Consider the following 144,179-nt stretch of genomic DNA (forward strand, 5'->3'; position numbering starts at 1 on the left):
CTCCCCCTTGACCAGGCTCGGTTGAGACGTGCGGCTGGAGAGAGTGATGATCCGACAGATGAAATAGCGAAAAGAAAAGAGAGGAGGCGGGCGTCCTCCCACACAGAATAAAGTTTCCCAAAGGCAAAGGCACTCCCGCACGTCTGCACAATTTTAAGGAATTGATTGATTGATTGAAAACTTTATTAACAGATTGCAGAATGGGTACAATACAGTGAAAGACTTTCGTCTTGTTTACCAATGGCAATGTACAGTTTCTTCCCCTTCAGATGTATATATTTTTTATGATCTCTTTTTACTACACAGTACTGTCTATCTGTATATCTTGTATGTGTTATAAGATTATGGTCTGTTCCTTTAAGAGGGAGGCACCCACGCATACAGGTCAGCTACGCAAGGGAGTAGGGTATATCTGCAGAGCCACAGAGCCCAACGTCTGGGCGGGGCTTCGTGGCGTGGACGGGTTTGAGGCGGGGCTTCGTGGCGTGGACGGGTTTGAGGCGGGGCTTCGTGGCGTGGACAAGTCTTGTGGCCTGGACAAGTATTTGTTGGAGTGCGCATGAGGATGAGGGGGGGGGGGGGGCTCTCTCGCATATAGTAATAATAGAGTATATACATTTGAGGGGGAATAAACTGTACATATAGAGCACTGTTTGTGATACAAAAATAGTAGAGTACATTAACCTGGCACACAACATACTTGTTCACATGTAATTTTTCTTTCACTCTAAAGGAAATATGTCTCACATACAGTAGACCCCCCAGTAGCCTACTTTGTGGAGACGAAGATGATGAGTACCAGTCTTCTCCTCAGACATATAAACTGTACATTGGAAGATGTCTATAGATATCACGCAGTTATAGATAATTATCCATATATCGATAAGTTGGCCTCAGCCTTAGTGATGTTGTGGTTCTTTTTCAAATGTAGCCAAGAGTAAAGACACAGCAGTCAAAGTGTATATTTTCAGCACTACGTTTGTTTACCAATGATTTTAAGTGTTATTAGCTAAATATGCGAAAGACAGAAAGCCGTCATGAAATCGTTGTAGTCCTAACAAAGAGGAGACCCAGGGCTTTCGATAGACGTCGACATTTCATAAAACTACACTACCCAGCTCACACCAGCCGCAGACAAAGCTGCAGCCGCTTGACGTGAATAAAAAATATTGAACAAACCTCAACGTTAATTGCATAAAATACAACATATTATTTCTTTAACTTAAAATTACAATTTACTCAAGCATAGTAACAGACAATATTTCTGACATTGGGAATACATTCCCTAGATACCAAGAACACGCAAATGGACCTTGTAGAAGAAGCAAGGTTGGTGGCTAAAGCAGTACAGTAGGAGATCTTGCCATCCAAGAATGAGTCCAATCAAGATATTGGAACCTGGCAAAGTTCAAGAAGTCAGGAGATCGAGATTTAGCACTTAGGTGTTTGTGTGCATTACAAATACAATTTATTATTGTTAGTATTATTATTATTGATCTTTGGAGTTGTATCCAGTTATATACAGTTCACTTGTTAATAAATTTGATGGCTTTGTCATTATAAATGATTTCCCATATATTTTTTATCTTTGCAATTTTGTAATACAATACCAATGGGTTCAAATGGTAAAATCAGCCATTTTGAAATCCAAAATTATGCAGGTTATATTTATCCTATCCCAAGAATGACCTCATATTTGAATTCCCCATTAAGAAACACATCATTTAGACACCTTGCATGTTAGGATTTCCTTCAGATTCATGTTGGCATCCATGTATGGCCAAGGGGTGAAAAATGGTAAAATCGGCCATTTTGAAATCCAAAATGATGTAGGTTAGAGTTATCCTATCCCAAAAATGAACTCATATTTGAATTCCCCATTAAGAAACACATCATTTAGACACCTTGCATGTTAGGATTTCCTTCAGATTCATGTTGGCATCCATGTATGGCCAAGGGGTGAAAAATGGTCAAATCGGCCATTTTGAAATCCAAAACAATGTAGGTAGGAGTTATCCGATTAGAAAAATAATCCCATATTTGAATTCCCCACAAAAAAACACATATTTTAGACACCCCACTCGAAAAAAGTATGGCCCGCCGTACTGGGCAGCTCCTAGTGGTCAACAGTGTCAGATTGGTTGTACTGGGCAGCTCCTAGTGGTCAACAGTGTCAGACTGGTTGTACTGGGCAGCTCCTAGTGGTCAACAGTGTCAGGCTGTGGTTGTACTGGGCAGCTCCTAGTGGTCAACAGAGTCAGACTGTGGTTGTACTGGGCAGCTCCTAGTGGTCAACAGTGTCAGACTGGTTGTACTGGGCAGCTCCTAGTGGTCAACAGTGTCAGGCTGTGGTTGTACTGGGCAGCTCCTAGTGGTCAACAGAGTCAGACTGTGGTTGTACTGGGCAGCTCCTAGTGGTCAACAGTGGCAGACTGTGGTTGTACTTGGCAGCTCCTAGTGGTCAACAGTGTCAGATTGGTTGTACTGGGCAGCTCCTAGTGGTCAACAGTGTCAGACTGTGGTTGTACTGGGCAGCTCCTAGTGGTCAACAGTGTCAGATTGGTTGTACTGGGCAGCTCCTAGTGGTCAACAGTGTCAGACTGGTTGTACTGGGCAGCTCCTAGTGGTCAACAGTGTCAGGCTGTGGTTGTACTGGGCAGCTCCTAGTGGTCAACAGAGTCAGACTGTGGTTGTACTGGGCAGCTCCTAGTGGTCAACAGTGTCAGACTGGTTGTACTGGGCAGCTCCTAGTGGTCAACAGTGTCAGGCTGTGGTTGTACTGGGCAGCTCCTAGTGGTCAACAGAGTCAGACTGTGGTTGTACTGGGCAGCTCCTAGTGGTCAACAGTGGCAGACTGTGGTTGTACTGGGCAGCTCCTAGTGGTCAACAGTGTCAGATTGGTTGTACTGGGCAGCTCCTAGTGGTCAACAGTGTCAGACTGTGGTTGTACTGGGCAGCTCCTAGTGGTCAACAGTGTCAGATTGGTTGTACTGGGCAGCTCCTAGTGGTCAACAGTGTCAGACTGTGGTTGTACTGGGCAGCTCCTAGTGGTCAACAGTGTCAGACTGGTTGTACTGGGCAGCTCCTAGTGGTCAACAGTGTCAGACTGGTTGTACTGGGCAGCTCCTAGTGGTCAACAGTGTCAGATTGGTTGTACTGGGCAGCTGCTAGTGGTCAACCGTGTCAGACTGTGGTTGTACTGGGCAGCTCCTAATGGTCAACAGTGTCAGACTGGTTGTACTGGGCGGCTCCTAGTGGTCAACAATCTCAGACTGTGGTTGTACTGGGCAGCTCCTAGTGGTCAACAGTGTCAGACTGGTTGTACTGGGCAGCTCCTAGTGGTCAACAGTGTCAGATTGGTTGTACTGGTCAGCTCCTAGTGGTCAACAGTGGCAGACTGGTTGTACTGGGCAGCTCCTAGTGGTCAACAGTGTCAGACTGGTTGTACTGGGCAGCTCCTAGTGGTCAACAGTGTCAGACTGTGGTTGTACTGGGCAGCTCCTAGTGGTCAACAGTGTCAGATTGGTTGTACTGGTCAGCTCCTAGTGGTCAACAGTGTCAGACTGTGGATGTACTGGGCAGCTCCTAGTGGTCAACAGTGTCAGACTGTGGTTGTACTGGGCAGCTCCTAGTGGTCAACAGTGGCAGGCTGTGATTGTACTGGGCAGCTCCTAGTGGTCAACAGTGTCAGACTGTGGTTGTACTGGGCAGCTCCTAGTGGTCAACAGTGTCAGACTGTGGTTGTACTGGGCAGCTCCTAGTGGTCAACAGTGTCAGACTGTGGTTGTACTGGGCAGCTCCTAGCGGTCAACAGTGGCAGGCTGTGGTTGTACTGGGCAGCTCCTAGTGGTCAACAGTGTCAGACTGTGGTTGTACTGGGCAGCTCCTAGTGGTCAACAGTGTCAGACTGTGGTTGTACTGGGCAGCTCCTAGTGGTCAACAGTGTCAGACTGGTTGTACTGGGCAGCTCCTAGTGGTCAACAGTGTCAGATTGGTTGTACTGGGCAGCTCCTAGTGGTCAACAGTGTCAGATTGGTTGTACTGGGCAGCTCCTAGTGGTCAACAGTGTCAGACTGGTTGTACTGGGCAGCTCCTAGTGGTCAACAGTGTCAGACTGTGGTTGTACTGGGCAGCTCCTAGTGGTCAACAGTGTCAGACTGGTTGTACTGGGCAGCTCCTAGTGGTCAACAGTGTCAGACTGGTTGTACTGGGCAGCTCCTAGTGGTCAACAGTGTCAGACTGTGGTTGTACTGGGCAGCTCCTAGTGGTCAACAGTGTCAGACTGTGGTTGTACTGGGCAGCTCCTAGTGGTCAACAGTGGCAGGCTGTGGTTGTACTGGGCAGCTCCTAGTGGTCAACAGTGTCAGACTGTGGTTGTACTGGGCAGCTCCTAGTGGTCAACAGTGTCAGACTGTGGTTGTACTGGGCAGCTCCTAGTGGTCAACAGTGTCAGATTGGTTGTACTGGGCAGCTCCTAGTGGTCAACAGTGTCAGATTGGCTGTACTGGGCAGCTCCTAGTGGTCAACAGTGTCAGACTGTGGTTGTACTGGGCAGCTCCTAGTGGTCAACAGTGTCAGACTCGTTGTACTGGGCAGCTCCTAGTGGTCAACAGTGTCAGATTGGTTGTACTGGGCAGCTCCTAGTGGTTAACAGTGTCAGATTGGTTGTACTGGGCAGCTCCTAGTGGTCAACAGTGTCAGACTGGTTGTATTGGGCAGCTCCTAGTGGTCAACAGTGTCAGACTGTGGTTGTACTGGGCAGCTCCTAGTGGTCAACAGTGTCGGACTGGTTGTACTGGGCAGCTCCTAGTGGTCAACAGTGTCAGACTGGTTGTACTGGGCACTGGCAGATGGGTAAATAAAGACAGTTGATTCTACCTTCTCCTCTTCTGGTCCCGGGACGCTGATCGTCCACAGCTGTGTCCCTCCCCCCCCGCCTCTGCGGTCTTCAAGAACGTCCCGGCAGCAGACTTGGGGAAGGCTGGCCGCTCACGCGTCATGAAGCCATCAGCTCCTCTCCTTTCTCCTTTATATTTTATTACATTCTGTCCGTCTGTCTGTCTGCGGTCTCTGTCTGCTACAGGTCTACTAACTCCACCACTGCTGCACAGGATCTGTGAATGAATGAATGAAAACTTTATTAACAGATTGCAGAATGGGTACAATACAGTACAGCTCAATACACACAATTGTTAAGGGGATGCAGACCAGAGAAAGACGTTTGTCTTGTTTCCATCAGGGTCCCCCATTTTCAATTCATAGTGACATTTATGACATACACAACATACACTTTTTGCCAAGACTGGCCATCGGAGATCAGACGGGACAGAGACAAAGAAGAGGACAAAGGAAAAGGCGGCGGGACAAGACGGAAACACAGGGGAAGGAGAAGTGGAATCAGAATTAGGCTAAAAAGTTCTGCTTACCGACCGGCGATTCCATCAATTGTGCTGGCAAATGTACCTTCGCTGGATAATAAGATGGACGATCTTCAGGCACAGGTTCGATTCCAGCGAGATGTGAGGGACTGCAACATCATGTGTTTCACGGAGACATGGCTGAAACCAACAACTCCGGATCACAACGTCTCTCCTTCGGATTCCGTCTCCGTCTTCCGAGCGGACCGTACAGACGCCTCCGGTAAGAGTACTGGAGGGGGGGTCTGTCTCCTTACGAACAACGGCTGGGTTAGCCCTAAGGAGATTAAGATACTCTCCCGTTCATGCTCCCCGGACCTGGAACATCTATCAATTCAATGTCGCGCTCCCCCGAGAATTCACCGCCATTATCTTGATGGCGGTGTACATCCCTCCCCAAGCGAATACCGCCAGGGCCCTGGCGGAGCTACAGGTCCATCTAAACAGCCATCAGATCAAACATCCGGACGCAGCCATGATCGTAGCCGGCGACTTCAATCAAGCGAATCTGTCAAGCTTCCTGTCCCCTGTGGAGCAGCGTTATGCGGCTGTCGAAGGAGAGGCCCTGGCCATGGACTGGGGTCTGGAACAGACGCGGTACTTCACGCAGGGGTCCGACAACCTGGCGGGATGAAGAGTTTATCGCCGGCCACTAGAGGGCAGCGTCTTACCAGCATCCAACCGGACATGCCTTGCTCTGCGCTGTTATTGCTGTGCGGCCATCTTAGTTTTGACGGACATTCCTTCACTTTGCCTCCTGTAGAGACGTTCGTTCACTCATTCACGTGAGATGCTTAATGCACCATTACTGTTCATACATATTATATGTTATATTATATGCATTATATAGATATATATATTTATGTGTTATTATGTATTCATGTTATACGTTGTCAGCTGAGTTTGCTGTCTTGGTCTGTTTCAGGGTGTCTTCATCTTTGTCAGATATTAAATACTGAAACTGAGGAGTGTGTTTCTTCATACCCGTTATGTCTTATTCTTATTACTTGTATTATTGCACAAATGTCTTATTCTCATCCTATTCTTATTATTGTATTATTTATTGTACAATCGTTGCCGGCAAGACGCCCCGCATTTCACTGTATGCTTGTATGCCGTGACAAATAAAACTCTTGACTTGACTTGACCAACTACCAGGCTGGTACAGTATATGGAGAAGATGTTTGGAGAGGGACCCACACGTGCCAAGCCCTGTTGGCAGAGGCTGGAAGATGGAGAGAGAAGAGGGAGCTGAACAGTTGGTGGTGGACTGGATGGAAGGCCAGCCAGCACCCGATGCAGTCCTGGATCTACTGGCCTGTAACGGTCCAACAACTATTTCACTCCCAAGATGTATGTGTTGCAAATGGCCTCAGGTGACGTGTGTAGACTGGCAGACTGTGAGAACCAGGCATCCACCTCAGAGAGTGTGGAACGTTCTCATGAAGACGTGGAAGACATGGATGATTATTGTGATTATTAGGTTATTAACATTTGTAAAACAAAGTATGGTAGGTTTTGTATTATTATTATTATTATTATTATTATTATTATTATTATTATTATTATTATTATTATTATTATTATTATTATTATTATTATTATTATTATATATGTTGTTGTTTTTTACGTCTGTACTAGTCTCGGCTCTCAGACAATTGGAGAGCGCCGCCAACACGGATAGAGACTGAGAAGTGTCTGTACTGACGGAACTTAAAGTAATTAGTTATTTGAATTCCTGAAAGAAATCTGTGATGTGATTATATGTGCCCTGGGTTTTGTATTGAGTTTTATACAACGGCATGCAAATTTCTCGATTCTGATTGGCTGAAACAGTCATTTTACACGTCTTTATTGGCAACAATCCACGCTGCTGGCCCAGGACCCGCCCACAACCGACCCACATCACATCACTCCGCCGGATCACAAGAAGGTGGCCAATAATCTTTACAAATGGATATGTTAATGGCGACTAAACGACTAAATATCAAGCGATTCTGTCACAGCGAATGTCTTAGTCGTTTAAACAATGTTGGATGATGTAATTGATGGGTCTTGAATCATTCTGTAACAAAAGAAAAATCGCGGATTGATTGATGGATTAATTTGCGATTTTTTTTTCAATTTCTTTTTCCTTTCGACTGTCAGCGCTCGCTCTAGTCTCCACCCACCGCCACACACCCCCCCCACACACATACACACACACACGCACGCACACGCACGCACACGCACGCACACACACACACACACTCTGCCTGCAACGCGGGGGATAGTCAGAGAGCTGGGTGCTGCGCTGTTCTAAGTGAGCATGGCCTATTGAGTTGATTGATTGATTGATTGCTAATTTTATTACTGTACGCTTGGTTTCCAACTGGTTAAGTTTAGGCCCTCTACAGTAGGTTTAAAAAAATAAATAAAAGAATAGGGCGAAGAAAACGTTTTTTTCCTATAGGGCAAAGAAGACTTTTTAATTTGTTTTACCTACTTTATATAGAAGCATCTAAGAATGAAGTTCTATGGAAAGTAGGTCTGCATTCCCTTAACAATTGTGTGTATTGAGCCGTACTGTATTGTACCCATTCTGCATCTGGTAATAAAATTTTCAATCAATCATTCCAATAATACACAGTTGGATGTGTTAGTTGGTTGGATGCACTTCAAGCTGCTTCCACATGAGGCAACTTCTCTCAATCATTCCAATAATACACAGTTGGATGTGTTAGTTTGGTTGGATGCACTTCAAGCTGCTTCCACATGGAGGCAACTTGTCTTTTTTGTAGTTGTGGGAACTACTTTTTCTGGCGGATGGTTTTTTCAATAAATCTTCGATTAATGTGTGTTTATTGTATAGAAATAAGGTTGGATGAATCTAGCAGTTGTATAAAAGCTTTACATCACTTGCAGTCGTGATTTGTGACCAATAAACCATGCCTAGGGGGGTCTAACGACCCTCGGCTGCGCCTCGGGCCTAACGACCACCCCTAGGCATGGTTTATTGGTCACAAACCACTCCTGCGCGTGATGTAATGCTTAATTCCAAAATAAACAAATATTTTTCTGAAAACCAATAAATCATTGTATAGGTCTAACTGAGCTGAAAACATTGATATGTTTGTGCCCATAATATGAATGTTGAATATGCTGCATATTGATCAATATTCATTGTTTTTTATTACTATTTCAATGTTTTGGGGAGATTTATGTCTTTGTAACATGGCTGTATTGAAAGAAATTGTGTTTTGGAGTAAAATTGCAGTCAACATGTAAAACAGTAACCATGGCCAAAACATTTACATCATCTGAGTATACCCTTTTAAACAGTATCATAAATGTTGTATTCTTAATGTATTGTCATCACATTTAGTTACATGAATGAATGAATGAATGAAAACTTTATTTAACAGATTGCAGAATGGGTACAATACAGTACGGCTCAATACATACAATTGTTAAGGGGATGCAGACCTGAGAAAGACGTTTGTCTTGTTTCCATCAGGGTCCCCCATTTTCAATTCATATAGACATTTATGACATACACAACATACATGACATTTATGGCATAGGGACATACATGACATTTATGGCATAGGGACATATAGGTATTTAGTACTGATACATTTGTGACATAACGGTATTCAAATATACAGTACTGTTACCCCTAGATCCTGACAGAGTATATACATGTGATGGGGAGGGGACTGTACATTAGGAGGGGGTGGGTGGGTGGGAGGGAAATATACATACGGCGGGGAGGGAATATATACATGCGGTGGTGAGGAGACTGTCTATTAGGAGGTGGTGGGGGTTTTGGGCATTTACGGTGGCCAGTTTCGAATTGCAGCCTCCCGTAGGTGCTCTTTAAGAGCGGTTTTGAATGTGGGCAGGGATTCACATTCCTTTACAGCTTTGGGTAGGGCGTTCCACATTGTTGTGGCATAATTGCGAAACGTGTTTAGTCCCTTGTTTGAGCCGAATCTGGGTTTAACATGATTTGTTGAGCTTCCTCTGGTGTAGTGGTTGTGGTATTCACTGACCTTTGGGAAGTATTTTGACATGTACATGGGCACCCCGGTCGTATAGTGTATCTTGTAGACCAGGCCCATTGCAAGTTGCTGTACTCTGTCGTCTACTCTAAGCCATCCTAGGTTGGCAAAGTGGGCAGGGGTGAGGTGGGTTCTGGGGTTCAGGTCAAGTAGTAGTCTGACCAGTTTGTTTTGTGATGTTTGTAATTTTGTTTTAAGCGCCTTTGAGGTGCTTTGGTACCATGAGGTGCACGCATAGTCATAGTACCCTTGAATGAGTGCTCCTGCCAGAGTCTTCAGGGTATTCTTGTTTACCAGAGAGGAGATCCGGTACAAGAATCTAGTTCGTTGGTTGACTTTTTTTATTACATTGGATGCCATTTTGTCACAGGAAAGATTTGCCTCTAGGATGGAACCCAGGTAGGTAATTTCGTCTTTCCTTGTGACAATATTGTCACCCACTGTAACTGAGAATCCGTCGGTCTTGCTGAGTTTGTTATTTGAACCGAAGAGAATGGACTCTGTTTTGCCCATGTGTAATGATAGTTTGTTATCAGCGAGCCATATGCAGATTTTGCCTAGTTCCGTGCTGAGGGTTTTTTCAACCTGCAATTTGTTCTTGTCAGAGACCAGCAGGGCTAAGTCGTCCGCAAACAGGAACAAGTTGCAGTCACAGGCTGACGACATGTCATTTGCATAAATTAGGAAGAGTAGCGGTCCTAGTATGCTTCCTTGTGGAACACCACAGCTCACTGTGAGGGGGGGGGATAGAGTACCGTTTACCTCTACCATCTGTTCTCTCCCCTCCAGGTAGGATTGCATCCAGCTCACTGATAAGCTATCAAAACCAATTGCTTTTAGCTTGTCCATTAGAATGGAGTGATTGACAGTGTCGAAGGCCTTTTGTAGGTCCAGCATGACCATGCCGCAGTATTTGCCCGCGTCCACCTCTTGTTTGATGTGGTCGTTCAAATAGAGGAGGCATGTGTCAGTGGAGTGGGACGTTCTGAAGCCAGATTGGAATTCGTAGATTAGATTTTTTTCCGCCAAGTACTTTTCGACCTGTTCATAGACTATTTTCTCCATGACTTTCGAGATGGAGGTAAGAATAGAAACAGGGCGGTAGTTGCCTGGGTCTAATTTGCTGCCCTTTTTGTGTAGAGGGGTCACTCTCGCAATTTTGAAGTCCTTGGGGACGTGCCCCTGTTTTATAGAGAGGTTTATTATGTGTGTGATGACTGGGGTGATGGCGGCTGCTGCGTCTCTGAGGAATTTGGAGGGGATGTTGTCATGGCCAGTGGCCTTGTTAGGTTGGAGGGCGCTCAATTTTTTGAGTACCTCATCGGTTGTTACCATTTCAAGTTTGAAGTCGTCTTTGTGGACCCCTAGGTTTTTGTAGTATGCTACTATGTGTTCTACCCCATAATGCCCTGAGTGGGAGGGTAGTTTGTTTACCAGTGTTGTGGCTATGTTTGTGAAGAAGATGTTTAAGTAATTGGCTACATCCAGCTTGTCTGTGATGAGCGTGTTGTCCGTCTTTATGTTTGAGAATCTGGTTTTAAGTTTTTTACTGCAGCCTAGTTGATTATTGAGTAATTTCCAAAGTTCGCGGGGTTTGTTTTTGTTTTCCTCAGTTTTGTCGTTGATGAAATTTCTTTTTGCGGTTCTGATCATGGTGTTTACGTCATTTCTTAGTCTGTTTCTTTGGATTTTTAGTTCAACCACGTGGGCTTGGAGTTCACTGTTTGAGCTTTTGGAAAGCTTTGTCTGACTTTTATGAAGTTCAGAGCATTTTTTGTCTCTGGTTTTCATAGCGGCCAGTATTTCAGTGTGCATCCATGCCTCAGCACGATTTTTAACCCTGGTGGTTCTTATCGGTGACATGTTGTTGAGTATTGCTGTGAATTTGGTTTTGAATCCAAGCCATGTTTCTTCAACCTGTGTACCACTGAGTTCATCTGACCAGTCCAAGCTCCCCAGTTCTAGGTTAAAGGCCTCTCTAGAGTAAGTTTTGAGGTCTCTAGATGTGACTGTTTTGTGACAGCCGGCCTTCTGTTTTAGCTTTTTGCGGGTACAGAAAATCATATAATGATCACTTAACCCGCATGCTATCACCCCTTTACTGGAGATCATTGACTTGTCAGTGGTCAAAATGAGGTCAATGGTGGTTTGTGTCGAATCGCATACCCTTGTGGGTTGGGTGATTAGCTGGCTGAAACCGTGCAGATCAGAAAACCTACTGAAGGCCTTGAAGACGGGTGCTGATTTACGCAGCATATCCGTGTTCCAGTCCCCAATAAGAATTTTTTCTACCCCCTCCACCCCAGCTAAACACCCATCAAGTGTGTCATAAAAGCCACTCTGTTCTGGTGGTCTATAGATTGTGCCTACTAGTACTGGTTTCGCCCTGTCTAATAAGATTTCAATCCAAACAGTTTCAATTTCATCATGGTTAAGGTCAGTACGGTTGATGTATTTGGTATCCTTGTGTATGTACACACAGACGCCACCTCCATACTGGTTCCTATCCCTCCTGACTATTGAGTAGTTTTCAATTTCAATCTCTGGATCCTGTACAGATGAGTCTAATTTTGTTTCTGTGAAACACAATATGTTAGCCTTACCGTTTGTAGTCAAGGAGTAGGAGAACACATTCAGTTGCATTATTATCCATGGGATATTGGTTATAATGGTCATATTGCCTTTTAAATTAAGATTATGTACCAGGCGAGGGTAAAAATATGATGTTTTCCTTCATTGTATCTCCATTTACTCTGGAATGGTAATAGATGTTGGTTTACTTACACTGGATTCATATGCCCTAGCTAGCTTGTTACCTATCAAAGGAGACCAGAAACATGCATATGGTTCAGGAACTATCATGATTCATTTGGGGCATGTAATTTTGGACAGGAGACCTGAAAAATATGCTTGGTAGTGTTATAAAAGATGTGATAGCACACATTTGGAGGCAACTGCTGCATTGCTATCACATATTTTCTAGCAGTATAGGGTGTATATAGCTTCCCAAAAATCACTATGAAAGTTAGTCCCCCAAGATGGTAACGACCGACCCTACTGGCTCACGGCCTAGAAGATGTCCATTGTAGATCTGATAGTGCAGAGGAACAGGTGACTGTCAGTTTCTACATCAGTCCCTGATCATTATCACTCCAGTCAATTCCATGTATTGCTGCTTCAAAGTGACCTTGGTCAGCCTTAGGGATTCTGAGGTAGGTCTGCTTTTTGGTGGTAGTCAGATTAAATCCATTCTTAGACAGTTTTCTAGATACAAGCGTTAAGGTCAGATAGGCCAGTGACTAAATGTAATGATTTAGTAATCCTCTCTGGCGTGTTACTAAACACTAGGTCGATTTTTGGGTCGTATCCTAGTTGGCCCTTTAATCACCTGAACAAAATCTAATTTAGTTGTAAATTGTTTGAGGGCTTTTCTACCATGTTAATATTCCCAGTTTATGTTGAAACCTCCCATCAAAAGTACTTCTTTATTAAAGTTGCACTCTCTAAGTATGGTGTTCAGCTGGTCAGAATATATAGCTCTGGGGCCTCATTCATCAACGTGGCGTAGAAAATGTTCTATTTCCACACGTAAGCACAGAATGTAGAATCAGTGCACGCACAGAAAAAACGGGATTCACCACACGTGCGTACGCAGGTTCTACGCACACCTGTCATGATGAATCTCACCTTGGCCCTGCGCCGAGGCTCGTGCACACTTTCATGTATTTGCATACCAAAACCGCCCCGATTAACCATATACGGTAATGGACACCCCCATGAAATGTGGAAGAATGGACTAAACCGAGGGTGTTGTACACTGTTGGATATTATATCTATTAACTTCCTAAAAGACCATTGCTGCCTGGACACCGCAAACACTAATAAAGACCATCAACCACTGTTTTGCCGTTGCCCGTTAGTGTCATTAATGCATGCTGGAATAAGAATGCCTTTCTTAATTTATTTTTAATATTAATAATTATTATAATACAATAAAAGACAGCTCCGTCTTTTAATACACATATATTGTACAGTAACGTCAAATAAATACTACAGTCCCCGCTGAAATAAAGGTTCTGCACGCACATACCAGCAGTGATCTACAGCATAAAAGATAGCCACTTTATAATACTATTCTGAGTAGATAATTCATCTGTATCGCCCTGCTGGTCTCTGACAAGAACAAGTTGCAGGTTGAAAAAGCCCTCAGCTCGGAACTAGGCAAAATCTGCATATGGCTCGCCGACAACAAACTATCATTACACATGGGCAAAACAGAGTCCATTCTCTTCGGTTCAAATAACAAACTCAGCAAGACCGACGGCTTCTCGGTTACAGTGGGTGACAATATTATCACAAGGAAAGATGAAATTACCTACCTGGGTTCCATCCTAGAGGCTAATCTTTCCTGTGACAAAATGGCATCCAATGTAATAAAAAAAGTCAACCAACGAACGCGATTCTGGTACCGGATCTCCTCTCTGGTAAACAAGAATACCCTGAAGACTCTAGCAGGAGCACTCATTCAAGGGTACTACGACTATGCTTGCACCTCATGGTACCAAAGCACCTCAAAGGCACTAAAAAACAAATTACAAACATCTCAAAACAAGCTAGTCAGACTACTACTTGACCTGACTCCTAGAACCCACCTCACCCCTGCCCACTTTGACAACCTAGGATGGCTTAGAGTAGACGACAGAGTACAGCAACTTGCAATGGGCCTGGTCTACAAGATACACTACGCGACCAAGGTACCCATGTACATGTCAAAATACTTCCCAAAGGTCAGTGAATACCACGATCACAACACCAGAGGGAGCTCCACAAATCATGTAAAACCCAGATTCGGCTCAAACAAGGGACTAAACACGTTTCGCAATTATGCCACATCAATGTGGAACGCCCTGCCTAAAGCTGTAAAGGAATGTGAATCACTACCCACCTTCAAAAACACTCTCAAAAAACACCTACGTGAGACTGCAATTCGAAACTGGCCCCTACAAATGTCCTAACCTAGTTGTACAGTAAATGACCAAGTAAGGCTTTGTCAACATTCCAATGTACAGTGTAAAATGTGTGTGTGTCCCCTACCCAACCCCCCCCCCCCCCCCCACCTCCAATGTATAGCCCTCACCCAACCCACCCAACCCCACCCCACCAACCTCCTCCAATGTACAGTTTCTACGCCAAATGTATATACACTCCTTTTCTGGACACTTTTGTATCACAAACAGTACTGTATTTGCAAATCTGATATGTCATAAATGTATAGATGTAGCAGTACTGTCTATCTGTATGTCATGTATGTCATATATGTTATGATGAATTGAAAATGGGGGACCCTGGTGGAAACAAGACGAAAGTCTTTCTCTGGTCTGCATCCCCTTAACAATTGTATGTATTGAGATGTACTGTACTGTACCCATTCTGCAATCTGTTAATAAACTTTTCAATCAATCAATCAATCAACAGAGTCACGGATCTGGTCGGGGCAGGTATCATTATGTCGGGAATATCTTTATGAAATAAACAAAAGTGAATTAAGGAATTTAAAACGAAGTTTAGCATATTAAATCGTTTTATAAGCTTATAGCTTTTTTCGTGCTGATTTGAGAGGGTCCAGCTGCAGAGCCGGAGAGCAACTCTCAGGGCCAAGATAGCACTTATACTATTTTGAGAGAGACAGCAGAGAGACAGACAGACAGACACTGTTCCACAGTGTGTGTGCGTGTGTGTGTGTGTGTGACTACTAGTCTAATAGTAGAGACTCAGCCCCCCCCCCCCCTCTGGACCACCTCCTAGTAGAGACTTCTCTAGGAAGAAGACGAAGATGAGGATTAAGGCGAGACACTGCAGGTGAATAGGCAAATATACTTTTTTTGTTGATTTTGAGATTGTTATATTTTGCTTCCTAAACATGTCTTCTATGAAACTAGTGACAATAAAACGTCAATAACACACATTTAGTTGTTCATTTTACTTCATTTTGCCTTATTGCATCCATAAATGTCCACATATTTAATGGGGAAGTGCCTCATTTGCATATATAAACATACATTTCAGAAAACTTGTCTCTACTAGGAGGTGGTCCAGAGGGGGGGGGTCACACACACACACTGTGGAACAGTGTCTATCTGTCTGTCTGTCTGTCTCTCTGCTGTCTGTCTCTCCGGCTCTGCAGCTGGACCTTCTCAAATAAGCACGGAAAAGCTTTTAAGCTCATAGCTCCAATTTGGGTCCCAAATTGCGGTACAAATGAAGGAGGTGTCTCGGGTAATGGACTCTAGTTAATATTATGTTCTCTCTGCAATTAGACTGCCCCTCATTCATTCATTCATCCCTATCTGATGCTATCTCTGAAAACAGTTCCTGCGAGCGCAGTCAGTGCACCCCATAACGCTATATATATAAACCTGCATTCATTCGGAGAGAAATACCTATTCCACATGCTATTTAGGGTTTGACAATAATTACACTAATATCGCTATTTCACAATGAACTATAATGAATTACGGGGGTCATACAGAACACGCGCCAGTGTCTTTATTTCCGCGTTGGAACGAATGCATGTACTGAGGAGCGCTTATGCCGTAGTAACGATATTCTACCACTGGGCGTCAGCTAAGTGTGCTCCGAGCTGTGCGTACACATAAGCACGAAGTCAAGTTCAAGTTGAAATTGATGAATCCCACTCTTTGCTTAGACATGGTCGTACGCACAGGTTAAGCACATATCTGTGCGTAAGACACGTTGATGAATGAGGGCCCTGGAGTCTGGTGGTGGGTACAGCCCTAGGAGGGTAAAGGACATTTGGGGAGACTCTCTAATTCCTTATCTGAAAAGTGGATCTGGGTACAGTGGGTGTTATCTTTAACATAAAACATCACACCTCCCCATCTCCCTTCAGGTCGCTCTAAATATATTATAGCCAGGTACAGTCAGAGCAGCCGCTGGGGAGTTATCATGAAACCAGGTTTCAGAGACAAATAAATAATCCAAGTTTGATTCTAAGAGTAGTTGTTTAATCTGTTCACTTTTAGGGGTGATACTGCGTATGTTTAGGTGTCCCCCTGGAAGGCCTTCAGGCTTGGCATGGGGGTCCCAGACCACTCTAGCATCATTAACAGTTTTTTAATTGCTTCTTCAAATTGACGAAACAATATAATAAAAACCAATCTGGACATCCTGAAAAAATTGGTCCCAGATTTGACTTGTGAAAACGTCTCAGAAACCCCTTTATCATCAATGTACACAGATCCACCTCTCAATGCCCCATATCTCTAGTTTCAGAGTAAAGGTTCATGAAGTCATTTTATAAATATATATATACAGCTCATGTATCTCCATTACATAAAGGTGGAGATAGATGTGACCTAAATAACTGGACCAAACTGTCCTGTCTGCAAGAATCCTGGAATCATTGGTAAATAATCAACCTAAAGCATCTCTCTGAGGATGGGTGGGTTTATCTTTGTTTGTCTGTTATATTTTTATTTAATTGTTTAACTGTGTTTGTTTAAAAAAGTCTGGGGGGGGGGGGGGGTTCTACCTTTTGATACTTTATATATTTCCAATAAAATATCTCAACATTTCAGTTCTGAAAACATGCCGTAATCCTTATACTGTTCAATAACCTTTTTCTAAACGGTGGCTGATATTAAATGTTGGTTCAATGTATTTTCTCACTCGAAGACGACCCTTCTGACCAGAATTCAAGGTTGAACCGTTTTAACACTATTTTCCTCAAATGTACCTGATTTTAGATTCTACTTTTGCTTCATGTACTTGGTCTTGACTTTGTACCTGGAGCAATCTTATAAACTGAATGTACATGTTTGACCTTGTAAAGGCTTCTTTAAAAAAATTAAATATTGATATTTCTCAGTGACTCATCAGGATAAATAAACAATGACAATGAAGTTTTGAATTCTCACATTTTACAGTTTAGTAATTTAGCAGAGGCTTTTATCCAAAGCGACTTAGATTGTGAGCAGCATGTCACCAGGAGGTACATCTGTGGCAGCCAAGGGTCCGTGGCGTCGTTCATCAAATAATATCAAGCTCCAGTGTTACACTCTGAGTGCATCGTACATAGACATATTAGCAAGATAGGTATTTTATTTCTTTATTATTTCAGATATTGTTTGAAGGCGTTTCCAGTAAATAGCAGAGGCTTTTCAAAAAATATCATTGTTGCACTCAGAAGATGAAGCCTTTCATACAAAGTAGGTTAAAATGTAATATTTAATTGTCATACTTCTGAGTTACAGTTACTTCTAAGACATCAATTCACACCTTCCCACTTATCTTGACGGTTACAATTCATCCATATTATTAGCATATCATACATTCTAATGAGAATTCTTCAAAGTTGGGATCAATTCACTTTTTAATCCAAGATGTAGATTTTATTTTAAATATTTGTAAGTTCTGTCATGAAACGTTTTTACTATCCAACCTAATGACAAGTACATGTGAATAGATGTCCCATCACCAGAAAGTAAAAACATTTTCGATTTTAATTGATTTAATTTAAAGTGAATTGATTCCAACCCTATAACTTTTGATAAGTTGCATCAATAGTACAGCAATTACTCGTCAATATACACACAATAATGACAAAATAGTTAGTTACTTGTGCAACAGGTTGCTCTGCAATTCCCATAAACCCACAAGCAGTTAGATGGTAGAAAAACCATCTAGAAAAAGACAATACATAGAACACTAAAATAAACACTTCTTGTGAAAGTAAAAAAAAAAAAAAAAAAAAAAAACATGTCCTACTACAAACAAACAAAAAAAACTACTACTAGGAATGTTGACAATACGTTGTGACATTAGTTCAATACATCACTAGTGTCCACATACAAATATATAAGTCCATACCTTGGCTTTTGGCTGGGCACCCCATAGTGAGGTCAGAAAGTTCCTATGATCCCAGTATGTAAAACACTAGAACAATGTGTGTTCACTCTCATACCAATGACACATTGTCCCAGGAACATCCACACCGTCTGTCTCACTCCTCAGGAACATCCACACCGTCTGTCTCACTCCTCAGGAACATCCACACCGTCTGTCTCACTCCTCAGGAACATCCACACCGTCTGTCTCACTCCTCAGGAACATCCACACCGTCTGTCTCACTCCTCAGGAACATCCACACCGTCTGTCTCACTCCTCAGGAACATCCACACCGTCTGTCTCACTCCTCAGGAACATCCACACCGTCTGTCTCACTCCTCAGGAACATCCACACCGTCTGTCTCACTCCTCAGGAACATCCACACCGTCTGTCTCACTCCTCAGGAACATCCACACCGTCTGTCTCACTCCTCAGGAACATCCACACCGTCTGTCTCACTCCTCAGGAACATCCACACTGTCTGTCTCACTCCTCAGGAACATCCACACCGTCTGTCTCACTCCTCAGGAACATCCACACCGTCTGTCTCACTCCTCAGGAACATCCACACCGTCTGTCTCACTCCTCAGGAACATCCACACCGTCTGTCTCACTCCTCAGGAACATCCACACCGTCTGTCTCACTCCTCAGGAACATCCACACCGTCTGTCTCACTCCTCAGGAACATCCACACCGTCTGTCTCACTCCTCAGAGCGACAGAAACACAACAGTTGTCAATGAAAACTGTGTCTATGTTAGTACTGCTTCTCTCTCAGAGGCTTCTGTGCAGGTCAAACGCTCTTGGTAGTAGTTTTTCATTTCAAAACAACGGTCAAATATTACTACCACTATAATCCTTATGATTGTTGATGGACTGATCGCTGTAATGAGGTACTGAAGCGTTTAACACTGGGCCACACATTCATTATGAGTGGACCTCTTCTAACACTGGCTACAGCTGTCTCCTCTAAGAATGTGCAGGTGAATTGACAGGTTTGACATTTCCCTGAATCTTCTCTCCCAAGTGATTTTTCTCATGTTTTCTGAAACATGCTAATGTACTGAATCTCTTATCACACAAACCACAATGATGTGGCTTCTCTCCTGTGTGGATTCTCTGGTGTGTTTTCAGATTAGACAGTTGACTAAAGCTCTTCCCACACCTGTCACAGGAGTAGGGCTTTTCTCCTGTGTGAATTCTCTGGTGTGTTTTCAGACTATGCAGTTGACTAAAGCTCTTCTCACACTGGTCACAAAAGTAGGGCTTCCATCCTGTGTGAATCATTTGGTGTGTTTTCAGACTACTCTGATGAGTAAAGCTCTGTCCACACTGATCACAGGAATAGGGCTTCTCTCCCGTGTGAATTCTCTGATGTATTTTCAGACGCTGTTGCGTAATAAAGCCCTGTCCACACTGGTCACAGGAGTAGGGCTTCTCTCCTGTGTGAATCATTTGGTGTGTTTTCAGACTAATCTGATGAGTAAAGCTCTGTCCACACTGGTCACAGGAATAGGGCTTCTCTCCTGTGTGAATTCTCTGGTGCCGTTTCAGATCATGTTGCTGCCTAAAGCTCTGTCCACACTGGTCACAGGAGTAGGGCTTCTCTCCTGTGTGAATCATTTGGTGTGTTTTCAGATGACCCAGTTGATTAAAGCTCTTCTCACACTGGTCACAAAAGTAGGGCTTCCATCCTGTGTGAATTCTCTGGTGACTTTGCAGACTCTGTTGACGAGTAAAGCTCTGTCCACACTGGTCACAGGCGTAGGGCTTCTCTCCTGTGTGAATTCTCTGGTGTGATTTCAGATTACCCAGTTGATGAAAGCTCTTCCCACACTGGTCACAGGAGTAGGGCTTCTCTCCTGTGTGAATCAGCTGGTGTGTTTTCAGATTATGCTGTTGACTAAAGCTCTTCTCACACTGATCACAGGAGTAGGGCTTCTCTCCTGTGTGAATTATCTGGTGTTTTCAGACCCTGTTGCTTAATAAAGCCCTGTCCACACTGGTCACAGGAGTAGGGCTTCTTTCCTGTGTGAATGTGTTGTTGTTTATTGTGATTCATCTTAGAACTGAAGTTTTTTTTCCATCCAAGCCTCTTGGTTTCTTCCCAGGCCTGACAGGACAGCTATCTGGATGGAGAAGAGTGTCAGAGGAAGGAGAGAAAGATATGTGATTTTATTCAGCTTGTATCTGGATTTTATAGTTTAAGAACACAGTGTAGTCCAGAGTCATCTACAGTTCTAGACTTAAACCACTTTGTTTCAAGCACCAGTGAGTCAACAGTTTCTGGAGCAGGAGTGGGTACATCATAGCTTTGGTTAAGGTCAGTTTAAATTTAGTCAGGACTAAAGCCCCTTTAGTCTCAGGTTATGACAGATTTAAGGGCGCGTTCACACCTACCCTGTTTGGTCCACTTTAAGTGGACCATGGTCCCTTTAAATCAATAGTCAGTTTAATTTGTAGAGGTGTGAACACAAACCGAACTATTTTGAGGACCAAACAGTCAGACTCGCGCCACTCTCGTAATGACAGTCTCTCCCCTCTAGACTCGCACTGCACGCGGTCAGTCTCTCTCTCTCTAGTCGACTTGCGCCGCACACGTAATAACAGTACCTCTCTCTCTCTCATTACGCTGTCGGCAACTGTTTACGTTTGCGAGTGCTATAGTCCAATAGATCAGTGGTTCCCAACCTTTTTCCCCCCAGGGACCCCCAAACATCTCTGATGAAATTCGCGGACCCCCTCCTAATAAGATACCATAAAATACTTTTTTTTTTCATTTTAATAACAAAGGTTATACACAGGCATATGCATCACAATTAGACCCACTATGCTTCTTTGACTTGTGCCTTCAATCAACAAATCTCATCTTGCACCATATGCATTTCAAAATGTTTGGCCAATATTCAAATGCTGTATTCATCCTCTCAAATCAGGCCCTAATGGTGAACGGTTTGCATTTATGGAACAAATCAATGCAACAAATTAAACTAAATATGAGACAGGAAATTCCAATCAGTAGCAGAGAGAATCTGTCCTAGCTGGGTTTAATACCTTTTTTTTGTCATTTTAATAACAAACTGCTTATACACAGGCATATGCATCACAATTAGACCCACTATGCTTCTTTAACTTGTGCCTTCAATCAACAAATCTCATCTTGCACCATATGCATTTCAAAATGTTTGGCCAATATTCAAATCCTGTATTCATCCTCTCAAATCAGGCCCTAATGGTGAACGGTTTGCATTTATGTTGAATGAAGTAAGAATCCACTGCAGTAAAAATATCCTCACCTCGAGTGGTGGTAGTAAGGTTGACTGACATGAGAATGTCCTGCTTCAGATCCTCATTTTCGATATATTGCACATAAACGATGAGCACAGCCTCGTCTGCGACAGTTGTAGTTTCATCAAGTTGTATGGCAAATGGACCCTTTCTAAGCTTTTCTGACAGCTGCTGCTCGCAATCACTTGACATCTTATCAATTCGGTCTTTCACTACATTGTTCGAGAGTGGTACTGATTTTAGTTTATCCGCCACCTGTGGGCCGCACAGTTTCTAAACCATTTTGATGCAGGCTGGTTTGATGAGCTGCTCGCCAATATTGTGCGGTTTCTTTGCTTTTGCAATTAAAAGCGAACACTCAAAGGAGGCTTCGGTAGCCTTCTGTAAATCACTGCCACCCCTGCTCCACGCTACTCTAACATCAACAGGCTTGTTCGCCTTGAGAGACTGTTCTTTCCTCCGAAAAAAGTCTGGATCCTTCCCAACGGTTTCTGGGTGCTTAGACGCCTGATGTCTCTTCAGCTTGCTGGGCTTCAGGCTCGAGTTTGCCAACTTTTCTCCACAAATCACACACTCAGGTCGTTTGTCTGGTCCCTCAGTGAAGCCCATGGTGATGTAATTTTCGCGATTGCTGTAGGTCCTAACTTTTTTTGCAGATGAGCTGCCGTCATCTCCTTTTCGTTTGTCACACATTTTCGCCTCTGGCGGCTGACTGCAGACGAGCCGAGAAAGTTAACTAGCGTGCTAGGCTAGCTACAGAAAGTGATACAGTCAACTGATTCGCGTTTTAGCGGCTACCCGGTAGCCTACTGTTAACGTTCAAAAATCATGTCTAGATGTTTATTTATTTATCTTTATTTTGTATTGTAGTGGAGAGACTATTCATGCTTCTGATGATAAAAATATGCTAATTAAATATTTCTCTAAAAAGAAAAAAAAAAAAACTCAAATCATCTGTAGTCTGGCGGACTCCCTGCGCCCCCTGGCGGACCCCCAGGGGGTCCGCGGACCCCAGGTTGGGAAACACTGCAATAGATGAACGACTTGGCAACTGCATGTCCTTTGTTTACAAATGAGGTCCGCACCAAAAAGGGCAGTGTGAACGCAGACCAAAATCAAACAATGTATCATTTTCACATTTGGTCCACCAGAAAGTCCAGACTATCCGCAGACTTTCAGGTGTGAACACGGCCTAAGTTACACCTTGTGGATAAAATCTTATATCACGCTATGGGAAATTTCATATATCTGTAAAGAAGATATATATCACGATATTAGGGGTGTAACAATGCGACCTCACACCGATTAATTTTGATTACGATTATTCAAGCAACGATTCAATGCATCATGTAATCTCTTCATTTGACCACGATTCGATTACCGGTAGATACATTTTTGATACATTTTCGATCAGTTAATTCCCCCCCAAAAACTTGAATACACAAATGTGGCTGGGGGAACTGATTCACTCAGCATGAATGGACTATAGGTCAATAAAAACAACACACAAAAAAAACGATTAATTTCGATTATAATCGATTCTAACATTTTCAAATCAATGCAGTTGAATCGTCACATTAGAATTAGGGCTGGGCGATTCTTGCTCAAATGTGAATCACGATTTTTCTCTCTAAGAATTGAGATCATGATTCTCTCACGATTCTTATTTTTTCAATCAAATAATTTAAAAAAGTAAAAAGTAAAATAAAGAAAAAAAATTAATAGTTTATTTTCTTTTTAATACAAAAATACTTAGAAATGAGATTGCATAGGTCTATGAATCGAGATCGATTTTTTTCCGATTAATTGCCCAGTCCTAATTAGAATCAATGCATTTCGATTAATCGATGCATCGTTACTAGGGATGGGTACCTTTCACATTTGAACTGATACGTGAATCGATACCGGCAAAAAAAAAAACGTGGCAACGAGTCATATCCGCCCAGCCCTGCAGCGGGATACTATTGGCTTCTGCTCGTATCAACACAGAGGCAGTCTGCTGCTCTAGTCTAGATCGGACCTCCATGAGCTACCGTTACTGTTTAAACAATGACCCAGTCAACTATTCACTTTTAGTTTAATACATGACGAGGCATTGTCTAACGGTATCTAGCTGGCTAGCTACTGATAGCTGCCGATATCAACAAATGCTCCAGCAATAGTCGACTCGAGTGCATAATACCTCTGTTCCCTCGTTAGCTAGCTCACGTTAGCTAGCTCACGTTAGCTCTATATGTCCCAGTAAACTAAATTGTCTTAACGTTATCTAGCGGGCTAGCAGTAGCTACAGATAGCTCCTGATATCAATGTCTTATAACATTGATTCAATGCGTATTCTAGCTGAGGGCTTGATGAATGTGATTTGACCAAAGAACCGTAACATTATACACCAATAGGGTCCAGCTGCAGCGCCGAAGAATCCTTGCATGCTGAATGTAGAGTATTAGTATAGGGTCTAGCTGCATCGCCGGAGAATCCTTGCTGGAGCTGGAGGCTACTCAAGTATACACACAGACAGTGGAGCTGTTTGCAGATAGCGAGCATTTTGACTTATTGCGTGGTGGCGATGTCTCGCAGATAATACAACTACAAGTATGATTATATAATATATATTTTATTTAAAAAAAAAAAATTTATATAAAATATATATATATATATTTTTTTTTAATAAAAAAAAAATTGGCAGGTAAGAAATATGCTTGGCGGTAGATTCTTCCCATCTACCCGCCACTGGCCGGTGAGTCAAAAAGTTAATTTCGCTCCCTGGATACCGGTACCCAACGGTACCTTTTTTCGGTACTTTAGTCTCAATTTTATTTATTTATTTTACCTCAGTCGTAATAAATAAAATCCAAACTTCAAATAACTACAATTTCGACCGTTTTCGGCTTGCCATTGCTCCGACTGCTTTGTTGTTGAATCAAGTCAAATCCTAGGTAAGCATATATTGTGTGTGTGAACGTTGACACACAAAAAAAAAAAAAAAAAAAAAGTATCTCACTTGAATCGATGCTCATGTTTCTTACTACAGACCCAGTCAGTACCATGTACTGAATACCTCTTCACCTACGACTGCACTCCTGTACACGGCACCAACACCACCATTATCCAGTTTGCAGATGACCCAGCGATGAGTCGGCCTACAGGGAGGAGGTCCAGCACCTGGTGGCGCTGTGCGCCAACAACAACCTGGCGCTCAACACCAAGGAGCTCATCGTGGAGTTCAGGAAGACGTGCGCACGCCCTCTCTTGGACCCTCAACACCTCATCACTGGTCAAGAAGGATCAACACCTCATCACTGGTCAAGAAGGATCAACACCTCATCACTGGTCAAGAAGGATCAACACCTCATCACTGGTCAAGAAGGATCAACAGCATCTATTCTTCCTGAGGAGACTGAGGAAAGTCCACCTCTTCAGATTCTGCAGAAAGTCCCTAAGTGCTCACGTCTAGGGCTGCACTATTTGGGGAAAATATCTAATTGCCATTTTTCCGAGATATTGCGATTGCGATTCAATTTGCGATACAAATTGTAAAGCAGCCCAATGGAGCTTTATTGTCAAATGCAGCTTGCATCTGGCCTACACGGTGGGTTCATTACAATTTACTCAAGCCTAGTAACAGACACAATATTTCTGACACTGGGAATACATTTGCTGAGGTCCCTAGATACCAAGAACATGAAGATGTACCCTGTAGAAGTGGAGCAATCTTCCATTTACTTATGTATTTTTAGGCCGATTTTCAGAAAATAGGGCGAGGGCTTAAGAGGTTAAGGTAGATTTAGAACAGATACAAAATATGCAATTAACTATGGACAATCATGCGATTAATTAGATTAAATGCATTGATGACATCACAGAGACCAAGACCATCACAGTACGGGCCAATCAGAAACAATGGCTGACAGGGGAAGTCCATGGGTTACTGAGGGCCCAGAACACTGCCTTCAGGGCCACGAGGCTGGTCTGAGAACAGCCAGGTTACTGAGGGCCCAGAACACTGCCTTCAGGGCAGGAGACGAGGCTGGTCTGAGAACAGCCAGGTTACTGAGGGCCCAGAACACTGCCTTCAGGGCAGGAGACGAGGCTGGTCTGAGAACAGCCAGGTTACTGAGGGCCCAGAACACTGCCTTCAGGGCAGGCCACGAGGCTGGTCTGAGAACAGCCAGGTTACTGAGGGCCCGGAACACTGCCTTCAGGGCAGGCCACGAGGCTGGTCTGAGAACAGCCAGGTTACTGAGGGCCCAGAACACTGCCTTCAGGGCAGCAGGCCATGAGGCTGGTCTGAGAACAGCCAGGTTACTGAGGGCCCGGAACACTGCCTTCAGGGCAGGCCACGAGGCTGGTCTGAGAACAGCCAGGTTACTGAGGGCCTGGAACACTGCCTTCAGGGCAGGCGACGAGGCTGGTCTGAGAACAGCCAGGGCCAACTTGGACCAAAAGACATATATCGCACATGCTATGAAAAAATCTGTGTCTGAATGGAGCGGATATCAGGTTCGGGTAAGCGACCATAGAAAAGAGCTCCCGGTCAAAGAATATCGAAAAAAGGAAGTACAACTACCTAAAAACAAAATAAAAATTGACAATTCAAGGATATAAGAAAAAGGGAAGGATGAACACGAGAAAAAGCGAGAGAAAAGGGACCCCAGAAGAAGTACAAACACCGGAGGAAAGTTATCGACACGAGGAGGTGGCGCAGGAGGTAATTCAAGCTAGCATGACGCAGGGCGACAGACCAGAGATGCCCACCTGGGTAGCGGAGCTATAAGCTAGCATACAGACTAGCATACAAGCTAGCATACAGACTAGCATACAAGCTAGCATACAGACTAGCATACAAGCTAGCGCAATAGCTGGCCAAGCCAACACGCAGAACATTCAGAGCGACAGACTCAGGGAAGAATTAAAGAAGGGTCAGGACGAGCTCAGAGAAGAAATAAATAAGAGACTCGAGACAATTGATGGAAAACTACAGGAACAAGAGAAGGACATAAGGATGCTAGAAGAAAGGACGGCTGAAACGGAGGAATGGAATACAGAAATACAAGAAATTCTAACGGCGACGCTCAAACAACAAAATATGTTGAGAGAAAAGCGAACAGACTTGGAGGGGAGGTCGAGGAGAAATAATATACGAATATGGGGACTGAGAGAAGGGATAGAAGGAGACTCGATGACCAAATATGTAGACAACCTAATTCGAGGAAAATTGGAAGTGTCAGACCTCGCCAAGATCAAAGGGCACACAGGACCCTAGCGCCGAAGCAACAGATAAACAGACCACCGAGAGCAGTTATAGTTAATTTCTTGAAATTCAAAGTCAAAGAAAACATTCTCAGAGCAGCCTAGCAGACGAAGATGGAGGTGGAGGGGCAGAGAATAACCTTCGACCATGACTATTCAACAGAGGTGGCTGTAAAAAAGCATCGGAGCTATGTTCAGATAAAAAAGACTGAAAGAGAAAGGAATCAGATGTCAATCACCAATGACCACGCTGAAGGTTCATTGGAAAGAAGGCATAAAGGTGTACAACGACGTGACGAGGGACATGGACCGGAGAGGATGGAAGGTGCCGGGAGGAGAAGAGGAGAGACCGACGCTGATGCAGAGGTTGGAGAAGGCGAGAAGATGGACCAGGGCTGAGGGACGAGGAAGACAGGGTTCCCACGCTTGCCTTGAAATTTGTTTCCATACTACCTCCTGATTTTCCAGGTACCATATTAAGTGATGATCTATAGGCCCCTGAAGTTTTCCGCCCTCATCCGCGCCCCCCTCCCCCTCACACACACAACCCCCTAGGACACCTGACTACTTGATTTAAAAGATGTGCCAGTCAAGTCTACATTGTAAATGCTTAGAGATTATGTCATTGATAATATCAATGCATGAAATAATGCAACAAGCTGTAGATGAACAACAATTTATTGAACTGGAACACATGAGCACTGGGATTGATATATGTTCTCTCTTCCACTCCTCTCCTATCTCATCCTGTCCTCTTCTCTCTACACCTCCCCTCGTGTCCGCTCCTGTCTTCTCTTCCTACTCTTCTCAACTCCTCTCCACTGTTCTCCCTTTTCCTCTGTCATCCTCCTCTTCCATCTTCGCGGCCTCTTCTCTTCCTGGCTAACTGGCTCGTTATGAGAGCTAACGTTGGCTAGCTACTGTACCCGGCGCTGGCTAACTGGCTATCGTTATGAGAGCTAACGTTGGTAGCTACTGTACCTGGTGCTGGCTAACTGGCTCGTTATGAGAGCTAACGTTGGCTAGCTACTGTACCTGGCGCTGGCTAACTGGCTCGTTATGAGAGCTAACGTTGGCTAGCTACTGTACCTGGCGCTGGCTAACTGGCTCGTTATGAGAGCTAACGTTGGCTAGCTACTGTACCTGGCGCTGGCTAACTGGCTCGTTATGAGAGCTAACGTTGGCTAGCTACTGTACCCGGCGCTGGCTAACTGGCTATCGTTATGAGAGCTAACGTTGGTAGCTACTGTACCTGGTGCTGGCTAACTGGCTCGTTATGAGAGCTAACGTTGGCTAGCTACTGTACCTGGCGCTGGCTAACTGGCTCGTTATGAGAGCTAACATTGGCTAGCTACTGTACCTGGCACTGGCTAACTGGCTCGTTATGAGAGCTAACGTTGGCTAGCTACTGTACCTGGCGCTGGCTAACTGGCTTGTTATGAGAGCTAACGTTGGCTAGCTATTGTACCTGGCGATGGCTAACTGGCTCGTTATGAGAGCTAACGTTGGCTAGCTACTGTACCTGGTGCTGGCTAACTGGCTCGTTATGAGATCTAACGTTTTTTCTTTTTTTATCTTTTTCCCCCTCCTTCTTTTTCCGATTTTTCTCCAATCCCACCATTCCTGGTTGTTGCGCACTTTCCCCTACTGTTGGTCCGAGAGACCGGAGACTGTCACATGCTTTCCAGCCTGGCCGCGCAGATTCTCACTGGGAGAGTGTAACGTGTGGGAGGCCGCACTACCTCTCTCCAGATCCTACCCTCGCTGAGCAGGCGCCCCGACCGAACTGTAGGGGTCGCTGTCCAAACCCACCCTCTAATACTGCCAATTGTATTAGTGTGAACGGCCAGCCAAGCTGGTGACAACGCCGGGAGCTGGATTCGAACACGCGAATCCAGCATCTCCGGCGTTGGTGACGAACGCAATCTTGGCTAGCTAGTTAGCAAGATTGCACTGCTTACTAACCAACGTTGATAAACCCAGGTTTACCACACAGTTAAAACAGAGCTACTTACATTTGAGGATAAACTTACATAAGAAGTTTCACTCAAGTTTCACTGTAGATGCCAAGGCTCCCTTGGCTCACCAAGTTGCCTGCATCAAATTCCAACATCCAATATACCATATAGGATGCCAAGAGCATGCTCTACAACATGGGATCATCCATTTCTATCTACAGTAAAAGCGGTTCACATGTAAAGGGTTTTTATAAACTCATAATTCTGTGCTCAATAGTTAAATTGTATTACACATCATCCAATAGAATTTTCCAGGACAACTGTTTCTATTTCCATGTAATTGGTCACTTTTGCTCAGTTTCCATGCCTTTCCATACCTGGAAAATGAAAAAATGAATCCCATGTTTTCAATGTTTTCCAGGTACCGTGGGAACCCTGGAAGAGGAGGACGGGATGAGTCTATGCTTAACCCAACCGGTTCATGCGTTTTCAGGGATTAAAGCAAAAAAAAAAACTCCTGACTGAACTTTTTTTCAGGCCAAGTCATATTCTTATTTTAACCTCCACTGTATTTTTTTTTAATAGCGGTAGCGTTTTAAGGGAGCCTACTTGTTTCGTCGATAATCCAATGTACAGTTACGCCCCCCCAACCCCCCCCCCCCCAACCACCTCCAATGTACAGTTCCCCCCCCCTCCACCCAACCTACCCAACCTCCTCCAATGTAAAGTTCTTCGTCAAATGTATATACTCTCTTTTTTAGACTCTTATTGTATCACAAACAATACTGTATTTGTAAATCTGGTATGTCATAAATGTATAGATGTAGCAGTATTATCTATCTGTATGTCATGTATGTCATATATGTTATGATGAATTGAAAATGGGGGACCCTGATGTAAACAAGAGGAAAGTCTTTCTCTGGTCTGCATCCCCTTAACAATTGTGTGTATTGAGCTGTACTGTATTGTACCCATTCTGCAATCTGTTAATAACAATCAATCAATATTTAACAGATTGCAGAATGGGTACAATACAGTACGCCTCAATACACACAATTGTTAAGGGGATGCAGACCAGAGAAAGACGTTCGTCTTGTTTCAATCTCCCGGACAAATGGGAGAAATTCCGGTCAAGAGTTTATTGAGCTTAAAAACAATTGATAACGCAAATAACGTTCTGATTAACAAAGGCATTCATTTTGTGGCATTAACGTTACCTAGATTTATCAACATTCATGTACATTTATCATACACGGAAATCGAGCGGCGCAAGCACACACACGCAACAACAACAACACACCTGTTGTCGCGTAAATAACGTTCTGATTAACAAAAGGCATTTGTTTTGTGGCATTCACGTTACCTAGATTTAGCGCTGTAACTCAGAACAATCTCGTCTTCTGGTTGGTTGCATTTGCCTGAGAATTTGCTTGCAAATGACTGCTTGGCGCGGCCGCGGTAGAAAAAAAATTATATTTGACGCCTCTGATAGGCTCAGGTTAAATTCCGTCACGACTCTGAATCAAATGACGGAATCTCCTAATCAAATGGACGGATATCCGTCTCAAGACGGAACGCTTTAATGCCTGCGTTTTGCGAATCTGATTGGCCACTGACGTTTCTGGTCATGTGACATGTGCGCCCAATCGCGTGACGCGCCCATTTCCGCCTCGACCAGCAGCAAACCCTAACCGTTCTATCGCCATGCTCTAAGACAAACTATAACCAACTTCAAAAGAGTGCCTAAGCTTAACCGGGGAAAGAACTTGCCGTCACACGATTGGTGCGACCAGAAACATCAGTGGCCAATCAGAGCGCAAAACGGGAACGCGGAAGCATGCACCGTTTGGGTTAAGAATACAGGCGGACAGGACGCGTGAATACTTTCCCCAAGGCGGTTGTCCTTCCGCGTTCGGTTTGCACGGCCTGGCCACTGACGCTTCTCTCAGCGCCCAATCGCGTTGCGCCTAGCTTTCAGTTCCACAGCCCAAGTCCTCGCCCATTTCCTCTTATTGTTTTCATCTCTCTATATTAACGTAGCCCATTTCCTCGTATTGTTTTCATCTCTATATTAACGTAACGCGCTATTCATATCAATCGATATCACATCAATATATAAATAACGTATTGTTTTCATCTCTCACATCAATAGTCCTCGCCCATTTCCTCGTATTGTTTTCATCTCTATATTAACGTAACGCGCTATTCATATCAATCGATATCAATCATAGAAAACGAATCTTTCCATTAAGAACTGACAATCAGGGAATTTAAACATGGTTGACATTGTTTTTGTGTGTTTATATTAATTAAAGAAAGGAAAGTCTAGTGCTGGCTGAGCATATTGTTTGTTTGCACTAAGTTAATACTTTGACAAATGTAGCCTATATTTTTCAGTCAGTTCGGTCTTTGTGTGCCAAACATTATTTAAGGCTGTAAACACTGTAAACCTTTTATTTTATTTTTAATAAATGAGAAGCATGTTTAGATTTGAGTGTTACATTTTTTTTTAATAAAAATTAACGTATATCGAACTGAAAACCCCAAAATCGTGATACGAACCAAACCGTCCATTTTGTGAACCGTCCCACCCCTACAGTTTATCATAAAAAAATTCAGTGCCCCCGAAATACAAAAAAAAGCCCCTGATTATTTTTTTTTACCCCTGCGTGATAGTATATGAGGCAACCAGACATAAGCTTTCCGACACTGATGGATTTACTGACAGAATATGGATATTACTCAGGGTATAGAGTCAACGTGACGAAGACACAGACTTTAGCACTGAACTACACGCCAACGATAGAGATCAAAGAAAAATACAAAATTAAATGGACACACATTTTGTTATCCAATTTGTATGGATTAATTTAGGAGTGAAATGCGAATGAAGGGTTGAAATCACTACTCGCAAGCTTGCCCCCAAATATAATGTTCCACTCGCACGGGCAAAATTAAGGGGCAATTTGCGATCATCTCGTCGCAGTGTACAGCCCTGAATTACCAAATTCACTACAGGGCTGTACACTGCGACGAGGTTATCGCAAATTGCCCCTTAATTTGGCCCGTGCGAGTGGTAAATAATATTTGGGGGCAACCTTGCCAGTAGTGATTTCAACTCTTCATTCGCATTTCACTCCTAAATTAATCCATACAAATTATATAAAAAAATTATTTACCTATTATTTACCTCTTTCAGACTTTTAAAAGGAAAAAAATCCATTGTTCTTAATAAAAATAGACCTCCTGTTCACTGTAAAGTGCCACGTTTTGATATATTGAGCTTTAAACTTTTATTTGGAACTCACAACACACAACCTAAAACCCCTTCCTCTCCCAAACCGTTCCTGCAATTGTTTTTAATGTTGCATGATGATCATGAATATATTTATTATGTATTGTATTTTTTATGTTTAAATATCAACATTATCTGTCCACCCTCAGTACATTTACTATCAATATAATATACTCATCTGACTTCATCTGATCTTTTCAAACGCACACACACAGAAGGGAGAATGCCTGCCTGCCTGCCCCCCCCCCCCCCCCCCCCCCCCCCTCCTCCTCACTCTGCCCGTCTGCTGTTCTCTCTATGGCTCTGAAGAGGGTTAGCTTGTTGTTAGCTTACGCTAACGTAATGTTAATTTCGGCCTTTAACACGACGTGGTCATAAAGGAATGACAAGGATTGCAAAGCATGTTAGATGCATTTGACCCATTGCGGAATAAAACAGCAGGGACTTGTTTTGGGTCGCAAAATAGGCACAATAGCCTTGCTATGTTGCAATGTCCGCGTTCCAGACGCTACTGCTGTGCTGTGAGCCGAGCGGATACGAGTCAACTCCACGGGATTTTCAAAATAAGAATATCGATATGAACCGAACGTTGTTAGCTGCCGGAGCCATACTTATTATGGCTGGAGCTGCGCTTCTACAGAAATGAGACTTGCCACAGGATTTTCAGTATCGATATGAACCGAATGCCCATCGCACGGGTGCTACTGAAGTAAATCCATTCATCGCACAGACCGATGTTGCTGTAGCACGAGCAACATATATCTTGCACTGTTCAGCCCTGCCTAAAGGAAGAAATACATAGCAAACATGACTCAGTTATGCAATAGTGCTGCTGCTTTTTATTTTGTTAAAATCTTTTAGTTAATAAGACTAAAAGACTACAATATGACTACAACGATTTCATGACAGCTTCCTGTCGTCGCATTTCCGGTGCAATGCAATGCACGGAGCGAAGGCGTCGGATACCTAACTTAACGTTACATTTTCAACAAGATTGCTGCTAATTAAACACTTCATGGAAACGGAGTAACGTTAACGCTATGTCGAGTTCATGCGTGTAGTGTAGTATGAACTCGACATAACGTTAACGTTACTCCGTTTCCATGAAGTGTTTAATTAAGTCCATGGAGTTTCCAGTGTTGCTGCCACCGTTGCGTCGCAGATGGATGGTACACTCCGTTAGCTCCGTAGCTAATCCCCTCCTAGACTACCGATAGCAGAACCTATAACGTTGGAGCTTATCAATTAGGGCTGCAACGATTAGTCGACATAATCGACTATGTCGATCATAAAAACTTGTTGATGCGGAATTTTAGCGTCGAAGCGTCATATGAAAAACAGAGGCCCGGTAACTTTCATTCAAAACTGCAGCACTACAGCTTCTCCGGGTCTGCAGCTGGACCGCGATGCACGAGCAAACAGTGCACCCTGGAACCGTGATGACAGCTACCTCGGATCATGGGTACATTTCTAGCTAGTTAGCCATAGTATTGTAATGTTTACGTTAGCTTACATGTTGGAAAACAGAACGTCTCATCATGGATAATGCTTGCTAAGCGAACGCTATTTCAGTTAATATGTTGAGGCTGTGTCCACCAACGTACCGTAAATCCTCAAATATAGGACGGGTCTTGTATTTACCTCAGCTGCAAAGAGCACCAGGCCTTTATTAGAGAGAGGCTTATATAAGAGGCAGGCCTTAATTTCTAAAAATGACACTCATGGACATAATCCCTTAATTTTCAGACTTTTTTAATACGTACATTGTCTGTCTACATTTATTTAGACTAGCATTGGTATTTAAATATTGAGTGCAGTTGAGTAATTGTGAAACTGTGGTGGATTACGTAATTCACACACTGAAGTTGGAACCGTCTATACGTTGCGGGGTCCGCACGGACCATTTTGCGTGTTGTACCTTCTCGACTACTATCTTGTTGATAACATGCAGGCAATAGCTTTAGCTACTAACGCCATCATAGCATCATGATCTGTAAATAATGTGTCAACTGGACAACGCCAGCCTCGCCTGCCAACGCCATATAGATAGCGAACGTTAACGTTTGCTAAGGAAGTCAACGTCATCCAGCTGACACCACAGATCTAGATGACAACGTTAGCTAGCGCTAAAGCTAACACCAACCAGAGGGAAACGTTAATGTACGGAAGATCCTTAGGAACTTCTACTCATGTACAATAGAGAGCATCCTGACCGGCAACATCACCTCCTGGTTTGGGAATAGCACTGCACAAGACCGTAGCAGACTACAAAGAGTGACACGTTCAGCCGAACGCACAATTAGAGGGGGGCTTCCCACCCTCCAGAACATTTACAACAAGCGGTGCAAGGGGAAGGCTAAGAGAATTATTAAGGACTCGAGCCACCCGAACAACTGCCTCTTTGAACTGCTGCCGTCAGGCAAGCGATACCGGAGTCTTATGGCGAGCACAGAAAGACTCAGAAGGAGCTTCTATCCCCAGGCCATCAGGCTGCTAAACGAACAATAATCGCTAAACGAACAATAATCACTATGCAACAACCATCAAATGCACACAGCACACACACCCACACGCACACACACACTCACTCAAACAAACAACACACTGCAGCACCCACTCTCCACACTTTAGATCACACAAACACACTTACACTTTATATTTATTGATAAAGGATTTGCACTACAACTCGTACACCTACTGTGAATTGTACCTAAACTGCACCTCGTCCATTTATGCCTTGCACTATATAGTATTGTATATTAGTACACTGCACAGTATTGTATATTGTATGGTAACTACGTCTACGAACATTGTACATATGTCTAAACTGAACACTGTGACCTCTTTTTTTCTTCTAATTTTTACTATGTTTTTATTTCATACTTATCTTGTCATGCACAGTCTCTGGAGCGCAACAGTAAGAAGCATTTTGTACAAAAGTATTCTGTACTTCTGTATGACAACTATTAAAGAAACTTGAGAAACTTGAAACTAGTCAGTGTAGCGGGAGGCAGCATTTGATTTGCATTGGCAAGAGTTTATCTCATTCTATATCACGGCACGAAAAAAAAAATAAAAAAAAAATTGCGACCTTATATTGGAGACCGGCCTGTATTTGTCTGCATGCATCAAACCCCCAGCCATTATAAGAGGCCCGTCCTTTATTCGAGTACCCTCCACTATTAGAGGATTTGCGGTATGTAATGTTAGCTAAGCGGCGCCAAGCTTAGAGCATACACTAGAGCTTGGCTAGGCTACCGGTGTTTACAGCTCCGTCAATTAGCACCGAGTGTCGTATTACTGGAGTATTAATTAGCTACCGGTAAGTTAAGATAGCTAGTGCCAACTTTCACTGTCTGTATAGCACCATGGTCTCTAGGCTGCTTTTTTTTCTCAAAAGATGAACTTTTTGGGCTAAAGCGCAGGCAAGACTGCAGAGACAGGGAACGTTAGTGCTAGCTATCTTATATCTGATGGTTTATAAGTTTGAGCTATAGCAATGCAATCACAGGTTCCTTTATGGATGCTGTCATTTGTAAATTGTGTGTTCCCCTGCAGGAGATCAGAGTAAGACACACACACAGCTCCTCTCACTCACACACAGCAAACAAAAGACCTAGAAGTCTGTCTGATCCAACTCATCCTCCTCTCCTCTCCCCTACAGCTGTTGGAGATGGTGGAGCCTAGTGAGTGGATCCACATCACCCTCCTGGAGCAGGTTAACAGCCCCATCAGAACCACAGTGCTGGGGCAGAGGCTACTACTTTGAGTTACTTTTAAAACATTATTTGCACATTATCTTTACATTTAAACTTGCACATTAATTTGTATTATTTAATTGGTTTTCATTATGATTGATTATTGTATTTGTTATTAAAATACATTTGATTAAGCAAGTAGCTTAAGATCCAAATTCAAATGTTTCATGAGTCATTATTTTAATTTGCTATGGGATCATGTTATGTTAATTAAGGCAGAGGGACTGGACAACAGGGTGACATTCACAGGTGTGCAGACTTGAGCACGTGAGGTAGGGCTGCACGATTTTGGGAAATAATCGAATTGCGAACTTTCTGACAGATATTGCGATTGCGATTACATTTGCGATTATAATTTTATTTTTAAGCAGCCCCACAGAGGTTTATTGTAAAATGCGGCTTGCATCTGGCCTACGTGGTGGGTCTGTTCGGAACACAGAGTATGAAAATGTTTCTTTTTACCTGGGAATCGATACCGGTACGGTACCCAACGGTACCTTTTTTTCTGTACTTTACCCTCCCTCTCTGAAGTCTAAACTTCACAACACACAATCTAAAACCCCTTACCTCCCTCTCCCAAACTGTTCCTACAACAAATTTTTTTATGTTGCATGATCATGTATATTTATTTTGTATTATAATTTTTTTTGTGTTTAAATATCAACATTATCTGGCAATCCTCAGTAAATACTATCAAACTCCTCTGATGTCAGACCAGATATGAGACGCGTGCACACACACAGAAAAGGAGAATGGCTTAAATGATTTTATAATACTTCAGCTAATGAAGTTAAATGTTTATTATCATCAACTAAGGTCAATCAAAAAACCAAATTTTTATTTAGAATTTCCTCGTTCATAAATAGAAACGCTCTGAGGACCCTAGCTGGAGCCTCATCCAATGTCACTTTGACTATGCTTGCACTTCATGGTACAGCAACATATCAAAACAAAAGACAAATCTCCAGACCTCCCAAAACAAACTAGTGCGACTCCTGCACAACCTTCACTTTAGGACTCACCTAACCCCAGCCCACTTTAGCAGTCTGGGATGGCTTAGGGTTGAAGAAAGGGTACACCAGCTTAAAATGCTACTGGTTTTTAAAGTACTGAAAGAAACGGTCCCCAAGTACCTAGTAAATTATTTTAATAAAGTAGGAGATGTCCACAAACACGCCACAAGAGGAAGCCCCACGGACCTGGTCCCGCCGAGAGTCAGGACATGCATGGGGAAAGATGCATTTTTTTTTTTTACTCGGCTACGGTAATGTGGAATGCCCTGCCAACATTCATAAAACTCCTGAACTCCCCTCTCGGATTTAAATCCGCCCTAAAAACATGGCTCAGCAGCAACTCAAATTGGTCTTAAATGTTTTTTATCTCTTTTATCATAACTTGGCTTTTATTTCTTTTATCATGAGTTGCTTTTAAGGGTTTGCGGATTTTCTTTTAACATTAGTTAACTGTATGAGTTGTCAGGTTAGGTGTTTTTATACACATTTTTAGGATGTGTCCTGTCTAGTGTACATGTCCATTTGTGTTTCTGTGCCTTTTTATGTTCCATGTATGGACCACAATGGAAACAAGCCTTGGCTTTATTGTGTTTTATCCATTTTTGACCAGCGTTGTTGACACTGTTATTGTCTTGTCTTTTAAAGGGGAACTATTTTACTATTTCTTTCACTATTTGGGCACTTTTACACAATTCCTGTGAGTTTATGGAACACCTCTGTAATTATATATTTTTTTAATTCATTGTTTTGTATTTCTAATCAAGTCCTCAAAAACAGCATTTTTCTACCTGAAGATCTTAAGCTGTTTTGAGGCTGGGCTCCTAAACCACTGTGTGGCCTGGTGGCATCTGCCACATTATCATACAGCTGAGTCTCTCTGACATCACAGATCAGCACATTTTCAGATGACTCAGTTCAGTGAGGGTGAATATTGTGAGAGGAGAATTGGAAGAATGCGCCAATATGAGAATTAGAGACATAGATCATATTAATATAAGTCCACATAGCTAGGAAACAATGCTAAACACTGAAAAAGGCCATTTATAAGATAGTTCCCCTTTAAAATGTTTTTGTCCTACGATTGTGTCAAAATAAAGTATTCAATCAATCAATCAAAAAACTATCCAGTTCGTTTTTCTACTTTTCTACATTAATTGAACCAGTAGAGAGAGAGAGAGATGCCCCCCCCCCCCTCCAAGCCCCGCTCCCCCCCTTATTTCCTTACTCAGCTCAGATGTTTTCTCTGTCTTGAGCAGGGTTAGCTAGGAACAGCTTTCTCAAGCTTCGCACCTTGGGCATGGAATGGGCTACAGGACCATTATCCACTTAGACACCCCGGTCTCTCTTGGTGAATTTAAATCTGTATTACATAACTTCCTACAAGAAGAATGTTGCTGCTTTCTGTAGTCTGGTCCCAACTGCAAAATTACTGTATTACCCTGTATTATACACTTTTACTATCATGTAGACTATTCTGCTTTGTGTTTGTGTTTACATGTGATGTATTGTATACATGCACATTTATTATGTTCTTGTGTGATGTATTGCAAATGTTATTGCTGTCATCTTGGCCAGGTCTCCCTTGCAAAGGAGATATTGTAACTCAATGGGACTTCCTGGTTAAATAAAATTAAAAATGAAAATAATTTTTTTTAATTGCAGGCTTGGCGATTTTTTATTACATCATTTAAAATCGCGATTTCGATTAAAATCGATTAATCGTTCAGCCCCAACATGAGGTAAAACATGCACTGGAGCCGGAACAGGAGCCGCGCCCACAGGAAGCAGAGATGGAGGGTGTGACAGAAATAATCAATAGATTAGTCCACTAATCGAAAAAATAAGACAGATTAGTCGACTACCAAAATAATCGTTAGTTGCACCCCTATTTTCTAATTTAGTACCGGTTCCCGTTTAGAACCGGGTTTCGGGGGGGATCCCTAGGTCTAACACAGGCCTTCTCAAAGTCCGGACTCCGGTCCAGATCCGGACCGAACCACAACTGTCTCTGGACTCTGAGCAAATGATACTTTTCATAATAATATTATCTGTATTATCTGCGAGTAGGGATGCCCCGATCGATCGGCCACTGATCGTTATCGGCCGATAATCAGTATAAATATGTGATCGGTGAATTCCGATAATGAGTCATATTCGCCGATCGCGGAAAACCGATCAAGCGGAAATCTCACTTGCTGTCTGTCTCAGACACACAGGCCCTGCAAACTGCCGCTCCTCCTCCTCCCTTGCCCCGCCCGCACCCGTGTACAGTTTGTAAACACAGAGGACTGAGAGGAGGCTCCTCTGCTCAAGTCTATAGTGCATGACCGTGAGCTAACGTTAGCTACCTAGCTATAGTTACTGTTTAAACAAAATTACCCAGTCAACTATTCACTTTTAGTAGGCATTGTCTAACGGTATCTAACCGGCTAGCTGATAGCTCCTGATAAACAAATGCTCCAGCAAGTCTAGTAGTGCATGTTGATACCTCCATTAGCTCATGTTAGTTCACTGTTCAAAACGAAATGTCCCATTGAACTAAATAGTTCACTGAGGCGTTGTCTCAACGTTATATAGCCGGCTAGCAGTAGCTACAGATAGCTCCTGATATCAATGTCCTATAACATTGATTCGATGCGTATTCGAGCTGAGGGCTTGCTGAATGTGATTTATACCAATACTAGGGTCCAGCTGCAGCACCGGAGAATCCTGGCCGTAGCTGGAGGCTACTCGAGTACACACAGACAGTGGAGCTGTTTGCAGATAGCGAGCATTTTGACTTGTTGCGTGGTGGCGATGTCTCGCAGATAATACAAGTACAAGTCTAATTATATAATATATATATTTTATAAAAAATATATATATAAAAAAAAAAAAAAAAAAAAAACGATCGGTATCGGATCGGTATCGGCCCATTTTGGAATTCGAAGCTTCGGGGCCGAGATTTGATTTTAATTCGAAGCTTCGAAACTAAAAAAAAATATTAATACATTTTGTTTTTGTATTATCGTTTTTATTTTTGGGGGGGGGGGGGGTTGTACAGCACTTTGTTCAACTTTGTCAGTGCTGTAAAGTTTAAACCTTTTTAAATATTAGACAAACTAAAGACTTTGCTTCCATGAAATATTGTAAGCAGTCATTTGAGCAGTGATGGGAATAACGGCACTATAAGTAACTTCGTTACTAACAGCGTTCGTTTTTTCAGTAACGAGTAATCTAACGGATTACTCTTCCAATCTTAATATCGTCGTTACCGTTACTACAAAAAAATGCGGCGCGTTACTATGAATGAACCTGTTTCTTTCATCAGACATATCTCTGCGCCGAGAGGCAATAATATGTTCTTCCTTGTGGACAGTGCGCGAGCCAAGCATACATGCTGACAATTGGCTGAGGTTGAATACAATGTCATGGTAAGCCAATCAGAGGTGGAGGTGGGCGGGTGTCTAAAGCATCCAGAGTAGGCCTGCCGCGATAAGCAATAAATCGATTAATTGCCGCGATAATTAAAATTAATGCAATGATTTTGACGGGCGCGATTAATTGCTATTTGCGCGTTTGTTTTAATGAGGCGGAACCAGTGCCCCTTGTCAGTCACTGTCCGTGTTGGGAGGCGGGCCGCTGGCTTTACTACAGAGCAGAGAGCACAGCACAGGAGCTCCGTGGGGCAACACCACATAGCTTAACTACATTTCTCAATAGTGTTGCTCCTTTTAACCAAGTAGCGTTATTTGTAGTGTAACGTTAGCGTTTTAACGTTAGTAGCTAACGTTAAAACTAACTTAAAGTTAGTTGTTCACCAACAATCTCAACATTTGTTTTATCATTAGCTCATGTCGATCTACTAGTAGCATCAGCAAGCTAACGTTAGCTGGCCCCAGTCCACTAGCAGCATGTCGATCTACCAGCAGCATCAGCAAGCTAACGTTAGCTGGCCCCAGCCCATTAGCAGCATGTCGAAGTAGTAGTAGCATCAGCAAGCTAACGTTAGCTGGCCCCAGTCCACCAGCAGCATCAGCAAGCTAGGATAATAACAACAATACTTCCGGTCCGGTCGGTGGGCTTCAAAATAAAAGTCTAAAACACCGGAAAAGACGGAGCGGTGGGCTTCAAAATAAAAGTTTTGGGAAATAAATTTCTCAAAAAAAAATTCTCTAACCGGTCGCAATAATATCGCTTATCGCGATATTTTCGGGGGCAATTAATCGCCCAGCAAAATTTGTTATCGTGGCAGGCCTAATCCAGAGTCTGACACACAGCGCGACAATACAAGCGATCACTGATCAGTCAGCATGAGACCGCGGTCCGTGTAGTGTACGTTTTGAGCTCAAAAACGAATCCAACGAACAACACAGGCGACTCAGTCAACATGAGACCGCGGGTCCATGAGCGTTTTGTGTTCACTCTTTGCAGCGCAGGGCACTGAGTGGCTCTACTGCAGTGCTGACAGCCTTATCAACAGTGCTGCACTTCCTGGTTTAATAGCACAGGCTTCAGGTGCTCAGAGATATATATATATCTGTATGTCATGCATATCTTAAATGTAATGATTAGATTAGTTTAGATGATTCGATTAGATTCTTATATCTGTATGTTGTGTATGTCATTGATTGATTGAAAAGTTTATTAACAGATTGCAGAATGGGTACAGTACAGTACAGCTCAATACATAAAATTGTTAAGGGGATGCAGACCAGAGAAAGACTTTCGTCATAAATGTCATGAATTGAACATGGGGGACCCTGATGTAAACAAGACGAAACTCTTTCTCTGGTCTGCATCCCCTTAACAATTGTGTGTATTGAGCCGTACTGTATTGTACCCATTCTGAAATCTGTTAATTAAAATGTTCAATCAATCAGTATATATTTGTTATTTATTTTTGGTATAGTGCTTAACAAGCATAATTTAATGTTGCCCAGTTGTGGCCTGTTGAGGGGCAATACATATCAAAAGTTCCAAAACATCTATTCTGTTTGTATTTGTATGATCCACTATAAAAACATAGTAATTATAATATCTACATAGTCTACATGGCATTTGATTGGAGGCTAGTCTCACTTTGTCCCACAGCAACATTAAAATAGTTTAGATTTGTGTATGTTGTTCATGTAAAAAAAAAATCTTGAAAGTAACGCAATAGTTACTTTCTGAAGTAACTAGTTACTTTTATAATTTGTAACTGAGTAAGTAATTTAGTTACTTTTTGGAAGAAGTAACTAGTAACTGTAACTAGTTACTTTTTTAAAGTAACTTGCCCAACACTGCATTTGAGGCTTTATAAAAGCAGCACAATGAACACAAATCTGTCAGTGCCGAGTCCGACCTCATCTTAAATAACAAACAGCATTGCTTGTTGTTGTTAACAAAGAGAGGCAGAGTTGATTTTGGAAAAAAATTTAAATAAAATAAAAATCATTATTATTTTTGTATCTCACCTCTTTCCCTCGACTCACACACCTAGTCACACTCATCAAAACCTCATACAGCAGATCCTGCCGGCTACTGGATCGAAAAGACCTCAGGCTAGCCAACACCGACGCTGCATCACTACATATCACCACCCTCCCCACCCGAGCCTGCTCCACCCACCTCAGCGCCACCAGCACAGCCACCATCTCCACCGTGTCCTCCGGCTTACCGCCACTCCCCTCCCTGGGACCACTACTCCAAACCCTGTCACCCCGGTCTCCGGATCCTTTGAACCATCTGTATATACAGCTGTATATTTGAACAAACATATTTCAATATACAAAATGATAACAACAGCGTCTTCAGTTGATCGCGTGACAGTCGCCATTTTAAACACGCCGCTCTGCGCCGCTCGTACTTTTTACACTCGATATAAAAGACTCACCAGTTATCAATACTCATGACATACATTCACATTCACGCCACATAACGTTCAGCTGTTAAGATGTAGTGTTTCTGTATTTCCACAGAGTTTACTGACCTGAACAACACGGAAGTATCACGGAGTGAAGACACGTTGCTTTCTCTTCCAGAACTCCTCTGAGCGCACGTGACGTGACTCTCCGAGGGAAGAACTCAGGGACCGGATACGGAATTACGTCACGCCTACACCTCTGTAGTCCTCCAAATAATATCCCTTAACCGATACCTCCCCCTGGTGGGGAAACATTGCATATCTATGTTAAATCCTCGGTATAAGGCTGACATTATAACAGTACCCATTCTGCAATCTCTTAATAAAATGTCTATATGACAGTATAATGCAGTATATATGACAGTATAATGCAGTCTATATGACAGTATAATGCAGTATATATGACAGTATAATGCAGTCTATATGACAGTATAATGTAGTCTATATGACAGTCTATATGACAGTATAATGCAGTATATATGACAGTATAATGCAGTCTATGACAGTCTATATGACAGTCTATATAACAGTATAATGCAGTCTATATGACAGTATAATGCAGTCTATATGACAGTATAATGCAGTATATATGACAGTATAATGCAGTCTATGACAGTCTATATGACAGTCTATATGACAGTCTATATAACAGTATAATGCAGTCTATATGACAGTATAATGCTGTCTATATGACAGTCTATATGACAGTATAATGCAGTATGTTGTACCACTGTATTGCACATCGTCGCGGGCAAGACCAGCCGCATTTCATTGTATACCTGTATGCCGTGACAATTAAAACTCTTGACTTGACTTGACTTGTATATATGACAGTATAATGCAGTCTATATGACAGTCTATATAACAGTATAATGCAGTCTATATGACAGTCTATATGACAGTATAATGCAGTATATATGACAGTCTATATGACAGTATAATGCAGTATATATGACAGTATAATGCAGTCTATATGACAGTCTATATAACAGTATAATGCAGTCTATATGACAGTATAATGCAGTCTATATGACAGTCTATATGACAGTATAATGCAGTCTATATGACAGTCTATATGACAGTATAATGCAGTCTATATGACAGTCTATATGACAGTATAATGCAGTATATATGACAGTATAATGCAGTCTATATAACAGTATAATGCAGTCTATATGACAGTCTATATGACAGTATAATGCAGTATATATGACAGTATAATACAGTCTATATGACAGTCTATATGACAGTATAATGCAGTCTATATGACAGTCTATATGACAGTATAATGCAGTCTATATGACAGTCTATATGACAGTATAATGCAGTCTATATGACAGTCTATATGACAGTATAATGCAGTCTATATGACAGTCTATATGACAGTATAATGCAGTCTATATGACAGTATAATGCAGTCTATATGACAGTATAATGCAGTCTATATGACAGTCTATATGACAGTCTATATGACAGTATAATACAGTCTATATGACAGTATAATGCAGTCTATATGACAGTCTATATGACAGTCTATATGAAAGTATAATGCAGTCTATATGACAGTATAATGCAGTCTATATGACAGTCTATATGACAGTATAATACAGTCTATATGAGGATATGTCTCTGCTTCTCTGAACTCCCCATTTGTTTTTGGTTCTTTGGTCGTTTGGTTGCTTTCTTTACTTTTACAACATTCATGCTGCTCATACACTCATCCACACACTGCTGACACACTGATACTGTTCTACATTATATTGACTCCAGACCAGGGGTGGGATATATTAAACTGTTCTCAGATCAGTACTGTTCTACATTATACTGACTCCAGACCAGGGTTGGGATATATTAAACTGTTCTCAGATCAGTACTGTTCTACATTATACTGACTCCAGACCAGGGTTGGGATATATTAAAATGAGACTTGTCCCTTTAATTGTGGTGAGGTTTGCTTGGCGCCGTGACCCCATGTGAGACACCTCCTGCCTGAACCGTGTTCCCCTGCAGAGGAAAACACGATGGAGCACTGAACATTTTCATCTATATTCCCCATTCCCCCCAAACCCTAGTATTCGTTGAAAAAACACATTATTGTTACTTATTGTTAGTGCAGTCTGGGCACCGGAACGATGTGGATTCAAATTCGGACCATGCGCAGCAAGCCTCACACGGGGCAAGCCTGTGGCAGCGACAGACCGTGCGCTGATTGGCGGAGAGGGGACGTCACTCCACATTGGGCCTAGCCCCTCCCCCTTGACCAGGCTCGGTTGAGACGTGCGGCTGGAGAGGGTGAAGATCCGACAGATGAAATAGCGAAAAGAAAAGAGGAGGCGGGCGTCCTCCCACACAGAATAATGTTTCCCAAAGGCAAAGGCACTCCCGCACGTCTGCACAATTTTAAGGAATTGATTGATTGATTGAAAACTTTATTAACAGATTGCAGAATGGGTACAATACAGTGAAAGACTTTCGTCTTGTTTACCAATGGCAATGTACAGTTTCTTCCCCTTCAGATGTATATATTTTTTATGATCTCTTTTTACTACACAGTACTGTCTATCTGTATATCTTGTATGTGTTATAAGATTATGGTCTGTTCCTTTAAGAGGGAGGCACCCACGCATACAGGTCAGCTACGCAAGGGAGTAGGGTATATCTGCAGAGCCACAGAGCCCAACGTCTGGGCGGGGCTTCGTGGCGTGGACGGGTTTGAGGCGGGGCTTCGTGGCCTGGACAAGTCTTGTGGCCTGGACAAGTATTTGTTGGAGTGCGCATGCGGATGAGGGGAGGGGGGGGGGGCTCTCTCGCATATAGTAATAATAGAGTATATACATTTGAGGGGGAATAAACTGTACATATACAGCACTGTTTGTGATACAAAAATAGTAGAGTACATTAACCTGGCACACAACATACTTGTTCACATGTCATTTTTCTTTCACTCTAAAGGAAATATGTCTCACATACAGTAGACCCCCCAGTACTTTGTGGAGACGAAGATGATGAGTACCAGTCTTCTCCTCAGACATATAAACTGTACATTGGAAGAGGTCTATAGATATCACGCAGTTATAGATAATTATCAATTATCTCTCCTGACACCATGTTTTTTTTAAAATACTTTATTTCTCAGTTTACTAGACAAGAACAGACAAACAAAAAGGAGGAGACAGAACAAAAATAAACAGACATAACAAAACTAAAAAAAAACTAAAAGGACTGCCAGACAGGAAAATAAAATAACAGTGTGACTTAACTCAAAGCATTAAAGTGTGTTGTATAGCCAGGTGTTACAAGGTGCAGGTCAAACATGATATACAGGGGTGAGTCTCTGCAGAGTGCAGTTATTTGTCCTTCAGATAGTCAATGAATGGGCTCCATATGTCCGAAAACCTGTTGTGCTCTTTGGATCTGTAATAGCGGATCCTCTCCATCTGTATGATTGTGATCATTTCATTGAGCCATTTCTGGAAACACGGGGGTGTAGGTGATTTCCAATCGGTTAGAATCATTTTTTTTGCAGCTACCATGCCGAGCATTAGTGTCTGTTGTTCTTCCCTCGTGTACCTTAAGGCAGTCTCTGAACACCCAAAGAGTGCCAACTCTGGATCAGGGGGAATGTCCTTTCCATAGACCCTGGAAAACCACTGGAATATTTCACCCCAGAATTTTTGTAAATGAGGACAGAGCCAAAAGAGATGTGTTAAAGAGCCCTCTGCAACTTTACACCTGTCACATAATGGAGAAAGAGATGGATAAATTCTGTGTAGTTTGGTCTTTGAATAGTGGAGTCTATGGATGACTTTAAATTGAATCAATTTGTACCTAGCATTGATCGAGCAAGTTTGGATTCTAGTCAAACCTTCATTCCATATGTTCTCAGACACCTCTAGATTCAACTCAGTGGACCAGGCATCTCTCAGATGGTCAGTGGACACAGAGGTGGAAAACAGGGACATAAAGCAAGATATCAGGTGTCTGGAGTCTGGAGGGAGCTTCAGGAGATATCAGGTGTCTGGAGTCTGGAGGGAGCTTCAGGAGATCATAGATATCAGGTGTCTGGAGTCTGGAGGGAGCTTCAGGAGATCATAGATATCAGGTGTCTGGAGTCTGGAGGGAGCTTCAGGAGATCGTAGATATCAGGTGTCTGGAGTCTGGAGGGAGCTTCAGGAGATCGTAGATATCAGGTGTCTGGAGTCTGGAGGGAGCTTCAGGAGATCATAGATATCAGGTGTCTGGAGTCTGGAGGGAGCTTCAGGAGATCGTAGAATGGGCAATTCTCTGGCATGGTTTCAAAATGTGGAATCTTTTCTTTGACATAGTGTCTGATTTGGAGATATCGAAAAAAGTGGGAGTTAGGAATGTTACATTTTGTTTTCAGTTGGTCGAATGATGCAAACTGTTTGTCTATGTACAAGTCTCCAAGGGTCGTGAGTCCCTTGTCCCTCCAGACAGCAAACGCCCCATCTGTCCGAGATGGCAAAAAGGAGTGGTTATGACATATAGGGGTATACATACAGACATTTGGCGGCTTGTGAACACCTCTCATCTGATTCAAAATCCTAAGTGAGTTCCTTAAGATAAAATTGTCACCAATTAGCTTTTGAGGGGATTCTGTTTTAGAAAAAAGTAAAGTACAGAGAGAGGAGCCTTTTACTGCTGTGGCTTCAATGTTTAGCCACAGGGGGGAGTTATTAGATGGTGTCTCACCCGAGAGTCCCCTCTGCCAGTAGGTCAGAGCTCTAGCATTGGCTGCCCAATAATAATTCCTGAATGCAGGGAGGCCTAGGCCTCCCTCCTGTGTTGGCTTCTGCAGATGCCCTTTTGATATGCGATGGGTTTTATATCCCCATACAAATGGGAAAATAATAGAGTCTAGTGTCTTAAAGAATGCTGCAGTGAGGAAGATTGGCAGATTTTGAAATAGATACAAGAATCTAGGAAGAGACACCATCTTGATTGCGTTAATACGCCCCACCATAGATAAGGGCAGGGTCCTCCACTTCTCTATGTTGAGTTTTAACTTTGTGAGCATGTCAGCATAGTTAAGTTTAAATAAGAGTTTGGGATTTCTAGATATTCGGAGTCCTAAATATGAAAAATGGTAATTTACTACTTTAAATGGTAGAGCCTTAAGAAAGTCTGAGTTCAGGCCGCCCGAGAGAGGCATGAACTCACTCTTACCCCAATTGATTGTGTAGCCAGAAAGCTTACCAAATGATTCAATGAAATCTAACAAGGGAGGAACAGAAGTTTCTGGGTCTGAAAGATATAACAATGTGTCATCAGCGTAAAGGCTCACCCGGCTTTCCATGTCCCCTATCTTAATGCCTCTGATATTGGGGTGGCTCCTGATTCCTATCGCGAGGGGCTCCAGAGCAACGTCGAATAGTAAGGGAGAAAGCGGATCGCCCTGTCTGACCCCCCGTTGCAAGTCAAAAGGTCCAGATTTATCATTATTAGTGAGGATGGAGGATGTCAGGCAGAGATATAGTATTTTGACCCATGCAATAAAAGAGTCTCCAAATCCAAATCTTTTAAGTGCCTCGAGCATGTAGGGCCACTCTATTTGATCAAACGCTTTGGCTGCATCTAAGGACAAAATGGCCGCTCTGGAGTTGTCCTCGTGGTTGGTATAAACATTGTTCAGGAGCCGACGCACATTACAAAATGAAAATCTGCCTGGGATAAACCCTGTTTGGTCAGGATGTATGATTGATGGAATATGTCTCCCTAATCTATTGGCTAATACTTTTGTGATAGATTTTTGATCAAAATTAAGGAGGGCGATGGGCCGGTAGCTCCCAGGCTCTGTTTCCTCCTTGCCCTTCTTCAGTAAGATACATATATTTGCTTCATACAGAGAGTTCGGAAATCTGTTACATCAGATTAATAATCTGTGAACATTGTACATATGTCTATACCGAACACTGTGACCTCATTTTCTTCTTCTAAATTCATGCTATATTATGTTATTATGTTATTTGATACTATCTTGTCTAGCACAGTCTCTGGAGCGTAACAGTAAGAAGCATTTTGTATGAAAGTATTCTGTACTTCTGTATGACAACTATTAAAGAACTTGAACTTGAACTTGTTATTCTTAATGGAGTCATTGATCATTCTGAGTAGGATTGGGGCAAGTGTCTTGTGAAATGTCTTGTAAAATTCACAGCCAAATCCGTCTGGGCCTGCTGCCTTACCAGAGGGGAATGACTTAATTGCCTCAACTAGCTCACTCTCTGAAAAATCTGAATCGAGTTCTAACCTGGATGACTCATCCAGTTTTGGCAGGTTGAGGGAGTCAAAAAAAATTGTAAAGTCTACGTTAGTGGCCTGAGACTTTGTTTTGTATAATTCTGAATAGAATTCTTTAAAGCGGTTGTTTATTTCCTTAGGGTTAGTTAACAAATCACCTGTTTTAGATACAATTTTGTGGATTGCACGGCTCGCCTGTGCTCCTTTCAACTGTCTGGCCAACAGCCTCTCTGGTTTGTCGCTCAGTTCGAAATGTCTCTGTTTGAGCTTCAATAAGAGTTTACCGATGTTTCCACTAAGAATGCGGTTATATTCATACTTTAAATTCAAGATCTTATTATAGTCTTCTTGCAAAAGAGAGTTCCTGTAAGTCTGTTCAAGGGTCGGAAGTGTGTTTTCGATTTCCACCAGACGATGGCGCTGTTCCCTTTTTTTTGAACTTTCAAAGGAAATTATATGACCTCTCATTACTGCTTTAAGAGTCTCCCAGAGTATGGAGTCTGAGACCTCCACTGTGTCATTGAACTCAAGGAATTCCTCCAAGTGAGCTGTCATACAATTAATAAACTCTTGGTCTGTGAGCAGCCACGGGTTAAAACGCCAACAGTAGCTTTGTTTGGGCAGAGCAAGCTTTATTTCTAGTGAAACTGGACTGTGATCCGATATTATTATATTATGATATTTGGTATTCACAATGTTAGTTATTAATTTTGCATCCACTAAAAAATAATCAATTCTCGTGTATGACTTATGGACATGCGAGAAAAACGAATAGTCTTTGTCCGTTGGGTGTTGTAGTCTCCAGATATCTACTATGTTTCTAGATTTAATTAAATTATTTAATGTTAGGACAGAAGCTATTGCTGTTGGGGTGCGGGAGGAGGGTCTATCCAGATATGGGTCAAGGTAGCAATTAAAGTATCCACCCATTAATAAATTAGTGGTGCCTAGGTCTGGAATTAAATCAAATACTTTGTGGAAGAAATTTGGATCATCAGTGTTTGGGCCATATATGTTCAGTAAAGTGATAGGGAACGAATGTATGTTTCCAGTAATCATAATATACCTGCCATTTGGATCTGTGACTATTGAGGAAAGCTGGAATGGGATATTCTTGCGAAAAAGAATAGCAACACCTCTAGCTTTGGATGTGAAAGGTGACTGGTAAACTTGAGATATCCAGTTAGCCCTCAGTCGCCTCTGTTCTGTAGCTTTTATGTGAGTTTCTTGTAGAAACATTATGTCAGCGTTAAGAGACTTTAAATGCGCAAACACTTTGCCCCGCTTTAGAGCTTGCCCAAGACCGCGTACATTCCACGAGACCAACGTTATGTTATTCATATCTGTCTGATTTATACGAGTGGATCCTGACATGTAGGCTATACAATTGAAATAATGAGAACAGCCTGGAAAAGCACACTAGAATGAAAATTAAACAATGAGTCTGGCAGCTCTGGACAACATTCAACACAAATAACCCCCCCCCCCCCCCCCCGGAAGATGGTCGCGTGGGTAGAATACCATAGTATTCTTATTCCACATAGCCATCTCCCTACCTCCCATTTTCTGCCTATTGCAGAGTTGTGACATGTTAGCAGGTCAAACAGCTCCCTCTATTGGTCTCCCTGTGTTAGTAACTATCCAATGCATTATCAAAAAACTAAATGGGAAGGGAAACAGGGAGATCAATTATTTTTCCTTTTCTTTCTTTCTTTAATTTATGGTAAATTATATTGGGTAAGGAGAGTAATGCTATGGTGATACTATCGTCCCCATCAGTCATGGTGACCACAGCTCCATCCACAGCAACACTACTGGTAATAAAGATAAAATAAAATAAAGATACCAGCAGTAATAATTCACCCAGCACAGTTACCACTATATCTGTCGCTAATAACATAGATTGTAATAATAATAGCAAAACAAATATATGAATAATATAAACCATATATAGACCAAGTTATATTGGGTAAGGAGAGTAATGCCATGGGTGATATTAACGTCCCCATCAGTCATGATGACAACAGCACCATCCACAGCAGCACTAATGGTTAGAAAGAAAAGTTATCATATTTTTTTTTAAACCCATGAACAGTGCCAAACAGAAGAGGGTTTCATATTACTCCAAGTCCATGTGGCCACGTTAGACTGAAATGTTCACAATATTTTCAGCTGACCAGTGTGGACAGCGCCACCATGGGCATACCTGTGGTCTGTATGATGTGTACAGTATGTACAGTAGTAGACAGTCTCGTCCTAGGTCGGCGCTGGTGATGAGTGTGCCTCCGCGTCTAGCGTGGGCTTGATCTCGGTTGTGTAGAAGTCCATTGCCTCCGATGCTTCGGTGAAGGAGTGAGTCTTATCCTTGAAGGTGATGAGCAGCGTCGCAGGGTGACAAGATTGACTCTCTTGAGACGGCTGCCAACGACACTGATCAAAGGCTGTTACAACTGGAAGCGGAGAATAAATCACTATCTGAGGAAGTTAAATCATTAAAACAGAAGACGGAATCGCTGGAGGACCACAGCAGAAGACTCAACGTGAGAATCTTTGGGCTACCAGAAGGAACGGAACAAGGCAACCCGACACTGTTTGTAAACGAAATGCTGAGCGAACTTTTTGGTCAAGATCTAGGACGTCCACTTCACTTGGTCAATATCGCTCACCGCATCGGAGCAAATAAAGGCAAGACGCGATGCCTAATCGCTAAACTCAACAACTCTGATATAAGACAGACGGTTGTGCGTCTTGCCGGTGGGAAAGCTAAAGAGCCAGGTGGGCTACAGTACAAAGGACATAAAATCAGCATCTTCCGTGATGCCACAGCAGAACAACGCAAGCAGCAAGCCTCCTTTGATGAGCTCAGATCACTCTTACGCAAAACAAAACTGCGCTACGGGGTGGCTCACCCTGCGACGCTGCTCATCACCTTCAAGGATAAGACTCACTCCTTCACCGAAGCATCTTACTCTATATCCACATCTGTCTGTGCATACCAGCATATAATCCTTTTTACATATATCTAGATACTATATTTATATCTGTACATATCCCTTACCTACTCTTACTAGTTACGCTGCTGGCCAGTATGACTTACTACCATAGTGTCTTTCTTTATACCTGTATCACTGTGCTTAATAATACTACAACTCTGTACATACATCTGATTAGCACTATTACTCAGTAGTACTAATTTATATATGTTATACCCTGCGTTTATGTATGCAAATTCAGGTTGTACGAGAATGCTCGCTCAATTTACAAATCAGTGGCATTCTTCATTCGGGGGAGCGCAGCTGAGAACACATTTTCACGCGTTCATGAATCAGGCAGGGAACTTTCTTAAGTTTGTCCTAAGGAAGTTCTTAACCCCTTAAGCCCGAGCGGTCCGGTACCGGTACGAGATTGATATCACGCCATAAATAGATGAATACAGAACGCATTAATTAATGTTGCGTTTCTTTTTCAAATGTAGCCAAGAGTAAAGACCCTAACCCTGTCAAAACAGGGATACAGAATACATTCCCTGAGGTCCATAGATGTCCCTAGATACCAAGAACATGCAGATGGACCTTGTAGAAGTGGAGCAATCTTCAATTTACTTATCCATGTGTATCCACCCAGTCCTTTACATTTGGATCTCTGACTGGGCCTTTAACCCCCCCCCCCCCCCCGTTTAACGTTTATTTAAGTGCTTAGTACTGTTGACATTACACTGCAGTTGTAGTAGTACATCAAATAGCATATTTGGATAAGTTTGACCATTTCTCAAAAACAGAAAATCATTATTTAAATAAATACAGAAAATAAGCAGATAAAAAAAAAAAAAAAAAAAAGCACTTGTTCACTCAGTGAACATTTATAGCTCAATGCGAGGTCTGCTGCTGCTGCTGGCTATTAATACGGTCAATACGTGGGGAGATCTTTGACAAGGCAACACGCATGTCATCCTCAAGGCTCAACTTGGCCCTATATTTAGTTTTCAGAGCTGTCATGGATGAAAAGCCAGCTTCACACAGATATGTGGTGCTGAATGGTATCAACACCTTAACTGCTGCATCATGAGATACTTGGTACTCAGCACCACACTCTGAAACCAGCTCTCCAGGTGGTATCAGATGAGATTTCAATGAGTTCTTCCAAGAGTTTGGATGGAGATGTGTCCGGAAGCTTTGTCTCAATGTTCTCTGTAAAGGGGTTCTTTATCCAGAGTAACTTGGTGATCCTTTTCTGTATTTTATTAAATAATGATTTCTGTTTTTGAGAAATCAGGTCAAACTTATCCAAATATGCTATTTTCATGGAAAACAGTGCAGCTGCAACAGATATCACTTTAGTGATAATTTTCTGTACAAATTATCCCAAGGCTCCCCTGGCAGCTCTCTGAGGCCCCCTAGTGGGCCGTGGCCCCCCTGTTGAGAACCGCTGGTATAGATGATACTGAGAGACACCCAGGAGAATGTTCTGAGTATATGATGGTATAGATGACACCGAGAGACACCCAGGAGAATGTTCTGAGTATATGATGGTATAGATGACACCGAGAGACACCCAGGAGAATGTTCTGAGTATATGATGTTATAGACGACACTAAGAGACACCCAGGAGAATGTTCTGAGTATATGATGTTATAGATGACACCGAGAGACACCCAGGAGAATGTTCTGAGTATATGATGGTATAGATGACACTGAGAGACACCCAGGAGAATGTTCTGAGTATATGATGTTATAGATGACACTGAGAGACACCCAGGATAATGTTATGAGTATATGATGGTATAGATGACACTGAGAGACACCCAGGAGAATGTTCTGAGTATATGATGTTATAGACGACACTGAGAGACACCCAGGAGAATGTTCTGAGTATATGATGTTATAGACGACACTGAGAGACACCCAGGATAATGTTATGAGTATATGATGGTATAGATGACACTGAGAGACACCCAGGAGAATGTTATGAGTATATGATGGTATAGATGACACTGAGAGACACCCAGGTGAGCTAAAGGTAAGTGGTATTGTTCATCTAGCAGTACTGAACTTGAGTGCTACACTTGACTCTGGGTGCATAGTAGTATAAACATATTAGCACAGTAGGTGGTAGTATATACACACTGCATACAGTGCATAGTATATATTAGTAGACATAGTAGCAAAGTACACAATAGTAACAAATAGTGGTTGTACTGGGCAGCTCCTAGTGGTCAACAGTGTCAGACTGTGGTTATACTGGGCAGCTCCTAGTGGTCAACAGTGTCAGACTGTGGTTGTACTGGGCAGCTTCTAGTGGTCAACAGTGTCAGGCTGTGGTTGTACTGGGCAGCTTCTAGTGGTCAACAGTGTCAGACTGTGGTTGTACTGGGCAGCTCCTAGTGGTCAACAGTGTCAGACTGTGGTTGTACTGGGCAGCTCCTAGTGGTCAACAGTGTCAGACTGATTGTACTGGGCAGCTCCTAGTGGTCAACAGTGTCAGACTGTGGTTGTACTGGGCAGGTTCTAGTGGTCAACAGTGTCAGGCTGTGGTTGTACTGGGCAGCTTCTAGTGGTCAACAGTGTCAGACTGTGGTTGTACTGGGCAGCTCCTAGTGGTCAACAGTGTCAGACTGTGGTTGTACTGGGCAGCTCCTAGTGGTCAACAGTGTCAGACTGATTGTACTGGGCAGCTCCTAGTGGTCAACAGTGTCAGACTGTGGTTGTACTGGGCAGCTCCTAGTGGTCAACAGTGTCAGACTGTGGTTGTACTGGGCAGCTCCTAATGGTCAACAGTGTCAGACTGTGGTTGTACTGGGCAGCTCCTAGTGGTCAACAGTGTCAGATTGGTTGTACTGGGCAGCTCCTAGTGGTTAACAGTGTCAGACTGGTTGTACTGGGCAGCTCCTAGTGGTCAACAGTGTCAGACTGTGGTTGTACTGGGCAGCTCCTAGTGGTCAACAGTGTCAGACTGTGTTTGTACTGGGCAGCTCCTAGTGGTCAACAGTGTCAGACTGTGGTTGTACTCGGCAGCTCCTAGTGGTCAACAGTGTCAGACTGTGGTTGTACTGGGCAGCTCCTAGTGGTCAACAGTGTCAGATTGGCTGTACTGGGCAGCTCCTAGTGGTCAACAGTGTCAGACTGGTTGTACTGGGCAGCTCCTAGTGGTCAACAGTGTCAGACTGTGGTTGTACTGGGCAGCTCCTAGTGGTCAACAGTGTCAGATTGGGTGTACTGGGCAGCTCCTAGTGGTCAACAGTGTCAGACTGTGGTTGTACTGGGCAGCTCCTAGTGGTCAACAGTGTCAGGCTGTGGTTGTACTGGGCAGCTTCTAGTGGTCAACAGTGTCAGGCTGTGGTTGTACTGGGCAGCTTCTAGTGGTCAACAGTGTCAGGCTGTGGTTGTACTGGGCAGCTCCTAGTGGTCAACAGTGTCAGACTGTGGTTGTACTGGGCAGCTCCTAGTGGTCAACAGTGTCAGACTGTGGTTGTACTGGGCAGCTCCTAGTGGTCAACAGTGTCAGACTGATTGTAGTGGGCAGCTCCTAGTGGTCAACAGTGTCAGACTGTGGTTGTACTGGGCAGCTCCTAGTGGTCAACAGTGTCAGACTGTGGTTGTACTGGGCAGCTCCTAATGGTCAACAGTGTCAGACTGTGGTTGTACTGGGCAGCTCCTAGTGGTCAACAGTGTCAGATTGGTTGTACTGGGCAGCTCCTAGTGGTTAACAGTGTCAGACTGGTTGTACTGGGCAGCTCCTAGTGGTCAACAGTGTCAGACTGTGGTTGTACTGGGCAGCTCCTAGTGGTCAACAGTGTCAGACTGTGTTTGTACTGGGCAGCTCCTAGTGGTCAACAGTGTCAGACTGGTTGTACTGGGCAGCTCCTAGTGGTCAACAGTGTCAGTTTGGTTGTACTGGGCAGCTCCTAGTGGTCAACAGTGTCAGACTGGATGTACTGGGCAGCTCCTAGTGGTCAACAATCGCAGACTGTGGTTGTACTGGCAGCTCCTAGTGGTCAACAGTGTCAGACTGGTTGTACTGGGCAGCTCCTAGTGGTCAACAGTGTCAGATTGGTTGTACTGGTCAGCTCCTAGTGGTCAACAGTGGCAGACTGGTTGTACTGGGCAGCTCCTAGTGGTCAACAGTGTCAGACTGTGGTTGTACTGGGCAGCTCCTAGTGGTCAACAGTGTCAGACTGTGGTTGTACTGGGCAGCTCCTAGTGGTCAACAGTGGCAGGCTGTGGTTGTACTGGGCAGCTCCTAGTGGTCAACAGTGTCAGATTGGTTGTACTGGGCAGTTCCTAGTGGTCAACAGTGTCAGATTGGTTGTACTGGGCAGCTCCTAGTGGTCAACAGTGTCAGACTGGTTGTACTGGGCAGCTCCTAGTGGTCAACAGTGTCAGACTGGTTGTACTGGGCAGCTCCTAGTGGTCAACAGTGTCAGACTGGTTGTACTGGGCAGCTCCTAGTGGTCAACAGTGTCAGACTGGTTGTACTGGGCACTGGCAGATGGGTAAATAAAGACAGTTGATTCTACCTTCTCCTCTTCTCGTCCCGGGACGCTGATCATCCATAGCTGTGTCCCTCCTCCCCGCCTCTGCGGTCTTCAAGAACGTCCCGGCAGCAGACTTGGGGAAGGCTGGCCGCTCACGAAGCCATCAGCTCCTCTCCTTTCTCCTTTATAATTTATTACATTCTGTCCGTCTGTCTGTCTGCGGTCTCCGTCTGCTACAGGTCTACTCCCTCCACCACTGATGCACAGGATCTGTGAATGAATGAATGAAAACTTTATTAACAGATTGCAGAATGGGTACAATACAGTACAGCTCAATACACACAATTGTTAAGGGGATGCAGACCAGAGAAAGACTTTTGTCTTGTTTACATCAGGGTCCCCCATTTTTTATTCATAGTGACATTTATGACATACACAACATACACTTTTTGCCAAGACTGGCCATCGGAGATCAGACGGGACAGAGACAAAGAAGAGGACAAAGGAAAAGGCGGCGGGACAAGATGGAAACACAGGGGAAGGAGAAGTGGAATCAGAATTAGGCTAAAGAGTTCTGCTTCCATCAATTGTACTGGCAAATGTACGTTCGCTGGATAATAAGATGGACGATCTTCGGGCACAGGTTCGATTCCAGAGAGATATGAGGGACTGCAACATCACGTGTTTCACGGAGACATGGCTGAAACCAACAACTCCGGATCACAACGTCTCTCCTTCGGATTCCTTCTCCGTCTTCCGAGCGGACCGTACAGAAGCCTCCGGTAATAGTACTGGAGGGGGGGGTCTGTCTCCTTACGAACAACAGCTGGGTTAGCCCTAAGGAGATAAAGATACTCTCCCGTTCATGCTCCCCGGACCTGGAACATCTATCCATTCAATGTCGCCCGTTTCATCTCCCCCGAGAATTCACCGCCATTATCATGACGGCGGTGTACATCCCTCCCCAAGCGAATACCTTCCCTACGGCGCCTGCTGATGAGGCGGCCTCTCCTTCCTTCACAGTCGCCACCGACGCTCCCTACTCGGCCGGGCCGCGTGAAGACCCTGAGTCCGGCAGCTGGATACAGGTTTTATACCGTTAATCTATTCCGACCTTTAGCTTTCCGGTCTGGGCGGGATGAAGAGTTTATCGCCGGCCACTAGAGGGCAGCGTCTTACCAGCATCCAACCGGACATGCCTTGCTCTGCGCTGTTATTGCTGAGCGGCCATCTTAGTTTTGACGGACATTCCTTCACTTCGCCTCCTGTAGAGACGTTCGTTCACTCATTCACGTGAGATGCTTAATGCACCATTACTGTTCATACATATTATATGCATTATATATATATATATATATATATATATATATATATATATATATATATATATATATATATATTTATGTATTACCATAGTGTTATTATGTATTCATGTTATACGTTGTCAGCTGAGGTTGCTGTCTTGGTCTGTTTCAGGGTGTCTTCATCTTTGTCAGATATTAAATACTGAAACTGACATTGAGGAGTGTGTTTCTTCATACCTGTTATGTCTTATTCTTATTATTGTATTATTGCCAAGGCCAGATTAAGACTTCAGAGGCCCCTGGGCCAGATTCTTGTGGAGGCCCCCCCACATTTTTTTTCCATATATATATATATATTTTTTTACTAGTGTGTAGTGGAGGCCCCTAGTCGCGTTATTTCTAAACCTAGCCGCATTTCTGGCAAGACGCTCTCTGATTGGCCGACGCCTGTTTCTACACTGGTTAAGCTTAGGCACTCTTTCGAAGTTGGTTAAGGTTAGAGTTTGTCTTAGAGCATGGCGATAGAACGCCAGGTAGTTTGCAGGCTGTTCGACGCGGAAATGGGCAAAGACACAGCTCGTCACGCGATTGGGCAAACATGTCAGTGGCCAATCAGAGAGCGTCAGTCAGTGCCAATCAGAGAGCATCTGCCAGAAATGCAGCAAGGTTTAGAAATAACTCTAGTCACTAGGGGGAGCTCGATGATATCCGCTATCAGCACCGGCGGGTCTCTGCTGTCTGTCATGAATAATGATCCCAATCTGCCTTATTCGTGTCGGGGCTGTGTCTATTCTTTTACCAACGGATTTCCAGTTCCGCGTTCGGGTTCTGCGATCTGATTGGCCACTGACGTTTCTTAGGTGACTCTTTCGAAGTTGGTTAAGGTTAGAGTATGGAATCAGGGCGGGTGTTCTATCGCCCTGCTCTAACACAAACTCTAACCTTAACCAACTTCGAAAGAGTGCCTAAGCTTAACTGGTGAAAGAAAGAGGCGTCACACGATTGGCGCTACCAGAAACGTCAGTGGCCAATCAGAGCGCAGAACGCGAAACTGGAAATCCGTTGGTAAAAGTATTCAGGCTGGGATGTGGAGATGCAAGTTTTGACTTTTTATTGCTGTTTTTACCTCAAACGGAAAACCTCAAACTCTTATGAAGAGGAGAAGAAATACTCAAGATTAGCCACTTGCAGACGGCAGGGTGTGAAGTACTGTATATTTTAGTTGATGAAATATTTTTGTTGACTAAATATTTTAGTTGATGAAATATGTTTTCATTTCAGTGTCACAGTATGACATCGATCTCCAAAATAAGAAAAAATATAAAATTATTTGGGGCCTCTTGTGACGAGGGGCCTCCAAAATTCTTTTTAAATTAAAGTTAAAAAAATAAATAAAAATTGTTGGTGCCTCTAGTGACAAGGGGCCTCCAAAAAGAATTAAAATAAAAATATTTTTAAAAATAATTTCTTTTATTTTTTTTAGGCCCCTCGTCACTAGAGGCCCACGGGCCGACTTGACTTGACCAACTACCAGGCTGGTATATAGAGAAGATGTTTGGAGAGGGACCCACAAGTGCCAAGCCCTGTTGGCAGAGGCTGGAAGATGGAGAGAGAAGAGGGAGCTGAACAGTTGGTGGTGGACTGGATGGAAGGCCAGCCAGCACCCGATGCCGTCCTGGATCTACTGGCCTGTAACGGTCCAACAACTATTTCACTCCCAAGATGTATGTGTTGCAAATGGCCTCAGGTGACGTGTGTAGACTGGCAGACTGTGAGAACCAGGCATCCACCTCAGAGAGTGTGGAACGTTCTCATGAAGACGTGGAAGACGTGGACGATTATTGTGATTATTAGGTTATTAACATATGTAAAACAAAGTATGGTAGGTTTTGTATTATTATTATTATTATATATGTTGTTGTTTTTTACGTCTGTACTAGTCTCGGCTCTCAGTCAATTGGAGAGCGCCGCCAACACGGATAGAGACTGAGAAGTGTCTGTACTGACGGAACTTAAAGTAATTAGTTATTTGAATTCCTGAAAGAAATCTGTGATGTGATTATATGTGCCCTGGGTTTTGTATTGAGTTTTCCAAAATAAACAAATATTTTTCTGAAAAACAATAAATCATTGTATAGGTCTAACTGAGCTGAACACATTGATATGTTTGTGCCCATAATATGAATGTTGAATATGCTGCATATTGATCAATATTCATTGTTTTCTATTACTATTTCAATGTTTTGGGGAGATTTATGTTTTTGTAACATGGCTGTATTGAAAGAAATTGTGTTTGAGTAAAATTGCAGTCAACATGTAAAACAGTAACCATGGCCAAAACATTTACATCATCTGAGTATACCCTTTTAAACTATCATAAATGTTGTATTTTTAATGTATTGTCATCACATTTAGTTACATTTGTAGTCAAGGAGTAGGAGAACACATTCAGTTGCATTATTATCCATGGGATATTGGTTATAATGGTCATATTACCTTTTAAATTAAGATTATGTACCAGGTGAGGGTAAAAATATGATGTTTTCTTTCATTGTATCTCCATTTACTCTGGAATGGTAATAGATGTGGGTTTACTTACACTGGATTAATATGCCCTACCTTGTTACCTATCAAAGGAGACCAGAAACATGCATATAGGCCTTATGGTTCAGGAACTATCATGATTCATTTGGGGCATGTAATATTGGACAGGAGACCTGAAAAATATGCTTGGTAGTGTTATAAAAGATGTGATAGCACACATTTGGAGGCAACTGCTGCATTGCTATCACATATTTTCTAGCAGTATTAGGGTGTATAGCTTCCCAAAAATCACTATGAAAGTTAGTCCCCCAAGATGGTAACGACCGACCCACTGGCTCACGGCCTAGAAGCTGTCCATTGTAGATCTGATAGTGCAGAGGAACAGGTGACTGTCAGTTTCTACATCAGTCCCTGATCGTATATCACTCCAGTCAATTCCATGTATTGCTGCTTCAAAGTGACCGTGGTCAGCCTTAGGGATTCTGAGGTAGGTCTGCTTTTTGGTGGTAGTCAGATTAAATCCATTCTTAGACAGTTTTCTAGATACAAGCGTTAAGGTCAGATAGGCCAGTGACTAAATGTAATGATTTAGTAATCCTCTCTGGCGTATTACTAAACACTAGGTCCATTTGGGTCGTATCCTAGTTGGCCCTTTAATCACCTGAACAAAATCTAATTTAGTTGCAAATTGTTTGAGGGCTTTTCTACCATGTTAATATTCCCAGTTTATGTTGAAACCTCCCATCAAAAGTACTTCTTTATTAAAGTTGCACTCTCTAAGTATGGTGTTCAGCTGGTCAGAATATATACATTTACATTTACATTTAGTCATTTAGCTGACGCTTTTATCCAAAGCGACTTACAAGTTCTGTACGACAAGCCATCAGGAAGGGCACAACTCTATCAGCTGAGCAACAATGTTCATCAAAGTGTTGAGTGCTACAGTGTAGGTTAGTTTATTAGGACAAGTGCATGACAGTACGGTTAGTTAGGGTTAGATTTTTTATTTTTTTTGTAGTTTTTTTTTTTTAATTCAGATAATGGTTGAAGAAGTGCGTCTTTAGTCGACGGCGAAAGATTGGACGTGATTCGGCTGTCCTAACTGGGGTGGGTAGTTCATTCCACCATTGTGGGGCAAGGACTGAGAATAGGCGACTTCTCTTTGATGACCCTCCCGGAGCTTGGATAGGAGTAGGTCTGAGGCGGCCAGAAGATGCAGAGCGTAGGGGTCTTGAGGGTGTGTAGTTAGAGACCATTGACCGGAGGTAGGCGGGAGCGGTTCCCTTTGCCGCCCGGTATGCTAGGTCGAGGGCCTTGAAGCGGATTCGTGCAGCAATGGGGAGCCAGTGCAGGTCCCTAAGAAGTGGGGTGACATGGGCCGACTTCGGTAGGTTTGAGATCAGGCGGGCCGCTGCGTTCTGAATGAGTTGAAGAGGCTTAGTGGCAGTGGCCGGGAGGCCAGCGAGCAGTGCATTGCAGTAGTCGAGGCGGGAGATGACTGTTGATTGGACGAGGAGTTGGGTGGCTTCTTTTGTCAGGAAGGGGCGGATCCTTCTGACGTTGCTCAGGAGGAATCGGCAGGTTCTGGTCGTCGCTGCGATGTGAGCAGAGAAGTTCAACTGGTCGTCGAGGACAACACCAAGGTTCTTGGCGGTCGGGGACGCAGTCACAGCTGCATTCTCGACTGTGATTGAAAGGTCGGTTAGGGGGGAGGATTTGGCCGGCAGGTGGAGCAATTCTGTTTTGCTTAGGTTCAGTTTGAGGTGGTTGGACGTCATCCAGGCGGAGATGTCGGACAGACAGGCCGAGATCCGCTCAGAGACGTGGATATCTGAGGGAGGGAAGGAGAGGAAGAGTTGAGTATCGTCGGCATAACAATGGTAGGAGAAGCCATGAGACGTGATAATGTTACCCAGTGATTTAGTGTAGAGGGAGAAGAGAAGGGGTCCTAAAACCGAGCCCTGGGGGACACCCGTCCGCAGGGGGCGGGTGGCCGACAGGGTCCCTCTCCATGACACTTGGTAGGAGCGGTCATTGAGGTATGATGACAGCCATGTCAGCGCAGAGCCAGCCACTCCCATTCCTGCGAGGGCCGCAAGGAGGATCTGGTGGTTGACTGTGTCGAAGGCTGCAGATAGATCTAGGAGAATCAGGACAGAGGAGAGGCCTTTCGCTTTTGCTAAGTGAAGTGCCTCTGTGACCGCAATGAGGGCTGTCTCTGTGGAGTGACCAGTCCTGAAGCCTGACTGATTAGGGTCTAGGAGGTCATTCTGTAGGAGATAAGCAGTAAGTTGGTTGGATACAGCACGTTCAAGTGTTTTTGAAAGGAAGGAGAGAAGAGAGACAGGACGGTAGTTGCCTATGACGGTAGGGTTCAGGGTTGGTTTTTTTATGAGCGGCGTGACTCTGGCTTGTTTTAGGGAGGTGGGGACCACCCCCGAGTTGAGTGAGGAGTTGATGGTTGCAGTTAGGAATGGGAGGATGTCTGGTGCTATGGTCTGGAGGAGTGGGGAGGGTAGCTGGTCCAGCTGGCAAGTAGTCGGACGGTTCGACGTTACCAGTGTCAGGGTCTCTGCTTCTGTAATGGGAGAGAAAGATGACAGAGTGAAGGATGAGGTTCTCGATTCAGCATTTGGAATGGGTGGGGGTTGGGAGAAGGAGCTGCGGATGTTCTCCACTTTTTCCTCAAAGAAGATCGCAAAGTCTTCGGCAGAGAAAGATGAGGGAGGGGGGGGGTGGGGGGGGAGTGAGGAGGGAGGACATGGTAGCATGCTCTGGAGTCTGGTGGTGGGTACAGCCCTAGGAGGGTAAAGGACATTTGGGGAGACTCTCTAATTCCTTATCTGAAAAGTGGATCTGGGTACAGTGGGTGTTATCTTTAACATAAAACATCACACCACCCCATCTCCCTTCAGGTCGCTCTAAATATATTATAGCCAGGTACAGTCAGAGCAGCAGCTGGGGAATTATCATGAAACCAGGTTTCAGAGACAAATAAATAATCCAAGTTTGATTCTAAGAGTAGTTGTTTAATCTGTTCACTTTTAGGGGTGATACTGCGTATGTTTAGGTGTCCCCCTGGAAGGCCTGCAGGCTTGGCATGGGGGTCCCAGACCACTCTAGCATCATTAACAGACTTGTTTTTTAATAGCTTCTTCAAATTGACAAAACAATATAATAAAAACCAATCTGGACATCCTGAAAAAATTGGTCTCAGATTTGACTTGTGAAAACGTCTCAGAAAACCCTCTTTCTCATCAATGTACACAGATCCACCTCTCAATGCCCCATATCTCCATATTTCAGAGTAAAGGTTCATGAAGTCATTTTATAAATATATATATACAGCTCATGTATCTCCATTACATAAAGGTGGAGATAGATGTGACCTAAATAACTGGACCAAACTGTCCTGTCTGCAAGAATCCTGGAATCATTGGTAAATAATCAACCTAAAGCATCTCTCTGAGGATGGGTGGGTTTATCTTTGTTTGTCTGTTATATTTTTTATTTAATTGTTTAACTGTTTGTTTAAAAAAGTGTGGGGGGGAGCTCTACCTTTTGATACTTTATATATTTCCAATAAAATATCTAAACATTTCAGTTCTGAAAACATGCCGTAATCCTTATACACTGTTTAATAACCTTTTTCTAAACTGTGGCTGATATTAAATGTTGATTCCATGTATTTTCTCACTCGAAGACGACCCTTCTGACCAGAATTCAAGGTTGAACCGTTTTAACACTATTTTCCTCAAATGTACTTGATTTTAGATTCTACTTTTGCTTCATGTACTTGGTCTTCAAAAAATATCATTGTTGCACTCAGAAGATGAAGCCTTTCATACAAAGTAGGTTAAAATGTAATATTTAATTGTCATACTTCTGAGTTACAGTTACTTCTAAGACATCAATTCACACCTTCCCACTTATCTTGACGGTTACAATTCATCCATATTATTAGCATATCATACATTCTAATGAGAATTCTTCAAAGTTGGGATCAATTCACTTTTTAATTCAAGATGTAGATTTTATTTTAAATATTTGTAAGTTCTGTCATGAAACGTTTTTACTATCCAACCTAATGACAAGTACATGTGAATAGATGTCCCATCACCAGAAAGTAAATTTTTCGATTTTAATTGATTTAATTTAAAGTGAATCGATTCCAACCCTATAACTTTTGATAAGTTGCATCAATTGTACAGCAATTACTCGTCAATATACACACAATAATGACAAAATAGTTAGTTACTTGTGCAACAGGTTGCTCTGCAATTCCCATAAACCCACAAGCAGTTAGATGGTAGAAAAACCATCTAGAAAAAGACAATACATAGAACACTAAAATAAACACTTCTTGTGAAAGTAAAAAAACAAACAAAAAAAAACCCAAAAAAAACATGTCCTACTACAAACAAACAAAAAAAACTACTACTAGGAATGTTGACAATACGTTGTGACATTAGTTCAATACATCACTAGTGTCCACATACAAATATATAAGTCCATACCTTGGCTTTTGGCTGGGCACCCCATAGTGAGGTCAGAAAGTTCCTATGATCCCAGTATGTAAAACACTAGAACAATGTGTGTTCACTCTCATACCAATGACATATTGTCCCAGGAACATCCACACCGTCTGTCTCACTCCTCAGGAACATCCACACCGTCTGTCTCACTCCTCAGGAACATCCACACCGTCTGTCTCACTCCTCAGGAACATCCACACCGTCTGTCTCACTCCTCAGGAACATCCACACCGTCTGTCTCACTCCTCAGGAACATCCACACTGTCTGTCTCACTCCTCAGGAACATCCACACCGTCTGTCTCACTCCTCAGGAACATCCACACCGTCTGTCTCACTCCGAGCGACAGAAACACAACTGTTGTTGTCAATGAAAACTGTGTCTATGCTAGTACTGCTTCTCTCTCAGAGGCTTCTGTGCTGCAGGTCAAACGCTCTTGGTAGTAGTTTTTCATTTCAAAACAACGGTCAAATATTACTACCACTATAATCCTTATGATTGTTGATGGACTGATCGCTGTAATGACATACTGAAGCGTTTAACACTGGGCCACACATTCATTATGAGTGGACCTCTTCTAACACTGGCTACAGCTGTCTCCTCTAAGAATGTGCAGGTGAATTGACAGGTTTGACATTTCCCTGAATCTTCTCTCCCATGTGATTTTTCTCATGTTTTCTGAAACATGCTAATGTACTGAATCTCTTATCACACAAACCACAATGATGTGGCTTCTCTCCTGTGTGGATTCTCTGGTGTCTTTTTAGAGTAGACAGTTGATTAAAGCTCTTCTCACACCTGTCACAGGAGTAGGGCTTTTCTCCTGTGTGAATTCTCTGGTGCTTTTTTAGAGTAGACAGTTGACTAAAGCTCTTCTCACACCTGTCACAGGAGTAGGGCTTTTCTCCTGTGTGGATTCTCTGGTGTTTTTTTAGAGTAGACAGTTGACTAAAGCTCTTCTCACACCTGTCACAGGAGTAGGGCTTTTCTCCTGTGTGAATTCTCTGGTGTGTTTTTAGAGTAGACAGTTCATTAAAGCTCTTCTCACACTGGTCACAAAAGTAGGGCTTCCATCCTGTGTGAATCATCTGGTGATTTTGCAGACTATGTTGATGACTAAAGCTCTTCTCACACTGGTCACAGGAGTAGGGCTTCTCTCCTGTGTGAATCATCTGGTGCGTTTTCAGATTAGCCAGTTGATGAAAGCTCTGCCCACACTGATCACAGGAATAGGGCTTCTCTCCTGTGTGAATCATCTGGTGTGTTTTCAGACTAGACAGTTGACTAAAGCTCTTCTCACACTGGTCACAGGAGTAGGGCTTCTCTCCTGTGTGAATTCTCTGGTGTGATTTCAGACTACTCTGATGAGTAAAGCTCTGTCCACACTGGTCACAGGAGTAGGGCTTCTCTCCTGTGTGAATTCTCTGGTGTGATTTCAGACTAACCTGATGACTAAAGCTCTTCTCACACTGATCACAGGAGTAGGGCTTCTCTCCTGTGTGAATTCTCTGGTGTGTTTTCAGACTATCCAGTCGACTAAAGCTCTTTTCACACTGGTCACAGGAGTAGGGCTTCTCTCCTGTGTGAATTCTCTGGTGTGTTTTCAGATAAGACAGTTGACTAAAGCTCTTCTCACACTGGTCACAGGAGTAGGGTTTCTTTCCTGTGTGAATGTGTTGGTGTTTATTGAGATTCATCTTAGAACTGAAGTTTTTTTCCACACTGGTCACAGCAGAGACCTTTTCTTCCATCCAAGCCTCTTGGTTTCTTCCCAGGCCTGACAGGACAGCTATCTGGATGGAGAAGAGTGTCAGAGGAAGGAGAGAAAGATATGTGATTTTATTCAGCTTTAGTTTCTATGCAAGAGGTTTATAATGGTATGTATCTGGAATTTATAGTTTAAGAACACAGTGTAGTCCAGAGTCGTCTACAGTTCCAAGCACCAGTTAGTCAACAGTTTCTGGAGCAGGAGTGGTTACATCATGGCTTTGGTTAAGGTCAGTTTAAATTTAGTCAGGACTAAAGCCCCTTTAGTCTCAGGTTATGACAGATTTAAGGGCGTGTCTCTAGACTCGCGGTCAGTCTCTCTCTCTCTCTCTACTCTCTAGTCGACTCGTGCCGCTCACGTAATGACAGTCTCTCCTCTCTAGACTCGCACCGCGTGGTCAGTCTCTCTCTCTCTACTCTCTAGTCGACTCGTGCCGCTCATGTAATGACAGTCTCACTCTAGACTCGCACCGCGCGTCAGTCTCTCTCTCTCTCTCTAGTCGACTCGTGCCGCTCACGTAATGACAGTCTCACTCTAGACTCGCACCGCGCGGTCAGTCTCTCTCTCTCTCTCGTCAACTTGCGCCGCATGCGTAATAACAGTATCTCTCTCTCTCTTTACGCTGTCGGCTAGGGATGCCCCGATCACGTTTTTTGCCACCGATACCGATCACCGATCGTCTATGAGCCATATCGGCCGATACCGATCGTTTTTGGTTTTATATATATATAAAAAAAATTATATATATTTTTTTTTATATAAAATATATATATTATATAATTATACTTGTAGTTGTATCGTCTGCGAGACATCGCCACCATGCAACAAGTCAAAATGCTCACTATCTGCAAACAGCTCCACTGTCTGTGTGTATACTCTGCTTTGGTCAAATCACATTCAACGTGGGGCCTGAGTGCTGGGGCTGACGTTCTGCAGATGGATACTATTGAGTCAGAGCGATAGTTCAACAGGGTCTGAAACGTGTTATGAAGCATGATAGCTAATTAGCCAATGTTCAGCTGCAAAAACGAATAATGTCAATTATGTTATAAGACATTGATATCAGGAGCTATCTGTAGCTACTGCTAGCCGGCTAGATGACGTTAGACAATGCATCATGTATTAAAATAAAGTGAACTATTTAGTTTACTGGGTCATTTCATTAAAACTAACGTGAGCTAACGTGAGCTACCTAGCTAACGGAGGTATCATGCTGGCGCATCCCTATCATTCTTAAACTGAAATGCGCATTTGTTGATATCAGGAGCTATCAGTAGTGAGCCAGTTAGACAATGCATCATGTATTAAACTAAAGTGAATAGTTGACTGTGTAGTTTTGTTTAAACAGTAATGTTAGCTTGGTGGCTAACGTTAGCTCACAAGCGATAGCTAGTTAGCCAACACTAGCCAGCCCAGCACTTGCGAAAACGAATACCAAACTGATGATATCAGACATTGATATCAGGAGCTATCAGTAGCTAGATAACATTAGACAACGCCTCATGTATTAAACAAAAGTTAATAGATGACTGGGCCATTTTATTTAATGCTTATGTTGAAAGAGGAGCTCTGCGGTGCTCATGCAGTCGAGTCTTGCCGAAGAGTTTGTTGACATGAGATGGGTCTGGGAGGAGGAGGAGGAGGAGGAGGAGGAGGAGGAGGGGCAATACGTGCAGCAGCAGAGTGTGGCTGTGAGAGAAGAGCGAGTGAGAACTCCGCAGAGAATTGGATCATCGACCGGTTTTCACGATCGGCGAAAATAAAGCATTATCGGAATTCACCGATCTCATATTTATACTGAATATCGTCCGATACCAATCGCTGGCCGATCGATCGGGGCATCCCTACTGTCGGCAACTGTTTACGTTTGTGAGTGCTATAGTCCGCACCAAAAAGGGCAGTGTGAACGCAGACCAAAATCAAACAATGTATCATTTTCACATTTGGTCCACCAGAAAGTCCAGACTATCCGCAGACTTTCAGGTGTGAACACGGCCTAAGTGACACCTTGTGGATAAAATCTTATATCACGCTATGGGAAATTTCATATATAAGATATATATCACAATTTTAGGGGTGTATGGATGCGACCTCACAACGATTAATTTCGATTACGATTATTCAAACGATTCAATGCATCATGAAATCTCTTCATTTGACCACGATTCGATTAGATACATTTTCGGTAAATTTTCTATCAGTTAATTCCCCCAAAAAATTCGAATACACAAATGTGGCTGGGGGAACTGATTCTAACATTTTCAAATCGATGCAGTTGAATCGTCACATTAGAAATAGGGCTGGGCGATTCTTGCTAAAATGTGTCACGATTTTTCTCTAAGAATTGAGATCATGATTCTCTCACGATTCTTATTTTTTCATAATTTAGAAATGAGATTGCATAGGTCTATGAATCGGGATCGCGATTTTTCTTCCGATTAATTGCCCAGCCCTAATTAGAATCAATGCATTTCGATTAATCGATACATCGGTGCACCCCTACACAATATAGTATGTTTTCTGTAAATTGGTTGAAACATTGGTCTACAAAATAACCACATAATCCACGACTACCAAGTACTAAAAAAAAATGTAAGGCACTTTTTCTTTTCTCCTTTTATTTGGAGGTGACTTTGGAAGTTGAACAGAAAGTGATGCTCATGTTTCTTACTACAGACCCAGTGTCAGAACCATGTACTGAATACCTCTTCACCTACGACTGAACTCCTGTACACGGCACCAACACCACCATTATCCAGTTTGCAGATGACCCAGCGATGAGTCGGCCTACAGGGAGGAGGTCCAGCACCTGGTGGCGCTGTGCGCCGACAACAACCTGGCGCTCAACACCAAGGAGCTCATCGTGGAGTTCAGGAAGACGTGCGCACGCCCTCTCTTGGACCCTCAACACCTCATCACTGGTCAAGAAGGATCAACACCTCATCACTGGTCAAGAAGGATCAACACCTCATCACTGGTCAAGAAGGATCAACACCTCATCACTGGTCAAGAAGGATCAACAGCATCTATTCTTCCTGAGGAGACTGAGGAAAGTCCACCTCTTCAGATTCTGCAGAAAGTCCCTACATTGTGGAAAACGTCCCGTGTGGTAGGGCTGCACGATTTTGGGAAATAATCTAATTGCGATTATTCTGACAGATATTGCGATTGCGATTTGCGATGCGATTATAACATATTTTTAAAAAAAAATGTACAAGAAGAATGTTGCTGCTTTCTGTAGTCGGGTCCCAACTGCAAAATTACTGTATTACCCTGCATTATACACTTGTACTATCATGTAGACTATTCTGCTTTGTGTTTGTGTTTACATGTGATGTATTGTATACATGCACATTTATTATGTTCTTGTGTGATGTATCGCACATTTTATTGCTGTGTGATGTATTGCAAATGTTATCATCTTGGCCAGGTCTACCTTGCAAATGAGATCTTGTATCTCAATGGGACTTCCTGGTTAAATTAATTTTTTTTTTTTTATTGCAAGCTTGGCGATTTGATAATTGCATCATTCCAAATCGCGATTTCAATTAAAAAACGATTAATCGTGCAGCCCTACCGTGTGGTCCCTATCCCTAAGTGCTCACGTCTAGGGCTGCACCATTTGAGGAAAATATCCAATTGCGATTTTTCTGAGATATTGCGATTGCAAATATTAAATTTGCGATAAAAATTGTAAAGCAGCCCAATGGAGCTTTATTGTCAAATGCAGCTTGCATCTGGCCTACACGGTGGGTTCATTACAATTTACTCAAGCCTAGTAACAGACACAATATTTCTGACACTGGGAATACATTTCCTGAGGTCCCTAGAGGTCCCTAGATACCAAGAACATGAAGATGTACCCTGTAGAAGTGGAGCAATCTTCCATTTACTTAGGTATGTATTTTTAGGCAGATTTTCAGAAAATAGGGTGAGGTTCTTAAGAGGTTAAGGTAGATTTAGAACAGATACAAAATATGCGATTAACTATGGACAATCATGCGATTAATTAGATTAAATGCATTGATGACATCACAGAGACCAAGACCATCACAGTACGGGTCAATCAGAAACCATGGCTGACAGGGGAAGTCCATGGGTTACTGAGGGCCCAGAACACTGCCTTCAGGCCAGGCCACGAGGCTGGTCTGAGAACAGCCAGGTTACTGAGGGCCCAGAACACTGCCTTCAGGGCAGGCCACGAGGCTGGTCTGAGAACAGCCAGGTTACTGAGGGCCCAGAACACTGCCTTCAGGGCAGGCCACGAGGCTGGTCTGAGAACAGCCAGGTTACTGAGGACCCAGAACACTGCCTTCAGGGCAGGCGACGAGGCTGGTCTGAGAACAGCCAGGTTACTGAGGACCCAGAACACTGCCTTCAGGGCAGGCGACGAGGCTGGTCTGAGAACAGCCAGGTTACTGAGGGCCCAGAACACTGCCTTCAGGGCAGGCGACGAGGCTGGTCTGAGAACAGCCAGGTTACTGAGGGCCTGGAACACTGCCTTCAGGGCAGGCCACGAGGCTGGTCTGAGAACAGCCAGGTTACTGAGGGCCCAGAACACTGCCTTCAGGGCAGGCCACGAGGCTGGTCTGAGAACAGCCAGGTTACTGAGGGCCCAGAACACTGCCTTCAGGGCAGGCCACGAGGCTGGTCTGAGAACAGCCAGGTTACTGAGGGCCCAGAACACTGCCTTCAGGGCAGGCCACGAGGCTGGTCTGAGAACAGCCAGGTTACTGAGGGCCCGGAACACTGCCTTCAGGGCAGGCGACGAGGCTGGTCTGAGAACAGCCAGGTTACTGAGGGCCCGGAACACTGCCTTCAGGGCAGGCGACGAGGCTGGTCTGAGAACAGCCAGGTTACTGAGGGCCCAGAACACTGCCTTCAGGGCCACGAGGCTGGTCTGAGAACAGCCAGGTTACTGAGGGCCCAGAACACTGCCTTCAGGGCCACGAGGCTGGTCTGAGAACAGCCAGGGCCAACTTGGACCAAAAGACATATATCGCACATGCTATGAAAAATTCTGTCTGTCTGAATGGAGCGGATATCAGGTTCGGGTAAGCAGCCATAGAAAAGAGCTCCCGGTCAAAGAATATCGAAAAAAGGAAGTACAACTATCTAAAAACAAAATAAAAAGTGACAATTCAAGGATATAAGAGAAAAGAAAGGATGAACACGAGAAAAAGCGAGAGAAAAGGGACCCCAGAAGAAGTACAAACACCGGAGGAAAGTTATCGACACGAGGAGGTGGCGCAGGAGTAGGGATGGGAATCGAAAACATTCCTAATTGGCCGATGCCTGGAACCATGTGGCTCCCGTGACTTTCGATTCCCTTATCGCTGCCAGGTTTTTCCTACAGTTGCGCAATAACGTTAGCGTTAGCATGTGGAGCTGCCGCGGTATTGATGTTTTCCTTACCGCACGGATTTGCAAAATATTTCCTACCACGCGGTTATTACCGCACGCAAAAAAAAAAAAAAAAAAAAAAAAGTTTGAATGCATTTTTTTTTAGTAGTAGTCTACTTTTTATAGCATATAGCCTGCCTCTAGTCTAAATGTCGATCTTTAGAGGATGACTTTGCAGCATGAATATTGTTTGGGATTCGGCAAGCACGCATTAGTTATTGAAAGTGAAACGCGGATTCGAAGTTTACCCTCTGGTCGTGCGCCGTTCACTCGGTGTCGCGGGCAGGGGTGGTTACCCCCCCGACCCTTTCTTATTATTATTACTATAAAGTTACTACTTTATAATAAAGGCATTCGTTTTGTGGCATTACCATTATATAGTTATACGTTCAATAACATCAGCGTATTTACCGGACCATCTCAGTTCCTTTCTTTGCTCAGAGCGTGCTGAGTTGTCCCATTCTGCGGTCTGTTAATAAAGTTTTCAATCAGACAAGTGTATAGAACGAAGGGCTTTTATTATAACATTCGTTGCAGACAGTAAAATCATTATGTCTCGTTTAGTACTCCCGAGGAGCGATGGTAGTCCACTCCGGCGGGGAGCTAAAGCTAACGTTATTAGCCGTATTGTGATGAGCTCTGATCAATGGCTGACATTCAGGATGTAAAAAACTGCAGGACGCTCCCAACGTGTGACGCGTCTCTCTTCTGACCAATCAGTGGTCTGCAATGTTTCACGTGACTTTTCTGGTAGCCAATAGGGTCGCTTGGAACCTCGATGGAGGAGTAGGGTATATCTGCAGAGCCGCAAGCCCAACGAGAGGAGGGTACTTCATTATTATTATTATAAAAAACAGCGGTGATGCGGTATTCAGCCTACTCTGCGGTGGCCGTGATGTAACAGCGATACCGCGGTAATGCGGTAATCGCGGCAGCTCTATTAGCATGTAGCCATGGCAGACTATTCGATTCCTTAAGGGCTCGAAATTGCCTGGGTTTTGGTAATATGCTCCCGAAATGCTCCCGCTGTTTGGCTACTTCTATGTGCAGTGAAAACTACTTGAATGCTTTAGAACCTAGTCATTGATTTAGTTCAGGGTGAGCTAAAATTAGCCGCGGAGCTAACGCTAGCTAACGTGAGCTAACGCTATTTAATCAAGCTCACAAAGAGAGATAAACAGCTGACAGCGGATAGTACAGGTACAAATACAATAAAACAGCAGGTGGGGGCTGTTGTGTAAACCTTGTACTCTTTAGTTCACATATAATAAGAGACGGAGTGTTTGTTTACTAGTCTGTACACTGTAAGCCAGGAAGTACCGTGGTGGTGCAACATACAAATGTGTCCGTGTAGCAACACAAGCCAATACCTTATAGGACAGGGGCCCGGGGAGGGAGCTCTGTGTGTGTGTGTGTGTGTGTGTGTGTGTGTGTGTGTGTGTGAGACAGAAGTCAGAGGAATAACGACCTGTTATTCAATAGATTAAATTAGTTTAAGAATAAAAAAATAAATACATTTAAGAGAATCTCAAATACATTATTTTATTTAAGTGTAGGCTATAGTTAATGTTTTATTTTTTACAGTTTTTGTATTTTTCTGACATGGGGGCTCAACAATAAATGACAATCAGAAATGTCAAGTTGCATGTTGTTATTCTAACCAGCTTAGACCCCTACGCTCTGCATCTTCTGGCCGCCTCAGACCTACTCCTATCCAAGCTCCGGGAGGGTCATCAAAGAGAAGTCACCTATTCTCAGTCCTTGCCCCACAATGGTGGAATGAACTACCCACCCCAGTTAGGACAGCCGAATCACGTCCAATCTTTCGCCGTCGACTAAAGACGCACTTCAACCAGTATCTAAAAAAAATAAAAATCTAACCCTAACTAACCGTACTGTCATGCACTTGTCCTAATAAACTAACCTACACTGTAGCACTCAACACTTTGATGAACATTGTTGCTCAGCTGATAGAGTTGTTCCTTCCTGATGGCTTGTCGTACAGAACTTGTAATAATAATGCATAATAATGCAGGACCTGTTGCAGAGGTCTTTATTCGGCATGCAACGACACTCAATGTTTTAGTGGTACACACAGCGGTTAGTTTTTTTAGCACACACACCGGAACACACACGCATGCATTGTCTCTTTAGAATCGCCGATGCGATTAGTCTCTGCGATTAACCCATCCCGTCGTCCTTCCCCCCCAAGGGCAGCCGGGAGCAGACAGGCGTCAACGTGAGCCGCGCCAGGGGACCAATCCAAGTGCTCCTGTCCGTCTTCGTCAAGGACGCCACAGCGTTAGCGATCTGTTGTTGTGCATGTTTTTCCATTGGGTTTATCTTATCGGGGGGGAAACCCTTGCGAGCACGGGGAGAACATGCAAACTCCACACAGAAAGGCCTGGGAGATACCCCACCTGGGTACCTGGCATCATGGAAACCTGGTCCCCAAGCGGGAATCGAACCCTGGACCTTCTTGCTGTGAGGCGACAGTGTTAACCACTACACCACCGTAAGTCGCTTTGGATAAAAGCGTCAGCTAAATGACTAAATGTAAATGTAGTTCTGTTGCATTTCCAATTTATTTATGTAAATTATAAATTGATCAGGTATCGATAAAGGAATCGATAAAGAATCGAATCGATAAGCAGAATCGATAATGGAATCGTATCGATAAAATCCTATCAATTCCCATCCCTACGCAGGAGGTAATTCAAGCTAGCATGACGCAGGGCGACAGACCAGAGATGCCCACCTGGGTAGCGGAGCTACAAGCTAGCATACAGACTAGCATACAAGCTAGCGCAATAGCTGGCCAAGCCAACACGCAGAACATTCAGAGCGACAGACTCAGGGAAGAATTAAAGAAGGGTCAGGACGAGCTCAGAGAAGAAATAAATAAGAGACTTGAGACAATTGATGGAAAACTACAGGAACAAGAGAAGGACATAAGGATTAGGGATGCCCCGATCACGTTTTTTGCCACCGATACCGATCACCTTGAGCCATATCGGCCGATACCGATCGGTTTTGATTAATAAAAAAAAAAAAATTATATAATTTTTTTTAATAAAATATATATATTATATAATTAGACTTGTAGTTGTATTATCTGCGAGACAACGCCACCACGCAACAAGTCAAAATGCTCGCTATCTCCACTGTCTGTGTGTATACTCTGCTTTGATCAAATCACATTCGGCTCTGCAGATTTACCCTAGGCTCTGCAGATATACCCTACTCCCTCAGCTATCCCCGTTAGTGACTGCGACGCAAGCCGGGCTTCGAATACGCATCGAATGAGTGTTATAAGACATTGATATCAGGAGCTGTCTGTAGCTACTGCTAGCCGGAAATATAACGTTAAGACAACGCCTCAGTGAACTATTTAGTTGAATGGGACATTTCGTTTTGAACAGTGAGCTAAGCTAACGTGAGCTAACAGAGGTATCATACACTAGTACTAGATAACTAGACTATTGCTGGAGCATTTGTTGATATCAGGAGCTATCAGTAGCTAGCCGGCTAGATACCGTTCAGTTAGACAATGCCTCATCATGTATTAAACTAAAAGTGAATAGTTGACTGGGTCATTTTGTAACGGTAGCTAACGTTAGCTCATGGAGGTCCCGTCCCACTAGACTAGACTAGACCCGTGTTTACATGCGTGCGGGAGGAGCTGGAGGAGGAGCAGACGCGCAGCACTGTGTGCAGCTCCCGGTGTCTGAGACAGAACTCAGCGAGTGAGATCTGTTTTGACGATCGGCGAAAATAAAGCATTATCACCGATCGCCGATCGCATATTTATACTGATTATCGGCCGATAACGATCGGTGGCCGATCGATCGGGGCATCCCTAATAAGGATGATAGAATAAAGGACAGCTGAAACGGAGGAATGCAATACAGAAATACAAGAAATTCTAACGGCGACGCTCGAACAACAAAATATGTTGAGAGAAAAGCTAACAGACTTGGAGGGGAGGTCGAGGAGAAATAATATACGAATATGGGGACTGAGAGAAGGGATAGAAGGAGACTCGATGACCAAATATGTAGACAACCTAATTAGAGGAAAATTGGAAGTGTCAGACCTCGCCAAGATAGAGATTCAAAGGGCACACAGGACCCTAGCGCCGAAGCCACAGATAAACAGACCACCGAGAGCAGTTAGTTAATTTCTTGAAATTTGAAGTCAAAGAAAACATTCTCAGAGCAGCCTGGCAGACAAAGATGGAGGGGCAGGCAGAGAATAACCTTCGACCATGACTATTCAACAGAGGTGGCTGTAAAAAAGCATCGGAGCTATGTTCAGATAAAAAAGACTCTGAAAGAGAATGGAATCAGATTTCAATCACCAATGACCATGCTAAAGGTTCATTGGAAAGAAGGCATAAAGGTGTACAACGACGTAGGGGTGGACGGTATAAACGGTATACGGTATAAACGGTATGAATTTGCTCTACGGTATGGATTTTGACTATACCTTGTAACCGGTAGAGCAGCTCTAAAATAGCAATGACGTCATGTAACCACAGCGCGACTATTTCACTCGCATTTGCCCCTAAAAATAGATAGAATTAGTCATAGATAATAGATATGTGCAAACTGGAAAAAGTTATTTAGGAGGCTTCGCGCAGTGGGCGTGTCAACACGCAATTGTCCTTTCATAATAAACACATATCACCGCGGCGCACAGCAAGTTTCAATTTCAGTTCCTGGCATTTTTAACCAGTGGAGAAAGGTAAGAGATTTCCCTATCGTTTTTCTTATATTAATTATTCTACGTTAATAAAACATACCTGGTGATCAACTACAGTTTGCTGTGAACATTATGATATGTGTGTAGTGTTCTGATAACGACGGCTGGGCAGCGCGAGCTGGATGTTGGATTTTGCGAGAAGCATATGCAGCTGCAGAGCCGCAGCATCCACCATAACCCACCCATCTGTACCGGCACAGTGCAGTACTCCAATCACTAGTGAATGTATGTATATGCTCCACCAGAAAGTGAGAAATATTTATTTGAAACAATCTTTGATATCATAGTGATGGAAGGGGAAGGGGTCCTATTCTGTACAGGTGATTTTAATGTAGTACTGAACTATAACAGACACGACAAGCACAAAGAAATGGAGGACAAACATTAGCAAATATATGATCGATGAATGAATCGATACCGGTACCCAACGGTACCTTTTTTTCTGTACTTTACTCTCCCTCTCTGAAGTCTAAACTTCACAACACACAATCTAAAACCCATTACCTCCCTCTCCCAAACTGTTCCTACAACAATTTTTTTTATGTTGCATGATCATGTATATTTATTTTGTATTATCATTTTTTTTGTGTTTAAATATCAACAGTATCTGGCAATCCTCAGTAAATACTATCAAACTCCTCTGATGTCAGACCAGATATGAGACGCGTGCACACACACAGAAAAGGAGAATGGCTTAAATGATTTTATAATACTTCAGCTAATGAAGTTAAATGTTTATTATCATCAACTAAGGTCAATCAAAAAACCAAATTTTTATTTCGAATGTCCTCGTTCATAAATAGAAACGCTCTGAGGACCCTAGCTGGAGCCCTCATCCAATGTCACTTTGACTGCTTGCACGTCATGGTACAGCAACATATCAAAACAAATGAAGACAAAGCTCCAGACCTCCCAAAACAAACTAGTGAGACTCCTGCACAACCTTCACTTTAGGACTCACCTAACCCCAGCCCACTTTAGCAGGCTGGGATGGCTTAGGCCTAACAAAAATAATAGTTGGTTTCAGGTTGGTTGTCAGTTTGGCCATGGGTAGGTAGGGAATTTATTTTATTTTTTTATTTTATTCTTTCCCATGGCGACTATGGATAGGGAATTTCTTTATTTAATTAAAATGTTCACAACAACATGGATGCATGTACTCTGCCAGCATGTTTAATATCCATAATACTAAATGTTTGACTAAGATTTCTATGAAACTTTATTCTTAAAAAAAAAAACTTTTTTTTTATAATTTTTTTTAAAAACTCATAAAATATATTGGGTCGCACCTAAATCGGCAGGGTCGGTCGGCAACCTGAAACCAACTATTATTTTTGTTAGGCCTTAGGGTTGAAGAAAGGGTACACCAGCTTAAAATGCTACTGGTTTTTAAAGTACTGAAAGAAATGGTCCCCAAGTACCTAGTAAATTATTTTAATAAAGTAGGAGATGTCCACAAACACGCCACAAGAGGAAGCCCCACGGACCTGGTCCCGCCGAGAGTCAGGACATGCATGGGGAGAGATGCATTTTTTTACTCGGCTACGGTAATGTGGAATGCCCTGCCAACATTCATAAAACTCGTGAACTCCCCTCTCGGATTTAAATCCGCCCTAAAAACATGGCTCAGCAGCAACTCAAATTGGTCTTTAAATGTTTTTTATCTCTTTTATCATAACTTGGCTTTTATTTCTTTTATCATGAGTTGCTTTTAAGGGTTTGCGGATTTTCTTTTAACATTAGTTAACTGTATGAGTTGTCAGGTTAGGTGTTTTTATACACATTTTTAGGATGTGTCCTGTCTAGTGTACATGTCCATTTGTGTTTCTGTGCCTTTTTATGTTCCATGTATGGACCACAATGGAAACAAGCCTTGGCTTTATTGTGTTTTATCCATTTTTGACCAGCGTTGTTGACACTGTTATTGTCTTGTCTTTTAAAGGGGAACTCTTTTACTATTTCTTTCACTATTTGGGCACTTTTACACAATTCCTGTGAGTTTATGGAACACCTCTGTAATTATATATTTTTTTTAATTCATTGTTTTGTATTTCTAATCAAGTTCTCAAAAACAGCATTTTTTCTTAATCTTAAGCTGTTTTGAGGCTGGGCTCCTAAACCACTGTGTGGCCTGGTGGCATCTGCCACATTATCATGCAGCCGAGTCTCTCTGACATCACAGATCAGCACATTTTCAGATGACTCAGTTCAGTGAGGGTGAATATTGTGAGAGAATTGGAAAAATGCGCCAATATGAGAATTAGAGACATAGATCATATTAATATAAGTCCACATAGCTAGGAAACAATGCTAAACACTGAAAAAGGCCATTTATAAGATAGTTCCCCTTTAAAATGTTTTTGTCCTACGATTGTCAAAATAAAGTATTCAATCAATCAATCAAAAAACTATCCAGTTCGTTTTTATAGTGCAACGTTTTTCTACTTTTCTACATTAATTGAACCAGTAGAGAGAGAGAGAGAGAGAGAGAGAGAGAGAGAGAGAGAGAGAGAGAGATGCCCCCCCCCTCCAAGCCCCGCTCCCCCCCTTATTTCCTTACTCAGCTCAGATGTTTTCTCTGTCTTGAGCAGGGTTAGCTAGGAACAGCTTTCTCAAGCTTCGCACCTTGGGCATGGAATGGGCTACAGGACCATTATCCACCACCCCGGTCTCTCTTGGTGAATTTAAATCTGTATTACATAATTTCCTACAAGAAGAATGTTGCTGCTTTCTGTAGTCGGGTCCCAACTGCAAAATTACTGTATTACCCTGTATTATACACTTTTACTATCATGTAGACTATTCTGCTTTGTGTTTGTGTTTACATGTGATGTATTGTATACATGCACATTTATTATGTTCTTGTGTGATGTATTGCTAGGGGTGGGAATCACCAGTTTCATCATGATACGATACGATATCGATTCTTTGGACAACGATACGATATTTGCCGATATCACAAAGTCTCTCACGATACAATACGATACGATTAGATTCAGGTGCCTGCGATCGATATGAGATGATATCATATGCCCATTTAACACAATCAGTTATGAGACTCGCCACAGGATTTTCAAAATAAGAGTATCGATATGAATCGATCTTATTACATCGCATCGATCCGATTCGATCGTTGATAATTACATCGATGTATCGATCTGGATCGATGTATCGTCCCACCCCTATGTATTGCAAATGTTATTTCTGTCATCTTGGCCAGGTCTCCCTTGCAAAGGAGATATTGTATCTCAATGGGACTTCCTGGTTAAAAAAAAAAAATAAAAAATTGCAGGCTTGGCGATTTTTTATTACATCATTTAAAATCACGATTTAGATGAAAAATCTATTAATCGTTCAGCCCTAACATGATGTAAAACATGCACTGGAGCCGGAACAGGAGCCGCGCCCACAGGAAGCAGAGATGGAGGGTGTGACAGAAATAATCAATAGATTAGTCCACTAATCGAAAAAATAAGAACAGATTAGTCGACTACCAAAATAATCGTTAGTTGCACCCCTATTATCAATACTCAAGTTTTTTTCTAATTTAGTACCGGTTCCCGTTTAGAACCGGGTTTCGGGGGGGATCCCTAGGTCTAACACAGGCCTTCTCAAAGTCCGGACTCCGGTCCAGATCCGGACCGAACCACAACTGTCTCTGGACTCTGAGCAAATTATACTTTTCATATGTAATATTATCTGTATTATCTGCGAGTAGGGATGCCCCGATCGATCAGCCACCGATCGTTATCGGCCGATAATCAGTATAAATATGCGATCGGTGAATTCCGATAATGAGTCATATTCGCCGATCGCGGAAACCGATCAAGCTGATCTCACTTGCTGTCTGTCTCAGACACACAGGCCCTGCAAACTGCCGCTCCTCCTCCTCCCTTGCCCCGCCCGCACCCGTGTAAAGTTTCTAAACACAGAGGACTGAGAGGAGGCTCCTCTGCTCGAGTCTATAGTGCATGACCGTGAGCTAACGTTAGCTACTTAGCTATAGTTACTGTTTAAACAAAATTACCCAGTCAACTATTCACTTTTAGTAGGCATTGTCTAACGGTATCTAACCGGCTAGCTACCGATAGCTCCTGATATCAACAAATGCTCCAGCAAGTCTAGTAGTGCATGTTGATACCTCCATTAGCTCACGTTAGTTCACTGTTCAAAACGAAATGTCCCATTGAACTAAATAGTTCACTGAGGTGTTGTCTCAACGTTATATAGCCGGCTAGCAGTAGCTACAGATAGCTCCTGATATCAATGTCTTATAACATTGATTCGATGCATATTCGAGCTGAGGGCTTGCTGAATGTGATTTATACCAATACTAGGGTCCAGCTGCAGCACCGGAGAATCCTGGCCGTAGCTGGAGGCTACTAGTACACACAGACAGTGGAGCTGTTTGCAGATAGCGAGCATTTTGACTTGTTGCGTGGTGGCGATGTCTCGCAGATAAGTCTAATTATATAATATATATATTTTATAAAAAATATATATATAAAATAAAAAATAAATAAAAAATGTAATCAAAAACGATCGGTATCGGATCGGTCCATATGGATTAGTGTTGTCACGATACTGGAATTTCGACTTCGATACGATACCTTGAAAAGTATCGATACTTCGATACCATTTCGATACCCAAAAAAAATATATATATATATATTTTTTTTATAAACAAATTAGCTTTTGTTGCTGGTTGATTCTCCTCAGCTTCGAGTCTGGTACTATAAGAGAAGATAAATACAACACTTTTAAAACCCTGTTTATCTTTAGATCACACATTTAAAAATAACTGTTCATCTCACTTCAATCATTTTTATTGCAAATGCAGAACATGGTATTTTCTCAAGCAGACAGATGTAAACACTGTAATCTGTGTTGCATGTACCTCACAAACTGAACAGTTAGTAACTGTAGAGCATTGTGCTAGTCTGATACACAAGCTTGAGACGTGACGGCCCCCGTACTACTCTGACGTCACTCAGGAAGTAAACACCGGTCAGGTTAGCAGCATATAGCACTAGACTGTAACGTATCGTCCCTGTAAGATACTTGTATTAAATACCCATCTACGCCCACCTGCCCACCTCTCGTTCTTTCTACATGGTGTCAGACGTTGTGGACACAGTAGTCAACCCGCGTCCGAAAGTGAAAAGCGAAGGTTTAGGAGGTAGCCTATAACTAGTATATATAACGTGCGAGGAATAACGCGCGAGGACTCACGTTCAGCATGGCGGAAGGATTCCGCAAACCAGGCCCACTCGTGTTTGACAGCCACGTCGCGGAGAATTGGAGAATATTCGAGCAAGAGTATGATATATTCATTGCTGCCGCACACTATGACAAGCCGCCTCGCTCTCAAGCCTTCATCTTGCTAAACCTGGCTGGCTCTGAAGCCATAGAACGGGAACGGGCATTCGTATATGGACCAGCCCTGTACGATGGAGATGACGAGCAGGGAGAAGAAATAGTCCCCGCCCAATCAAGAGAAGACCCGGAGTGTTTGAAGAGGAAATTCCGTGAGTTATGCAATCCACAAACAAACGTCACTATGGAAAGGCACAAGTTTAATACAAGGAGCCAGAAACAAGATGAGACTATTGAAGCTTATGTCAGTGATTTAAAAATCAAAGCAAAGAGCTGTCAATTCGGAGATTTGCGCGAAGAGCTAATCAAAGATAGACTTGTGTGTGGCATAATAAATGATGGCATGAGGAAGCTACTACTCCGTGACAGCAAACTAACTTTAACCAAGGCAGTGGAGACATGTCAGATCCACGAAATGACAGAACAACACACTAGGACACTGGCTGCACCAAAGCAAAGCACAACCAATGTAGATAGCCTACGGCACAGAATAAAAGAACGTGTTTACAAGAAGAAGCCAAATACAGAACACTCAACTCGGTCCATAGCCAGCTGCAGCAACTGTGGAGGCAGCCATGAGCCCAGACGAGAAAGGTGCCCTGCATTCGGCAAACAGTGTCACGGATGTGAGAAAATGAATCATTTCAAGCAGTACTGCAAATCCACTCCAGGGAGTCACAGAGACAATCCACAGCACCAATACAGAAAAAAGCACGCCGTGAACCAGGTTGACAGAACAATATCGTCAGGCGACAGCGACGATTCGTTCTACTGTGATGGAGTCACAGTAGTGACAAACACAGTCAATACTGTGGGATCACCAGCGACACAAAAGAGTGAAATATTCTGCAGAGTCCAGGTCCACGGAATCCCCGTCGAGCTCAAAGTGGACACCGGAGCCAAGTGCAACGTGATATCTCGCAAAACGTTCAACCAAGTGAAATACAAAGAGAGAGTGGATCGCTCCAGGACAGCGAGGCTGGTTGCCTACGGAGGAAATGAAATACACACATTGGGGACAGCAACCCTAGCATGCTACATAACAGATAAGTCCCACTCCCTACAGTTCCACGTGGTGCAACAAGACGTCCAGACGCTGCTGGGTTTACAAGACAGCCTTAGCATGGGACTGGTCACACTCAGTAAGGAGATACACCAGCTACATCTGACAGACGAGGAAAACTTTTCACACAAGATGTTCTCGGAATATTCAGACCTCTTCAAGGATGAGGTGGGTAAGCTCCCCTACACCTACTCCATGAAAATCGACCGAGAGGCCACGCCTGTCGTCAGGCCAGCACGCCGGATCCCAGTCGCTATGCGAGAGAAGGTTAAGATGGAACTGGACAGAATGGCAAGCACAGGCATCATAACACCAGTCTCAGAACCCACTGAGTGGGTATCTTCAATGGTAGCAACCCACAAGAAGAACTCAGACGACATACGCCTCTGCATTGATCCACGAGACCTAAACAAGGCGCTCAAACGCCCACATCACCCAATGCGCACTGTGGAGGAAGTAGCAGCGCACATGCCAAACTCAACCGTGTTCTCAACACTGGACGCCAAGAACTCTTTTTGGCAAATACCGCTGGATCACAAATCATCGCTACTGACTACATTCAGCTCGCCATTCGGACGATTCCGTTTCCTCAGAATGCCCTTTGGCATAAGCAGCGCCAGTGAAGTCTTCCAACACACAATGGAGCAAATTTTCGCAGGATACCCCTGTGCAGTGATAGTCGATGACATTATCGTTGGAGGAAGCAGCGAGAAAGAGCATGATGAAAATCTCAAGAAAGTCCTCGACAGAGCATGTGAAGTCAACTTACGGCTCAACTCCAAGAAATGCAGGTTCAGACTGAAAGAAGTTGGCTACGTTGGACACCTGTTCACAAGTCAGGGTCTTAAGCCAGACCCATCAAAGACGCAAGCGATCAGCGAGCTGCCTGCACCAGAAGATGTAACGGCTCTGCAGCGATTCCTCGGCATGGTAAACTACTTGGCCAGGTTTGTCCCAAACTTCAGTGAAATCTCAGCCCCCTTGCGACACCTAACGCACCATGACACGGAATGGTGTTGGTACAAGCAGCACCAAGACGCATTTGATGCGCTGAAACAATGTCTCTCAAACCCACCCACGCTGATGTACTACGACGTCCGCAAGCCTGTCACACTCACGTGCGACGCTTCCCAGTATGGCCTAGGCGCGGCGTGTCTACAGGACGGTGTCCCAGTCGCTTATGCAAGACGATCGGTATCGGTGGAAAAAAACGTGATCGGGGCATCCCTATCTGCGAGACAGCGCCAACGACTCAAAATTCTACGCTATCTCAACTGCAAGCAGCGTCTGTCTGCTCCACTGTCTGTGTGTCTGTCTACTCTGCTTTGGTCTAATCACATTCCCCGACCCAGTGTGCGAATCAGAGGCAGAGTAGGGCGGGTCTTCACAGAATGCTTGTGGTCTCTCAGCGACCTGGGGCAGTGTAGCGTATGGGTTAGCGAGGCTCAATGTGCGAGAATAGTCTGTCGTCTCAACCATAGATATATATCTATGGTCTCGACTAGAGATGTTCCGATACTAGGGCTGACCTTCGATTTCTTTTGGAATTCGAAGCTTCGGGGCCGAGATTTGATTTTAATTCGGAGCTTCGAAACTAAAAAAAAATATTATTACATTTTGTTTTTGTATTATCGTTTTTATTTTGGGGGGGGGGGGGGGTTGTACAGCACTTTGTTCAACTTTGTCAGTGCTGTAAAGTTTAAACCTTTTTAAATCTTAGACAAACTAAAGACTTTGCTTCCATGAAATATTGTAAGCAGTCATTTGAGGCGTTATAAAAGCAGCACAATGAACACAAATCTGTCAGTGCCGAGTCCGACTTCATCTTAAATAACAAGCAGCATTGCTTGTTGTTGTTAACAAAGAGAGGCAGAGTTGATTTTGGAAAAAAAATATATATATATATAATTGTATCTCACCTCTTTCCCTCGGCTCACACACCTAGTCACACTCATCAAAACCTCATACAGCAGATCCTGCCGGCTGCTGGATCGAAAAGACCTCAGGCTAGCCAACACCGACGCTGCATCACTACATATCACCACCCTCCCCACCCGAGCCTGCTCCACCCACCTCAGCGCCACCATCTCCACCGTGTCCTCCGGCTTACCGCCACTCCCCTCCCTGGGACCACCACTCCAAACCCTGTCACCCCGGTCTCCGGATCCTTTGAACCATCTGTATATACAGCTGTAAAGTCCCCATGCGATTCACGCATCAATCCCTCACAAGCACTAACCACCTCCACCCTCTCCCCTGACCTCTTCACTTCCATCATCCTCCAATCCACCTCAGGCCACTCTAAAGGCCTCTACATGCTACAGCAACTTCAAAGCAACTTCAACACAACATCAGCACGATGTCAGCGCGGTTGTTGTTTAGGGTCTTGTAGACTGTGTTGCGAGGAATCTGCGTACATGTCTCCAAAATCTAACCTAAACAACCGTTGCGTTGATATTGCGTAGCAGTGATTGGTTGGTTAGCGAATGGGGGCGGGGCTGTCATAGAATAATGGTCTCGCAGAGAATACCACCTCCATTGTTGTAGCGAGCCAGCGTTGATGCTAAATAATTAGCGTCACATAGCTGGCCTTTTTCTGAAAACCCGAGCACATATTGTTCCATAGCATACGCCTTCAGTTGATCATGACAAATCCTCTCTTACCTTGACGATTAAAAAGCCTCCATAATTTAGTAAATAAAGCTGTAGCCAGCCAGCTAGCATTGGTGCTATACAAAATGCTATCCACATTAGCTACATAGCTAACCAAGTAAATACAATGGTATCCGTCCTGAGGTAACGTTAAATACAACGTTTGCTAGTCGAAATGACTGGACACACACAGGGACAAGTTAAACATCAATCAATTAATTTATTCCAATAGGTAGTTTGAGCTGCATGTGAGCCGGTCTTTCTCTCCTCTCCATTGGAAACTAATGAAGTTACGTTAAAAAAGTTGACAAGTTAAGCTGCTAGCAACAGACACTATAATACTTCCGGTCGGGGAATTTCAAAATAAAAGAGCGACGACTAAAAGCACCGGAAATACGTTTATTTTGTACATTATCTAACGTTAACACGAACCTAAACTAACTTTAGATTAGTTTAGGTTCGTGTAACGTTAGATATTGTAAAAAATAAACGTATTGACGGTGCTTTTAGACTCGCTCTTTTATTTTGAAATTCCCCGACCGGAAGTAAAAATGCTGCTTATTTTTCTGCTTTTTATCAATGGGTTGGTTGAGAAGGGAAGCGTCATCTATCTAGGGAACCTAGCTACATACGGGGTACAATGTTACATAGGCTGCGCGTTGATTTTGCAGAAGCATAAAGGTAGAGTGTCTAAAACACCGTTGCTTTGTCGATGTTGTGTTGCAGTTGCTTTGAAGTTTCTGTAGCATGCAGAGGCCTTAACAACCACGGAGCCACGGCTGGATCTACCACCGAGGGGCTTATATTAACACCCCCCACTCCAAACTCCACCGCCACTCCCTGCCCCACGCGGCCAAAATAACCCTTACAACCAAATCCACGGATAACAAAATAACCCTATTCAAAATAAGTGTCAAGTGTTCAGGGCCCCAGCATTGAACAAACATATTTCAATATACAAAATGATAACAACAGCGTCTTCAGTTGATCGCGTGACAGTCGCCATTTTCTAAACACGCCGCTCTGCGCCGCTCGTACTTTTTACACTCGATATAAAAGACTCACCAGTTATCAATACTCATGACATACATTCACATTCACGCCACATAACGTTCAGCTGTTAAGATGTAGTGTTTCTGTATTTCCACAGAGTTTACTGACCTGAACAACACGGAAGTATCACGGACACGGAGTGAAGACACGTTGCTTTCTCTTCCAGAACTCCTCTGAGCGCACGTGACGTGACTCTCCGAGGGAAGAACTCAGGGACCGGATACGGATTACGTCACGCCTACACCTCTGTAGTCCTCCAAATAATATCTCTTAACCGATACCTCCCCCTGGTGGGGAAACATAGATATTGCATATCTATGTTTAATCCTCGGTATAAGGCTGACATTATAACAGTACCCATTCTGCAATCACTGAACATTTTCATCTATATTCCCCATTCCCCCCAAACCCTAGTATTCGTTGAAAAAACACATTATTGTTACTTATTGTTAGTGCAGTTTGGGCACCGGAACGATGTGGATTCAAATTCGGACCATGCGCAGCAAGCCTCACACGGGGCAAGCCTGTGGCAGCGACAGACCGCGCGCTGATTGGCGGAGAGGGGACGTCACTCCACATTGGGCCTAGCCCCTCCCCCTTGACCAGGCTCGGTTGAGACGTGCGGCTGGAGAGAGTGATGATCCGACAGATGAAATAGCGAAAAGAAAAGAGAGAAGGCGGGCGTCCTCCCACACAGAATAATGTTTCCCAAAGGCACTTCCGCACGTCTGCACAATTTTAAGGAATTGATTGATTGATTGAAAACTTTATTAACAGATTGCAGAATGGGTACAATACAGTGAAATACTTTCGTCTTGTTTACCAATGGCAATGTACAGTTTCTTCCCCTTCAGATGTTTATATTTTTATGATCTCTTTTTACTACACAGTACTGTCTATCTGTATATCTTGTATGTTATAAGATTATGGTCTGTTCCTTTAAGAGGGAGGCACCCACGCATACAGGTCAGCTACGCAAGGGAGTAGGGTATATCTGCAGAGCCACAGAGCCCAACGTCTGGGCGGGGCTTCGTGGCGTGGACGGGTTTGAGGCGGGGCTTCGTGGCGTGGACAAGTCTTGTGGCCTGGACAAGTATTTGATGAGGGGGGGGGGGGGGGGCTCTCTCGCTCGCTCTCTCTCTCGTTTACGACAAGTATTTGTTGGAGTGCGCATGCGGATGAGGGGTGGGGGGGGGCTCTCTCGCATATAGTAATAATAGAGTATATACATTTGAGGGAGAATAAACTCTACATATACAGCACTGTTTGTGATACAAAAATAGTAGAGTACATTAACCTGGCACACAACATACTTGTTCACATGTAATTTTTCTTTCACTCTAAAGGAAATATGTCTCACATACAGTAGACCCCCCAGTACTTTGTGGAGACGAAGATGATGAGTACCAGTCTTCTCCTCAGACATATAAACTGTACATTGGAAGAGGTCTATAGATATCACGCAGTTATGGATAATTATCCATATATCGATAAGTTGGCCTCAGCCTTAGTGATGTTGTGGTTCTTTTTCAAATGTAGCCAAGAGTAAAGACACAGCAGTCAAAGTGTATATTTTCAGCACTACGTTTGTTTACCAATGATTTTAAGTGTTATTAGCTAAATATGCGAAAGACAGAAAGCCGTCATGAGATCGTTGTAGTCCTAACAAAGAGGAGACCCAGGGCTTTCGATAGTCGTCGACATTTCATAAAACTACACTACCCAGCTCACACCAGCCGCAGACAAAGCTGCAGCCGCTTGACGTGAATAAAAAATATTGAACAAACCTCAACGTTAATTGCATAAAATACAACATATTATTTCTTGTATTTTTTTTTATTTATTTTTTTTTAAACAAACCCATAAACAAACATGACAACACACGATTAGATATACAAACATTGTTAACAGTGCACATCAGTTAACTCACCGTTTGGATAAATGTCTTATACAAGATATACCCCTAATACCTGCTATCTATTCCCCTACACACATATGCTCTAGCTCGCACCCCCCGCCCTGGACCCCCCAATGGATAATTCATCCATTATCCTTCGCTCCTAACCAGACACTACCATTAAATGCTAGCTTTTATTCTCTCCACCACTTATTTTTTATTTTTATTTTTTTGGTCTTTTTCCCCCTCCATTTTCCTCCGATTTTCTCCCATCCCAATGTTAGTCGTATGCCAATTCCCAGTCCCTTCCTGGTCGCTGCGCTTTACCCCCCACAGTCAGATCATTTGGGAGAGTGGAGGCTACCACGTGCTTCCTCCGACACACGTCCAGCCAATCACCGCTTCTTTTCACCTGGCAGCGCGGATTCTCCTTGAGAGGGCGTAGCGTGTGGGAGGACCACACTATCCCCCTCACGTCCAATCCGCGCTTAGCAGGCGCCCCGACCGAACTGTAGGAGTCGCTGTTTACAACGACCCGGACCCACCCCGCCAGCTTCTCCCACCCTCTGATACAGCCAATTGTATCAGTGCAGACGGCCAGCCAAGCTGGTGACAACCCCGGAGCTGTGAGCTGGATTCGAACAGGCGAATCAAGCTCACAGCTCCGGGGCTGGTGACGAACGCAATCTCCGCTCGACCACCTAACCGCCCTCTCTCCACCACTTCTAACCACATTGTCAATTTGGATTAATTGAGACCCAAAATTCTTGCTGTAGATATTTCTAGATAAATCACATCGAGATATGTAAGAATCCAGACCTTTCGGCAAGTTTTTCTGGTTGAAACCATCGTGATGCTATCAGTTTTTTAGCCACTGTAATACCAGATAAAACCAATCTCTTTTGCTGTATAGGTACTGCATACTCAAAAACATCATTCAGCAATAATACAGAGGGGTGTACAGGTATATTCAGAATTAAGAGATTTGATAATTGCTGGGTCACTTCTTCCCAGAATATCTTAACTGGTGGGCAGTCCCAATACATGTGCATAAATGTCCCCTCGTCCCCATTTGTACATAAGGAGCATTTGGAGTCTTGTTTAAGACCCATTCTGTTCAGTCTTATAGGAGTCAAGTATGTCCTATGAATATAGTTAAGATTGATTTGTTGATGGTCCGGGTTCCTTGATGCAAGTCGAACATTTGCCCAGGCTTCTTGCTAAATCAAAATCTTTTTCTAGGTCTGGTATATCCCTCCTCCAAACAGAGTCTAGGTGGAGGGTTTCATACGAAGCCGTTAGTAATTGATGATAAAAATCTGATACAAAACCTCTCGATGTCTCTCTTTCATAGAAAAATGTGTGGTATCTGTGGTGTGCAATTGGTATCCTTAATGGAACACCGTGAGCTTTCAAACATAACAGTAATTGTGCGTAAAAATAATAATTTATGTGGAATCGGTGAGATTAAATTCTTTTTCTATTTCCTCATAACTACAAATACCCTGTTTGTTGAAAACATCTCCTAATGTATGTATGCCTTGCTTTTCCCATCTAGGGAATATTATAGGTCGTTTATCAATCAGGAGTGCATTGTGAATAAGGGAGTATGATTATGCCATTTATGTGGGTTGGAATATTTCTTTTGTGTTTCACGCCATATCCGGATCGCATGAGTGATTATGGGACCACATTTCAGTTCGCATTGCTTAATTGATACTTTGGTGTATACTATGTCCTGCAGTCTCACAACATATTATTTCTTTAACTTAAAATGACAATTTACTCAAGCATAGTAACAGACAATATTTCTGACATTGGGAATACATTCCCTAGATACCAAGAACACGCAAATGGACCTTGTAGAAGTGGAGCAATCTTCCATTTACTTGGGTATGTACTTTTAGGTGAAATATGGCCAGGGCTTAACGGGTTAAGTGTTCCTTTAATGGACGCCTTCACCTCCTGGAAGCCGGTCACCTTGCTAAGTTGTTGCAGGAGAGCGAGAGCTTCCCTCCATCTTTCCGTCCTGCTGAAGGCCTTGATGAACAGGGTGTAGGCTCCGGTGTGGAACGCCTCGAAGCATCCCTTCATCATCCCGTACAGGTCCACCACCTCTGTGTCGTGGCCGTCACTCACACAAAGTGTCCGGTAACGCAGATAAGAGAGAGAGATAAGATAAGAGAGAGAGAGAGAGAGAGAGAGAGAGAGAGACGGAGACGGAGAGAGAGAGAGAGAGAGAGACAGAGAGAGAGAGAGAGAGAGAGAGAGAGAGAGACACACATACACACACGCCAGTATGACTTACTACCAGTGTCTTTATACCTGTATCACTGTGCTTAATAATACTACAACTCTGTACATACATCTGATTAGCACTATTACTCAGTAGTACTAATTTATATATGTTATACCCTGCGTTTATGTATGCAAATTCAGGTTGTACGGGAATGCTCGTTCTATTTACAAATCAGTGGCATTCTTCATTCGGGGGAGCGCAGCTGAGAACACATTTTCACGCGTTCATGAATCAGGCAGGGAACTTTCTTAAGCTTGTCCTAAGGAAGTTCTTAACCCCTTAAGCCCGAGCGGTCCGGTACCGGTACGAGATTGATATCACGCCATAAATAGATGAATACAGAACGTATTAATTAATGTTGCGTTTCTTTTTCAAATGTAGCCAAGAGTAAAGACCCTAACCCTGTCAAAACAGGGATTACAGAATACATTCCCTGAGGTCCATAGATGTCCCTAGATACCAAGAACATGCAGATGGACCTTGTAGAAGTGGAGCAATCTTCAATTCACTTATCCATGTGTATCCACCCACTTCTTTACATTTGGATCTCTGACTCTGCGTTTATTTAAGTGCTTAGTACTGTTGACATTACACTGCTTGTAGTAGTACATCAAATAGCATATTTGGATAAGTTTGACCATTTCTCAAAAACAGAAAATCATTATTTAAATAAATACAGAAAATAAGCACTTGTGGCGCAGTGGGCAAGGCGCTCTCCACTAACGCAGGATAATACGTAAAATTGGGATTGGAGAAACATTTTGAAAAATGGGGAGAAAAAGTAGATAAAAAAAAAAAAAAAAAGCACTTGATTGTACTGGGCAGCTCCTAGTGGTCAACAGTGTCAGACTGTGGTTGTACTGGGCAGCTCCTAGTTGTCAACAGTGTCAGACTGTGGTTGTACTGGGCAGCTCCTAGTGGTCAACAGTGGCAGGCTGTGGTTGTACTGGGCAGCTCCTAGTGGTCAACAGTGTCAGACTGTGGTTGTACTGGGCAGCTCCTAGTGGTCAACAGTGTCAGACTGTGGTTGTACTGGGCAGCTCCTAGTGGTCAACAGTGTCAGACTGTGGTTGTACTGGGCAGCTCCTAGTGGTCAACAGTGTCAGACTGCTTCTACTGGGCAGCTCCTAGTGGTCAACAGGGATGTGCTAGGGATGGCCTTCATCCCAACTGGAATGGAGCTCGGCTGCTCTCCGTAGGTATGGACATGGCTCTGAGATCCGCAGTGAGTGGGAGTAGGGAACTGGACCGGAAACATAGAACAGTGGATGTGGCCTGAAATGGGGTGAGTCCGATCCATCTCATAGTTCCTTGTGTCCATGTTTTTAAAGCCACTCCCAGGGATCAGGCGGATCAAAGCCCTATTGATGGACCTACTCCTAAAAATATCTCTGTTGTATGTGATGGTTTGTCGCGTGGTAGGCGCAGTTATGTAGAAGAGAGGGGTGTGGTCAGGAGTAACCTGGTGGATCTTAAAAATGAGAGATATGTACACCCCTTGTCTCAGGTTTCTGTTCCCATAACCTCTGTACCTAATGATACAGTCTCTGCCACAGTTAGTCTGAACAGCCCATCTGCCTTCAAGGATAGGAAAGGGCTTGGCCTAATCCATTTAAACATACGAAGCCTCCTTCAACAACATAAGTTAGACCATCTGAACATTTTAGTATCTCAGGCTGATCCTGATGTTCTGGTTTTATCGGAAACCTGGTTAAAAAAATCTGACGAATTACTTGTGCTGAAGGTTGATTTGGGGCCTTGTAACTCTTTAGTTTTGATTGGTGTCTATAGGCCTCCCAAAGCTGAGGCTAGTGCTACTGATAAAATTATGGATATACTGTCATTATATTCTAATTCAGAGATGCTAGTGTAATGGAGGTACCGCAGTATATCCACAGTCACGATGGTACAAGTAGTTCAGTGGCTGTGGATGGTAAGCGGTACTGCAAGTAAACTCACTCCCCAGAGGCATCCAGACCCGGAAGCAAGAAGTGAATTCACTTCTTGCTTAGTGGTCTGTGATGCCGGCCGCGACGCGGGCGTCCGGGGTTCAACTCCCACTCAGGGCGATCCCTTAACAGGGGTCGAATCGACTAAAACACAACGCAGACAAGATCACACCGGCTACACGTGGTGCCGTGACCCGGATGCCCTGGGTGGAGTGAGTTTAGGGGGGTGAGTGTAACGGAGGTACCGCAGTATATCCACAGTCACAATGGTACAAGTAGTTCAGTGGCTGTGGATGGTAAGCGGTACTGCAAGTAAACTCACTCCCCAGAGGCATCCAGACCCGGAAGCAAGAAGTGAATTCACTTCTTGCTTAGTGGTCTGTGATGCCGGCCGCGACGCGGGCGTCCGGGGTTCAACTCCCACTCAGGGCGATCCCTTAACAGGGGTCGAATCGACTAAAACACAACGCAGACAAGATCACACCGGCTACACGTGGTGCCGTGACCCGGATGCCCTGGGTGGAGTGAGTTTAGGGGGGTGAGTGTAACGGAGGTACCGCAGTATATCCACAGTCACGATGGTACAAGTAGTTCAGTGGCTGTGGATGGTAAGCGGTACTGCAAGTAAACTCACTCCCCAGAGGCATCCAGACCCGGAAGCAAGAAGTGAATTCACTTCTTGCTTAGTGGTCTGTGATGCCGCCCGCGACGCGGGCGTCTGGGGTTCAACTCCCACTCAGGGCGATCCCTTAACAGGGGTCGAATCGACTAAAACACAACGCAGACAAGATCACACCGGCTACACTAGTGCTGGGTGATTTTAACTTGGACTGGCGAAATGCTGCTTCTAGTTACCTGAAGGAGGTGAGTGGTAACCTCTGCCTTACTCAGTTGATTACTGAGAGCACTAGACCAAACCCTAAAGATCATGCTAAATCCACTCTCATTGACTTGATATTTTCTAACAGATGTGACAGGATCTCTGCTAGTGGTGTTTTTGATTTAGGCATTAGTGATCATTGTCCTACGGTCTGTGTTAGATCCACAAAGCTGCTGAAATCAAGACCGCGTATTGTTCAAAGGAGAAATCTTAAAATCTTTAACCCCCAAACCTTTTTGGAGGACATTGCTACTAATAATAGTCTATGTTTAGCAGGGTCTGATAATGTGCAAACTGCACTGGATTCTTTTATAAAGACATTTAATTGCTTTGTAGATAAACATGCTCCTTATAAAAGGACTAGGATTAAGGATAGGGTGGCACCGTGGTTCTCAAGTGAGCTGTCAGCATTATTTTCTGAGCGGAACTCTGCGTGGTCACGTGCTAGACGCACTGGGGATACGCAAGACTGGCTTTCCTTCAGACAACTTAGAAATAGAACTACTGCAGCTGTGAGGAAGGCTAAATCTGATTACTTTTTAGACTTAGTCTCGAATTCCTACTCTAACCCAGCTAAATTCTGGGGTGCAGTAAACCTGTCAAAAAATAACCCTGCTACATTGCCATTGTGTATTAATGTGGCTGATTGTAAAATCTCGGATCCTCAGGAAATTTGTCTTGCTTTCAATAAACACTTCATTGAGGCTGGGTCCTTATTTGACAGGTTGTCTACTGGGCTGGCTCCACTGGATGTTGACTCTGACCCTAGCCCAATCTTCGATCATGCCTCGTGTGTACCTACATTTTCCTTCCAGCCATTTTCATCTAGTGAAACTCTCAATATCTTGCAATCCATAGACCCTAAGTGTTCTACTGGTGTGGACAATTTAGACTATTTTTTTATAAAACTGGCATCCCCTGTCATTTGTGAGCCATTGTCACAAATCTTTAACCTTTCTATTGCATCTGGCATAGTCCCGCAAGTGTGGAAATCTGCCAAGGTGCTCCCCTTGCATAAAGGGGGGGATAGGGATAAGATGGATAACTATCATCCTATCTCCAAACTATCATGCCTAGCCAAAGCACTGGAGACCTTGGTAAACAACCAATTAAAAACCTTTTTCTCAAGTTGCTCAGTGCTAAGTACTCACCAATCAGGTTTCAGAGCAAATCATAGTACTATTACAGCTGTTACTTTGGTCACTAATGACATTATTTCAGCCCTGGACAATGGGAAGCATTGTGCAGTTCTCTTTGTAGACCTCTCAAAGGCGTTTGATACAGTAGACCATCACTTGCTTTTGAATAGTCTAGCTAGCATTGGCCTGGATAAAGCTGCTTGTGCTTGGTTTCAGGACTATTTATCTTCAAGGTGTCAATCTGTGAATTCAGGTAACTTTCAATCTGATTTCCTGCCATTGTCTAAGGGTGTACCACAGGGTTCGGTATTGGGGCCGGTCCTCTTTACAATCTATATTAATGATATTGTTTCTAGTCTTTCAGCACTAGCAGGTTGTCAGGCTCATCTTTATGCGGATGATACAGTTGTCTACTGCATTGCGGATACTGTTCAGGAAGCTATTGTGAACCTGCAGCTTGCGTTTGACACTCTCCAAAATGCTCTAGCTAAGCTCAAGTTAGTGCTTAATGCTAGTAAAACCAAGTCTATGATGTTTTCTAGAGCCAGGGTTATAGATTATGACATGCTACACCTAACAACAGCAAATGGTTTGTATATTGAAAGAGTTAGTGAGTATAAATATCTTGGTATATGGCTGGATGATAAACTTTCTTTTAAATTCCATATAGATAACCTAGCTACAAAATTACGGCAAAAGATTGGTTTCTTGTACCGTAACCGCGCTAGTTTTCCTATGTTCTGTAGGAAAAGAATTGTACAGGCTGTTTTTTTGTCAATATTGGACTATGGTGATGTCATTTACAGGCATGCGTCTGCGTCTACATTAAGGCCTTTGGATTCTGCCTACCACTTTATTTTATTTATTACGGGTGACAAATATGATACTCACCATTGTCTTTTGTATGAGAGGGTGTGAAGTGCCACAGAACAAGTGACACTTTTTGACAATGACATCCTGAGTCGTTCCAATATAGCCGTATATACCTATTTTTCACAAGTAATCATATGCTTCATTATTCAATTATTCAATTGATGATGGACAATGATCTCACAGGATGGCAGAGTGGGTGTGAAGTGCCACAGAACAAGTGACACTTTTGGACAATGACATCCTGAGTCGTTCCTATGTGACCAGTATAAATCTTTAAACTGAACTCTGGAAAAATAGCTCTATGATGGCTCTACTTATAAAAAAAATGGAACTGAGCCTTTAATATCTCCATAAGAGGGGTCTGTTCTCCACAGTTCTTCACAGGCAAAAGGGAGGCAACCTGCGGAATGTGGGCCCCAGCAAAGGAGAGAGAGAGCTGTAAGATGTTAACCCTTTCAGACGGGAAGGGGATTAAGGGTTGAGGGTTGAAAGACGGAGTGTGAAGTGTCACAAAACAAGCGACACTTTTGGACAATGACATCCTGAGTCGTTCCTATGTGACCAGTATAAATCTTTAAACTGAACTCTGGAAAAATAGCTCTATGATGGCTCTACTTATAAAAAAATGGAACTGAGCCTTTAATATCTCCATAAGAGGGGTCTGTTCTCCACAGTTCTTCACAGGCAAAAGGGAGGAAACCTGCGGAATGTGGGCCCCAGCAAAGGAGAGAGAGAGCTGTAAGATGTTAACCCTTTCAGACGGGAAGGGGATTAAGGGTTGAGGGTTGAAAGACGGAGTCCGGAAACTATTGAGGAGATCTTAAAAAAGAAACTATATAACAATTAAATGTTTAATGTGTACAGTAAAAGTTTTCAAAATGGCATGCTTATAATTGACTGTCAGTAGAGAATAATACTAAAAGAATAATGTGTAAAAACTGTTTGTCTGGAGGGATTCTTTAAGAGATACTATGGAGGGCCTCGTGCATGGTACCATGACACCTGGTCACCACAGACAAAGCCGTTGTCTGTTTTGAAGGAAAAAGGGACTTTCTGTTACTTAAAAACCACTAGGTAACTAGCAGTAACGATAGTACAAAGAAGGAGGAGTCCATAACGAATTATGTATTGTATGTTGGTTTGCTAAACAGAAATGACGACCCTGTGACATCACTGTGTTTAGACCAATCAGAAATACGGTACAATGTCAAATAAAAGAGACGGTTGCCGATTCAAGAGCCAGACTTTTTGGGGAGAGAAGAAGAATGGTGCTTGACACTGGGCACAAGCCGTGCATGATGAGATGTTCTGTTTTCTGCTTATTTTAAACTGAATTGGAAATTTTCCACTTCAGTCTCTTCTTGTAACTAGTTTTTTCTAATAAAAATTACCTCTTTAAAAACATCCTTTGTATCCTTTCTTCTGACCAGACGACCGGGTAAGCATGAAGTGTGTTTTGTCTTGTAACTTCACCCTATTGCGTTTTGATTAATGATAAAAACTTTAGAAGTGGGGCTTTATCCATACGGAGGCCTAAAGAGAAATATGTCAACCACGCGGTCCAGTAATTTGCCTCTTTTTATGATGTAAAAAACCTCCTGAGTAAGGCTTTAGCCAGACGGAGTATTAATGATGTAAAAACTTTAGAAGTGGGGCTTTATCCATACGGAGGCCTAAAGAGAAATATGTCAACCACGCGGTAGAAGGAGACATATGATTATGCATTAAGGCAAAATAGAATAAGTGGCTTTATCCCTAGCTGAGGCCTAAAGAGAAATATGTCAACCACGCGGTAGAAGGAGACATATGATTATGCATTAAGGCAAAATAGAATAAGTGGCTTTATCCCTAGCTCAGGCCTAAAGAGAGAAATATATATCAAGTAATGCCATATAGTGATAATACGTGTACTGTATAATGGGATTATCAAGTAAAGCCATATAGTGATAATACGTGTACTGTATAATGGGATTATCAAGTAAAGCCATATAGTGATAATACGTGTACTGTATAATGGGATTATCAAGTAAAGCCATACAGTGATAATATGTGTAAGTGGCTTTATCCCTAGCTATAATGGGATTATCAAGTAAAGCCATATAGTGATAATACGTGTAACGGATAAGGGAAATGGACCTCATCTGAATAAAGAGAGTCCTTCCCAGTGCAAATAAAATAAAAGATTCCGCAACTTCAATCACTCGACCTAAGGTCGATGACTGACGGGGGTCGGAACGGTGCATTCGCTATCTCTTGTCGGTCAGTGGTAACAACAACATTTTGTAGACTCGTTTGGTTCTGCATGTCAACCACTTCGCAGGACGCTGTTTGATGTCAAGATAAGCAGACCAATGAGTTATGAAGTTATCGATCTGACCTAAGACCTAGCGTGGGCATTCAACAGAGGGTAGGCTGGCCATCTCTCTCGTTGCGACGTAGTTATCATGGGTATCTTTTTATCTACAAAGCAATTATTGGCAAACTTCCACCTTATATTACATCTTTGTTGGTCTGGAGTGCTGTCACCTACCAAACTCGTTCGAATGATCGGCTTGTGCTCAGGGTGCCTCGAGTTCGGTCTGAGCTTGGAAAATCTGCCTTCTCCTACGATGCTCCATACACATGGAATACCCTGCAAAAGACTCTAAAGCTCGGAACATTCCCGTCATTCATGGAGTTCAAAGGCATTGCACTTGACCTATGTACTGAATCATGTAATTGTTTTTAATCCATCATTGTAGTAATTGTAATTCATTGTAATTATTAACTGTTATGATATTTGTGTCCTTTGTTAACTCGTCATCACTGTAAATGAGGGAAACCTCAGTGCTTTCACGAGTATAAATAAAGGTTTGAAATGAAACAGTGTCAGACTGTGGTTGTACTGGGCAGCTCCTAGTGGTCAACAGTGTCAGATTGGTTGTACTGGGCAGCTCCTAGTGGTCAACAGTGTCAGACTGTGGTTGTACTGTAAACCATAAAAAACCTCCATAAAAAACCACCATAAAAAACCTCGGAGTCATTTTTGATTCCTCCCTCTCATTTAATGCACATATAAAAAATTTCACCAAAATTGCATTCTTCCATCTTCGTAATATCGCAAAAATACGCCCCATTTTAACTCTGGCTGATGCTGAAACCCTGATTCATGCTTTTGTCTCATCACGTCTGGACTACTGTAATGCACTTTTTTCAGGCCTACCTAATTCAAGCATCAAAAATCTTCAACTCGTGCAAAATGCGGCTGCACGGATACTAACTAGAACTAGAAAATTTGATCACATCACACCAGTTTTGTCCGCCCTACACTGGCTTCCTATCCAAGCCCGTTCTGACTTTAAAGTGCTACTCCTCACCTACAAAATTTTAAATGGGCTTGCACCGCTCTATCTATCCGATCTCATCTCCCGATACTCGCCCGCTCGTGCTCTGCGCTCACAAAATGCGGGGCTTCTATCGACCCCTAGGGTTAAAAAGAAATCCGCCGGCCACAGAGCCTTTGTCTACCGCGCTCCCTACCTGTGGAACAAATTACCTGCCGTCATCAGGGGCGCCTGCTCTGTCGAAGCTTTTAAATCCCTGCTTAAGACTCATCTTTTCTCTCTCTCCTTCAACCTACCCTGATCTCACCTGGTCGGGGACTGACCTTTAGATTAATCTGTGTAGTTTAGTTATGGTACAGGGTACTACATGGTACCACTGGGTAGTTTACTACAGGGTAGTTTAGTTAGGGTACAGGGTACTACATGGTACTACATGGTACTACATGGCTCTACATGGCTCTACGTGGCACTACAGGGTACCACAGGGCACTACATTTACATTTACATTTAGTCATTTAGCTGACGCTTTTATCCAAAGCGACTTACAAGTTCTGTACGACAAGCCATCAGGAAGGGCACAACTCTATCAGCTGAGCAACAATGTTCATCAAAGTGTTGAGTGCTACAGTGTAGGTTAGTTTATTAGGACAAGTGCATGACAGTACGGTTAGTTAGGGTTAGATTTTTTTTTTTTTTTTTTTTTTTTTTTTTTTTAATTCAGATAATGGTTGAAGAAGTGCGTCTTTAGTCGACGGCGAAAGATTGGACGTGATTCGGCTGTCCTAACTGGGGTGGGTAGTTCATTCCACCATTGTGGGGCAAGGACTGAGAATAGGCGACTTCTCTTTGATGACCCTCCCGGAGCTTGGATAGGAGTAGGTCTGAGGCGGCCAGAAGATGCAGAGCGTAGGGGTCTTGAGGGTGTGTAGTTAGAGACCATTGACCGGAGGTAGGCGGGAGCGGTTCCCTTTGCCGCACGGTATGCTAGGTCGAGGGCCTTGAAGCGGATTCGTGCAGCAATGGGGAGCCAGTGCAGGTCCCTAAGAAGTGGGGTGACATGGGCCGACTTCGGTAGGTTTGAGATCAGGCGGGCCGCTGCGTTCTGAATGAGTTGAAGAGGCTTAGTGGCAGTGGCCGGGAGCACTACAGGGTACTACATGACACTACAGGGTACTACAGGGTACTACAGGGTACTACAGGGTACTACATGGCACTACGGGGTACTACATGGTACTACATGGCACTACAGGGTACTACATGTCTGCTCCTTTGCAGCACCACAAACATGGGAACTCTCTAACTCTCCCCCCCCCCCCCCTTCTCCCTTCTCTCTGAGTGCCCGTCTCCTGGCGCTGACTAAGGTGATGGATGCCTCGGGGTCTTGGCCAAGATTGTAGTGACTGCTCTACATGCACCTCCGAGGCCTTGGATCAGTTATTCACCGCCGTCTGTCCGTGGTCCTGTCAACTGATTAACAGTATTAACAGACTGTTAACAGATTAACAGTCAATGCGGTTTCATTGCTGGGTTAAGTACTTCCATTTCTATTCACATAATACGCCTACTTCATATATCTACTCCATTCACTTATATGCCTACCACTTGTATCTATTGCTATGTCCGCCTACTACAATCTCATGAGCTGTCTAACGCCTGTCCCGTCTCCCTGTCTCCCTATGACTTGCTGTCCTGGAGTGTTGACCGGAGTGTTGGACGTCCCGTGACAAAGGCCGGGAGGTTGCGACCCCCTCTGCGTGCCCCCCTGTCTCCGGAGGTCTCGTAGTGGTGACCGGAGTGCCGGATGTCCCGCGATGATGTCGGGGAGTTCGTGACCCTCTCTGCGTCGCCCCCTATCTCCCTGTCTCCGGCTGTCCCTGAGCAACGACCGGAGTGTTAAATGTCCCTTGACTAAGACGGGGAGGACGTGACCCTCTTTGCGCCGCCCCTGTGCCTCAAATAGATGGCTATCAGCTCTATCTTTAATCCTTCAAAATGTTCAGTTGCTATCGCTATTAGCTCTATCTTTAATTTTTCAAAATGTACAGTTGCTATTGCACGCACTCATCTGTGTTCCACTACACACATGAGTGCATGCTTACCAACTGTCCGTCTGCAACACTACTATCACCAACATCTAAGAAGGGAGATCCCCCCTTGAATGGCCCTTCTAAGGTTTCTCTCCTCCACACTGCCTGTGGAGCTTTTTTCCCTATTGTTAGGTTTTAGTGAGTTTTTCCTTACCTTCGCGTGGGGTATGTCTGGGAGTGCTTGCATTCTTTCATTTATTTGCATCCATCTAAAAATGTTTGCACCTTATGGTGTTCTTGTTCTGTTCTTGACTTATTGTTATGTTTTCTTCTTGACCTGTTTAAAGAAGATCTGTACGGCCCATGGGGACATTAACGTGTGTTGTCGGGCCCTATAAATAAATTTGATTTGATTTGATTTTGATTACTGGGCAGCTCCTAGTGGTCAACAGTGTCAGATTGGTTGTACTGGGAAGCTCCTAGTGGTCAACAGTGTCAGACTGTGGTTGTACTGGGCAGCTCCTAGTGGTCAACAGTGTCAGACTGGTTGTACTGGGCAGCTCCTAGTGGTCAACAGTGTCAGACTGGTTGTACTGGGCAGCTCCTAGTGGTCAACAGTGTCAGACTGGTTGTACTGGGCAGCTCCTAGTGGTCAACAGTGTCAGACTGGTTGTACTGGGCAGCTCCTAGTGGTCAACAGTGTCAGATTGGTTGTACTGGGCAGCTCCTAGTGGTCAACAGTGTCAGACTGGTTGTACTGGGCAGCTCCTAGTGGTCAACAGTGTCAAACTGTGGTTGTACTGTGCAGCTCCTAGTGATCAACAGTGTCAGATTGGTTGTACTGGGCAGCTCCTAGTGGTCAACAGTGTCAGACTGGTTGTACTGGGCAGCTCCTAGTGGTCAACAGTGTCAGACTGGTTGTACTGGGCACTGGCAGATGGGTAAATAAAGACAGTTGATTCTACCTTCTCCTCTTCTCGTCCCGGGGCGCTTATCGTCCACAGCTGTGTCCCTCCTCCCCGCCTCTGCGGTCTTCAAGAACGTCCCGGCAGCAGACTTGGGGAAGGCTGGCCGCTCACGCGTCATGAAGCCATCAGCTCCTCTCCTTTATATTTTATTACATTCTCTCTGTCCGCCTGTCCGTCTGCGGTCTCTGTCTGCTACAGGTCTACTAACTCCACCACTGCTGCACAGGATCTGTGAATGAATTAATGAAAACTTTATTAACAGATTGCAGAATGGGTACAATACAGTACAGCTCAATGCACACAATTGTTAAGGGGATGCAGACCAGAGAAAGACGTTTGTCTTGTTTACATCAGGGTCCCCCATTTTCAATTCATAGTGACATTTATGACATACACAACATACACTTTTTGCCAAGACTGGCCATCGGAGATCAGACGGGACAGAGACAAAGAAGAGGACAAAGGAAAAGGCGGGCGGGACAAGACGGAAACACAGGGGAAGGAGAAGTGGAATCAGAATTAGGCTAAAAAGTTCAGCTTACCGACCGGCGATTCCATCAATTGTGCTGGCAAATGTACCTTCGCTGGATAATAAGATGGACGATCTTCGGGCACAGGTTAGATTCCAGCGAGATGTGAGGCTGAGGGACTGCAACATCATGTGTTTCACGGAGACATGGCTGAAACCAACAACTCCGGATCACAACTCCTTAGCCCTAAGGAGATAAAGATACTCTCCCGTTCATGCTCCCCGGACCTGGAACATCTATCCATTCAATGTCGCCGTTTCATCTCCCCCGAGAATTCACCGCCATTATCATCGGGCAGCCTCGATCAGGACCGCTTCCTGCGCGCGATGCTGCAGTTGAGAAACACACCTGACCCTGACTGCAACCTCTCGCCAGCGCAGATCATCTTCGGCCGCCCCCTTCGTGGCTCGCTCTCCTTCGTGAAGCGCCTCGAGAAGTTCTCGAACCTGCATATCCGCCTGCTGTGGCGCGAGGCATGGGCGGCAAAGGAGGACGCCCTTCGGACCCGTATGTCCCGTAGCACCGAGTCTCTGGGGACTCACTCAAGACCGCTCCGCCCGTTGGCACTCGGCGAGAGAGTATTCCTCCAGAACCAGCAGGGCCCGAGCCCTCACAAATGGGACAGGTCAGGGGTGGTGGTGGAGTCACTGGGCCACGACCAGTATCGGGTCAGGGTTGACGGTTCGGGATGTCTGACATTGCGCAACCAGCGTTTCCTCCGTGCCCACACACCGGCCACACCCTGCGCCCATCAGCAGTCGGCTGCGCCGTCGCCGCCACCTACTGCCCTGGGACATCAGCCCCCACCCGTTGTCCCCACCCCGGCCCCCACCAGTCAGCCCCCGCCCGTGATGCCCCAGGGGTTTACTCAGCAGCCGGCTGATGGGCCCTGCGACTCGGCTATGGGCGCCTTCCCTACGGCGCCTGCTGATGAGGCGGCCTCTGACCTCACCGCTCCTGCCGGTGCCTTCCTGGGCACGCCGCTCCCGGTGCCACAGTCGCCACCGACGCTGCCCCAGCCTACTCGGCCGGGCCGCGTGAAGAGGCCGCCTGCACGTTACGAGCCGGCAGCTGGATACAGGTTTTAGACCGTTAATCTATTCCGACCTTTAGCTTTCCGGTCTGGGGGGGATGAAGAGTTTATCGCCGGCCACTAGAGGGCAGCGTCTTACCAGCATCCAACCGGACATGCCTTGCTCTGCGCTGTTATTGCTGAGCGGCCATCTTAGTTTTGACGGACATTCCTTCACTTCGCCTCCTGTAGAGACGTTCGTTCACTCATTCACGTGAGATGCTTAATGCACCATTACTGTTCATACATATTATATGCATTATATAGATATATATATATATATTTATGTATTACCATAGTGTTATTATGTATTCATGTTATACGTTGTCAGCTGAGTTTGCAGGGTGTCTTCATCTTTGTCAGATATTAAATACTGAAACTGACATTGAGGAGTGTGTTTCTTCATACCTGTTATGTCTTATTCTTATTATTGTATTATTGCCAAGGCCAGATTAAGACTTCAGAGGCCCCTGGGCCAGATTCTTGTGGAGGCCCCCCCACATTTTTTTTCCATATCTCTTTTATTTTTTTTACTAGTGTGTAGTGGAGGCCCCTAGTCGCGTTATTTCTAAACCTAGCCGCATTTCTGGCAAGACGCTCTCTGATTGGCAGACGCCTGTTTCTACACTGGTTAAGCTTAGGCACTCTTTCGAAGTTGGTTAAGGTTAGAGTTTGTCTTAGAGCATGGCGATAGAACGCCAGGTAGTTTGCAGGCTGTTCGACGCGGAAATGGGCAAAGACACAGCTCGTCACGCGATTGGGCAAACATGTCAGTGGCCAATCAGAGAGCGTCAGTCAGTGCCAATCAGAGAGCGTCTGCCAGAAATGCGGCAAGGTTTAGAAATAACTCTAGTCACTAGGGGGAGCTCGATGATATCCGCTATCAGCACCGGCGGGTCTCTGCCGTCTGTCATGAATAATGATCCCAATCTGCCTTATTCGTGTCGGGGCTGTGTCTATTCTTTTACCAACGGATTTCCAGTTCCGCGTTCGCGTTCTGCGATCTGATTGGCCACTGACGTTTCTTAGGCGACTCTTTCGAAGTTGGTTAAGGTTAGAGTATGGAATCAGGGCTGGTGTTCTATCGCCCTGCTCTAAGACAAACTCTAACCTTAACCAACTTCGAAAGAGTGGCTAAGCTTAACTGGTGAAAGAAAGAGGCGTCACACGATTGGCGCTACCAGAAACGTCAGTGGCCAATCAGAGCGCAGAACGCGAAACTGGAAATCCGTTGGTAAAAGTATTCAGGCTGGGATGTGGAGATGCAAGTTTTGACTTTTTATTGCTGTTTTTACCTCAAACGGAAAACCTCAAACTCTTATGAAGAGGAGAAAAAATACTCAAGATTAGCCACTTGCAGACGGCAGGGTCTTGACGTACTGTATATTTTAGTTGATGAAATATTTTTGTTGACTAAATATTTTAGTTGATGAAATATGTTTTCATTTCAGTGTCACAGTATGACATCGATCTCCAAAATAAGAAAAAATATAAAATTATTTGGGGCCTCTTGTGACGAGGGGCCTCCAAATTTTTTTTAAATTAAAGTTAAAAAAGAAAATTTGGTGCCAAGGGGCCTCCAAAAAGAATTAAAATAAAAATATTTTAAAAAATAATTTCTCTTATTTTTTTAGGCCCCTCGTCACTAGAGGCCCACGGGCCGCGGCCCGGACGGCCCGGTCGTTAATCTGGCCCTGATTATTGCACAATCGTTTCGGGCAAGACCCCCCGCATTTCACTGTATGCTTGTATGCCGTGACAAATAAAACTCTTGACTTGACTTGACCAACTACCAGGCTGGTATATGGAGAAGATGTTTGGAGAGGGACCCACACGTGCCAAGCCCTGTTGGCAGAGGCTGGAAGATGGAGAGAGAAGAGGGAGCTGAACAGTTGGTGGTGGACTGGATGGAAGGCCAGCCAGCACCCGATGCCGTCCTGGATCTACTGGCCTGTAACGGTCCAACAACTATTTCACTCCCAAGATGTATGTGTTGCAAATGGCCTCAGGTGACGTGTGTAGACTGGCAGACTGTGAGAACCAGGCATCCACCTCAGAGAGTGTGGAACATTCTCATGAAGACGTGGAAGACATGGACGATTATTGTGATTATTAGGTTATTAACATATGTAAAACAAAGTATGGTAGGTTTTGTATTATTATTATTATATATGTTGTTGTTTTTTACGTCTGTACTAGTCTCGGCTCTCAGACAATTGGAGAGCGCCGCCAACACGGATAGAGACTGAGAAGTGTCTGTACTGACGGAACTTAAAGTAATTAGTTATTTGAATTCCTGAAAGAAATCTGTGATGTGATTATATGTGCCCTGGGTTTTGTATTGAGTTTTCCAAAATAAACAAATATTTTTCTGAAAACCAATAAATCATTGTATAGGTCTAACTGAGCTGAAAACATTGATTTGTGCCCATAATATGAATGTTGAATATGCTGCATATTGATCAATATTCATTGTTTTCTATTACTATTTCAATGTTTTGGGGGAGATTTATGTTTTTGTAACATGGCTGTATTGAAAGAAATTGTGTTTTGGAGTAAAATTGCAGTCAACATGTAAAACAGTAACCATGGCCAAAACATTTACATCATCTGAGTATACCCTTTTAAACAGTATCATAAATGTTGTATTTTTAATGTATTGTCATCACATTTAGTTACATTTGTAGTCAAGGAGTAGGAGAACACATTCAGTTGCATTATTATCCATGAGATATTGGTTATAATGGTCATATTGCCTTTTAAATTAAGATTATGTACCAGGCGAGGGTAAAAATATGATGTTTTCCTTCATTGTATCTCCATTTACTCTGGAATGGTAATAGATGTGGGTTTACTTACACTGGATTAATATGCCCTACCTATCAAAGGAGACCAGAAACATGCATATAGGCCTTATGGTTCAGGAACTATCATGATTCATTTGGGGCATGTAATTTTGGACAGGAGACCTGAAAAATATGCTTGGTAGTGTGTTAAAAGATGTGATAGCACACATTTGGAGGCAACTGCTGCATTGCTATCACATATTTTCTAGCAGTATTAGGGTGTATAGCTTCCCAAAAATCACTATGAAAGTTAGTCCCCCAAGATGGTAACGACCGACCCACTGGCTCACGGCCTAGAAGCTGTCCATTGTAGATCTGATAGTGCAGAGGAACAGGTGACTGTCAGTTTCTACATCAGTCCCTGATCGTATATCACTCCAGTCAATTCCATGTATTGCTGCTTCAAAGTGACCGTGGTCAGCCTTAGGGATTCTGAGGTAGGTCTGCTTTTTGGTGGTAGTCAGATTAAATCCATTCTTAGACAGTTTTCTAGATACAAGCGTTAAGGTCAGATAGGCCAGTGACTAAATGTAATGATTTAGTAATCCTCTCTGGCGTGTTACTAAACACTAGGTCAATTTGGGTCGTATCCTAGTTGGCCCTTTAATCACCTGAACAAAATCTAATTTAGTTGTAAGTTGTTTGAGGGCTTTTCTACCATGTTAATATTCCCAGTTTATGTTGAAACCTCCCATCAAAAGTACTTCCTTTATTAAAGTTGCACTCTCTAAGTATGGTGTTCAGCTGGTCAGAATATATAGCTCTGGAGTCTGGTGGTGGGCACAGCCCTAGGAGGGTAAAGCACATTTGGGGAGACTCTCTAATTCCTTATCTGAAAAGTGGATCTGGGTACAGTGGGTGTTATCTTTAACATAAAACATCACACCTCCCCATCTCCCTTCAGGTCGCTCTAAATATATTATAGCCAGGTACAGTCAGAGCAGCAGCTGGGGAGTTATCATGAAGCCAGGGTTCATAGACAAATAAAGAATCCAAGTTTGATTCTAAGAGTAGTTGTTTAATCTGCTCACTTTTAGGGGTGATACTGCGTATGTTTAGGTGTCCCCCTGGAAGGCCTTCAGGCTTGGCATGGGGGTCCCAGACCACTCTAGCATCATTAACAGACTCGTTTTTTAATTGCTTCTTCAAATTGACAAAACAATATAATAAAAACCAATCTGGACATCCTGAAAAAATTTGTCCCAGATTTGACTTGTGAAAACGTCTCAGAAACCCCTCTTTATCATCAATGTACACAGATCCACCTCTCAATGCCCCATATCTCTAGTTTCAGAGTAAAGGTTCATGAAGTCATTTTAAAAATATATATACAGCTCATGTAACTCCATTACATAAAGGTGGAGATAGATGTGACCTAAATAACTGGACCAAACTGTCCTGTCTGCAAGAATCCTGGAATCATTGGTAAATAATCAACCTAAAGCATCTCTCTGATGATGGGTGGGTTTATCTTTGTTTGTCCGTTATATTTTTTATTTGTTTAACTGTGTTTGTTTAAAAAAGTGTGGGGGGAGCTCTACCTTTTGATACTTTATATATTTCCAATAAAATATCTAAATATTTCAGTTCTGAAAACATGCCGTAATCCTTATACACTGTTTAATAACCTTTTTCTAAACTGTGGCTGATATTAAATGTTGATTCCATGTATTTTCTCACTCGAAGACGACCCTTCTGACCAGAATTCAAGGTTTAACCGTTTTAACACTATTTTCCTCAAATGTACTTGATTTTAGATTCTACTTTTGCTTCATGTACTTGGTCTTGACTTTTTACCTGGAGCAATCTTATAAACTGAATGTACATGTTTGACCTTGTAAAGGCTTCTTAAAAAAAATATATAATAATAATAATTTGATATTTCTCAGTGACTCATCAGGATAAATAAACAATGACAATGAAGTTTTGAATTCTCACATTTTACAATTTAGTAATTTAGCGGAGGCTTTTATCCAAAGCGACCTAGATTGTGAGCAGCATGTCACCAGGAGGTACATCTGTGGCAGCCAAGGGTCCGTGGCGTCGTTCATCAAATAATATCAAGCTCCAGTGTTACACTCTGAGTGCATCGTACATAGACATATTAGCAAGATAGGTATTTTATTTCTTTATTATTTCAGATATTGTTTGAAAGAGTTTCCAGTAAATAGCAGAGGATTTAAAAAAAATATCATTGTTGCACTCAGAAGATGAAGCCTTTCATACAAAGTAGGTTAAAATGTAATATTTAATTGTCATACTTCTGAGTTACAGTTACTTCTAAGACATCAATTCACACCTTCCCACTTATCTTGACGGTTACAATTCATCCATATTATTAGCATATCATACATTCTAATGAGAATTCTTCAAAGTTGGGATCAATTCACTTTTTAATCCAAGATGTAGATTTTATTTTAAATATTTGTAAGTTCTGTCATGAAAAGGTTTTACTATCCAACCTAATGACAAGTACATGTGAATAGATGTCCCATCACCAGAAAGTAAAAACATTTTCGATTTTAATTGATTTAATTTAAAGTGAATTGATTCCAACCCTATAACTTTTGATAAGTTGCATCAATAGTACAGCAATTACTCGTCAATATACACACAATAATGACAAAATAGTTAGTTACTTGTGCAACAGGTTGCTCTGCAATTCCCATAAACCCACAAGCAGTTAGATGGTAGAAAAACCATCTAGAAAAAGACAATACATAGAACACTAAAATAAACACTTCTTGTGAAAGTATAAAAAAACAAAAAAAAAAAACCCAAAAAAAACATGTCCTACTACAAACAAACAAAGAAAACTACTACTAGGAATGTTGACAATACGTTGTGACATTAGTTCAATACATCACTAGTGTCCACATACAAATATATAAGTCCATACCTTGGCTTTTGGCTGGTCACCCCATAGTGAGGTCAGAAAGTTCCTATGATCCCAGTATGTAAAACACTAGAACAATGTGTGTTCACTCTCATACCAATGACACATTGTCCCAGGAACATCCACACCGTCTGTCTCACTCCTCAGGAACATCCACACCGTCTGTCTCACTCCTCAGGAACATCCACACCGTCTGTCTCACTCCTCAGGAACATCCACACCGTCTGTCTCACTCCTCAGGAACATCCACACCGTCTGTCTCACTCCTCAGGAACATCCACACCGTCTGTCTCACTCCTCAGGAACATCCACACCATCTGTCTCACTCCTCAGGAACATCCACACCGTCTGTCTCACTCCTCAGGAACATCCACACCGTCTGTCTCACTCCTCAGAGCGACAGAAACACAACGGTTGTTGTCAATGAAAACTGTGTCTATGCTAGTACTGCTTCTCTCTCAGAGGCTTCTGTGCTGCAGGTCAAACGCTCTTGGTAGTAGTTTTTCATTTCAAAACAACGTCAAATATTACTACCACTATAATCCTTATGATTGTTGATGGACTGATCGCTGTAATGAGGTACTGAAGCGTTTAACACTGGGCCACACATTCATTATGAGTGGACCTCTTCTAACACTGGCTACAGCTGTCTCCTCTAAGAATGTGCAGGTGAATTGACAGGTTTGACATTTCCCTGAATCTTCTCTCCCAAGTGATTTTTCTCATGTTTTCTGAAACATGCTAATCTACTGAATCTCTTATCACACAAACCACAATGATGTGGCTTCTCTCCTGTGTGGATTCTCTGGTGCTTTTTTAGATTAGACAGTTGACTAAAGCTCTTCTCACACCTGTCACAGGAGTAGGGCTTTTCTCCTGTGTGAATTCTCTGGTGTGTTTTTAGAGTAGACAGTTCATTAAAGCTCTTCTCACACTGGTCACAAAAGTAGGGCTTCCATCCTGTGTGAATACTCTGGTGATTTTGCAGACTATGTTGATGAGTAAAGCTCTTCTCACACTGGTCACAGGAGTAGGGCTTCTCTCCTGTGTGAATCATCTGGTGTGTTTTCAGACTATGCAGTTGACTAAAGCTCTTCTCACACTGGTCACAGGAGTAGGGCTTCTCTCCTGTGTGAATTCTCTGGTGTAATTTCAGACTATACCGATGACTAAAGCTCTGTCCACACTGGTCACAGGAGTAGGGCTTCTCTCCTGTGTGAATCATCTGGTGCTGTTTTAGATTAGCCCGTTGATGAAAGCTCTTCCCACACTGGTCACAGGAGTAGGGCTTCTCTCCTGTGTGAATTCTCTGGTGTGATTTCAGACTAACCTGATGACTAAAGCTCTTCTCACACTGATCACAGGAGTAGGGCTTCTCTCCTGTGTGAATTCTCTGGTGTGATTTCAGACTAACCTGATGACTAAAGCTCTTCTCACACTGATCACAGGAGTAGGGCTTCTCTCCTGTGTGAATCATCTGGTGTGTTCTCAGATTATCCAGTCGACTAAAGCTCTTTTCACACTTGTCACAGGAGTAGGGCTTCTCTCCTGTGTGAATTCTCTGGTGTGTTTTCAGACTAGACAGTTGACTAAAGCTCTTCTCACACTGGTCACAGGAGTAGGGCTTCTCTCCTGTGTGAATCATCTGGTGCGTTTTCAGACTAACCTGATGACTAAAGCTCTTCTCACACTGATCACAGGAGTAGGGCTTCTCTCCTGTGTGAATTCTCTGGTGTGTTCTCAGACTATCCAGTCGACTAAAGCTCTTTTCACACTTGTCACAGGAGTAGGGCTTCTCTCCTGTGTGAATTCTCTGGTGTGTTTTTAGATGACTCTGACGAGTAAAGCTCTGTCCACATTGGTCACAGGAGTAGGGTTTCTTTCCTGTGTGAATGTCTTGGTGTTTATTGAGATTCATCTTAGAACTGAAGTTTTTTTCCACACTGGTCACAGCAGAGACCTTTTCTTCCATCCAAGCCTCTTGGTTTCTTCCCAGGCCTGACAGGACAGCTATCTGGATGGAGAAGAGTGTCAGAGGAAGGAGAGAAAGATATGTGATTTTATTCAGCTTTAGTTTCTATGCAAAGAGGTTTATAATGGTATGTATCTGGAATTTATAGTTTAAGAACACAGTGTAGTCCAGAGTCATCTACAGTTCTAGACTTAAAGGGGAACTATCTTATAAATGGCCTTTTTGACAAAACAGCTCGAGATCTTGAGGTAGAAAAATGCTGTTTTTGAGGACTTGATTAGAAATACAAAACAATGAATAAAAAAAATATATATATTACAGAGGTGTTCCATAGACTCACAGGAATTGTGTAAAAGTGCCCAAATAGTGAAAGAAATAGTAAAATAGTTCCCCTTTAAACCACTTTGTTTCAAGCACCAGTTAGTCAACAGTTTCTGGAGCAGGAGTGGTTACATCATAGCTTTGGTTAAGGTCAGTTTAAATTTAGTCAGGACTAAAGCCCCTTTAGTCTCAGGTTATGACAGATTTAAGGGCGTGTCTCTAGACTCGCGGTCAGTCTCTCTCTCTCTCTCTCTCTCTAGTCGACTCGTGCCGCTCGCGTAATGACAGTCTCTCCTCTCTAGACTCGCACCGCACGGTCAGTCTCTCTCTCTCTCTCTAGACGAACCGTCCCACCCCTACAGTTTATCATAAAAAAATTCAGTGCCCCCGAAATAAAAAAAAAGCCCCCGAAAATCAATTAAGGGGGGCAAAAAAAGCCCTTCATTTTTTTTTCTTTTTTTAACCCTGCGTGATAGTATATGAGGCAACCAGACATAAGCTTTCCGACACTGATGGATTTACTGACAGAATATGGATATTACTCAGGGTATAGAGTCAACGTGACGAAGACAGACTTTAGCACTGAACTACACGCCAACGATAGAGATCAAAGAAAAATACAAAATTAAATGGACACACATTTTTTTATCCAATTTGTATGGATTAATTTAGGAGTGAAATGCGAATGAAGGGTTGAAATCACTACTTGCAAGCTTGCCCCCAAATATAATTTTCCACTCGCACGGGCAAAATTAAGGGGCAATTTGCGATCATCTCGTCGCAGTGTACAGCCCTGAATTACCAAATTCACTACAGGGCTGTACACTGCGACGAGGTTATCGCAAATTGCCCCTTAATTTGGCCTGTGCGAGTGGTAAATAATATTTGGGGGCAACCTTGCGAGTAGGGCTGCAACGATTAGTCGACATAATCGACGATGTCGATTATGAAAAATCGTAGACGAGATATTGTTGCGTCGATTAGTCATTAAAAACAATAACAATTAATAATAAGTAACTGCAATGCGCAAATGTTCATTTGTAACTGCAATGCACTACAGGAACTGCTGGGGGCAGTATAGTTTCCATTGTCTGACTGCAGTGCATTCTGGTACTTAACGGCGCAGCCTGCAGGTAAGAACTTCACTTCAGAAGAAAGAATGAACGATGGCGGAAGGGAGAGAGAAAGACAGAGGAGATGAGATGGCGGAAGGGAGAGAGAAAGACGGAGGAGATGAATTAAAAAAAGCGAGACCGAGGGCATCAAAGGTGTGGGAATTCTTTACAGATGACAAACCGAAGAAAACTGTTAAATGCCGATTATGCAAGGTGGAATTGGCATTTCACAGCAGCACCACGGCGATGCACGAACATCTAAAACGAAAGCACCCCGGAGCCACGGTGACGTCGTCGGAACATGGGTAAGTTCTAGAGTAGTTAGCCATAGTATTGTATTTTTTACGTTGGAAAACAGAACGTCTCATGGATATGGATATAATGCTTGCTATGCGAACTCTATTGCTGAGGCTTATAGAGGCTGCGCTGCTGCTGTATGTTGTAAGTAACGTTAAACAGCGCCATGCTTAGTAGTTAGTACAGGTGAGGTTACAGCGTTGCTGGCGCTGCTTCACTTTTAGTTTCGTTTGTTATGCCGACCAACCGGATACGGAAATACCTCACGTATATATCTGTAGTCACTCTGTCTGTAGTCCACAAAATAATATCCCTTAAGCGATAACTCCCTCTAGTGGGAAAACATAGATATTGCATCTCAATATTATTACTTCTAGCCTAGGTATATATAAGGCTGACTATAATTAATAAAAATAAACTGATAGTCTGATACTATAGCCTACAAATTCTGATGATAATTAATACAGCTTTCTGTTTTTTTTGTTCTCTTTCTATTGTAGGGCAAAGCAAACACGTGTGGATGAGTTTGTCCTGAAGAGAGGCTCATGCACCCCTCAAATGGCTGGAGTCTTCACAGAGAGCATCCTCACCATGCTTGTTAAAGACATGAGACCATTATCGATGGTTGAAGATGAGGGCTTTAAGCAGATGGTCACCACATAACATTCCATTCAGGTTACACCTTACCTTCCAGAACTCATTTTACAAAGCTCATGGAGAGAAAGTATGAAGATACTTTTGCTAAGGTTAAAATTGCTCTTAAAGCAAACAAGAACAAGATTGCCCTGACAACTGATGCCTGGACCAGTGTTGCGACAGAGGCATATCTTGGCATCACCTGTCACTTTATAAGTGATGACTGGAAGCTCAATAGCTTCTGCCTCACAACCATGCCACTCGAAGAACGGCACACTGGGACCAACATTGCTACATGGATTGAGCAGGCTGTGGAAAGGTTTGAGATCCCTCCAAGCAAGCTTGTGGCGGTTGTTCATGACAATGGCGCCAATGTCCTGCTGGCTGCTGGCATCAGAAATTGTAAATGGTGTACTGTGTTCCCCTGCAGGAGATGATGATGATCAGACAGAGACACACAATACATTATAATTACACACACACACGCACTCCTCTCACTCACAGTGATCAGAGTAAGACACACACACATTGGACACATACACACTCCTCTCACTCACACACAGCGATCAGAGTAAAACACGTACTAACACCACCACCAATACCACCACTACTAACACCACCACCACTACTAACACCACACCACCACTACTAACACCACCACCACCACCACCACTACTAACACCACCAATACCACCACTACTAACTAGGGGTGGGAATCACCAGTTTCATCATGATACGATACGATATCGATTCTTTGGACAACGATACGATATTTGCCGATATCACAAAGTCTCTCACGATACAATACGATTAGATTAGATTCAGGTGCCTGCGATCGATATGAGATGATATCATATGCCCATTTAACACAATCAGTAACATTTAGATCAACAAAAAAAAGGTAATGAAAATATCATTTGACATTTGTATTTTTGAGCTCTTCCAGACATTTAAAGGAAAATCAATATATTGTTTTTAATACAAATAGACCTCCTGTTCACTGTAAAGTGCCACGTTTTGATATATTGAGCTTTAAACTTTAAGCTACATTTTTTGGAACTCAAAACTCACAACCTCCTTCTCCCAAACCGTTCCTACAACAATTTGTTGATGTTGCATGATCATGTATAGGCCTACATTTATTATGTATTATATTGTTTATGTTTAAATAACATTTAAACATCAAACTCCTCTGACCTCATCTGGTCTTTCCAAAGACTCGCGCACACACACACACACAGAAAGGGAGAATGCTATGCTGTAACATCTACACACACGGAGCTACTGCTGTTGTTCTTGGGCGGATATGAGACTCGCCACAGGATTTTCAAAATAAGAGTATCGATATGAATCGATCTTATTACATCGCATCGATCCGATTCGATTGTTGATAATTACATCGATGTATCGATCTGGATCAATGTATCGTCCCACCCCTAGTAATACGACACTCTGTGCTAATTGACAGAGCTGTAAACACCGGTAGCCTAGCCAAGCTCTAGTGTATGCTCTAAGCTTATGGCTCTTATAATGGCTGGGGGTTTGATGCATGCAGACAAATACAGACCGGTCTCCAATATAAGGTCGCAAAAAATGTGTTTTTTTTTAAATTTTTCGTGACGTGGCATAGAATGAGAAACTCTTGCCAATGCAAATAAAGTGCTGCCTCCCGCTACACTGACTACCGTACATTAACATTTCCCTCTGGTTGGGTGTTAGCTTTAGCGCTAGGCGCTAGCTAACGTCAGCTGGGTGACGTTGACTTCCTTAGCAAACGTTAACGTTCGCTATCTATATGGCGTTGGCAGGCGAGGCTGGCGTTGTCCAGTTGACACATTATTTACAGATCATGATGCTATGATAGTGTTAGTAGCTAAAGCTATTGCCTGCATGTTATCAACAAGATAGTAGTCGAGAAGGTACAACACGCAAAATGGTCAGTGCGGACCCCGCAACCTATAGACTGTTCCAACTTCAGTGTGTGAATTACGTAATCCACCACAGTTTCACAATTACTCAACTGCACTCAATATTTAAATACCAATGCTAGTCTAAATAAATGTAGACAGACAATGTACGTATTAAAAAAGTCTGAAAATGAAGGGATTATGTCCATGAGTGTCATCTTTTTAAATTAAGGCCTGCCTCTTATATAAGCCTCTCTAATAAAGGCCTGGTGCTCTTTGCAGCTGAGGTAAATAGAAGACCCGTCCTATATTTGAGGATTTACGATATGTTGGTGGACACAGCCTCAACATATTAACTGAAATAGCGTTCGCTTAGCAAGCATTATCCATGATGAGACTGTTTTACAACATGTAAGCTAACGTAAACATTACAATACTATGGCTAACTAGCTAAAAACGTACCCATGATCCGAGGTAGCTGTCATCACGGTTCCAGGGTGCACTGTTTGCTCGTGCATCGCGGTCCAGCTGCAGACCCGGAGAAGCCGTATTGCTGCAGTTTTGAATGAAAGTTACCGGGCCTCTGTTTTTCATACGCCCCTCGACGCTAAAATTCCGCGTCAACTAGTTTTTATGATCGACATCGTCGATTATGTCGACTAATCGTTGCAGCCCTAATTGATAAGCTCCAACATTATCGGTTCTGCTATCGGTAGTCTAGGAGCGGATTAGCTACGGAGCTAACTGAGTGTACCATCCATCTGCGACGCAACGGTGGCAGCAACACTGGAAACTCCATGGACTTAATTAAACACTTCATGGAAACGGAGTAACGTTAACGTTATGTCGAGTTCATACTACACTACACGCATGAACTCGACATAGCGTTAACGTTACTCCGATTCCATGAAGTGTTTAATTAGCAGCAATCTTGTTGAAAATGTAACGTTTAGTTAGGTATCCGACGCCTTCGCTCCGTGCATTGCATTGCACCGGAAATGCGAGGACAGGAAGCTGTCATGAAATCGTTGTAGTCATATTGTAGTCTTTTAGTCTTATTAACTAAAAGATTTTAACTAAATAAAAAGCAGCAGCACTATTGCATAACTGAGTCATGTTTGCTATGTATTTCTTCCTTTAGGCAGGGCTGAACAGTGCAAGATATATGTTGCTCGTGCTACATAGGGGTGGGACGATACATCGATCCAGATCGATACATCGATGTAATTATCAACAATCGAATCGGATCGATGCAATGTAATAAGATCGATTCATATCGATACTCTTATTTTGAAAATCCTGTGGCGAGTCTCATATCCGCCCAAGAACAACAGCAGTAGCTCCGTGTGTGTAGATGTTACAGCATAGCATTCTCCCTTTCTGTGTGTGTGTGTGTGCGCGCGTCTTTGGAAAGACCAGATGAGGTCAGAGGAGTTTGATGTTTAAATGTTATTTAAACATAAACAATATAATACATAATAAATGTAGGCCTATACATGATCATGCAACATCAACAAATTGTTGTAGGAACGGTTTGGGAGAGGGAGGTTGTGAGTTTTGAGTTCCAAAATAGGTAGCTTAAAGTTTAAAGCTCAATATATAAAAACGTGGCACTTTACAGTGAACAGGAGGTCTATTTGTATTAAAAACAATAGATTGATTTTCCTTTAAATGTCTGGAAGAGCTCAAAAATACAAATGTCAAATGATATTTTCATTACCTTTTTTTTGTTGATCTAAATGTTACTGATTGTGTTAAATGGGCATATGATATCATCTCATATCGATCGCAGGCACCTGAATCTAATCGTATCGTATTGTATCGTGAGAGACTTTGTGATATCGGCAAATATCGTATCGTTGTCCAAAGAATCGATATCGTATCGTATCATGATGAAACTGGTGATTCCCACCCCTAGTGCTACAGCAACATCGGTCTGTGCGATGAATGGATTTACTTCAGTAGCACCCGTGCGATGGGCATTCGGTTCATATCGATACTGAAAATCCTGTGGCAAGTCTCATCTCTGCAGAAGCGCAGCTCCAGCCATAATAAGTATGGCTCCGGCAGCTAACAACGTTCGGTTCATATCGATATTCTTATTTTGAAAATCCCGTGGAATCGACTTGTATCCGCTCGGCTCACAGCACAGCAGTAGCGTCTGGAACGCGGACATTGCAACATAGCAAGGCTATTGTGCCTATTTTGCGACCCAAAACAAGTCCCTGCTGTTTTATTCCGCAATGGGTCAAATGCATCTAACATGCTTTGCAATCCTTGTCATTCCTTTATGACCACGTCGTGTTAAAGGCCGAAATTAACGTTACGTTAGCGTAAGCTAACAACAAGCTAACCCTCTTCAGAGCCATAGAGAGAACAGCAGACGGGCAGAGTGAGGAGGAGGGGGGGGGGGGGGGGGCAGGCAGGCAGGCAGGCGGGCATTCTCCCTTCTGTGTGTGTGCGTTTGAAAAGATCAGATGAAGTCAGATGAGTATATTATATTGATAGTAAATGTACTGAGGGTGGACAGATAATGTTGATATTTAAACATAAAAAATACAATACATAATAAATATATTCATGATCATCATGCAACATTAAAAACAATTGCAGGAACGGTTTGGGAGAGGAAGGGGTTTTAGGTGTGTTGTGAGTTCCAAATAAAAGTTTAAAGCTCAATATATCAAAACGTGGCACTTTACAGTGAACAGGAGGTCTATTTGTATTAAAAACAATGGATTGTTTTTCCTTTTAAAAGTCTGGAAGAGGTAAATAATAGGTAAATAATTTTTTTATATAATTTGTATGGATTAATTTAGGAGTGAAATGCGAATGAAGAGTTGAAATCACTACTCGCAAGTAGGGCTGCAACTAATGACTATTTTGGTAGTCGACTAATCTGCCGATTATTTTTTCGATTAGTCGACTAATCGAAAACCAATGTAAACAACAAAAAAAAAGTATTTTTTTTTTTATTTTTTATTTTTAAACTACCTATCTTTGTGAAAGTGGCTTCTCAGCTCTGGTCCAGCTGAAGACAGAGCAGAGGAACAGATTGGTCATTGAGCATGACCTCAGAGTTGCTTGTCTACCATCACCCCAGACTTTGAGAGGACTTGTCAGGACTTGTCTTGTCAGGACCAAACAACAACATCATAACATGATGATCCCATAGCAAATTAAAATAATGACTCATGAAACATTTGAATTTGGATCTTGCAACTTTAAATGAAATGTATTTGAAATGTTGAAGTCAAGAATACAGTCAGTGCATTGAGTCAAGTGCAATCACTCATAACAACTTAAGATAAATAAATTAAATAATACAAAATTGGAAGTGTAGTGCACTGTACTTTAAGTTTAAATAACTAAAATAATAATAAGAAAAAAGAAATAACTAGCAGCAGCATCTGCCCCCAGCACCACGGCTGATGGGGCTGTAACTTGGTCCACGACCAGGAGGGGAGGGTGACGTACACTACTGAGTACTGACGTCGTGGAACAGCTGTAGGGGGAGACGGGATGAGTCAGATCAGACAGACTTCTAGGTCTTTTGTTTGCTGGGTGTGAGAGGAGTCCGTGTGTGTGTGTAATTGTGTATGTGTGTGTGTCTTACTCTGATCGCTGTGTGAGAGTGAGAGGAGTGTGTGTACTGTACTGTGTAATTTGTGTATGTGTGTGTCTTACTCTGATCGCTGTGTGTGAGTGAGAGGAGTATGTGTGTGTGTCTTACTCTGATCGCTGTGTGTGAGTGAGAGGAGTATGTGTGTGTGTCTTACTCTGATCGCTGTGTGTGAGTGAGAGGAGTGCGTGTGTAACTGTGTAATGTATTGTGTGTCTGTCTGTCTGATGATCATCATCTCCTGCAGGGGAACACAGTACACCAATTTCTTTAAATTGCAGTGAGTGCGAGCATATCGACATGCTCTGTACTTTAAATAACTACTAAAATAATAATATTAAAAAAAGAAATAACTAGCAGCAGCATCTGCCCCCAGCACCACGGCTGATGGGGCTGTAACTTGGTCCAGGACCAGGAGAGAAGGGTGACGTACTGACGTCGTGGAACAGCTGTAGGGGGAGAGGGGGATGACATGAGTCAGATCAGACAGACTTCTAGGTCTTTTGTTTGCTGTGTGTGAGAGGAGTCTGTGTGTGTGTGTGTATGTGTGTGACAGACAGTGGTGGTATTGGTGGCAGGGTTCGAATTTAACGGGGGCTCGGGGCAAAATGCCCTTGAAAATGGACAAAATGCCCCCGAATATCAGTTAAGGGGGGCAGAAAATGCCCCAGACAGTTTACTAATTATATATATAATTATATATATGATCTACAGTGCGAGCATTTCCCTTGTATTTGGCCCTAATAATATGTGTGTGTGCGCCACCCGGAAAAATCATTTACTCGAGACGAGTGACGATTACAAAACAGCTCCGCTGTTATAATAGTCCCACATTACACAAGGCGCATAAACGTCCAATCACAGTAGCGCCCGAAAACAAAGTCACGGTACCGGCTTAGGCAAGTTATACATTCAGAATCAGACAACGCAAAAAAATCAGCCAGCCATGAAGCCCATTCATTTTTATTTTGAGCAAAAGAGAGACGAGGAGAAAGAGAGGAATCCGGCTGACATGGCTTTTGAAGTGATATTCGCACGTGTTTTTGCGGGTCCAGTCCCCACGGTATGTTGACAGAATTCGCAAAACACCTTATCGACTGAAGCATAAAAGTCATTAGGATACTGCTCTGCTCTGAATTTAGGGCTTAGTGGGGAATTTCTTCCGACGTTAACGACGCACCGAAGCAGCTAGACCATTTCTCCGTGTTGTGTGTAACACGCAGCGGTCCCCGCCTCCTCCCTCCTTGCAATAAACGTTCCACCCAAAAACGGAATTTCTATTTCATAATGAATTAAATAATTGTATAAAGAATTTTCAATGTTCTGTCATCTAATAATATATTCCATTACCTTTCCTATCTGTATCAAAGTCAAAATGTTGGTATCATAACAACACTACAACATACAAAAGCAGCTTGACAACCGATATCCTTTGCGTTTGATTGATTGAAAACTTTATTAACAGATTGCAGAATGGGTACAATACAGTACAGCTCAATACACACAAGTTAAGGGGATGCAGACCAGAGAAAGACTTTCGTCTTGTTTACATCAGGGTCCCCCATTTTCAATTCATAGTGTGCACACGCACAGTATAATAATGCATGAGATAAATAGTTAATAAACTCTGTGTTACTTGAACAATTTTCACTGTGCTCCTAAATTTCTTTGTGTGCTCCTAAATTTTTATTTAGATTTTATTTATTAACATTTTATTTAGGAGCACATGTGCTCCTTGGGAAAAAGGTTAGCGTAGAGCCCTATATATGGAGACATTAACATTACATTATCAAACATAGGGACGAAGACTGTAAAAAAAGGTGTCAACAATGTTTTATAATCCTTATGTTAATTTTCATCATAAAAATTCAGTGCCCCCGAAATACAAAAAAAAGCCCCCGAAAATCAATTAAGGGGGGCAAAAAAAGCCCTTGAAAAAAAATGTTAATTTCTAACCCTGATTGGTGGTGTATGTTAGTAGTGGTGGTGGTATTGGTGGAGTTAGTAGTGGTGGTATTGGTGGTGTTAGTAGTGGTGGTGGTGGTGTTAGTAGTGGTGGTGGTGGTGTTAGTAGTGGTGGTGGTGTTAGTAGTGGTGGTGGTGTTAGTAGTGGTGGTGTTAGTAGTGGTGGTGGTGTTAGTAGTGGTGGTGGTGTTAGTAGTGGTGGTGTTAGTAGTGGTGGTGGTGTTAGTAGTGGTGGTGGTGTTAGTAGTGGTGGTATTGGTGGTGTTAGTAGTGGTGGTGTTAGTAGTGGTGGTGGTGTTAGTAGTGGTGGTGGTGGTGGTGGTGTTAGTAGTGGTGGTATTGGTGGTGTTAGTAGTGGTGGTGTTAGTAGTGGTGGTGGTGTTAGTAGTAGGGGTGGGACGATACATCGATCCAGATCGATACATCGATGTAATTATCAACGATCAAATCGGATCGATGCAATGTAATAAGATCGATTCATATCGATACTCTTATTTTGAAAATCCTGTGGCGAGTCTCATATCCGCCCAAGAACAACAGCAGTAGCTCCGTGTGTGTAGACGTTACAGCATAGCATTCTCCCTTTCTGTGTGTGTGTGTGCACGCGTCTTTGGAAAGACCAGATGAGGTCAGAGGAGTTTGATGTTTAAATGTTATTTAAACATAAACAATATAATACATAATAAATGTAGGCCTATCCTATACATGATCATGCAACATCAACAAATTGTTGTAGGAATGGTTTGGGAGAGGGAGGTAGGGAGGGGTTTTAGGTTGTGAGTTTTGAGTTCCAAAAAATTTAGCTTAAAGTTTAAAGCTCAATATATCAAAACGTGGCACTTTACAGTGAACAGGAGGTCTATTTGTATTAAAAACAATATATTGATTTTCCTTTAAATGTCTGGAAGAGCTCAAAAATACAAATGTCAAATGATATTTTCATTACCTTTTTTTTGTTGATCTAAATGTTACTGATTGTGTTAAATGGGCATATGATATCATCTCATATCGATCGCAGGCACCTGAATCTAATCGTATCGTATTGTATCGTGAGAGACTTTGTGATATCGGCAAATATCGTATCGTTGTCCAAAGAATCGATATCGTATCGTATCATGATGAAACTGGTGATTCCCACCCCTACGTATTACTGGAGTATTAATTAGCTACCGGTAAGTTAAGATAGCTAGTGCCAACTTTCACTGTCTGTATAGCACCATGGTCTCTAGGCTGCTTTTTTTTCTCAGTTGAAAAAAGATGAACTTTTTGGGCTAAAGCGCAGGCAAGACTGCAGAGACGGGGAACGTTAGTGCTAGCTATCTTATATCTGATGGTTTATAAGTTTGAGCTATAGCAATGCAATCACAGGTTCCTTTATGGATGCTGTCATTTGTAAATTGTGTGTTCCCCTGCAGGAGATCAGAGTAAGACACACACACAGCAAACGCTCCTCTCACTCACACACAGCAAACAAAAGGCCTAGAAGTCTGTCTGATCCGACTCATCCTCCTCTCCTCTCCCCTACAGCTGTTGGAGATGGTGGAGCCTAGTGAGTGGATCCACGTCACCCTCCTGGAGCAGGTTAACAGCCCCATCAGAACTGCGGTGGTGGGGCAGAGGCTACTACTTTGAGTTACTTTTAAAACATTATTTGCACATTATCTTTACATTTAAACTTGCACATTAATTTGTATTATTTAATTGGTTTTCATTATGATTGATTATTGTATTTGTTATTAAAATACATTTGATTAAGCAAGTAGCTTAAGATCCAAATTCAAATGTTTCATGAGTCATTATTTTAATTTGCTATGGGATCATGTTATGTTAATTAAGGCAGAGGGACAACAGGGTGACATTCACAGGTGTGTAGACTTGAGCATGTGAGGTAGGGCTGCACGATTTTGGGAAATAATCGGAAGTGCGAACTTTCTGACAGATATTGCGATTGCGATTACATTTGAGATTATAATTTTTTTTTAAGCAGCCCCACAGAGGTTTATTGTAAAATGCGGCTTGCATCTAGCCTACGCGGTGGGTCTGTTCGGAACACAGTCTGAAAATGTTTCTTTTTACCTGGGAATCGATACTGGTACGGTACCCAACGGTACCTTTTTTTCTGTACTTTACTCTCCCTCTCTGAAGTCTAAACTCCACAACACACAATCTAAAACCCCTTACCTCCCTCTCCCAAACTGTTCCTACACCAATTTTTTTTGATGTTGCATGATCATGTATATTTATTTTGTATTATAATTTTCTTTGTGTTTAGATGACATTATCTGGCAATCCTCAGTAAATACTATCAAACTCCTCTGATAGAGCCATATGAAATCCGTTTTATTATTTTCCAAATTCCATTTTATTTTTTCCCAAATTCCATTTTTTCCGTTTTAATATTTCAGAATTCTGTATTTTGCCTTTTATGCTCATTTTACCATCAGAAATAGTGTCTAATAAGTGGGAATGAATAAATGTCCACAATTGAATAAGATATAACAGTCCATTTAATGTTTTTAAGTGCTGCAACTCAGAAATACAGTTCAATTTTACACAATATTTTCAATTAATATTGTGACAAAATAAAAATACATATTTCAAGTGTAAACAATAGATACAGCTAGCTACTACTGACATTATCACAATGACAATGTCAGTAACCTAGCTATATCTATTATATTGTGATGAAATATAGTAATGCATAATTTAGGCACCTTTAGTTTAGTTTATTTCGTTTATAAAGGACAGTGTATAATGGCAATCGTTTGCATTAAACAAATGGATGGGTGCACTAGATTTAGCAAGAAGCTATCATTTCCATCTATAGTCCTATGTACTGTAACGTTTCATAGCTATTTAAGTTTATTTAGATTATAAAGGGCAGTGTATAATGACAATCATTTGCATTAAACAAATGGTTGCACCAGATTTAGCTAGAACTTCTAGAAGCTATCATTTCCATAGATAGTCCTATAACGTTACATAGCTATTTAAGTGTATTTCGTTTATAAAGGGCAGTGTATAATGACAATCGTTTGCATTAAACAAATTGATGGGTGCACTAGATTTAGCTAGAAGCTAAACGTCCTAACGTTATAGCTATTTAATCACAATAGTGTCGCAAGTGTTTTTGCGGGTCCAGTCCACGGAACGTTGACAGAATTAGCAAAACACCTTATCACTGGAGGCATAAAAGTCATTAGGATACTGTTCTGCTCTGAATTGAGGGCTTATTGTGGAATTGTTTAGCTTCTTGACGATGTTAACACTGAAGCAGCCAGACGCTTGAGCACCGCGGCTGTGTTGTGTGTAACACGCTGTAGAGTCCCCGCCTCCCCGGTCGCGTGTGCACCAAACGTTCCACCCAAAAACGAAATTTCAGTCCAGATTAAGCCAAATTCTGCAATATTCCACGTTTTGCAGTTGATTCCATTTTTATTGGTTAATTCCGCGATTCCGTCCGCGATTCCGTGAACGCGGATTTCATATGGCTCTATCCTCTGATGTCAGACCAGATATGAGACGCGTGCACACACACAGAAAAGGAGAATGGTTTAAATTATTTTATAATACTTCAGCTAATGAAGTTAAATGTTTATTATCATCAACTATCCAGTTCGTTTTTATAGTGCAAAGTTTTTCTACTTTTCTACATTAATTGAACCAGTAGAGAGAGAGAGATGCCCCCCCCCCCCCGAGCCCCGCTCCCCCCCACCATTTCCTTACTCAGCTCAGATGTTTTCTGTCTTGAGCAGGGTTAGCTAGGAACAGCTTTCTCAAGCTTCGCACCTTGGGCATGGAATGGGCTACAGGACTAGAGCTGCCGCGATAACCGCATTACCGCGGTATCGCTGTTGCATCACGCTCACCGCAGAGTTAGGCTGAATACCGCGTCACCGCTGTTTTTTATCATAATAATAAAGTTGGCTTGCGGCTCTGCAGATATACCCTACTCGGTTCCAAGCGACCCTATTGGTCCAGCCTGGCTCTGCGGCTCTGCAGATACCCCCTACTCGACGCGTCACACTTTGTAGCCTCTGAACGAAAACAGAACGCCGCGCCGCCATCTTTACGGCCTCGCTAAGGATGCATTTCATTCAGGATTTGTTTGCGACAGAACCAAGTGCAATAAACAAAAAAGAGTGGATTCACTGTGTATTCTGCCTTATTTATTGATGAAACAAAACCGACATCAACCCAATTTACCACCGAGCGGAGAGTTTAGTGTCACAACAAGATCGCTGATGTGTTAAGTTTGTTGTTGTTATTACTACAGTCAGCCGATATACACGAGAGAGGTAACGTTAAACCCGGGTTTGCTTGGTAGAATACACAATGAGAGGTAACGTTAGCGTTGGCAGAATAGACGCAACGAGAGTCTGGTTAATGTTGTTATTGATTGATTGAAACTGTGTTAAACTCTGGCTTGCTGCAAGCCCTCGGACATCTATGCCCACGGAGCTTTCAGTGTACACAAGCGAGCGGCGGCGGCCCCGCCTGCATCCCCATTCCCCACACGGAGACAAACGGAGTAGTAGTACCTGGCTGCAGTGGAAAAGGAACAAAGTACCAGGTGCCTAAAGCGGGTCGAGTCGAGTAGGTACTATGCAGTGGAAAAGCGCCATTAGACTAGAGCCTAGAGCCATATGAAATCCGCGTTCACGGAATCGCGGACGGAATCGCGGAATTGACCAATAAAAATGGAATCAACTGCAAAACGTGGAATATTGCAGAATTTGGCCTAATCTGGACTGAAATTCCGTTTTTGGGTGGAACGCTTGGTGCACACGCGACCGGGGAGGCGGACACTAGAGCGGGTTACACACAACACAGGCAGTCTCCCAAGCGTCTCGCTGCTTCGGTGTTTACATCGTCAAGAAGCTAATAAATTCCCCAATAAGCCCTCAATTCAGAGCAGAGCAGTATCCTAATGACTTTTATGCCTCCGGCGATAAGGTGTTTTGCTAATTCTGTCAACGTTCCGTGGACTGGAGCCACAAAAACACTTGCGACACTATTGTAATTAAATAGCTATAACGTTAGGACATGATCGCTTCTTGCTAAATCTAGTGCACCCATCCATTTGTTTAATGCAAACGAGTCATTATACACTGCCCTTTATAATCGAAATAAACTTAAATAGCTATGAAACGTTTTACAGTACATAGGACTATAGATGGAAATGATAGCTTCTTGCTAAATCTGGTGCAATCCATTTGTTTAATGCAAACGATTGTCATTATACACTGTCCTTTATAAACGAAATAAACTAAACTAAAGGTGCCTAAATTATGCATTACTATATTTCATCACAATAAAATAGATATAGCTAGGCTACTGACATTGTGATGTCAGTAGTAGCTAGCTGTATCTATTGTTTACACTTGAAATGTGTATTTTTATTTTGTCACAATATTATTTGAAAAGTATTGTGTAAAATGTAACTGTATTTCTGAGTTGCAGCACTTAAAAACATTAAATGGACTGTTATGTCATATTCAATTGTAGACATTTATTCATTCCCACTTATTAGACACTATTTCTGATGGTAAAATGAGCATAAAAAGCAAAATACAGAATTCTGAAATATTAAAACGGAAAAAACGGAATTTGGGAAAAAATAAAATGGAATTTGGAAAATAATAAAACGGATTTCATATGGCTCTACTAGAGGCAGGCTATAAGAGTAAAAGGCCAAATGTGCGGTAATTACCGCACATTTGAATGCATTTTTTTTTTTTTAGTAGTCTACTCTTATAGCCTGCCTCTAGTAGAGCCATATGAAATCCGTTTTATTATTTTCCAAATTCCATTTAATTTTTTCCCAAATTCCGTTTTTTCCGTTTTAATATTTCAGAATTCTGTATTTTGCTTTTTATGCTCATTTTACCATCAGAAATAGTGTCTAATAAGTGGGAATGAATAAATGTCTACAATTGAATATGACATAACAGTCCATTTAATGTTTTTAAGTGCTGCAACTCAGAAATACAGTTACATTTTACACAATACTTTTCAAATAATATTGTGACAAAATAAAAATACACATTTCAAGTGTAAACAATAGATACAGCTAGCTACTACTGACATTATCACAATGTCAGTAGCCTATCTATATCTATTTTATTGTGATGAAATATAGTAATGCATAATTTAGGCACCTTTAGTTTAGTTTATTTCGTTTATAAAGGACAGTGTATAATGACAATCGTTTGCATTAAACAAATGGATTGCACCAGATTTAGCAAGAAGCTATCATTTCCATCTATAGTCCTATGTACTGTAAAACGTTTCATAGCTATTTAAGTTTATTTCGATTATAAAGGGCAGTGTATAATGACTCGTTTGCATTAAACAAATGGATGGGTGCACTAGATTTAGCAAGAAGCGATCATGTCCTAACGTTATAGCCATTTAATCACAATAGTGTCGCAAGTGTTTTTGTGGCTCCAGTCCACGGAACGTTGACAGAATTAGCAAAACACCTTATCGCCGGAGGCATAAAAGTCATTAGGATACTGCTCTGCTCTGAATTGAGGGCTTATTGGGGAATTTATTAGCTTCTTGACGATGTAAACACCGAAGCAGCGAGACGCTTGGGAGACTGCCTGTGTTGTGTGTAACCCGCTCTAGCGTCCGCCTCCCCGGTCGCGTGTGCACCAAGCGTTCCACCCAAAAACGGAATTTCAGTCCAGATTAGGCCAAATTCTGCAATATTCCACGTTTTGCAGTTGATTCCATTTTTATTGGTCAATTCCGCGATTCCGTCCGCGATTCCGTGAACGCGGATTTCATATGGCTCTAGAGCCGCGGCCCAATGCACATCGTCGGGCCTTTTTTTTTTTTTTTTGCCAGGCGACCGATTTTTTAAGCCAAATATCACTTCAATCCTATTAAGTTAGTTCAAGTTAGTTATTCATTTATATGTGCTATTTATGAGAGGGCTAACTTGTTGCAAAATAATAATGATAATAATAATAGCCTCATTAAAATACTATTGTTGCTTCGGTTGTTTTCAGCGTTTTATGTGCATAATCTGTTATTTAGTTTGAAATGTTCGTTGAAATAAGTAGATTTTTCGTTTTTGTTTATTTATTAAGTTAATATAAAACCATATAGTCACATTTTAGAATACAATAGAATAGAATTTTAGAATACAACTAGAAACACTGTCCTGGCCTGCTTCTAAGTTCAGTGGCCTGACAAAAAAATTATAATAAAATGTTGGGTCGCGACCCCGACTTTGGGAACCACTGATGTAGACTATTCTGCTTTGCGTTTACATGTGATGTATTGTATACATGCACATTTATTATGTTCTTGTGTGATGTATTGCAAATGCTATTGCTGTCATCTTGGCCAGGTCTCCCTTGCAAAGGAGATATTGTATCTCAATGGGACTTCCTGGTTAAATAAAATAAAAAATAAAAATATATTTTTTTTAATTGCAGGCTTGGAGATTTTTTATTGCATCATTTAAAATCACGATTTCGATTAAAAATCGATTAATCGTTCAGCCCTAACATGAGGTAAAACATGCACTGGAGCCGGAACAGGAGCCGCGCCCACAGGAAGCAGAGATGGAGGGTGTGACAGAAATAATCGACAGACTAGTCGACTACCAAAATAATCGTTAGTTGCACCCCTATTATCAATACTCAGTTTTTTCTAATTTAGTACCGGTTCCCGTTTAGAACCGGGTTTCGGGGGGGATCCCTGGGTCTAACACAGGCCTTCTCAAAGTCCGGACTCCGGTCCAGATCCGGACCGAACCACAACTGTCTCTGGACTCCGAGCAAATTATACTTTTCATATGTAATATTATCTGTATTATCTGCGAGACAGCGCCAACAGGTCAAAATTCTCCGCTATCTCAACTGCAAGCAGCGTCTGTCTGCTCCACTGTCTGTGTGTCTGTCTACTAGGGCTGACCTTCGAAGCTTTTTTTGGCAATCGAAGCTTCGGGGCCGAGCTTCGATTTTAATTCGAAGCTTCGATTAAAAAAAAATTTATTAAAAATGTATTAATTAATTAATTTTTTTTTATTTATTTTTAATCTTATGTTGTGGGACTTGTACAGCACTTTGGTAAACTTTGTTGTTTTTAAATGTGCTCTATAAATAAAGTGGATTGGATTAATTAATTAAGTAGCCCCTTTTAATTCAAGGTGGATCGCTGTTGTCGTTTGAACAACTTCAGATTTCATGGGAACTACCAATCCCCCAAATCAAGAATGTTTAAGATGAATGAAGTAAGATTTTGATTATTTGAAATATGGCCTGTGTAGACTAAACTATGGCCTGTGTAGACTAAACTATGGCCTGTGTAGACTAAACTATGGCCTGTGTAGACTAAACTATGGCCTGTGTAGACTAAACTATGGCCTGTGTAGACTAAACTATGGCCTGTGTAGACTAAACTATGGCCTGTGTAGACTAAACTATGGCCTGTGTAGACTAAACTATGGCCTGTGTAGACTAAACTATGCACAGAATTATGTCAGTCTACAAAATAAAAATAAAAAATGAAAAGCGAAAAGCGAGAGACTAAACCTGTTGTTGTTAGCTTACATGCTAACGTGAATGGGATCGACCATAGCATTGCGGCTAGGCTAGCTACCATAGCAGTACAGCAGCTAGTTGAATGGATAAACGTTATTTAACATTGAAGAATGGGTTCAATACAATACGGCTCAATACAAACAGTTGTTAAGGGGGGGGGGTGCAGAGTCACCAACACAATGTACCACCAAGGGGGGGGGGGGTGCAGAGTCACCAACACAATGTACCACCAAGAGCAGAGAGTTTATGTCTCTCAAAAAGCGAGAGACTAAACATAAAGCTCTTGTTGTTAGCTTACATGCTAACGTGAATGGGATCGGCCATAGCATTGCGGCTAGGCTAGCTACCATAGCAGTACAGCAGTGAATGGATACACGTTATTTCGATGGCACAAGCTTCGAACATAAAAAAAAATCAAAGTTAATTTTTTTTCTTTTTTTTTTTAAACTTCGATTTTTTTTTAAATGTTCGAAGCTTGTGCCAGCGAACGAAGCTTCGAAGCTTCGAAGCATTTAAGACAGCCCTACTGTCTACTCTGCTTTGGTCTAATCACATTCCCCCACCCAGTGTGTGAATCAGAGGCAGAGTAGGGCGGGTCTTCACGGAATGCTTGTGGTCTCTCAGCGACCTGGGGCAGTGGAGCGTATGGGTTAGCGAGGCTCAATGTGCCAGAATAGTCTGTCGTCTCAACCATAGATATATATCTATGGTCTCGACTAGAGATGTTCCGATACTAGGGCTGACCTTCGATTTTTTTCTTGGAATTCGAAGCTTCGGGGCCGAGATTCGATTTGAATTTGAAGCTTCGAAACTAAAAAAAAATATTAATATTTTGTTTTTGTATTATCGTTTTTATTTTGGGGGGGGGGGGGTTGTACAGCACTTTGTTCAACTTTGTCAGTGCTGTAAAGTTTAAACCTTTTTAAATATTAGACAAACTAAAGACTTTGCTTCCTGAAATATTGTAAGCAGTCATTTGAGGCTTTATAAAAGCAGCACAATGAACACAAATCTGTCAGTGCCGAGTCCGACCTCATCTTAAATAACAAACAGCATTGCTTGTTGTAGTTAACAAAGAGAGGCAGAGTTGTTTTTGCACAAAAAGAAAAATTAAAAGGGGAACTATCTTATAAATGGCCTTTTTGAGTGTTTAGCATTGTTTCCTAGCTATGTGAACTTATTAGGGCTGGGCGATATGGCCTAAATATGATATCACGATATTTTCTGACCTTTCGGCGATACACGATACGCATCACGATGTTTTTCTTTTTTTCCCCCAAACAATTCATTATGAGGCTTACCAAGACAGTATTTGAGTTTGCAAGCTAACATTAAAGACAAAATAAAATACCCATGCATTTAGCATTTTTATATTATATATTAGATTTAGATTATTGGATTATTAGATTATATATTGCATATATTTAGCAATGAGATATTATATGATTTAGATATGAAATATGAATTGAAAATGGGGGACCCTGATGTAAACAAGACGAAAGTCTTTCTCTGGTCTGCATCCCCTTAACAATTGTATGTATTGAGCTGTACTGTACCCATTCTGCAATATGTTAATAAAGTTTTAAATCAATCAATCAATCAATAGGATTTTAGCATTTTTATGAAACTACTGTATATTTGTATGTCTCTAAATGTTTTGATGAATTGAAAATGGAGGACCCTTATGTAAAAAAGCCGAAAGTCTTTTTCTGGTCTTCATCCTCCAGTCCACTGTTGTTGTATTGAGCTGTACTGTATTGTACCCATTCTGCAATCGTTAATAACGTTCATTAATTCAATCATTCAGCCGGCAACAGAATAATTTTGATTGACAGTCGAGTCTGCCAATTACGTCACACCGCTTGTACCCGCCCTGCTGTTCTTAGCACCAATCGGCAAGCAGCGCTATTCTTTTTTTACATTCCTGAATGCCCTCCATTGATTTTAACGAGAGCTCAGCTCAACGACAACAACAGCTCACCGCAGCCGACGAGTGATTACTAGCGCACCGCAGCATGACAACGAGGCATAATGATTTTACTGCAACAAATGTTATAATAAAAGCCTTTCCATACATCTGTCTGATTGAAAACTTTATAAACAGACCGCAGAATGGGCACGCACAACTCGGCACGGGCTGAGATATGAACAGTAACGCTTGCTATCTATGTCGTCATCGGACGTTGCTATGTTTGGGTAAATACGCTGATGTGTAACTATATAACGTTGATGCCACAAAACGAATGCCTTTGTTAATCATAAGTACTAACTTTGATGCAGTAGTGTGTGTGTAGTGTGTGGGAGCGGCGTTGTTCAAAAGTTTGAACGGGGTAGACCAGATTGACGCGACACAATCCTCTTGGGCAAAACATCACGATATCCACGATACGTTAAAAAAGTGTATCGTTAATGAACTGTACCCGATATTTATATAATATCGTCATATCGCCCAGCCCTAGAACTTATATTAATATGATCTATGTCTCAAAATTCTCATATTGGCGCATTCTTCCAATTCTCCTCTCACAATATTCACCCTCACTGAACTGAGTAATCTGAAAATGTGATGATTTGTGATGTCAGAGAGAGGTTTAGGAGCCCAGGCTCAAAACAGCTCGAGATCTTGAGGTAGAAAAATGCTGTTTTTGAGGACTTGATTAGAAATACAAAACAATGAATAAAAAAATATATATATATTACAGAGGTGTTCCATAGACTCACAGGAATTGTGTAAAAGTGCCCAAATAGTGAAAGAAATAGTAAAATAGTTCCCCTTTAATAAAATATATATATATTTTTTTTTTATCTCACCTCTTTCCCTCGGCTCACACCAAGTCACACTCATCAAAACCTCATACAGCAGATCCTGCCGGCTACTGGATCGAAAAGACCTCAGGCTAGCCAACACCGACGCTGCATCACTACATATCACCACCCTCCCCACCCGAGCCTGCTCCACCCACCTCAGCGCCACCAGCACAACCGTGTCCTCCGGCTTACCGCCACTCCCCTCCCTGGGACCACCACTCCAAACCCTGTCACCCCGGTCTCCGGATCCTTTGAACCATCTGTATATACAGCTGTAAAGTCCCCATGCGATTCACGCATCAATCCCTCACAAGCACTAACCACCTCCACCCTCTCCCCTGACCTCTTCACTTCCATCATTCTCCAATCCACCTCAGGCCACTCTAACAACCACGGAGCCACGGCTGGATCTACCACCGAGGGGCTTATATTAACACCCCCAACTCCAAACTCCACCGCCACTCCCTGCCCCACGCGGCCAAAATAACCCTTACAACCAAATCCACGGATAACAAAAGAACCCTATTCAAAATAAGTGTCAAGTGTTCAGGGCCCCAGCATTGAACAAACATATTTCAATATACAAAATGATAACAACAGCGTCTTCAGTTGATCGCGTGACAGTCGCCATTTTAAACACGCCGCTCTGCGCCGCTCGTACTTTTTACACTCGATATAAAAGACTCACCAGTTATCAATACTCATGACATACATTCACATTCACGCCACATAACGTTCACCTGTTAAGATGTAGTGTTTCTGTATTTCCACAGAGTTTACTGACCTGAACAACACGGAAGTATCACGGAGTGAAGACACGTTGCTTTCTCTTCCAGAACTCCTCTGAGCGGAGTGACTTGACTCTCCGAGGGAAGAACTCAGGGACCGGATACGAAATACGTCACGTCTACAACTCTGTAGTCCTCCAAATAATATCTCTTAACCGATACCTCCCCCTGGTGGGGAAACATATATATTGCATATCTATGTTTAATCCTCGGTATAAGGCTGACATTTTAACAGTACCCATTCTGCAATGTCTTAATAAAATGTCTATATGACAGTATAATGCAGTCTATATGACAGTATAATGCAGTCTATATGAAAGTATAATACAGTCTATATGACAGTATAATGCAGTCTATATGACAGTATAATACAGTCTATATGACAGTATAATGCAGTCTATATGACAGTATATATGACAGTATAATGCAGTCTATATGACAGTCTATATGACAGTATAATGCAGTCTATATGACAGTATAATGCAGTCTATATGACAGTATAATGCAGTCTATATAACAGTATAATGCAGTCTATATGACAGTCTATATGACAGTCTATATGACAGTATAATGCAGTCTATATGACAGTCTATATGACAGTATAATGCAGTCTATATGACAGTCTATATGACAGTATAATGTAGTCTATATGACAGTATAATGCAGTCTATATGACAGTCTATATGACAGTCTATATAACAGTATAATGTAGTCTATATGACAGTCTATATGACAGTATAATGCAGTCTATATGACAGTCTATATAACAGTATAATGTAGTCTATATGACAGTCTATATGACAGTCTATATGACAGTATAATGCAGTCTATATGACAGTCTATATGACAGTCTATATGACAGTATAATGCAGTCTATATGACAGTCTATATGACAGTATAATGCAGTCTATATGACAGTCTATATGACAGTCTATATGACAGTATAATGCAGTCTATATGACAGTATAATGCAGTCTATATGACAGTATAATGCAGTCTATATAACAGTCTATATGACAGTATAATGCAGTCTATATGACAGTCTATATGACAGTCTATATGACAGTATAATGCAGTCTATATGACAGTCTATATGACAGTATAATGTAGTCTATATAACAGTATAATGCAGTCTATATGACAGTATAATGCAGTCTATATGACAGTATAATGCAGTCTATATGACAGTCTATATGACAGTATAATGCAGTCTATATGACAGTATAATGCAGTCTATATGACAGTATAATGCAGTCTATATGACAGTCTATATGACAGTATAATGCAGTCTATATGACAGTATAATGTAGTCTATATAACAGTATAATGCAGTCTATATGACAGTATAATGCAGTCTATATGACAGTATAATACAGTCTATATGACAGTCTATATGACAGTCTATATGACAGTATAATGCAGTCTATATGACAGTCTATATGACAGTATAATGTAGTCTATATAACAGTATAATGCAGTCTATATGACAGTCTATATGACAGTATAATGTAGTCTATATAACAGTATAATGCAGTATATATGACAGTCTATATAACAGTATAATGCAGTCTATATGACAGTCTATATGACAGTATAATGTAGTCTATATAACAGTATAATGCAGTCTATATAACAGTATAATGTAGTCTATATAACAGTATAATGCAGTCTATATGACAGTCTATATAACAGTATAATGCAGTCTATATGACAGTATAATGCAGTCTATATAACAGTATAATGCAGTATATATGACAGTCTATATGACAGTATAATGTAGTCTATATAACAGTATAATGCAGTCTATATGACAGTCTATATAACAGTATAATGCAGTCTATATGACAGTATAATGTAGTCTATATAACAGTATAATGCAGTCTATATGACAGTCTATATAACAGTATAATGCAGTCTATATGACAGTATAATGCAGTCTATATGACAGTATAATGCAGTCTATATAACAGTATAATGCAGTATATATGACAGTCTATATGACAGTATAATGTAGTCTATATAACAGTATAATGCAGTCTATATGACAGTCTATATAACAGTATAATGCAGTCTATATGACAGTCTATATGACAGTATAATGCAGTCTATATGACAGTCTATATGACAGTATAATGCAGTCTATATGACAGTATAATGCAGTCTATATGACAGTATAATGCAGTCTATATAACAGTCTATATGACAGTATAATGCAGTCTATATAACAGTATAATGCAGTCTATATGACAGTCTATATGACAGTATAATGCAGTCTATATGACAGTCTATATGACAGTCTATATGACAGTATAATGCAGTCTATATGACAGTATAATGCAGTCTATATGACAGTATAATGCAGTCTATATAACAGTCTATATGACAGTATAATGCAGTCTATATGACAGTCTATATGACAGTCTATATGACAGTATAATGCAGTCTATATGACAGTCTATATGACAGTATAATGTAGTCTATATAACAGTATAATGCAGTCTATATGACAGTATAATGCAGTCTATATGACAGTCTATATGACAGTATAATGCAGTCTGTAACTGAGGGGTACAATTCCCTGACTGTATTACTAGATATGATACTTACTACCACTACCTTTGTACTTAATATTCGGCCACCCAGTACACGGCATAAATATATTATCATGAACACTCTCACGTAGATGAAACGGATCCAACACAAATGTACGAATTAGAAACAGGTCTTTATTTCCTACACAGCGATGGTGTGTAGAATAAACACTTAATCACTTAATTACATTTATGAATTGAAATAGTATGCACTTTTATGGCAAGGAGTATTCGTCGGTATATCAATAGATAATGTCCAATCTCTGAAGGCGCAGGTGGTAAATATACGACCTGGAATAGTTAAGGAATAACAGCAATGATACTTTAATGATTATAGGCTGGATACACTAGAGGGGGTTAATCCGGTCGCTTGTAAGCCGACAGGAGTAGGAGGGGGGGGGGGGTAGAATCCAGCTGCCTCGTCCGGCCAAGGGTATCCCAGGAGAACCCACTGTAGTGCCGTTCAATGCGCCGGCGATCCTTAGACCACAGATGAAAGCAGGTGGACTCTTTGTGGGCCGGCTCTCTCCGGTCCACGGGGGAGAGATGTGGAGAGACCTCGTCTTGCAGAGCGTCTCCTCACCTTGCGTCCTCTCCAGGGGGGGGGGGGTTCCAACACACGGTAGTGTCGGGGGTCTTTATCCATAGAATAATCAAAGTATCCAAAGCATAATCCGTGCCTGGGAAGGCGGGCTGTCGTCGGTAGAATAATCCGGTATACAGGTCCACTCGCTCGTCGGCTCTGGGGCTCCTCGGGTGCAGCTTCACATAGGGTCAACCACCCTGGGTAAGCAGCCAGTTCTCTGCCCGAAACGATGGGGTACTGACTACGGTAGTATTCTCACCGCACGAAGCACTATATATTAACAGACTATTATTAGCTTAATAGACTACGTCCAACTCGACGATATAGTGCCAAATATGACTATTCAAATATTAATATACACGATGTCTCAATACCGATGGTAGGCCGAACTTGGCCTTACTCCCACACGTGGCATCGCGGGGAGGCTTTACGTCTGTGACTCTATTGGAGGGTAAGAAACTGGACTGAAAAGAAAGTCCTACTTTAGTAGCGCAGTATATATACGCACTATGAACAAATAGTCCCATTAGTGGTGCGGTAGCCAAATTCCTACGCGGAACTAGGACTTGTTCGTACATGTCGAGCGGTACGTTTGAACTGGGTCTGAGGGGTATGGCAGCCTGGCACCAAGGTCTCGACCAATAGTAGAATGGAGACTATTATGGGATGTTCAGTAGGCTAGAATGGATATTCAATGCATATTGTACAAGGAATATACAAGGGATATCAGGGAATATTAGAGAATATACAAATACAATTAAATATATATATATAAATAAATATATATATTCGGTTTAATCTGGCCCTTCACAACAGCCACCCCCTGAATAGGTCCCAGACCTAATCAGTTAAACGGAGACAGATTAATCGCGTTGTCTATTTACACATAAGGGTTTGCTGTAGGGGTCAGTCAACTTCACAAAGTCATAGGGTTGTAGGGTCATGGTCATCATCGATTGTGTCTGGGAGTCGAGGCAGTTCTATGAGCCTTGCCACGGGACGGGTGTAAGTGCGACCCTGGACGAGCACTTCAGCTGCTCGGACCTTGCCGTCGGCACCGGTGATCACTTTGCTTACGCGGCCGGCCGGCCACATAGCTCTGGGCAGTGATTGATCAATAATCATGACGACTGTTCCTTCTGTCAAATTGTCTCTCTCCTTTACCCACTTCTGGCGGGTCTGTAGAGACGGTAGGTAGTGCAGTAGGAAACTGTTCCAAAACTTGTCGGCTAATACTTGGCTGTACCTCCACATTCGTCGGCCGTTCGCTTCTTCAGGCCGGTACATTGTCTGGGGTAATGTGGGATCTAGCCGCCCCATCAGGAGTGTGTTGGGGGTAACTGGGTCGATATCCGCCACATCACTGGAGACATATCCGAGGGGCTTCGAGTTAAGTACTCCCTCAATCTCCGTGAGGACTGTCATTAGGACTTCTTCCGCCACAGTCTGGGCCCCAAGTACTGCGTACAGAGCTGTCTTTATGGAGCGCACTTCTCGTTCCCAAGTGCCACCGAAGTGGGGTGCGTTTGGGGGGTTGAATTGGAAATCAACCTGTGCTGGAGCGAGGTGGGTCTTAAGTTCTGGGCCCATAGCTTGGAAGCTCTCTCTCAGCTCTCTTTCGCCGCCTTTAAAGTTTGTCCCATGATCGGACAATAGGGTAGACGGTCTTCCTTTCCGTGATATGAATCTACGGAAGGCCATAAGGAATGAGTCTGTGCTCATGGTCGGGAGAAGCTCGATGTGTATCGCTCTGGTGGTCATGCATTTGAATACAATACCCCACCGCTTCTCGGTTCCTCTTCCTTTCTTTATGTGCAGCGGGCCAAAGCAGTCCATACCCGTTGAGTGGAATGGCTTGTCACCGATTCGGAGGCGACATGGAGGAAGGTCAGCCATCCTTGGTATGCTGGGCTGCGCGCGCCACTTGCGGCAGTCTAGACATGTTCGTTGGAAGCGTCGTACCGCCTCTCTTCCTTGTAGGATCCAGTAACAACGTCTGATTTCCGCGAAGACTCTTTCTGCTCCTGCGTGATGTACATCCTCATCGTATTTCTTTATAATCAGCTCTGTGACCTTGTGTCGGCTGTTCAATACGATCGGGTATTTAATGTCATCCGGTAGATTGGGGGCTCTGCGTAGGCGACCACCCACTCTGATGAGGGTGTGAGCGTCGCTCTCGGGGGCCAGGTGAATTAATCTGCTGTCGGATGGGACGGGCTTTCCTCCCTGTAGACAGGCCAATTCATCGGGGAACGAGTCTCTCTGGGCTCGCTGCAGTAGAAGCAATTCTGCTTCCTCGTAGTTAGCCGCTGACATATCAGCGGGGGACTTGCACTCCGGGTGGTACCGCAGGAATGTTCTTTGTTGTGCACTCTCTATGGACGTGCAATCGTTTATGTTAGGGTCGGTGGAGGCTACGGTGCTCAATCCACAGAACACAGACTTCTTAATTTCCACCTCCTCTGGACTTGCTTCCCTCGGGATAGGCATGGGCCACTGTCCTTCCGGGAGTCTTAGGAATGCGGGGCCGTCACTGTAGACATTGCGACGGGTGAGGTCATCCAGGGGCATCCCCCGGGTGATGACGTCAGCTGGGTTCTGTTTTGTATCAACGTAGCGCCACTCTGTTTCTCCGGTTAACTCTTCGGTTAAGTCTTGAATCTCGGTGACTCTGACTCCCACGAAGACTTTGTACTTGCATGAGTCCGATTTGATCCAGGCGAGTACCATCGTGGAATCTGACCACAGGATTGTTCTAGACACCGGTATGGTGAGCTCACGTTGGATGAGCGTGGCTAGGTGCGCTCCGGCTAGGGCTGCGCAGAGCTCTAGACGTGGGATAGATTGTTGCTTGCGTGGGGCTATTCTCGAGCGGGCGAGGACAAATGCTGTGTAGATCTCTCCCCCCTGGTCTTGGGCCCGCAAGTAGGCTACTGATCCGTATGCGACCTCTGAGGCGTCACTGAAGACGTGTAAGTCCATTTTACATGTCTCTGGCCTCACCTTGGGTGGGAAGTAGCTTCGGCGCATATTAACGCCTGGGAGTGAGTGGAGCTCCATCTCCCACTCTCTCCAGGTGGATGCAAGGTGTGCGGGAATGGGGTCGTCCCAGCCCTGGTCCTTGTCCCACAATGCTCGTACAATCATTTTTGCCCTGGTGGTGTACGGTAGAATACATCCTAGCGGGTCATATTGTCGGGCGAGTGTTGTGTACACACTCCGTCTGGTGGTCGGCGCCGCCGCCGGCCTTCCCTGCTCCGTAGTCAGGGGCTTGTGTCTGTAGTGAAGCGAATCTGTTTTGAATCGCCACACCAATCCCAGGGTCATCTCCTGGGCTTCTCCCGGGATTGTAGCCATCCAGGTCTCGCTGCTGGCTGCCTTGTCCTCGGAGGAGAGGCTGCGCAGTACTTGCGGATCGCTGCTGGCCCACTGCCTGAGATCAAAGCCGCCTTTGATCAATGAGGCGCGGAGTTTAATCAGGAGAGCCTCGGCTTCTTCCTGGGTTGAAAGGCTTTGTAGACAGTTGTCTACGTAGAAGCTGTTCTTTACGCTGTGTCGGACCTCTTCGTCCGCTGCTGGGTCCTCTGCTACATGTTTCTGTAGTGCAAATGTCGCACAGCAGGGGCTGCACGTCGTTCCGAAGGGGAGGACTTCCCATTGGTAGATGGCTGGGTGCTCATCTCCTGGCTTCTCTCTCCATAGGAACCGTAACAGGGGCTTGTCCGCCTCTACTAATCTCACCTGCAGGAACATTCCTTTAATGTCCCCGCTGATGGCCACCTTTTCCTGGCGGAAGCGGAGTAGAACGCCGAGTAGGGAGGGGCCGAGTGTGGGACCGGGCAGTAACTCTTTATTCAGATTTTGGGATCCGATCTGGTAGCTGCAGTTAAATACTATGCGGTCTTTACCGTTGTGATGGACCTTGTGGTGGGGCACGTACCACGATTCAGTGGTCTGGTCAGCCTCTTTAATGTCCATCTTTGTGACGTGTCCCGCTGTGATGAGCTTCTCAATCTCAGCGCGGTATACACTCTCTTGGGCGGGGTTCTTGGCTAAGCGCCGCTCCGTGTTCAGCAGGTACCGTTCTATGGCGTCTGTCTTGGCGTGGAAAGTAGGCATTCCTTCTCGCCGCAGGAGTGGCGTGGCGTATCTCAACACGGCGTTGACCGGGACTCTCTTGGTCCCTGTCTCGAGGAGGTGAATGGCGTAAATGTCATCTTTAGAGCGAATGTCTTTCTTTCCATTCTTAAAGGGCATTTGTTCCAAGCTCCATAGCCGCTCTACGTGTTGCAGGAGTGCGGTTTCTCCCTCTGTGACTCGGGAGTGGAGACATCTAGTGGCTGTACTTCGGTTGAGAGATTTGGCGAGCGGGCCTTGGAGAGTCCATCCCAAACGGGTCTCGACTGCTGCAGGACAGCCTCGGGGTCCGGTATGAACCCGGTCTATCGGGACAATGAGGTCTGCATGGTCGGAGCCTATCAACAGGGTCGGCATAGCATTGTCTATGAGCGGGATCGGTAACTTGCGCAGATGTGCATATTTCTCCATCAGCTTGGCGACGGGGTATGTGTACCGCGACAGTCCTATTTCTTGGCTGGTGAAAGCGTCTGCAATCTGGTACCGTCGCTCAGGCTGGCCGCTTGCTGCGATAGAGAATGAGACATTCTCGCCCTTTATCGTCTTCAAATCTCGTCTTATTGTCCGAATTGTCATTTGGGTTTCGCTTCCCCGCAGCCCTAGCTGGGCCGCAGCGGAGGCGAGCAGCAGGGTCTTCTCTGACCCGTCATCGAGGACAGCGTAAGTGTCCAGGACTTTATTCTGGTAGCTTAGTGTCACACGCACTACTTTTAGGAGTACTCGGGCTCCACTGCTGCTGGCGGGATCGATGTACATGACGCTCGCTTTGCGGCTGGATGGTGCAGGTGAAGGGCGCCGTCTGTTACTGTCGTGAAGTATGTCCAGATGGGCTCCATCGCACTTGGTGCACCTTTTCTTTAAGCGGCATTCGGCTGCCATGTGTGAGCGCGCACAGCGAAAACAGCGCTTGTTGGACTTTATCCATTGACCTGCTTCCTCCGCGTTCAGCTTGGGGAAGGAGTCACATTGCGCTAGCCAGTGTTCTTTCTCACAGTAGGGGCACACTATCTTCCACTTCTCCGTTCTGGAGGGGGTACTGTGGCTCCTGCTGCTCGGTACTGACTCCGATTGGTGCATCACAGTCACCGATCTTCTTCCATCATTTAGTCGTCTGGTTCCTTCTCTGGAGCCAGGGGTGCTCCGTCCGAATGTATCTAGCCGTAGGCTGCTGACTTCTCTCGCCAGGAAGTCTGCTAGATCGAGGAGGTTCGGTTCGGGGCCATTCGGGTCTCTGTGGTCCCTCTGCCGCCTAAAGCGCTCCTGACGAGCGGGCGGCAGCTTCTCCAGGATCCTTTCCACATTTGAGTTGGCGTAAAGTTCATGCCTCCCCTTCTCTCTTTGCGCTCCCAACATCCCTACCAGGGACTGCACTCTGATGGACAGGTCGTCCAGTGCTCGATTGTCTATTGCTGGGGGTAAGCGGTCGATGTGTCGGATCTCCTGGATCACGTAATCCCATATGCGCCCATACCTCTGGTCCAATGCTACCAGCGCTGCTGTGTATGGGGTGGTGGAAGTCGCGTAGGCGAGCGCTATATTATGTGCGCGGGGTACCTTTAAGTGCTTCAGTAGGATGGCGTATTTGTGGCGTTCATCCAATACATCCACCAACATGGTCTCCAGACACATGCGGAGTTCTGTATACTGGGCCCGGTTCTCTTGGGTGAAGTCGGGTACCATAGGCGTGCCAATGTATGACGCTGACTGTGGATACATCGGCGAGCGTTGGGGGAGAGGCCTCCTAGGCGAGTCTCCTCCCGCTCCTTGGTATGGGCTGGTACCGGCAGTGTACCATGGCCCGCTTGTCCAGGTGCTGTTCCTCGGTGCGGGTCGTGCGTCGTGCTCACCCGTGTATAGAGTCGGGGGTCTGTAGCGCAGCTCCGCGGGAGTATAGCCTGGGCTGTACCGGACCTCCTGGTCCGGTAGAGTACTGTGCTGTCTTCGGGCGTGGTTCTCCTCCTCTTCCTCTTCGTCTTCAGTTAGGTCATCCAGTGCTTGTAGTCTCTGGTTTAGCCTCTCCACAGGATATGCTGCTCCTTCCCGGTTGCTAGGTCTCGCTTGGACCGGTGGGGGGAGGTGGTCTGTGGGGGGTATAGACCTCGTCTGTTGGTCAAGTTCAGGGTTGTTTACTCGGCTAGGGGATGCCGCCCTGGAGGTGTGTCTAGACGAGTTCCTGGAGCCTCTGGCGGAGGGAGAGGGTGTTGTCCGTCTGATCAGCTGTTCTATTAGTTGCGCTTGCTGTCTGTCGCGCTCTGCGTCCCGTAGAGCACCAGCAGCTGCTCGCTGGCTGTCTGCTCGGTCTCGGGCCACATTCTCTTCCATCTGAATGCGTCTTATTTCTAGACGTATATGCTCTTCTTCGCTCCGCTGCTGGATCTGCAGTCGGTCGCGTTCAGCAGCGGCGTTCAGGCTGATGAGGAAGGCCTGCTGTAGGGTCCTCTCTGCCTCGCTGGGAGAAGGCGGTTGTATAGGGGAGCCTTCCCTCGGGGTACTCCTTGCGGAGCCTTGGAGCTCTATCTCCACGGTGCTCTCCCCGTCTTCTTCCGTGCCGAGTTCTCTCTCGGTAGCGTTGTATTCCTCCCGGGACTCATCGGGGACTACTTCTTCAGTACTGGCGGGGTGTGAAGTCATGTCTGGTTCCCACTGGTCCCCACCGTGAACTTGGTCAGTTACATTAGAGCCCGTAGGGGCCTCTATGGTCGGGGTAGTCTGGGCGTTGGGGTTAGACATACTTTTACTTTCTAGTTTTACCGCGTTTACTGTTAGTAGAAGACTAGGTTGTTGACTGACGGCGTAAGCCTCTAAGTACTGAGGGAGCCGTCGTTCGCGCTGCGGGCGTTGGTTAGGAGGATCGTTTCGTGGAGTGTTCATCATAGGCCATTTCAATATTAATAACACTATATTAATATTACACTAATTACCCTCCGGCTCGAAGGACCAATTGTAACTGAGGGGTACAATTCCCTGACTGTATTACTAGATATGATACTTACTACCACTACCTTTGTACTTAATATTCGGCCACCCAGTACACGGCATAAATATATTATCATGAACACTCTCACGTAGATGAAACGGATCCAACACAAATGTACGAATTAGAAACAGGTCTTTATTTCCTACACAGCGATGGTGTGTAGAATAAACACTTAATCACTTAATTA

The sequence above is a fragment of the Notolepis coatsorum genome (assembly GCF_963971535.1).
Source record: "Notolepis coatsorum genome assembly, chromosome: 2".
Taxonomy (NCBI): domain Eukaryota; kingdom Metazoa; phylum Chordata; class Actinopteri; order Aulopiformes; family Paralepididae; genus Notolepis; species Notolepis coatsorum.